At 50.8% G+C, this 116,777-nt stretch overlaps 1 protein-coding gene and 1 long non-coding RNA gene across 6 annotated transcripts; one reads left to right on the forward strand and one right to left on the reverse strand.

Moving 5' to 3' along the window:
- The first annotated feature begins 8,419 nt into the window (after positions 1-8,419).
- Positions 8,420-96,898, forward strand: Wscd2 (WSC domain sialate O sulfotransferase 2). Of its 5 annotated transcripts, none has more exons than XM_021163700.3 (9): positions 8,420-8,708; positions 57,007-57,928; positions 64,964-65,078; positions 67,586-67,770; positions 77,632-77,753; positions 79,222-79,396; positions 81,052-81,216; positions 84,709-84,909; positions 94,988-96,898. In XM_021163700.3, exons 2-9 carry the CDS (start codon positions 57,529-57,531, stop codon positions 95,338-95,340), a joined length of 1,716 nt encoding a protein of 571 aa, XP_021019359.1. In that variant the 5' UTR covers positions 8,420-8,708; positions 57,007-57,528; the 3' UTR covers positions 95,341-96,898. The 5 variants fall into 5 exon arrangements, with proteins under 5 accessions (XP_021019359.1, XP_029333973.1, XP_029333972.1 ...); XM_029478113.2 differs by lacking the exon at positions 8,420-8,708 and adding an exon at positions 34,838-35,392; XM_029478112.2 differs by lacking the exon at positions 8,420-8,708 and adding an exon at positions 34,838-35,379.
- LOC147005336 (uncharacterized) lies at positions 37,291-44,193 on the reverse strand. Its single transcript, XR_015046984.1, has 2 exons — positions 40,294-44,193; positions 37,291-37,575 (listed from the first exon to the last, which is right to left on the reverse strand). It is a non-coding gene; the product is annotated as an uncharacterized LOC147005336 (long non-coding RNA).
- Positions 96,899-116,777: the final 19,879 nt, after the last annotated feature.

The following is a 116,777-nucleotide window of genomic DNA, read 5'->3' on the forward strand; positions in this document are numbered from 1 at the left end:
AGCCGTCCAGCAAACCTTAAGCTCCGAGCCCACAGTGGCGCCATCATTAACCACAGGCACCACATGCAGGTCGACTTATGCACTCCCCATAATGATGACTCTTTCTTCCCCTTGCCCACTCCCAAGTCCCCCTCCCCAGGTCTGCCACCACAGAACTCTGTGGCTGTAAGTCACTACCTGAACCTGAGCCTGCCAGACACTGACCAATTGGCCCTTTTCATCCAACCACAGAAGGTGGGGGACCATCACAGGCCTCTTGGGACCTCCAAAGTTCAGGATCACTGGAAATATACCTGCTTCCCACCAAGGGAGTTCCCCAATTGGCTAACCACATCCTGGACTAACAGGTGTAACCAGAGTTAAGGATTCTAATGCTGGTGCAGTGGGGCTCACGCGCATGGCTATGCATGCAGGGCTGGGGTCCCAGGGTTCACTCTGGCCCAGTGGTAACTGTTGAGCTGATGGGCTGGCTGTTGAGCTCCCCGGCACGGAAAGCTGCCCTGGGTAAACTGGTTTCCTCTCCTAGGTTAGCAGGAAGATGGGATCGCAAACCTCAAAGGAAAGTCTGAAAGGGCAGGCAGGCAGGTGCATGCTGGGTAGGAAGGTGGGGGGACAGCAAAATCAGGTGCTGACTATGGTGGTGCAGATGGAGCCTTCAGGACAGGGACCTGGGAGAAGCAGAGTGGGAAGGGGACTTGAGTCCAGACATAGAAGTCTCTGGGTACCAAGGAAGCATCTGGGCTCTCAGCTGTGGGTACCTAAAGGTCTCTGGGAGAGCTTCTGCTGGGACAAGATGTAGCCACCATTTTCTTCAAGGATGAGAAACATCTCTAGCTCTGGTAGAGCAGTGATCTCTCTGTCTCTCTCTCTGTCTCTCTCTCTCTGTCTCTCTCTCTGTCTCTGTCTCTGTCTCTGTCTCTGTCTCTCTCTGTCTCTGTCTCTCTCTCTCTGTCTCTCTCTCTCTCTCTCTCTCTGTCTCTCTCTCTCTCTCTCTCTCTCTCTCTCTCTCTCTCTCTCTCTCTCTCTCTCTCTCTCTCTTTCTCCCATGGGCTCTAGCTGGCTTCCAGCCCTGGGACAGACAGGCAACCCAACTTTTCCTGAGCCTCAGGTTTCCCATCTGGAAAGTGGGATGGGAACAGTTCCTTGGCCAGCAGCGGTAGTGTTGCAAGGCAAAGCAGATCTGATGGCTCTTGGTAGGTAGACATCAGACTTCCATGGGACTGGAGCCGAGAAAGGAGTGCCTCCATTCACTAGCAATGGTTTGAAGTGGAAACCTGTAGGTCTTTGGAAAGTCAGTTTCATCAGGTGATGGTTTTGCTGGGGCACACAGGTGAAAGGATGTATTGCTAAAGCAAGCACGGGAAAGACTGTTTTCCTGAAGCAGTCACAGGTGAAAGGATGTTTCAATATAGCAAACACGTAAAAGGACCCGTGATGTAGGAGTATAAATATGACCCCACAGACAGTGGGAGTCGAGCACTGAGCGTTGGTTTGCTTCGATATTCTTCGATAAGGACACACATGTACTGATTCGTCTTGCATATCGTTGAGCTCAGCTTGTGGAAATGCTGCCATTAAGAGAAACTCACCCAGGAACTGCTCGTGAGGTCCCTGCAGCAGCTTGCTGCCTCTGTGGCCTTGCCTCAGGCTGGTTGGTGAGCCTGGTGGTTTCTTCAGGACTGAACTACAGCTGCCTGGTGTCTGTTTGCTGAAAGCACTGGACTGTAGCTGCCGGTTTGTGCCTGGTGTCTGCCTGCCTCGAGGACCGGTCTGCAGCTGCTGAGTCGTGTTTGGTGTTTGCTACGGGACTGAACTGCTGACAAAGAAGATGGAACTCATCCCCAAAGAACAATGCTGAACAGGTTCACTTCCCCCATATCCTAATAACGTTTCTCTTCCACTCCCTCTGCTGGGCGGTGGGCTAGAGGAGAGGTTGAGCCCTTATTAAAAGTTGGTTGCAAACTATTTATGCCTACAATGGTTCCCAAGTATATTCACACAGAGAAGGGGTGACCAGTGAGGCCAGGAGAGACAGCAGCAGCCCTGCTGTCTCTAGCCACGCTGAGTCCAAGGTAAAAATCCTGCAGCTGAGGGCCCACGGTTCTCTTTCCTCCTGAGAGACGAGTACGGCCAAATTGGAAGATGTCCGAAGGCCAGCCCAGTATCTCTCTGGAGAGAAAGGATGTCTCTGGGGTTGACCCATTACCCTGGCCTACCAGCCACAAGCCCCTGGGGAAAATCTCCATGAATAATCCGGACATCCCAGACCTGACACCTTCACACTCTATGGTTTTGGAGAAGTCACTTTATCCTTGGAGCCTCCAGCATCTCTGTTTACAAGGTGTAATTAAATCAACAGCTCTGAAGGCCACATGGCCGCATAGCCATTACTACAGCTAAGGTCCCTAACAATGTGGAAATCCCCCAAAAGTCACTATCTGTGAAGAACTTAGTAAAGGAGGCCTCCTCCTAGGGCAGGCCACTGCAGGGTCCAGTCTCCCAGGCTGTCGCTCTCTCTTAAAGGACATATGGATGCTTCTCGGTGATTACTACCGACCTCATTTAAAGCAGATACTACTGTTCCCTTTCTTTATGGGTAAACTGAGCCCAGAGGACAAGATGACTTTCCTAAGGCCATATGGTGAAGTATACCACCTGGGTCGGACATCTGAGTCCTCATTTGTATCACTAAAATATGCCCTCTAGGATGGACAGACACCATCAGGAAATGTGTGTCAGTCAACAGACGCAGGTTGGCCATCAGCATCTCCCTAACGATTACTACAAGCTAGATTTGTTTTGGGGACCAGATACCCCTCTCTAATGCAGTTTAGGGACCAGTGAAGAAAACAACCACAGGGAGTAAGTACAAGTGACCAAGAGATGCTCCCCGCACCTCCTCCTACCCTCTGGATCCTGCTGATGCAGGAGAATGCTAGTGTGGACCAATCCCCCTGACCCAAGGCTCTGCCCACTGTGCAGTCTGCCCTGTGGATCCTTTGGCATGGGAGTCCTCCTCAAAGCCCCCCACTATCTCCCTCTTTCATTTTCCTGCGCTCTCCCTCCTCCCTCCCTCCTCCCTCCCTCTTTCCTCATTCCCTCCCTCCTCCCTTCTTTCCTTCCTTCATCCTTCCTCTCCCCTCCCAGATGCCTGACCTGACTGACCACCTGAAGCCCCTAACTGCTCCCTCTGGCTTCTTCCCCCTTCAGCCTCCACAGACACCCAATGCAGGTGGACAAAAGGTTGCTGGAAACAGACTCACAGCGGGGGGCCTGATGACACAGGCACCTGGGTAGGAAATGGGGGGTGGGGTGGGGTGGGGAGTCCCTTCTTAGGAACAGAGGGGGCAGCTTGTGGAAACCAGTTCAAAACCCACAACTTCCTGAGGACAACCCCTTTGAGCATTAGTCTCTCGCCCTTCTCCCTGGGGCTATGGAATTAGATTGGCTTAGATGAGATGAGGTAAGCTCTCATGGTTCTGAGCTGTGAGCTGGCTGTGCCTCTTGCTAGGGCATAAAGTTCCAGGTTGGGGCTGGCAGAGCTCTGGGCCAAGCCCACCCGGCTGCTCTGTGCTCTCACAGACTCCCATGATCCTCCTGCAGAAATCATACCCTAGGGCCTTGTTTGGCCCTATTCTTTCTACCCACAGGGTGGCCCCAGCCAAAAGGCCTCTCTTACAGATATTCTGGCTATAGTGTGTGGTGTCTCGGTGGCCGGTGCCACTATCTGGGTCATTTGATCCCAGGAATCTGCCAAATCAGATAATTTGGGCAGCCAGCCGGTCTCTCCGGATCACATGTCTCAGTCCTGGCCCTCCCTCGTCCCCACCTGCCCTGGCTCCCCAAACATTTTCGGGTAGCTGGAAACAAACCTGCCTGAGGTGGGAGAGGGAGGTCATTTAGCCCTCCACGCACCCTCTCTATCAGTTGGTCCATCCCGGGAAACCAAGAAAGGTTACACTGGAACCTGCGAATGCTTTACACGTTTGCTTGTTTGTTTGTTTGTTTGTTTGTTTGTTTGTTTGTTTTTAAATGCTTTAATGACATCATTAGGAATAAGGGTCTGGGTCAAAGGGCATAGCTACAAACCCAGCCAGTACTCAGGGCACAGCCACAACAGAGTCCCTGGCTTTACCTCCCAGCATCTTACAGCCTCCTACTCAAAGCTCGACCCCTGCCTCAGTTCTAGAGCTTCTAAACTCCATCTAGAAATGGCTAGTGGGTGTGGGATCGGTGGCAAGTCTGCCTTCCTTTGTTTGAGATTATATCTGTGACATTCACCTGTGTGTGCCTGAGAGCCACGGTTCATTCCTTATCTCCGCTGTATACTATTCCACGTCTGTATTCTGTCCACTTAGAGGGAGACAGTGCCGTGTGGTTATAAAATATTCTACAGCATGCATGTGTTAAGACATCACCCTGTGTGTTGCTAACTTTATTATTTTTCTCATCGCTGTGTCTGAATACCCAAGGAGCGGCTTGCAGGGGAGGAAGGCTTTAACTCAGAGATTATAGGGATAGAATAGCCCATCACTGTGGGAAAGGCATGCGGGCAGGGGCAAGTTACATTGTATCCAGAGTTAGGAAGCAAGGAGACCAGACAGGAATGAAGGCACCAGGGATCCATTCCCTCTATCTGTGCTCCACCTGAAGGCCAGCTGGGGACCAAGGGTTCAAACATGGGAGAAAACGGAGACATTTCACATCAAATTCACAATATTAGCATCAGAGGTCACGCTGATCAGAAAAATACAGCAACAGAAAGTATAGCTTCTAGGGGTGGGGCGTAGCTCAGTGGGTACAGTGCTTGCTTAGCACAGACGAGGCCTGGGATTGATTGATCTGGATCGATCACCAGTACCACATAAACTGGTGCATTGCTGTAATTTATAACTGGAGGTGGAGGCAGGGGGATCAGAACTTCAAGGTCACCCTCAACTACTTATGAGTTTAGTGCCAGCTTGGGATTCCTGCAACCAATAAATAAATTAATTAAGCAAGTTTCGGGCTCTTTCATGATAAATGAGCCTTCAGCACATTAAAACACTTAAAGACAAGACCAGGTGTAGTGAATTCTAGCACTGGAGAGACTGAGGCAGGAGGATCACAAGTTCAGGGTTAGTCTGAGCTAAAAGTGAGAACTTGAAACAAAACAAAACAAACAAACAAAACCCAACAACAAAAAATTAAATAGGGTATAGGAGATGGCTCAGTGGATAAAACATGGAACCCCAGGGACCCAAGTTCTAATCCCTAGAACACTTGTAAACCCCAGCTCTGTAAACACCCCTAACTGTTGTGTCCCCTCAGCTCCTAGAATGAACTTCCCTGTTGGAACTTAGTATGTTGCCCAGGCTAGCCTTCAACCCTGGCTCCTCCTGCCTCAGCCGCTGGGATGGCAGTTCTCTCACCTGCCTGGGCTGTCAACTGCCACCAACATGGCTCCAATCTCAGGTCACAGCTCATGTGCCTAATACATGCACAGTCTGCATCGTGGCAAGCTGCTCACAGATGCCGCTCAGTCTCCCTGCAACCCTCATATGCTGGGAGCCATTACCATTATTTTTAGAACATGGAAGTCCAGAGAGGTTAATTAATTTCCCCAAGGCTGCCCAGCTGTCAGGTGGCAGGGCCAGGGCTAGAACTTCAGCCTGGGTGTAGCTAACCCCACAGTCCTTGATCACCAGGATAGTCTGAAGGCCGGTCCCCTCCCTCCACAAGAACAGTGCCATCAAAGGGAGTTACTCACTGCTGGACATGTCCCTCTCCAGTCTTGCACATTCTTTCCTTTGGCCTTAGCTACTCCCAAAATTAGAGCAAATTCTATTTTTAGAAGCCGTGCCTCAAATGACAGAGACGCATGGGCTGCGTCTCGGTCTGTGGACGTAGCCCGGAGGTGTTGTCTGATCTTCTGCTGAGAAACTCTCTGGCGTCACCATTTGATTTTTCTGAGCCCTTTCAAAGGCCCTCGAGGAGTTGCTTGGGTCTCTTTACTCTAGCAGCTGACTTTGGTCTGAGGCCCCACGCCCAGGTCACAGCGGGAATGGGACAGGACCACAGCACAGCCAGTCCTCAGCGGTGGGGTTCAAAAAAACAGGCTCTGTTCCTTCCTTCCCACATTGATGGGTCTGTGGTCTGCGAACCCCACAGCCCCTGTTCAGTTTGCACAGCCAGTTGTCTTTTGCGAAGACCAGCAATGTGGGACTCCTGGCTGCTAAGAGACACATGCAGAGGGAAAACAAGAATAACTGAGGAGACCCGGCAGCCTTAAGCAGTTCCCCTGCCTTGCTCTTGCTATTTGCTGATGGAGCAGCTGGGACCAGAGAGGTTAAGCAACTCAGCCCAAGGTGCTCAGCTAGCTCTGGGGTCGGGACTCTGCCATGGCTCATCTTCATTGTCTGTAGAGCTAGATAAGGAGTCACCTAGGGATGCATAGCTGTCAGCCTGGCTGTTGGTGAGGGAACTGGGAGAGACTTTTAACTGAGTGTCTTAGTGGGTATAATCACGGTGATCAAACACGATGACCAAAAGCAAGTTGGGGAGGAAAGGGCTCATTTGGCTTATACTTCCACATCCCAAGCACTGGAGGAAGTCAGGACAGGAACTCAAGCAGGGCAGGAACCTGAACCTGGAGGCAGGAGCTGATGCAGAGGCCATGGAGAGGTGCTGCTTACTGGCTTGCTCCCCAGGGCTTACTCAGCCTGCTTTCTTATAGAACCCAGGACCACCAGCCCAGGGAGCGCCCCACCCATTGTGGGGTCACTAATTAAGAAAATGGTCTACAGGTTCGCCCAAAGCCGGGTCTTATGGAGGCGTTTTCTCAACTGAGGCTCCTTCTTCTCTGATGACTCTGGCTTGTGTCAAGTTGACAGAAAGCCAGCCAGCACACAGAGACGGGAAACGGATCCTGAACGTGGTTGGTATCATCCCATGGGCTAGACAGAGTCCTCAAGCAGAGCATCTCATTCGCCTCTGCTCCCCGACTGTGGCTTCCCCTCCCTGAAGGACATGGAAGCCAAAGGAAACCTCTTCCTCGGCTGCTTTTGCTGGCAGTTTTGTTGAAGCAACTAGATGGTAAGAATTATCAAACAACCAATGCAAAAAGGGCAGGAGATTTGTATTCCAGGCAATACCAATCGATGAGTTGGGGGAGACTGAGAGATTTCATCCTCATGGTACAAACTTAAGTCCGCATCTTTATACACAGCTCCCTGCTAGGCTCAAACTCACTCCCCCGACCAGGCCCCAGGCCCGAAGCCCATTTTCTCTGAGGTAAACATGGATACTGTGTGGCAGCCCACAACCCTCATATGGCCAGCCTAGAAGGTCTGAGCTGCTCCTGTTCATGTAGGAAAACCAAGGCAGCTTGGTCAGAGCCATACCGCCAGAAAACAGTTAAGGGGAAGGGACACCTGAACCCCGTTCCGTTTAGCTCAACAGTCGACATTCAAAAAACACGAAAACCAAGACTGGGGAGGTGGCTCAGCAGATACAACACTTGTTCTGTAAGCTTGAGGGCCTGAGTTCAAATCCCTAGTAGCCACATAAACAAGAGCTCACCCTGTAACCCCAGTGGCCCTAAGACATGGGAGGGGGAGGGGAGAGAATCCAGGACCCTCGGACGATCATCTGCAAACACAGATGGAGGAGTGACCATCTCAAGCAAGGCAGAAACTAAGGACTGACACCTGAGGTGGTTCTCTGACCTCACGCAAGGCACGGTGACACACAAGTTCATACATGTGGGCTCACCTCCACAGGTATGCGCAGGTGTCCATGCACAACACACACACACACACACACACACACACACACACAATATTTACACCTAAGCCAGACGTAGTGGCTCACACCTTTAAGCCCAGCACTTGAGAGGCAGAGGCAGGTGGACCTTTATGAGTTCGAAGCCAGTGTGCTCTAATGATGTAGAGTTCCAGGACAGCCAGACCTACATAGAGAAACCCTGTCTGGGCGTGGGGGTGGGGAGTAAATAAATAAAAATACGCCTAGATTTTTCCAGTCGCCCTTGGGCCTAACCTGGAGCCAAGCTAGATCTGCAAACCAGGAGCCCCTGTGTTACACTCTTGTCTGATGCTTCTGATCCCCTTCAGGGACCCTCAGTGGAAGTCATCTAGGAGCCGGAGTCACACAGCCAGAAATCCAGCAGGCTCAGAGAGGGAGTGTGACAGCCCAGAAGCCACACAGGCAAAACACAGAGCCTGTTAAAACAACACGCTGAACACCCATCAACAAAACTGTCCTTTGTTGGATTTCTTTGAGCTGCCCGCTGGGCGGGCTCCGGGCCAAGTCTCCAAGCAGCGGCGGCCAGCCCGCACCACGCTCATGCCAGGCGCCGGCCCTTCACCCCGTCTCGGTGCATTTCGCCGCAGCCCAGGAGCTGGGCTCAGCACACTGCACAGCCTGGATCCCAGGCCTGCGGCGGGCGCGGCGGGAGGCCGGGACGCAAGGAGTTAAGCGCGGGCGGCCGGGCCGGGCTGCGGGGAGGCGGCGGGCGCGGGAGCTCGGGCTGCAGACTGCTCCAGCAGGGCCGGGAGTACGGGCGCCCGCGCAGCCCCAGCCTCACCCCCCGGCCTCAGCCTCGCTCAGTCCCAGCCCTGGCTCCGCGCTCCACTCTCTGCGCTCCAGGCTCCAGGCTTCCTACTCCGCGCTGCGCCCTACCGGGCACGGAGAGCTCGGCGCTTCCCCAGGTAAGCAGCAGCCACGGTTCCCCAGCGAGCCTAAAGCTGCAGAGAGGTGACAGTCAGCTCCGGGGAGATGACAAACTTTCCTCTGGCCGCGTACGCGCGTGGGGACATCCCTGGGGCTGCTGAAGCAGCGGGGGGCCTTGGATCACACTCGCGCACTCCGCTGCCGGGCCAGCTTCCAGCCTGGGTAGAAGGGGCGAGCCTTGCTTGTGAGCCGGCCTTGGGGTGGTGCCTGCACTGGGGAACCAAGTGGCAGCCAGGGCCCCGCAGTGTGGGCTCTGCGAAGCCCACTTTGCAGACTGGCTTCTGTGGGTCCTGAGGGGCATTTGGCAGGAGAAAGCCACTTGCCCCCTCCCGCCCCCGTTCAAATGCCAGCAGGCCCAAGTGCCCTTCCAGGAGACCCTCAACTCCTTTCCAGGCCCCCACTGGGCACACCCCACTACTTGAGATTCCAGAGGGGCTGCCCCTTTAGGGGGAGAAAGAAAGCTTAAAAAAAATCAGAGAGAGCTGCCTGCACCCCTCAATGAGAGGAGCAAGCCACAGGGAAGGGGGCTGAGGGGACCGGGGCTCCTGGTGACCTCCTGCCCAGCCCGAGGCTGCCCACTCCGACCGAGTCCCTGAGGCTGTCCCAACCTAGAGCACTGCTGGCCATAACCCCTTTCTCCCTAGTGAATGCACACTTCCAAAAGGCCAGCCCTGTGTCCACATGGAAGACATCACTGTCCTCCGTTCCTGCCAGGGGGCTGGGAGTCAGGGGCATACTGGTTGGTCTTTGGTAGGCTTGACGTCCCATAGAGACATAGTGGATGCTCTCTTCTGCCCTGGCCAAGAGCGGTGTTTGGAAGTGATCCCTTGGCTATGGGTCAGCCTCCTATTGGATGGAGCTGGGTGTCTCTGCCTTTGGGGAGCAGTCGTTCTGGGGGTTCTTGAGTTCTTGAGCTGTTAGGTGAGATATAAAGACTTCCTGCCTTGGCTTAGGACTCTGATCTGAGGCCAGAAGCCACTTGGCTGCCCAAACCCATGCACTCCTCCAGGGTATCAAAGGTCTGTGGTGGATATCTTGGGGGAAACATAGCTCTGATTCAAGAATTGGCTTCACACTCGCCTTTGACTTGCTGCGTATCCTATGTCCAACCACTAACCCTCTCTAAGAGGCCACTTTTCTAAGAGTGAAGAGATGGCACGTATCCTCGGAGATCCCCATTCAGGCCACTGTGTGGCCCTGAGCAATGTGACAGATGGGATTTTTAAAATCTCAGTGTGTGTGTGTGTGTGTGCGTGTTGCACATTAGTGTTTAGGAACTCAGGTCTCAAAGTAGATCTAAGTGGCCCCTGGCCACTCCCCCTCTGTAAAGTAAGAGTTCGTAGTTCCTACTTTGGAATGGTGCTGTGAGCACTCACTGAGATGATATGGGAGCATTCATGAGATGATGTAGGAGCACTCATGAGATGATGTGGGAGCACTCATGAGATGATGTGGGAGCACTCATGAGATAATGTGGGAGCACTCACTGAGATAATGCTAGAAGCACCCATCACAATCTGGCAGAGTACAGGAGTAATGGGGATGGCCATGTGGAGATCTTATGCATGGATTCTGGGAACCGTTTCCTAAGGGAGGCTTTCCCTGAACCTGAGGATCCTCATCTGGGGCCAGGGTCTTAGGTCTCTCCAATCCATAGGATACCTGCAATCCCTGCCCCTCCCTGCTTCCCTTTAAAACCGCTGCTGGACCAGCTGCTCCCAGTGGGGAGCCCAGGGCAGTCTGGGAGGGCTGGATGCACCCAGCTGCCGCGTCGTCATGACAACGGGAGATGGAGGTAAGCTGTCTCCATGGCTTCAACTTTGCAGCTGTCTAGGGACCCAGAGCAGGGACATTCTGTCTGTTCCGGGTCAGGCATCCAGTTTGCCTCAGGGCTGGGCATGCCTGGCTGCTGTTCCAGGCGGCAAGAACAACCAATGCTGTGGAGAAAAGTGTTTTCTGGGTCTGTGGTAGAGGCGGGGCATAGAGACTGCAGGGAGCAGGCAGTGAACAGTTTCTTTCTGACTGGTGTGACGCTTGCCCTGCATTCTTGCCAAGAGGACGGGTGGGGAGCGGAGTTTGTCCCAGCCACTGTGCCCTGATGTGCAGCTTAGGGATGGAGGATGAAGCCACCATGAGCTGGTAGAGTCTGCGGGGTTGACTTTCAGAACAGAAAAAAAAAAAAAAAAAAAAAGAACAGTTTGCTTTCCTAGTGGAGTAGGGTGCAGGGGCATTGCAACTGAAGCCATGTGCTGTCATGAATGTACCAACCATGTATGTATGCACGTGTCAGAATAGCCAGGGTGGACTTGACATCTAACATGTGTGTACCTGTGGATTTATGAATGTGCAGGCTGTGTGTGAGCCTCTGAGAGAACAACCATCCATGAACATGCATGTGTGTGAGTGGCTGTGCACACAGGGATGTGAGGTGAGTTTGTGCTGTGCAATTAGGGGCACTCATGTCTGTGTGGCTTTTAGCACATTCCATGTCTGTCTACACATGTTTAGAGACACAGCCTGACACACGGGCTCATCCCTCTCTGGGCATGTGCACATTTCTGCATTCCAGTGTCTGCAAGTCTCTGCACATGATTTCCGATGCTTGTGAGTGTCCTGACTCTGTACCTATTTATGTTTCTATGGGTATATGCCTCTGTCTTGCCATGCACACTGTGTGTTCCCAGACATACATGTAAGTGTGTGTGTGTGCAGAACATTGCATGCTTAGTTGTATCACAAGTGTAGGTATGTGTTTTCTAGTGTAGGCATCTTTGGTGTTCATTTGAGTGTGTCTGTGTTCTCTGGTGTGTCTAACTTTCACACACACCTCCTGTGGGTGAGTCAGCTGTTGGATATATGTACCAGGGCTATCAGCTTATAACGTCTTATATGTTGTTGCAGTGTGTACCTGTGTGTGGCCATGTGACTTCTGCATTAGCGGTGTGTGTGTGTCTGTGGAGGTGCAAACTTGTGTAGAACAGGATGACTGTGATCAGTGCTTCCAAGCACAGGCCCACCTGAGCTGCGGTGCCTCTACCTTGTGCTTCACACTGGGCGCCCTATGAGAGACAGTTTACCTGCATCAGCTCTAAGCTTGCTGGGATGGTGTGTGTGTTTCAGGCACTCCAGAGCACATTTCCAGCTGCCCTCATCACCCATATGCCCATGTCTGTCTTGCCAGAGGCTGCACACACCCACAGATGCTTGGAGCACAGGTATGCATTCAGGCAGAATGTCTGAAAGCAGGCAGCTCAGACGAGCTGAGCATCTCCGCAGCGCCTCTAATTAGGAGCAACTTGTTTTCCTTAAATAAACAAATCAAGTGAGGGAAAGAAATTGCCAGAGATTAATGGCTCCCCGGAGCAGGTCCAGATGTTTGGAAGGTGGAAATCGGGGTCATTCGGGAGTTGGGTCTTTGGTCCTGAGGACAGGAAGGAGGCCTGCTTAGGGTCCTCCTAGTATGGGGGCAGTGTGAAGGACTTGGCTGCTGTGGGGATAAGGGATATGTGTGTTGGTAGCCTTGGCTCCGAGACCTCATTTTGCTTTTACTCAAGGGACAGGCTTTACACTCTGGGCCCCATGGTTGCACTCAGCCCCGTGACTGTCACTGTCCATTAGAGAAGGTGGGAGAGTAACAGTACATGTGGCCTTGCTTAGGCCTTATAGAGACCCGAGCACATGTGTGCACAGGCGTGTGTTGAGTGTGTGTGTAAGTGTATATGTTATTGTAAGTGTGAGTGTGTGAGTGCGTGTATGTGACTGAGTGTGTGTGAGTGTGTGTGACTGTGAGTGTGTGACTCTGTGAGAATGTGCAATTGTGTATTGTGTGCATGTGTATATGTTACTGTGAGTGTGAGTGTGTGTGACTGAGTGTGTGTGAGTATGTGAATGTATGTGTGAGTGTGAGAGTGTGCTTCTGACTGTAAGTGTGTGTATGTGTATTGTGAGTGTGAGAGTGTGAGTGTGTATGTTATTGTGCATGTGAGCATGTGAGAGTGTGAATGTATGTGTGAGCATGTGATTGTGTGTGTGCATGTATGTGAGTGTATGTGTATGTTATTATGAGTGTGAGTGTGTGAGAATGTGTGAATGTATGTGAGTGTGAGAGTGTGTGCGTATGTGTGTACATGTGTGTGAGTGTGTGAGTGTGTATGTGACTGTGAGTGTGTGCAAATGTATGTGTGAGTGTGTGCAAATGCATGTGTGAGTGTGAGTGTGAGTGTGTGTGTGTGTGTGTGTGTGTGTGTGTGTGTGTGTGTGTGTATGTGTGAATCTGACTGACAGGGATCCTGTGAGGCCACTGCTACCTCCCAAGCCTGGTGCTAGCCTCAGGGAGGATCAGAGTTCAGCCTGGTCAGAAACAGGTGAGCTGGAGAAGCCATGAGGGTGTGTTTGATATGCACCATTGTTGTGGTCCTGGTGGCCACTAAGTAGCTTTGACTCCTGCCCCTGTCTGACCTTTGTGTTCTATGTAGAGTCACACAGTATGCTGCTCACTGTGGCCACCCCAGCCCCACCTGCTCTCTGCTCAGCCCAACTCGATGACACTTAGAGAGCGTTTACTGAGCTCACACCATGAACCTCACATACATGGCAACCATCACTCACAGAGACGATTTCTGTTGTGATCTCTTGTGGGGTTCAGAAACGTGTGTTAATTACTGGGTCACAGGCCCAGAAAAAAGCCTTCCTGGGGCTTCACAGAGGCCACCTGATGTCAGAGAGTACTTTTTAAATATGATGTCATATTGCCTCCCCAGTGCCGGAAGGCAAGTTTGACATAATGGATGTCAGAGCCGTGAGACCTTTTCCCATTAGCTCACCTGATGGATATGGTAGTGGGAATGAGTCATGGCACAGAACAAGCCTGTGTTTGTGTAAATGTGGGGGAAGTTTCCCATCCATCCATCAGCCCATCTCCTACCCACCCACCAACCCATCTTTCCATCCACCTAGCATCTGTAGAAGCAGTTGTTCGTCTGTCCATCCATCCACCCACCCATCTATCTATTATCTATAGATATTTGTCTATCCATTTATTCACCATCCCTCCACCCATCTGTCCATCTGTCTGTCTTTTCACCTCTCTGTCCATCCACAGACAGGTGTTCATCTACCCATCTGTCTGTCTGTCTATTCATCCATCTATCCACCTACCAATCTATCCATCTATCCATCCATCCTCCCACCTACCCATCCATCCATTTGCCTATCCATCCATCCATTCATCCATCTGTCCATCCACCCACCCATCAATCATTCACTCACATATCCATCCATCCATCTGCCGTCAGTATTTGTTGATCCCATTGCTTGCTCAGGTTTCTCTGAGTGACATGTTCTGCGATGGTCACAGAAGTTACAGGGGTGAGATTCCCAGCTCTGTAAGGGTGTAGGCTCTGGAGGGACCTGAGGCAGGACTGTCCAGTCTTCACCCCTCCTGGGAAGAACTCTGCTCCCACAATACACGGCTGTTGTAATGAAGAAAATGTTCACCAAACCCTTTGTGAGTACCTGGCACAATTCATGCCACAATAAATGGCAGCCCTCCCCTCCCTTTTATAAAGCAGACAGCCAAATGGCACAGCATAAAGCTGTCCTGGGAGGAACCAGGAGTCCAGGACCCCAGACAGGATAACCCTGTTGCCTGCTCTGAAACCAGTCTTCCGGGATCAAGACTTTCATGCTAAAGCTGGAAAAACCCCTTTGCCTCATGACAGTCTCTACAGCCCAGCCCCAGAGAAGGTACCAGACTCTGCCCAACAAGACCTAAAAGAACAGGGAGCTGGTAAATCAGGCTTATGGTTTGTTTTGTTTTGTTTTTGTAAATAAAGTTTTATTGGCACACAGCTATGTCCACTCATTTGCATGCCCTCTGTGGGAGCTCTGAGCCATGCCTGGCAGGGCTGGTAGTTGGGGGCAGAGAGCATATGAGCTTCACAGCCCATTGTATTTACTGTTTGAACCCTGCTGAAAATATAATCACTTATCCCCGAACTCCTCCAGGTTCCCAGGCTGTGGCTGGGGAGAGGAGATGAAGCCAGCATTAATGAACTTGGCTAGATCACTATGGATTAGGTGGCGTGTGAGGTTTCTGTGCTAAACTGGTGAGGTACCCAGAGGCCAGGAAAGGCTGGCCACCCCTGAGACTGAGTCACTCCTTTGTTAGAGAGATGGAGAAAAGAAATGGGATGGGGATTCTCAGGGCTATGTGGACAGTGGGGGGAGGGCAGTGGCTATGATGCAGTGTCTGAGAGGATATCTGGGTCCCCTCTAGCCCTGCCTGACTCCACGATGCATCAAGAACCACGGGCAGCAGAGTACCCCTGCCAGAAACTTCCAGGTCTAATTGTCCATTAGACCTAGGAGCTTGGCTGCAGGATGCTACTACATCCTGCACTGACTCTTCTCTGTGCCCCATGTGGTCCTGTGAGGGTGAATTCCTAGAGGAGTTCCTGAATGGGGAGTAAAGGCAGGAAGCTCCATCCAGCTTTATCCAAGCAGACATGGCAACTCTGCACAGACTCCCTTCCTCTGTATGAGCCTCGGTTCTCCCATCTGTGGAATGGAAGAGAAGGACAGGTACCCATGAAGAGCTTCTGCAGCCTGACTTTGAAGGTCCCCAGCTCTCTTTCTACTGGGAATAGCTCTGAAGCTATAGTAAGCTTCTGGGAGCCTTGCAGAATATTCTGACTGATGCTTGTAAATCAGGATGGAGACATCCCCAGATGGTGGTCACCATTGCCTCTGAAGAAGGGGTTGACAGTGCCTAGTATCGAGATCAAAACTTCGTTTCCATTCACACTGGATCTCCATCTTCCTTATATAAGTAGGACAGTGAGGCTCAGAGAACTTGGCTCCCTTGCTCGGGGTCACACAGCCAGTAGAAGGCAGATCTGAGGCTTGAGCCCGGATATGTGTGACCCCAAAGCCGATGTCTCAGTCACTTTCCTTTACTGTGAATCCCCCATTAACAGAAAGCTCAAGGTGCAGGGGATGAGTGTCGAAGGAACCCTTAAGAAGTATATCTTGATGGCCAATGGTAGTGCACGCCTTTAATCCCAGCACTTGGGAGGTAGAGGCAGGCGGATTTCTGAGTTCGAGGCCAGCCTGGTCTACAGAGTGAGTTCCAGGACAGCCATGGCTACACAGAGAAACCCTGTCTCGAAAAACCAAACAGAAGGAGGAGAAGGAGGAAGAAAAGAAAAAGTATACTTCCCTTCTGCTATGTACATGTGTGTGTGCATGTGCTTGTGTGTGCATGTGTATGTGTGTGTGTGCATGTGTATGTGTGTGTGTGTGGTGTGCATGTGTGTGTGCATGTGCATGTGCGTGCATGTGTTGTTGTGTCGGTGTGTGTGTGCATATGTTGGTGAGTGTGTATGTGCACGTGTGCATGTGTGTGTATGTGTGCAGTTTAGTGATATAGAAATGGCCTGACCTGACTTGGTTTCCTATAGCTGTCACCAAAGCTGAAAGCTGGGGAAACATGGATGGCTGAAAAATATACAAGGGCCCCAAAGACAGAAAAGAGCTGCAGCAGAGGCAGGGCTGGGCCAGGCTGAACACCCCAGGCTCTGGCCTTGTGGCTTCAAAGGACAAAGCCTCAGCTCAGGGAGCTGCTGCACAAGGCAGGCAGGGTCACTGGGGTTCTCCAGCTGCCTCTGGTGACCTCCACTTGACTAAAGCAGCCTCAGTGCCCTGTCTGGTGTAGCTTTTTGCAAAACAGCAACCTGGCTCTGTTTTTTTAAAGCTTGCCTTGAGGGGCAAGTTAAAAGTAACAGTAATAAAACACGCACAGTCACACTCACACAGTCACCCCCCCACATACTCACATACACACTCTCACACTCACACACAGTCACACTCACACATACTTGCACTTACACACTCACATGCACACTCTCATATTCACTCCCACACACAATCATATAATCTCACACTCATATGCACACCCTCATCTCACACACACTCACACATACATTCACACACACTCACACAGTCACATGCACACTCACACACTCACACTCGGTCACATACTCACACACTCGCTCACACACATATTCATACTCACACTCTCATATTCACACACACAATCATACACTCACATAATCACACACTCTCACACTCACACATACATTCACACACACTCACACACTGACACAGTCACATACACACTCACAGACATATACTCACACACTTGCTCATGTGTCACCGTTCATCCTGAACACTCACCCACACCTGAAGCACAGCAAGAACCATGTAAGTGCCCACGCCCTGGGGGGAACAGAACCACCATGTGATGCTCAGGATCTGCCTTCTTCCTTTGCCCGCTGTGTCTCATATGCTTGCTGACCTGGTTCTCGAGATGACCACGTCTAGGAGTAAATGAGGACTGTGTGGGATGGAGAAGGAGACACAGCTGGACGTGACAGCCGGCAGCCCTGGGACACGGGTGGGTGAGGACTTAGGAAAAATAAGATGTAGGAAAATGGGGCTCAGTGCCAGGAGGAGCCTCAGTGGGGAGCAAAGGACCCACCATAGCAGCAGCTTTACAAGACAGAGCTGGTGGCCCTGGTGACAGCCAGCCCAGGGCATAGTCAGCAAGGACAAAGGGCAGGGGATCTGCATGGAAGGAGTCAAACTAGTGTGGGCGTGTGATGTGGGTAAGACTCATCGACAGGCAAGGCTTTGCTTCAGGGACATCCGCCTGGACGTACTGAGAAGAGAAGGGGGCTCACAGCCCAGCCTCAGGACCCCAGCATCCTGTGGCATCAGACATAGCCAGACTTAGATCTCAGTTCTCTCACGGCAATGATCGGGTGGCTGTCCATCCCTCAGACCCTTCTCTGGACACTAAGTGCAGCTTCAGGGCTGGTGCAAAGGCTCTGGGTTCCATTCCAGTCATGAAAAGAAAACAAGGGGGAGGGGAGGACATGAGAGAGAGGGAGAGAGGGAGAGAGGGAGAGGGAGAGGGAGAGAGGGAGAGGGAGAGAGGGAGAGAGGGAGAGGGAGAGGGAGAGAGGGAGAGGGAGAGGGAGAGGGAGAGGGAGAGGGAGAGGGAGAGGGAGAGGGAGAAGAAGGGAGAACAGGGGAAAGGAGTCTGGCAAGTAGAATTTTAGATGGCCAGGGAAAAGCTGTGGAGGACAGCTCGGGTATGAGAGGACAGACGGACCTTCAGCTGACCGTGACCTTGGACCTAGTTCATCCTGTTGCCATGTTACAGAGAGGAAGATGACAAAACACACTTATCCAGGTGTTTATCACCTCCACCTGGTGTCACACACAGCAGAGAGGCAAGGACAGATGGGAGGAAGGGTCACATGCCCTGGGGTCAAACCTTACCTCTCGGAGATGTGACCTTGGGCCACTGAAGCAACCCCACTGAGGTTCAGTTTCCTCATTCACCAAGTGGAAGGGAAATGCCAGTGCCGGTCGCTATGGACACCGGGACCACCATTCCATGCCTCCGTTTCCACATCTGTAAAATGGGGGTGGTGAGCTTATATTGCTAGGTAGTATCTCCTCGTAGCTGGAGGGTGTCCAGTTCAGAGAACGGGGAGGAGAAGCTGGCCTTCTGGGACTCAGCCCTGGCTCTCTGCTGTCGCAGTGAGTTTTTTGCTACACCTCTTTATGCTCCGGGCAGATCTCACACACACCTGCCGGGGAGCAATCTTTGGATCTGTGAATGAAAGACACACACAAACATTAGCTTATTTTTTAAATGCCTTGGCTACCTCAAAGGCCGGGCACTCCTAAACCTTCCCCTGCTACCCCAGGCCCAATTAGGGAGGTGACCAATGGCCACAGATCAGAACTCTCACACGGCTGGTTGACTTTATCTTCTGCCGCTCCTGCATCCCACCCTTTTCCCCCAAGTCCTGGCAATTCTGCCCGTTCCTCTCTGTGTCCTGCTCCAGCAACTCTAAGGGTCCCACCCGTGCCCAGCCATTGGCATCTTTATGGATTGATCATAACCCAGTTGGGGACAATGACCTTCAGCATCTGGACAGGCAGAATCCCTATTGAACTCAATTGAAGCATTAGGACCAATCTCCAACACTCTGTTGCCTATCAGGGACCATGACATAGCTACTCTGTGCCTCTCTTTCCTCTTTTGTAAAACCGAGGCGATGAGCATCAAATCTACACCAAAAGGCCGGGCGAGAGCTCAGCATTGAGAGCAGAGCTCCTGTTGTATCCGTGGAGCTCAGGAAGTGTGCCCTGTCACGGCATCCCTGCACAGACAGGAGAGGGAGGAACTGCAGGCCCCTGGTTTGGGGGACTCTTCCCAATCATCCACCCCCAGAGGCTGAGAGGGGCTGGCTTTTATTCTTCTCCATCCCTGTTTTTCATGTCAGCACTGCCTGTCCCCTACTTTGAGGACTTGACTCAAGGCTAGGCTGTAGCTTCTCCCTGAATGCCCTGGGAGTTATTCAACTGACCCCTTCCCCACGTGTGTCTGGCCAGCCCTCAGTACCCACATGCAGGCTCTGCTTGTCAGGGCCATGCTGTCTTTGAGTTTGAACTTAAGCAAAGCACTGGAAGGGGGCCAGGCAGAGGGCCTCCGGGGCTCACAAGAGTGGCCACTCAGCCCTATCATCCCCAGGCTCTAGGGCACACTGGGGCTTGCCTGTGGTTTTGCAGCATTGATGACAGGGCTGGTGCTAGAACCTGAGCTTTCCAAGACAAGGGTTCCTCCTACTTTATACCAGCATGTTTTTCCTGTAACTTTGTAACAAGTGACTGAAGGTGCACAAGCTTACGCAGTACAGACTGGGTCTCATACTCTCCAGCCCAAAGCTATCAGCAAGCCAGGAAGGAGGCTATCGTCCTCCTAGAACCTCCAAAGCTGGGTTCACTTCCCCTTCTTTTCTAGCATGAGGGAAACACCTACCTGAGGCTCATTGCCCCCCGTGGTCCTATCTCTGTGTTCAGTCTCCATCTGAATTCCATGCCTCCTCGGTGTGAGGACACTATCTCCCCCCTCCCCCATGTGAACTAGGCTAAGCCTTTATCAAGGTCTTCAATCGCAGCTTCAGAACCCCTGATGTTGTGGACAGTGAGTACACCAGTTCCACATGGTGTTCCTGGGGACTCCTCATCCGCTGTTTGTGATAAGGTGACCCTCATGTGGCCTCTTTGGGCACACACCTGCATACTATGCACAGGGCAAGCTTACTGGACATCCTCTGTATGTTGAGAGCTGTTTGTGGCTGGTGTAGAATGGGAACCATGTGTCCTAGGTGGAATTCTGAGCTCAGGGCGGATCCAGAAGCACCCACTAGGACTGTGTGATGACCAACAGCTCCAAGCTGCATCCTCTCCTTCAGGAATCTTTCTGGATTCTAAGAACTCCAACTGTCCTGTCCTGTTTGGCCTGGGCAAGGTTAACAAGGCCCCACTGAGCATGTTCCAGCCAGTCAGAGCAACCATAGGTGATAGCAAGGCTAAACAAGGTGTCTCTCTCTCTCTCTCTCTCTCTCTCTCTCTCTCACTCACACACACACACCCACACGCACACACAAATATGCACACACAAACATGCACATGCACACAAACACACATATGCATACACAGACATAAATACATACATACACACACAAACACATGTACACACAAATATAGACACAAACACACATATACATGCACACAAACACACACATGCACACAAACACATGTACATACACAAATACATACACAAACACACATACACATGCACACAAACACACACATGCACACGAGCACACGCAGGATGAAGTTTTGATACAGACAGCCACAGCCTGTGAATGTACATTTAGCATCCCTGACGCACCCGCATAGACCCTCACTGTGATGATGCGTTACTTGGTTTTGATGGTTGATGCTGCTGGATTTTCTCTCTCTGTTCTGAGATGCTGAGAGGAACCCTAGGCCTCAAGCATGTTGGGAAGGTTCTCTGTGTTCCAGCCATACCCGAGCCGCCTGGGTACTCTTCACAAACTAAAGGTCTAGAGGTTGAGAGCCAGCCCTGTGGCTCGAGATGCCAGAGGCAGAGCAGGGATTTCAACCTCGACCAGCCCTGCCCTGTGAGCTAATGCAGTGAGTTCTCACACACACTTATAGGAAAGAACATTTCCACAAGTCTGGAGTTGGGTCCAGGTGTTTGGGCTGTGCCCAGGGAGAGCCCACTGATTTGTGTTGTGGTGTGCCAGGCTCTGTAGAAACCTGAAAAGGGAAACGGGAGACTCCTTTGTATTATTATCGCTGAAAGGAGCCTGGGAACACATACCCCAAGTGAGCTCATCCAGGAATATGCGCCACGGGGTAGTGCGCAGGCAGCTTTCCAGAGACAAGCGAGGCAGGGGAGCTAGCTGAGGCTGTGGACAGATCGCAGAAACAGCAGGGGCAAAGCCGGAGGCCCCGTGACTGAACCCCGGGGCACCAGCTGGAGGGCTTTGTGCGTAGGAAGCAGGCAATGGCCAGCAGAACACATGGGGACCTCAGGTGGCTCCGATGTCTTCTGGCTCCTAAAGGCTTTGATTGAAAGGGTTTAGATGATTTCGTGACACTGGCCAGAGCAGCAGGAGGCAAGATGAAGGGAGTCCACAGACCCCACCCCCCACCCCGCCCCCAGGAGCCAGGATACAGCAGCGGCTTCTGTTCATGAAGTAGTTTTGGTGTTGAGGTGGGGGGGGGGGGGGGTAGCAGGAGGGAGAGTCTTAGGGGTTTCCTAAACTGTTGTTAGTCCCACGAACCCCCTTGTCAGCTGGTGGCCCGTGGGCTGTTTGAACGACTATTAATGAGTTTCTTTTTATTAAAGGGGACTCCGACCCTTCCGGAAAACAACCCCCCAGCTGTGTTTTGATGAAAAAAAATTAAAAAGCACGGGGGGGGGGGCGGGATGGCACTGAAAGCTTCAGTTTTTCTCCTTATGGCACGGGAACAGATTCCAATATTAATTATGTACCCCATTTCCGCACAGCCACCTTTCCCGCCCACCCTAGCGCAGCACAAGGCCCAGGGAAGTATGGACACACACAGCTTCTAAGAGCCCTATGCCTCTGCTCCTGGCAACAGGGGACAGCCCCCTCCCCAACCCCCCAATCCCCCAACCCCCCAACCTGTGTAGCTAAGGTTTCTAACCCAGCTACTTCTGTGAGAAATGGGATGGGAGGGAGGAGGCTGGTCTGTCTCTCTGCAGGCACAGCTCACGGTGGGGCAGGTGACCTTAGCCCAGTCCTGTGCAACACGGAAATAACAGTGGCATCCACCCGTGATGCATTCTTTGTGTCCTCCTGAGAGATACAAATCTCAACTTAAATGTTATTGCATTCTTTTACTCTCGGTCAGAAAGAGGAATGTATCCACTTTCGTAAACATCTAGCCAGCTTCAGGCTCGGCTAGATCCAGGAACTTGAGTGTCTTCCTCCCTCCTCCCCCTCCCCCTTACCTCCTCTCCTCTCCCCTCCCCCTTCCCTCCCCCCTCCTGCTCTCCTTCCCCCTCCTCTTCCCTCCCCCTTCCCTCCCCTCCCCCTCCTGCTCTCCTTCCCCCTCCTCCCTTCCCTCCTACAATTTACATGTCCTTAAGCTCATGTCTGCTTTTATGAACTTCCTTCTCAGCCCAGCTTTCTCTTTCCTTTTGGCACAGAATCCCATCAGTATCCCCGAAACCACATAATTGAACCACTTTGAGCGATTCTCAAATTACAGCCAAATTCTCCATCAGGGTTGCTGGTGACCAACCAAAGCCTCGGGGTCTGAGACGGGGTTGTGGATTGCCCTCTGTGGTTTCCCAGGCCACAGACACTAGCAGATGGTCAGGGAGGGGAGAGCCTCAGGGGAGAGCCAATGCCTCTCTGGTACCAGTCCTATCAAAGTGACTGGCAGGCAAGCTGAGCGCTTCATGGCTGAAAGGAGCTGCACGGGTTTCCCCTGCCTCCAGTACACAAGCTGACACTGACAGGGTGTCCCACCGGCCAGGCAGGCTCTCAGCTAGGACAGTGAGAAGAAAGCCTTCAATCTGGGAGCCCATAGCTGGACTTCACACCCATAGACTACTAGCCACTCCCTGCTCTGTCTGCACACTCATACGCACATGTGCGTGCATGTGCGTGTACATGTGCATGCATGTGTGTGTGCATGCACGTGCATACACGGGTGCTGAACACTGGCCTCCATTCTCTGGGAAGTCATCTGTACCTCCTCCTTCTCAGAAGGGCCTTGCTAGTGTGGGTGCCAGGAGACACCCCCCTCCAGTGCTGGGAAGGACCCCAGAAGCCCCCCCCCCGCACCCCCGCCGCATTGCTCTGAATCAGATGGTGGCTCCAGGCACCTTTGGGAGTAGCCACCTCTGGGGTGGAGAAGCATTTGGTTTTGCTTTCCCTGGTTTCCCAGGATAAAACTGCAGAGGCTGAGGAGAAGGTTGGGCTGCCATGCCTCCAGGGGAGGGAGGACTTCCCCCTGGTTGCCTCACTTTGAACTGTGTGCCCTGTGGGTGTGCTAGCACATAGTAGGCATTCAATAAAACAGGTCCTTGCACACTACAGCCCCAGCAGCCCAATAAGAGGAAGGCAGGTCCTTCCCAGCTCTCTTTCACGTTTTTGATCTCCCTCTTTGTCTGTCTGTCTCCCTCTGTCTTCCTCTTCCCCTGCTTCTTCCCTCCCTCCTCCCCCCCCTTTTAGCTTCAGCTCTTACTCCCCCCTCTGCACCCCTAGGCTCTGGCCTCACAATCAGCACTCATAGAACTGCACTTTCAACCCCCAGCTCCCTCCTCTTGTGAGAGGAGAGCCACGGGCCTCTCTCTCTCCCAGCCTTCTGCCCACTGGCTGTGTCCTGTCAGAAACAGGCAGGCACGACCCTGTTTCCATGGTGTCAGAATTTTATCGACTAGCAAATTCGCAAGGTGTAGTGTCTCAGTGATCACAGTTTGTCATGTAATTTGTTTGCCTTGGTGGCCTGGCCCAAATGAATGCAGGCTCTTATATTACTGCCTTAGTGACTAACCGCTAGCTCTCAGAGCACAGAGTAAATAAATGTGCATGTGCACACGTGAATGTGTGTCCCTGCATGTGCGCATGTGTGTCTGCGAGACTCGGATGTGTGAATTTTTGTGTATATGTATGTATGTGTGTGTGTGTGAAATCATATGTGTGAACACATGTAGTGTGTATGTGTGTGTACATATGTGTGGATGTATATGTGTGTGTGAACATGTGTTGTATATGTAAGTGGGTGCCTGTGTGTGAGAACATGTATGGTATGTATGTGTGTACACATATGTGTATGAATGTATGCATGTGTGTGAGAACATGTGTGGTGTGTGATGTGCACATATGTATATGAATGTGTGTATGTGTGTGCATGTGGGTGTTGTTTCAGAATGGATGCAAGCCCCGGCAGCTTCTGCAGAGGTTGGGTGGCTCCGGAAGGCTGGGGGAGTCTGCGGATGAGATGGTGAGCCGAGGGAGCTGCACCGGAGTTGGGTTTGAAGGCAAAACTGCAGAGTCATAAAGTGAAAGGTCAAACCTGAGACCGACAGCAGGAAATGCTCCTTGGCAGGAAACAATGGGGTGGGTCCAGGTCCTGATGGCAGGTGACTGGGCCAGCAGACAGTAGCCCGCATCAACATTGAGGGACCAGGCTGGGGAGTCCTGGGTCCTTGATGTACACAGCAAGTATCAGGTATCAGGTGACAGATTAATGTGGAGCATGCCACCACAGGGATAGGGGTCTATCACTTTATGAAGCCCAGGTGAGGGAGTTCCACCCTTTACTTGGTGTCCCATAAGTTCTGGGCCCCGTTTCCCTCTATGATTTTAACACATCCTTGTGTCCCCGAGTCTCAACCTTCCCTAATAATAGAGGCAGATGCCTTCTTAACCCTGGGGAATACGCCATTTATTCCCTTGCTGCCTGGGTGGAACCTGACAGATGGGGCCAGAAACGTTTCTGGCCCCATCCATCGTCGTCTTCGTTGTCGTCGTCCTCCTCCTCCTCCCTCAGAATGGAGTCAAACCTGCTTATAAAATGGAGTCTCCTTGGCAGTGTGCATCCTGGAAGACTGTTAGACAATACGGACACCCTGATGTCAGCTCTGCCATCTCCACACTCTTGACCTCTCCGGGCTTGTTTTCTGAACTTAAACTCATGTTGCCTGCCCCAGGACCTTTACACATGCTGTGCCCAGTCGGCTGCACTTCCCCTTTCAGGATGAAGCCTGCCTTCTTGGCAGTCCTGAGTCCCTCCCTGGATATGGCCACATCTAGAGATGTGTCAGTTCCTTAGAGACCTATGGCTGACTCATGACACAGGCCTCTTCTTGACTGGCTGCCCAGGAACTAGGACCTGGCTGCCACTGGGTCTGATCCTTTTCCAGGCTCACACTGGTGCAGCACAAAGCTCAGCAGATTGGAAGTTGACAGATGGAGCCGAATGGAGACCTCAGGACACCCACATACATGTTAGGGTGTGTGAATCTGCATGCCTGTTTGAGCAAATGACAGCACTGACTAATGCACTCAGCCATCTCTGCACCATACACGCTGGACAGGGCATGTCCCGTAACACCGTTAACAGAAAAGAAGCCATTTAAAAATCTGTGATCCCAGAATGCACAGGGAGAGTTAAGACTTGGACTAACCGGCCGGGCGTGGTGGCGCACGCCTTTAATCCCAGCACTCGGGAGGCAGAGGCAGGCGGATTTCTGAGTTCAAGGCCAGCCTGGTCTACAAAGTGAGTTCCAGGACAGCCAGGGCTACACAGAGAAACCCTGTCTCGAAAAACCAAAAAAAAAAAAAGACTTGGACTAACCAAGGAATAGTATACAGCCCCAACAATGGACGCACTCCAGCTGTATGCCAGCATCAGAGCCTGTGCTAAAATAATACCAATGGACAAAGGCCCAATTAGCAAAAGGCACGTGCTACAAAACTCTGAGGATAGGAAGCACAAAATGGGCCAGGCGTGATGGTGCACGCCTTTAATCCCAGCACTCGGGAGGCAGAAGTAGGCGGATCTCCGAGTTTGAGGCCAGCCTGGTCTACAACGTGAGTTCCTAGAGAGCCAGGGTTACACAGAGAAACCCTGTCCCGTAACTCCCCCGCCCCAAAAGAAGAAGCTCAAAATGGAAGGTAACTACAGTTCTGGGGATCTATGTGCACTCAGGCAGAGAGAGTGTCAATCAAAGGGTAGGGAGGTGGGCAGTGCAGAAGGACATGTCCTGGAAACACTACTTGCTGTGGGGCCGGTGGCTGCATGGATGCATTCGTGGTACTTGTCTGGTTCTCCACGCTGGTTTTTTGTTTGTATATATGGGTCTTGATTATCATAGAGCCGACCCCATATTCCCAGATAATTCTGTCTGGGGCCAGCTGGCCAGGAAATGCTTAGGCCCCATGCACAGACAATGGCTAGTTGCTACACCGCTTCAGGGGCTTAGGGGGTGGGGGAATCTTTTGCTACAAGGTCCCAATATGTAGTCTAGATTGGCCCTAACCTGGCTATTCTCCTGCCTCAGCCTCCCAAGAGTTGGTATACGGACAAATGCCACACCTAGCTCCACATCCTGCTTCAAACCAGGTCATTCTCTGTCACAGAAAATTCCCAAGGGTCTGACCTGTGTGAACAAAAGCTCTTTGAGCAGCCCCTGCCTTGACTCAAAGGCCACCAGGGTTGGGCAGGGACAAGGTGCTCCAAGGTGAGGAGGCAGAGGCCTGCCTATAGTGACTGAGCCCAGACAAGGAGCTGGAATCCAGGCTCAGGTTGACCAGGCCTCTGCAATCACTATTCATCTGGGGATCTCCTCCTCCTGCCTGGGCAGGAGGGTGTGGCTGGAGACCTTCCTCTACTGGAAGTAAGAGAGTGGAGATGGCCTCTGCCCGGGAGCCTGGGCCTCAGCTGGAAAGCAACACCCCTGAGGTGTTGATGCTCAAACAATGCAGGATGGGGCTAGTTCTTCCCGAGTAGCCCTGCAGTCTGGTCCTACATCCTAACTCCTCTATTAGGTATGAACGAATCCTGCAAAGCCCAGAGAGAACCACTGTAACCCACTTGGGGTTTGCCCGGCATCTCTCCAGCCTCAGCAATGAACCTCAACCCTCTTGATACCCTGGTCCCAGGCAGCCCTGGGAATGGTGAGGAGTGTTCTGCTGCCCAGTCCCGCAGGACAGACACACAGCCTGAAAGCACAGCCAGGCACTGACTGGCAGGAGAAGGCGGAAGGCCTCTCCTCGATGGTTGGGGGTCCAGCGTGGCTTCCTTGGGGAGATGGCATCCCAAGTGGAGTCTTTGGAATGAGGGGTGAAACAAGGTCATGGTGTAGACTGTGTCACGGCAGGTCTTTAGCTTGCTGCGTTCAGCATGTAGCTTTGTGGGGAGGTTGAGAAAAGACAGGAAAGTGTTATTTAAAGACAGCACTGGGGTACTGTGTGGTGCCCCACATCTGTAATCCCTGCACTGAATGCTTAGGAAGCTGAGGCAGGAAGTTCCACATTTGGGGGAGTTCCAGGCCAGCCTGGGCTACACTGATCCCTTAACAGTGACCCCGGAACAGGGGTCATGAGGGCTGCCATGTCTGTGACTCCATTATAGTAGCAATGTGACCTGGTGGCTATGGTGTGCACCGAATGTTTGCTGAGAGACTGAGTGACCGAGGCACTCGGAGGCAGAGTCTGAGCAGGAGTCACGGTGACAGATGGTTGTTGTGGAAAGGTTGGGGCGGCCCTCAGGTGACAGCCCTGAGTTAGACAGAGCATGTTTCTGTGGTAGCATAACGCACACCCACTCTCTCATCCTCTCTAGGACTCCAGTTATTTCATTCTGGGCAGAGGGTCACAGAGGCCACAGTGGCCAGAGAAGAACTAAAGGATTAAGGGCTGACACAACCAGGACCCACAGCTTTGGAGATTCAGTCTCAGGTTTATTGACCCTTCTCTGGCTAGTGTGGATAGTCTCTGGAGCTGAGTGCCCCCGGGTAACCAGGATCTATGGGCAAAGACTTTGCCAATCCCTGCTGGAAAGGTTCAGAATGACCAGGCCCTCTTCTAGCTTCACTATCCCAGGCCCCAGATGCTGTTGCCATCGGCCATATCCACAGGCACCCAGATTCTGTCTGCCCAGTCCCCAGTGCTGCTCACCTGCCGGGCTCCTCACCGCCCTAACCCTGTTAGGAGCTTCTGGGTTCACTCAATCACTTTTCAACACCCCTGCCGCCAGCCACCCTGGGATGCGGCAACGTAGCCAGGCCCTTGGTTGCCTGGAAAGAACGGGAGCTGATTTGGAATAACAAGCTCTGTGTGTCTTCCCAGCCCTGTGGTGTGTGCGGCAGAGGTGGGTGAGCTGAGAACATCTGGAACACCCATCCACACCCCTCGTCATTTTACACTTGGGGAAACTGAGGTCAGGAGGAAAGGAGACTCATCCAAGGTGCAAAGCTACTTGGGATCAAAAGCCAGATGTGGCCTGCCCCCGCCCCACCCTTCCCAAGACACCTTGTACACTGTAGAGCTACCAAAACATTTATGAAGCACACCAGCATGAGGCTCCGTGGGTCGGCTCTCTGGGAAGCTCCTGTTCTCTCTCTCTCTGAGAGCTTTTGTGAAAAGCTCCTCCACAGGGGAATGGCTAATTAGTTGTTCTCTTTGACGAGATAACACTTCTCTTTTCCTGAGACTGGGTTGGCTTCCCCTGAGGTCCAACCAGTTCTTTCCAGCAAGTTTCTGCCTCCCCCACCCCCGCCACCGCCCCCCCTCCTGCCTGGGACAGAAGGAGAACTGAGCTTGATAAGAGGGCCACAGATCCCTGCCGAGACGTCACTGCCCTCCTGGGTCTGTCTCAAGGCAGCCGGGAGTCTTTGGCGCTTCACAATGAGGGCATTTAGTAGACCCCTCATCCCCTGGGACGTTGGAGAAAACTGAGGAAAAGGAGAAAGAAGACAGACAGAAATCAGACCCAGAAACCTCCCCATGGAGGGAGACAGGCTGGCAGCCTGGAGCCAGCCAGCTCTAGTTTCAGAGAATTTCAGCAAATGCCCTCCATGACTCGGTTTCCCCATGGGCAACCGATAGGGACATGGCCAAGGAATGACAAAGTTGGAGCCCTGTCCAGCTCCAGGCAAGGCTCCAACCTGAGCAGGGCAGGGTGGAGAGGCAGGCGAACAAGGGACCAGTGTGTACCTGGCTCGCTCAGAGACGTGAATACAAGAGTGCCAAGCTCTGCAGCCTCCAGCCGGGCTCCTGGGGTGATCAGAAAGCCACCGAGTGGCCAGAGGCTGAAGCCTGACAGCCACCGACGACGCTGCAGAGTGACCCGGGGTGGAGCGTGTGCAGAACGGGCCAACGAGTAAGAAGGATGTGCCCTGTGGCTGATGGAGTTGGCCTCAGGGCAAAGAGGACACCCAAGACTTATCCAGGTATCCATGGAAACCCAAAGGTGGAGACTTGAGCTTCCTTTCCCTGGCTGTGACAGTGAGTGGCCCTGGAGACAGCTGGGGTGTAAGACACGGGTGGCTGGAAGTATAACATCTAGCGGTGTAAGGTGAGGAGTGCCACATCTGTGTGAGGTGGGTTCCTGACAGACCTCAGCTGTGTCACAGCCTGTGACACACTCGAGAATTTGCTAGCTGAGCACCTCTGACAGGCGACTTAATTCCTGTGCCTCAGTTTCCCCATATTGTAAAGGGAATCCCAGAGGATTGTTCTGAAAAATCTTGAGAAATGAACACAGGACAGGCCTAGAGGAGAGCTGACTCTGCTATGGTGTAAGAGAAGCAGGGGCTTTCTGACTTTGTCTTAAGCAGCTCTGTCTTGGTGTACGTCAGCGAGCAACTCAAGTTGAGGATGCGGGCTGTGATGACCACAGCCCGAGTCCCCGGGCTCCTCTCTCGGAACATCCCAGGTAGAACTGAGGTAGCAACACCTCTGCCCTTTTTGTTCTTGACCTCACGCAAGAGACTGTGAGTTTTGGGGTGTGTTTGGAGGATCTGTTTTCGGGGGGGCTAGCACAGCAGCTGAAGGCTTGCACGGAGGGTAGAGGTTGCAAGGACTGGCCCAGCATCCCAGAGTCAGACACAGGGAGGGGGGAGGGGCTGCTGCTTTTTCCATTCTAAGCTTGCCAAGTCAAAGGGCAAACATGTGGGGGGAAAGGACCCTGTGCCTTGGTAGAAGGGCTTGGCTGAGCTCAGTGGCCCTGCAGAGAGTGGAGCTGGGGGGGGGGGGGGGAAGGGAGGCAAGTCCCGAGCTTCTTCAAGCTACCCTGGGGAAGCACCAGAGATGTGGGGAGCACTAGAGATGTGGGGAGCACCGGAGATGTGGAGAGTACCAGAACTGTGGAGAGTAGGGAACACACTGTTGTGGTCCCCACAGACCACCCCAGGCAGACAGCGGGACAGAGGACAAGAGAGAGTCCGTGAGACTGGCCCAAGTTACAGGCCTGAGAAAGGATGTGAGGGCTCCTGTCTGTACCCTGCATGCGGCAGCGGCTGTCCTCATCCAGGTACAGCCAGGACATGGACGGCAGGTGGGCCAGAGGCCTAGAAGTACTAAGTGTTCCCCGAGAGTGCTGGCGGTGTGTCCCTCTCAGCAGCCATCTCCCACTCTGCCTTAGAACAGCCACAGGGACAAACGTGCCCTAAGGACAAAATGGAACCTGTTCGGCTAATGTCAAGTTCTGGGTCACGCCAACACGCTGGAGACACTCAAAGCATTGGGTGTTCTCCAGCCTCACGAAGCTGTCCACATTCCTGGGCCTGCTGCCCCTTCCTTGTCCAGAGCTGGCACCCGCCACACCCAGGTCTCAGCTCATCCTCCTCCTCGATGCTGGTGTCCTTGCCTGCCTCTCTCTCTTGTGGTGCCATCCTGTCCCCCACGTGACCCAGACCAGCTTCTCATCTGAAGGCCTACCAATCACATCACAGTCCTGGGAACTAGGATGTGGGCACGTTTTGGGGGGGACAAGAAGAAGCACGGGGATGCTCTCCTGAGGGAGGCAACTTCCAGTGTGCAGCACCAGTGTGCTCCCCCTGCTGCAGAGGGAGGGAGGCCCTGCAGGGGTCCTGTTTGATATCCCACCCTCTGCCTCATCTGCTCAGTAGGCCTCAGCCAAGACTCATTGCTTTCTAGGCCTCAGTTTCCCTGTTTGCATAAAGACAGTTCTAGCATTCACTCTAGTGCACATGTGACTTGTGACTTCACTGGTAGCTTGTTAGGACCGGGCTCAGGGGATAGTGACAGCCTTGGAAGATAGCCAATGTGCAGGGCTGGCCTCACCCCCTAACCAGAGCTACCCCGTGGATCTCGTCGCTCCTCACACACACAGATCGTGGCTTTCAGGGAGGAGCTGGGTTTTATTCAGGGTTTTAATCAGCCTTGTAGCCACGTGCCAATCTTACAACAAGGACTTAGTTATGATCTGGTTGTTGAGTGAGTGACTGACCGGGCAAAGAACAGGTGGTTTAATCCCACCCCACCCCCCCGATAATCCAGGAGGTTGATGCTCGGGGAAACGCCAACCCCCATCACCCTGGAGCTCTCAGCGAACTTGTGAGCCAGATAGAGCTGGATTCGAATCTCAGCCCTACCATTTATGAGCTGTGTGGCCTTGAGCAGGTTGCTTCACCTCTTTGAGCTTTAGGTGTCTTATGTGTTCACTGCAAATGACAAAAATACTAACTTGAGAAGTGTTTGGTTAGGCTTAAATGAGATGAGACATGCGAATTGTTTGTTTAGGTTTAAATGAGATGATACATACAAAGTGTTTAGGTTTAAATGAGATGATACATACAAAATGTTTGGTCAGGCTTAAGTGAGGTTATTCATGCAAAGACCAGTACCTGACAGAGCTACACAAGTATTCGTTAGACACGCTTTTATTGTTATTATTGGCCCTTCAACCCCATTGGCCGAGGAGGCAATTCTGGAGGTGTGTGGGGAACTGTCAGGGACGCCTGTATGAAGCAGTTCCCATACACACACACGGGCCCCATTCTGTCCCAGCTGAATTTCCTTTCTGTAGCAGCTCAACTGCTCAGACGCCGCGCGTTGAAAGTGTTTTCCCGAAGGCTCGCCAAAACTAAAAATTTCGTGTGAGCAGAAAATAGTCTTTTTTTTTTTTAAACTTGGTTTTGCATCGTGTGGTAGTCAGATGGGAAGAAGAGAGCCAGACGTTGGTTTGCCAAGGAGAGGAGTGGGATGGGCTGGGAAGCCTGGGGGAGGGGCACCTCCCCTCCCACATGCCTCTTGACCATGGGGTCACCTGGAAGCAACTCACCGAGTGGTTCTCCTGCGGGTGACAGAAAACCCCAGCTTAGCCTATGGCGGTAGTGAGGCCAAGAACACCCACAATGTTTCTAAAGAGGCTTGGGGGACAGTTCCATCTCTTATCTGCTCACTTCCCTGTGAGCTGGACCCCTCACTTTCAGGAATGGCATGTGGTGGCTGGGTTTCAGAGGAGCCTTTTGAAGAACCGGTTGGAACCTGGCCCGGTCTCTGTAGGAAGCAGGACTTCACAGAGGCAGATGGGCGTGGGTGTATAAGGTGTGTGGAATCCATCCCAGCCCCCAAATGCAGCTGTCCTTCAGGCCCCAGGTTTTCTGCACACACACACACACATACACACACACACACACACCCCTCAACCCGACATGGAGTTCTCGCACAAGATGCTTAATTCTCCCTCCTGTGGGTGCAGCAAGGTGTCCGTCCCTAGGGACACACCTGTCCACAGGGCCCTCAGCACCCACAACTCCATCTCTGTAAGACAGGGGACCTTCTTCATAGCTGGTGTTGGGGGCACTAAGCGTCTGATATCCCTTCAGGCGCTGTGGGAGTTTGAACAATCATATCTTCCCCTTGCCCCTCCCACACGAGACCCTCCTCCTGGAGAGTGAGTTAACGAGTGGAGAAGAGGCTGGTGTCCTGTTTTTGGTTTTTTTTGTTTGTTTGTTTGGTTTTTGTTTTTTGTTTTTAGTTTTAGTTTTTTTTTTTTTTTTTTTTTTTTTTTGTCAACTTGACACAAGCTAGGGTCATCCGGGGAGAGAAGCCTCGATAGAGAAAATATCAGGTTGACCTGTGCAGAAGTCTGTAGGGCGTTTTCTTGGTTGATGATGGATGGTTGGTGTGGGTGGGCGTGGTGCCCCGCCCACCCCGCCCACTGTGGGTGGAGCATCCCTGGGCTGGTAGCCCTGGGTTCTATAAGAAAGCAGGCTGAGCCGGGCGTGGTGGCGCACGCCTTTAATCCCAGCACTTGGGAGGCAGAGGCAGGCGGATTTCTGAGTTCGAGGCCAGCCTGGGCTACAGAGTGAGTTCCAGGACAGCCACGACTACACAGAGAAACCCTGTCTCGAAAAACCAAAAAAAAAAAAAAAAAAAAAAAAAGAAAGCAGGCTGAGCAAGCCACAGGGAGCAAGCCAGTAAGCAGCATCACTCCATGGCCTCTGCATCAGCTCCTGCCTCCAGGTTCCTGCCCTGACCTGTTTGCTTTTGGTCGTGGTGTTTATCATAGCAATGGACAGAGTGTGGACTCGCTGTAGCGGCTCCTTCTGGCTTACTCGGGATGTTTATAATTTTCTGCGCAGGACTAGACTTGACTTTGGGGAAAGCTTTCTGTCTAGAAAAAAAAAAGTGAGCAGAAAGTAGAGCGTTCCTGCTGGGCTTCTCGGGTCCTCCGGAATCCTATCGGAGCAGCTTAGGGGCGATGTATGTGTTACTGAGGCCTGTGACTGGCTGAGGGCTCCCTCTCGTACAGTCTTCAATGGTGACAACTGCCAGGCACAATAAAGAACTCACTCTGTTCCTTAGACTCTGTCCCCATTGTTCATCCCCTTGCTGTGTGAGCCCCTTGCAACCACAGAGATTTCTCCCATCTACATAGTGTACCTTTGATTTCTTTAAAAATATTTTTTATTATATATAAGTACACTGTAGCTGTCTTCAGACACTTTTTCTTCTCTCTCTGGCCCCTATGGTTTCGACCCAAAGATAGATAGATAGGTTTATTTATTATCTATTTATTATATGTAAGTACACTGTAGCTGTCTTCAGACGCACCAGAAGAGGGTGTCAGATCTCATTACAGGTGGTTGTGAGCCACCATGTGGTTGCTGGGGTTGGAACTCAGGACCTCTGGAAGAGCAGTCAGCCCTCTTACCCGCTGAGCCATCTCTCCAGCCCCTGAAGGTCATTCTTGTTTCTGCCTAAATGTCATAGTCTGGCCACCTGCTTGAAATTATAGAGTGACAGATAGCGGGGGGGGGGGGGGGGGGTGTCTATCATAGAAGCAAATCCTCTGGAATTCAGGGGCAGCTCATTTGAGGTCACTCAACCACCCAGCCACAGTGCTATCCTGGGCTCCCCTGGGCTCCCCTGGGCTCTCTGACCAGCTGTGCTCCAGCTTCCAAGGCTGCCCGCCCACAAACCCCTCCCGAGGCTGCTGTGCTCTGGGTCAATAATTTATGCTAACACTGCGCCTCACCCCACTGACCCCCTTCTTGGAGTAAGGCAGAGAACTGGACACCCAGAGATTAAATTACACACCTTAGGGCACTAGTGCCCTAGGGGAGGGAGCAGGGAGCTCCAGGCCAGAGCACAAAGGCAGTAGCCCTTCAAGGAGCTGCTGGATCATTGGACTCGGGCTCTTCCTCTGCCCTGACTGACACTGTTGTTTAACCCATATAGTTACTGAATATCTGTGAGCTTAGATCTGGAGGTGGCACCCATCCTGCCTGTGGGGACACCAGGCTGTGACTGACTTTCCTTCCTTGCATTTTTGTGTCTTAGATGCCTGATCCCTCACCTGCAAGCTGCCCTGACCCTCTGCCAGTCCCTGCTGTTGTGTTCTGTGCAGTGCCGCCAACCTTCCTCCTGAGCCTCCTGGGCATGAGATCACACCTCGACAGGCTGTGTGGGGGACAGGCAAAGCCCTCCAGGCTAAACGTTGTCTGTAACTTTACACCATTCAGGGTGGTTTTTCCCAGTGGGTTCTCTTCTCTAGACTTCCCCCTTCAGCCCTTCTGTATCTCTGGCTCTGTGATGATCCTGGCCGGGTCCTATTAACTCTTTCGGTCCTCACACCCTGTTGGGAAAGAACCCCTGCTTGTCTTGGAAAAGTCAGATATAGATGGGCGTGGCTAAGCACAAGCTCCCCACACGAAGCTGCCTCTGCCCAGTGCAGCCCCAATGGAACAGGTTTCTGTTGTACCGTCTCTACTCCCCGCCTCCACCAGTCCACAAGAGAGTAAGCGCTCAGCAAACACTGAGCCACAATGCTCCCACCACTCCGGTCACATGAACGGCAGGACTCCGTCTCCAGGCCCGGAGGGTCCCTGAAGCATCCCTCAATGGGAAAGGCAGCTGTGGGAGGTAGGCCTGTTGACAATGCGGGCTTTTCTCCCTGGTGACATTTTTTCCAGCATAAAACCGCCCCGGGCTAGAGACACAGTCCAAGGACTTGGCACCGCTGGGTCTGTTATTGACAGCACAGGCCTCTGGGGTTCCTCATGCGCTCGGATGAAGACATTTGCCCAGCCGGACTCGGCCGGCTGTGTGAGAGCTGAGGCCTGCTCCTTTCAGCTTCAGATTTAACCTAGTGGCTTGGCTGGTCTGGATGAAGACTTGCTATCCGGGAGCCCTCTGAACTGAACGTGAGCACAAGCTGCTTCCAGGACGCAAAATGACAGTGAGTCCTGATGGTGTGTCTCGGGGAATGGGAACAGTGCTGCTGGAGTGGGCGGGGCTGGACTGGAGTGGGCAGGGCTGGGACTCTGCAGAGCCCAGTGGCTGGACAGACAGAGCTGCTTCTGGATCCCAGCCCTCTGTGGTTATGTGTGATATAAGACAGACATGGTGTGACGTGACTGTTGGGATGTGGCATGATATGATACGAATGATGTGATTTGATTGGTGTCCTGTGAGCAGTGATGTGTGACATGCATGTGACATATGGTTTGATCCACAATGCAAAGCAATTCTAACCCTCCTCAGCTTCTGATGGGATCACATCCCTGTCAACTCCAGCATGAGCCCAAAGCAGGACTATGATGATGCTCTGAATGCCTGATTCTACAGGACACCCCAGCTCAGATGCACACCTCTGTGTAGCCTGTGAGTTTCCCCCCTCAACACCATGGGGCAGGCTGGCCTTACAGCTAGCTACCACCGCCCGCGAGAGAGGCCTGAGCTACATAGCCACAGCCTGGGGGAAAAGTCCCCAGAGAGGACATGTAGTTTCCATGCAGGCCCTCCGCGCTTTGGTAAATAGGAGCATCAGAAGTCAGATCTCCTTAAAGCTACAGCCCTCTGTAGACTACTGGGTGTGACTCTGCCCACCATAGTATAGCGAGTGCCTGCTGGCTTCCCCGGTGGAGACTGACAGACCAGAGAGATGGTGCAGACCTGGAGGTTCCTCAGCTCAGTCTCAGCAGCAGTATGGCCTCATTGGCATTTCTCAGAGGGAGCTTCAGTTTTCTAACTTATAAGGTGGGGATGTAACACGGAGGGCAGTGCCTGCAGCGGGCAGGCAGTTAGATAGCACAGGGGAGGTTGATGATACCCAGTCTTGATGTAACCATGATGCACGGCTGGGTCTATGGCTTTGGATGAAGTCTTCCCCTCCCTGAACCTCAGTTTATCTGTCTGCCAAATAGCATAAATTCCAACCTGCCTCATAGAGCCACCATAAACAAACCACCACGGTGTGTTTAGGGATTGTGACGATTTGGATCGGGCGTGTCCCTGTCCCTTAAGGCTTACGTGCTGAGGCTTGGTCCCCAGTGTGGCAGTGCTCAAAACTGACTGGGTCACGAGGGTTCTGACCTAGCTATCGGGTCATCCACCGATGGACTCATAGCTGAGTGACCGACTGGGAGATGGGGGTCACTGGAGGAGCAGCTTAGCAGGGAGAAGGGAGTTACTGGAGGTGTGCCCTAAAGGGGATATACTGTCCTCAGCTCTTCCCGCCTTCCTTGCCCTCCCTCCGAGAACGAGGGAAGAGCAGAGAAAGGAGCCATAAGAGCCAGGCTTGGGGAAGCTGAGCAGTAAACCACCTCCACCCTCACACTGGCAAGCAGCACTGGTTATCGATGGGTCTCACCCAAAACAGAGGCCTGAGTAAGATGGATGTGTGGTGAAGGAAGGGTCCCGTGGGAGAGGGAGGGGTGAGAGAGGGGAACAGGGCAGGAGAGCCACTCCAGTTTATTATGTAAATTATGAAATTGTCAAGCAATTGTAATAATAATTTAAGATGGGGGGGGTAAATAGACATGAGAGGCCAGCTTGCAGGCACGAGGGGGGTGGGTGTGGCTACCAGTCGTCTGGTAAAGTCAGGGCAAGCCTCATGCCCTCAGACTTCAGAGGTTCTCACCTTCCTAACACAGTTAGTGTTCCCTTTAACACAGTCCCTCATGCTGTGGTCACCCCCAACCAGAAGACTATTTCTGCTGCTACTTCATAACTGTAATGAATCATAACGTAAATATCTGATATTCGACCCCTGCAAAAGAGTCATTTGACCCCTTACAAAGGTGTTGTGACCCACAGGTTGGGAACAACTAGCTCAGAGGAACCCAATCCTACTTGAAAGGTCAATGAGTATAGACTTCTGCTGTAAGTTTATTGTTGGTTGGTGGCGTCTTCTTGTCAGCTGTAGCAAACAGGCATTGAGCCTGAGACAGAGTACGGGAGAAGGGGGAATCTTCCAGATGTACTGGCTCCTTTATCTCTGTGTTGGACCCTCTATGGCTGAGTTGACGAGACCATAGTTTGGGGTTCAGCTGGGCATGGAATGGAGACCCTTCCAAGATCAAGATGAACCCCATAAGCACACTGCCTCATGCTCTCTCCCACAGTTGCTCAGTTCTCTGTCCGTTGGACATTTCTACCAAAAAAAAAATTTTTTTGTTTGTTTGGAAGTTAACTCACTTGAAAACATAAAACCAATGTGCCTTTCCCTAAGGAAGCCTTTTATAGTTAAAGGCAGCCAGATGCAGCTCCAACAGCCTCTTGGGGCTCCGAGCCTGAGGCTAGGGTGTTAGAGACCTGTAGGCAATAGCCAGGGCTCTCCTGACTAATGGAGGAGATTCCAATCGAACACTTTGCTCAGCCTGTGAACTGAGGTTTGCTGCACTGGAATCAGCCCTGACGAGGTGACCTATCCACTTTCTATTGCCCTGTTGAAATCTTCGGTCCTGTGTAGGGTCTGTACTTGCATGTACTTCATTTACCACGTTGACAGGCAGATTTACTTCTCTGAACTTGACCTCCATGTTTATACAACGGGGTCATCCCAGTACCTGCCTCAAAGACGCACAAGAAATGGTTCTGCCTTGACCTGTTTGTGAGGTGCCATCTCATGAATCGGGGGTCCAAGGGTGGATGCAGGAGACGGGCTGAACTCTTTGAGCAGGCAACATAAGCTGCGGCTCTGTCAGTCAAGGCTCAGTCAAGGCTCTGTCAGTCATGGCAAAAGCCATTCCTGGGAGTGTTTACTGCCCTTGGGATATTGCCAAGGTTAAATGCAAGACCAGTCCTGGTGACACTCACTCGCTTGCAGACAGGAGAGTTAAACCTGAGGTGACTCACAAAACACGATGACCAGGTAGGTAGGTAACAGCCAAAATAGTTATGATCCTTCTCTTTTGAGTAAGCCACAAGTGAGCAGACCTAATGCCCCATGGATCTAACTAACGTCACCTCTTAGATTGTGTCTGTGACTGTCCTAAATCTTTGACTCAGAATTCCCAGCATCTATCCTCAAATTCCACATACTGAGTGCTACCCACAGCCCAGACCTAAAGTGTTCAGAAGCCTCAAGGCTGTCTGCAGTACCCCTCACTCAGACAGTATTCCATCGGCTGACAATGGTCCAAGTGGGGCTTTCTGCACTTGATCTTAGCCAAAAGGCCAAGAAGCGATCAAGTGGGGCTTTCTGAAAAGAGACTCACTTATTTTGACTCAAGGACACCACGATCCTCCAGGATCTTGCTTCAGTTGTGGCTTGATCCTGGCTCAAACGAAGCCCGTCGGATCTCTGTTTCTCACATCACAACCTACTTCCCTGGCCTCCGGCTGCCTGCAAGGAGCCCATGCTTACCCCTCCCAGGTACCCAAATCCATAGGATGTTGGAAACCCCAGTCTCCCCGCTCAAGTCTATGATCACTGTGGTGGGCAGGGGAGATGAGCTGTGACTGGTTCTGGCCAGGGAGGACCATTTATCTCAAGCTGAGTGTGAAATCGACTCTGCTTAAGCGCGACCGACTGGAGATGCTGGGAAGTGAAGTGAGGCAAAATGTGTGTGTGTGTGTGTGTGTGTGTGTGTCTAGGGGGTTCAATATGAGGTTCCCAAGGTTCCTAAATCTTTTTCAGACAAAGAAATGACTCACTGCAGAAACCCAGCAACACACATACACATACTTGCATATACACATACACAAACATGCACACTCACATACACTTGCATATATATACACCCACAGATGCACTCTATACACAATCACAGATATACATATAACACACACACATGCACATACATTCATACACATGCATGCACACATACCCAGCACATACATGCACATACACACTCACAGATGCTCTCTCTCTCTCTCTCATACACATACACACACACACACACACACACACACACACACATACACACACACACACCTCATCTCCAGTGCCATGTTGCCTGGAAATAACAAGGTAGAAGTCAGCTTGATGAATGGGACAGTGTTCCTCTGCACTGATTTCCTGGTTTCTCCTGGAAGCTGTAGCTATTTTGGGGTTCTGGCGGAGCCCTGGTTAAACTTAGCTGGTTACAGTACCCAGGCACCTGAGGTAAAGGGGATGAGGGAGGAGCAGAGAAAAATGGCCCTGGAGGCAGCAGCCCTGACTGATGCTTCACTCCATGCTGTCAAACTGGAGCCTGCAATGACAGCTAAAGTCCCCTCAGAGTCACCACCTCTGCATCTGCTCCTACTCAGTCTTGTCCCGCCCCACCTCTGCCAGTTGTCTTTGTGCATTTCTTAGGTCTCAGCCTGACGTCCCATCCCCACACTGGCTGGGAATACCCTCTACGTGATTCCACATCCCCAGACACTGGAGCCCTCTAGATTCTGCTTGTGATTCTCGAGCAACTCTGGGCAGTTACCCCTCACTGCGCCTCTCTTTCCTTGTCCATCCATTGGGATAACTAGAACTCTCTTTGGGAGGTTTGTGTCAGACGATCATGTAATTGACTGACACGGGGTAAGGCTCAGCAAAGGCTAGCTTAAATGAAATCCAAGCTGGGTGAGCAGGGAAGCCGGGCTTCTGCTCCTTCACTATGTGGGGAAACTGGGCCGCCAACACAGTGGTGAGTGCCAGTAATTCCCTGAGCTTGGGAGGATGAGGAAGAGGATTGCTGGATTACGGAGCAAAACCCATTATCAAAAGAAATAACAACAACAAAGACTGGAGCTAGAGCTTCACCTCTGACTCCTTCAGCTCAGTGCCCAGCCTATGCCTGCCCTGCAGCTCAATACAACTAAGGCTGCAACTCCAGTGTCCCCCGTGCTGCTGAGCACCAACCCATACAATTTAGCTACCCAGGGGTCTCACCAGAAAAGTCAAGTTTGTTAGACCAGTGTGAACTGGGTGGAAGCAGCTTTCTGAGCTCTGGATTCCAGCCGATTCCAAGGCATCCCATTCTGTCCTCCCGGCCCCAAGCCTTAGGGTGCAGGCTGCTCCCTCACATACAAACAGCTATGCAGGAATCCCCACTGCCAGCATCCTGTTGTTAGCTGAAGGAGCGTTATTGTGTCCTAGGGGACAGGACAAGGTGTGGGAGTGATGAAGGCATGGAGAGATGGCCTCCCCAGAAGACTGGACGGGGAGCTGGATGGCACACCCACAGCTCTGCCCAGAACTTGCTTCAGAGATGATCTCAATGGCTATCAGAATTTCTAGAGCACCACAAACAAGATGCCTTCTTTGGGGGCACATTCCAGACCCAAGAGAGGTTATTTTAGTTGAAAAGTTATCTAAAGGGAAGCCAAGAAGCTAAGGACACTGCCTCCCTATGCTGGGAAGGGAAAGTGAAACTTCACAGCACTGGGGTGGCAGCATGTTTCCCTTCCCCGGGGCATTCTCTGTGCTGTGTGCTGACTGTGTTCTCCATCCAAAGAAAACACCCTGGATGGAGGTGTGTGTGTGTGTCTGCCTGACTTCCACACAGAACAGTCTTTGTGCCTGGCCTTCATTCCATGATGCCTATTAGTGAGGGAGTTGAACACAATCTATCGCTAGTGCTCCGTGTTCACCACATACCGAGAGGCAGAGGAAGATGGTGATGGTAAGGACAGTAGACAGGGTGATGGGTGATGTAAATGTCGGTGTCAGCTAGCAATGGTTACAACCACCACGATGTTGACAATGATAATCATAGTGACAGTTGACAATGACTAGGATGGCATAGACAATGATTATGATGGTGTGGGTAGTGACTAAGATGATGTGTAGATAATGATGATGTTGACAACAACTATGATTAGATAATGATGGTGTTGACCATGACTATGATGATGTAGATGATGATGAAGTGGACCATTGATGATGGTGTCAACAGTGACTATGATGATGTAGGTAATAATGAGGTTGACAGTTTCAATGGCAGTGACAGTTGACAATGACTATGATAATGTTGACAATGACTGTGACGGTGTAGATAGTGATGAAGTTGAGAGTGACGATGACAATGACTATGATTGGGTAAACAATGATTGTGATGATGTTGACATTGATGATAGATAACGATGAAGTTGTCATTGATGATGTTGACAGTGAGAGTTGACAATGACTATGATGATGGAGACAATGATGTTACAGTGATGAAGACAGTGATAGTTGACGACTATGATAATGTAGATAATGATGAAGTCAACATTGCTGATGATGTCGTTGGCAATGATGATGTAGATGATGATGGTGACAGTTGACAATGACTATGATAATATAGATGACAATGTTGATATTGATGACATTGAAGTGACTATGATGACATTGAGACTGATGATGTTGAGAGTGACTTTGATGATGTATATGATGATGTTTACAGTGAGGAAGACAGTGACAGTTGACAGTGACTATAATGTAGATAATGATGATGTTAACATTGATGATATTGGGAGTGACTTTGATGATATAGATGATGTTCACAGTGATGATGACAGTGACAGTTGACAGTGACTATGATGATGTAGATAATGATGATGTTGACAGTTACGATGACAGTGACAGTTGACAATGACTATGATGGCACAAATGACGATGGTGACAGTGACTATGATGATGATGATGTTGATGGAGGTGATAATGTTGTCAGTGATGACAGTGGCCGTGATGATGATGTTGACAGAGACCATGGTAATGATGTCAACAATGATGGTGTTGAAATCGATGATGTTGACATTGACTAAGATGGTATATACAATGGTGATGTTGACAATTAATGACAGTGACAGTTGTCAATGACTATGATAGCACAGACAGATGATGATGGTGTTGATGGAGGTGATGATGTTGACATTAAGATGATGTCAATAATGATGAAGTCAACGATGATGATGTTGACAGTGACTAAGATGATGTAGAAGATGGGGTTCACAATGACGATGACAGTGACAGTTGACAGTAACTACGATGGCACAGACAAATGAGGGTGTTGACAGAGGCAATGATGTTGATACTGACAGTGACGATGTTGACAGAGACCATGATGATGATGATGTCAACAATGGTGGTGACAATGGTGGTTATGATGGTGATGCTGATGATATTGATGGTAAAGATGACAAGGTGATACCAATAACGGAGAAACGATGGTGATAGTGACACTGATGGCGATGATGATGTGGACAATGGTAATGGCGACAGCGGTGACAGTGGTAACAACAATGATGTCAACAGTGATGGTGATGATGAGAACGGTGTCAGTGGTGGTAGTAATGATGACGTCACGATGTCAACCATGATGACGCTGGTGGCAGTAATGGTGATACTGACTGTGACAAGGAGAAACATCTACTGCCATACATTGCTCTGAGTGTTTTGATTTTCAGCGACCACTTTGTCTCCACAAGAACTTGTGAATCAGGTCCGTGGTCGCTGAATTCATCCCTTGCTGCTTGAAAAGTCCTGAAGGAGTCTGTTTTGGCTCAGTGTTGGTGAGATGGAGTTAAAATATCAGCTGTGGGCTGCATGCTTAGGCAGCGTCTAACTGTGCAGGTGTTCAGGAGACATGCTGGCTCTTACAGACCTTGCTTTGATATTCCTGTCCACCCCATGAAAAGGGAGTCTTTGTGATTTCACAGATAGGAGGCCAATTCTGAGCTAGGCATGGCTGAGCTGGGTCTCACACTGCAGCATCTCTTTGGGGCTGTTTCTGACCCACAGGGCTCTCTGAACTCAGGCTGGGCTCACAGGAGGCTCCAAACAAGCTGGGCCTGGTGAGCCCAGCCAAGCCCTCATCCAGGACACTAGAACCAGCACAGGGAGGGAAGGTTGTGAGGATTTGTGTTTGTGTTATCCAGGGCTGGTGCGAGTCTGCCCAACAGACACAGTGTGGATGCCAGTAAGCAGTATCCATGGTGCTTCTAGAATTTGGACAATGAAGAACCTAGATATCTACCAGGTCTGCCTCTCCGCAAACAGCCCCATCTCTCAGGGAGTAGAGAGATGAACGCTGGTGCTTAGCTGCATTTCTTCTTTTTATGTGATCCAGACCCCACAAGATGGCCCCATTATACAATAGGTCTTCCCACCTCATTGAACACAATCTAGAGACTCCTCAAAACTGTGCCCAGTTGGTTCCATCCATGGGATTCAGATCCTGTCTGTTAACGATCAAGATTAACCACCCTGACTTCTCCAATGTGAAGACAGGCACTCAGAGCTGATCAGCTGATCATTGTCCTAGGTTGGAGGGGAACTGAAGCTGAGCTGAGCTGAGCTAAGCTCACAGCAGCCTCCTGGTGAGAGTCAGTAAATTATAATGGGAGAACATCATGGAGAAGACACTTGATTGTATCTGTTGAGACTCTTAGTCCTCTTGTCTCGGGGTGGCAGAGGCTCCTCAGAGGCAGAGGACAAATGGCTTGCGGGACGCCCTGGAAACAAGGTATAGGGCATCTAGCAAAAAAGCTTCTGGCTCCCAATGTCTTGCCAGGGCTGAAAAATGCCTGTGTGTGAGCACACACCACTTAAACACCACCAGCTTTTGTGCCCTCTACATAGAAGCCCAGGGTCCCTGACCTGCAGGTTAAGAGCTTACCTGGGCTGCCAGACTCCAGCAGCCTTCTCCCCTCAGCGGCTTCCAACTGGATTAATCAAGCCGCCCCAGCTTTCATAGGATCCTGGCTGCCCAGGCAAAGGTAAAAAAAACAAACCCCTGTGCAAATGTGTTTTCATGTAAACACGGCGGGGGTCGGCAGCTGCCTGCTGAGAGAAACAGCTCAGCGGCTGGTGCAGCTCGGGGCAAAATAATAATCCTGAACACTGCAGCTCCTGGAAAAGAGAGGGCAGGAGGAGGGAGGGGGGGCACATGGGAATCTAGGTGCTCCCTGGAGCACCCTGATCATCCAGGTGAGCATCTCAAGGGCCCAGATAAGTGAGCAGGCAGGTGTTAACCCTGCCGCCTGAGGGAGGCAGCTGGCCAAGTGGCAGGGCTGACTGGCTTGTTGCTGCCTTAGGGCTTTTATTACATGCAATTTGCCTACAGGAACACCAGGTTTAGTTTGCAGTTCTTCGAATTTTGAGTTCAGTCCCCACCCCACACCCCACCCCCAACATTCTACACACTGGGCTCTGGCAATCACTGCTCTTTGCCTTTTCCCAGAAATGGGATCCTACAGCCCTCAGATTCCGCATCTTTCACTCTGGGCCATGTTCACCTGTTAGACTCATCAGGGCTGGGTGGTCTGAGCAGCCACAGTTTCTTCAAGGCTGAGTGAGACTCCCCTGAGACAAGAACTCACCACCTTGGGCTCCCTTGCCTGGGATGGGAGGGTGGCAGAAGCAAGCAGAATTGCTCTCTACATCTGAATTTCCGTGAATCCGCATGTGAGCATGGCTATCATTTCTCTCAAGTTAGCAACCGAGACAGTAAGCAGACATGTGTAACATTGTAAGGAACAACCCTTGTAACATTGTAAGGAAAGATCTGTTCCCTTCCACCATTGTGACCAGAAGTCCCACCCACTTTACTCCTCCCCTCACGGAGCTTGCTTTTTGTTTCAGCCACCCTAATGTTTTCTTGAAGTGGCTTTAAAGAGCCAGCCACTACATCCTGCCACCCCGGGCTCACTCGACAGACACTGGCTGAGGACAGTAGTCAAGGGCATGTGCTCTTCCTGGAGCCCCAAGGCTCTATCTCACCCGTTTCTCGATGGTCCCAGACCTAAAGGCATGTCTCATCTGCTCCCATAGGGGTGTGTGTAGCTGCCCACAAAGCGTGAGATCACAACAGTTTCCTAGGCTTGCTATAGTTTAACAATCGGGACACTTCATTGTAGGGTTGGCTCAGAAGAATAAATCAAAGCCAGATGTGGTGACTGCCTGGTGATCCCAGCACTTGGAAGGTTGAGGAAGCAGGGGTGAAGGGTTCAAGGCCAGCCTGGGTTATATAGTGAGACCCTCTTTAAAAACAAACAAAACAAAACAAAAAAACATTATGTAAACTCAAAAATGGAGCCAAACACTTAGCTGAGGTGTCTTCCTGTGACTAAGGAGGCTTTAGGGACCCTCTTGCTGTGTTAGACTTTAACTTAGCTTTGGGGACAAGAGCTGGCACCAGGCTTCCTTTAAGAATAGTGTGCTTGGCTGGGCATGGTGGCTCAGGCCTTTAATCCCAGCACTCTGGAGGCAGAGGCAGGTGATTTCTGAGTTCGACGCCAGCCTGGTCTACAGAGTGAGTTCCAGGACAGCCAGGGCTACACAGAGAAACCCTGTCTCGTAAAACAAACAAACAAACAAACAAAACAAAAACAAACAAAAAACAAATATAGTGTGCTCTCAGAGCCCACCAGGATGTCCTGGAGATGAGGCTTCCTGAATAGTCTCCCATAGAGACAAAGGGTAGACTTATCCCTAAATGCCTGTTCCTATGGAAACAAGAGACTGGGTGTCAGGAGAAGGAGCATGTGCACGTGTGCACACACAGAGAGAGAGAGACAGACAGAGACAGAGAGAAAGGAGAGAGAGAGACAGAGAAAGAAAGGAAGGAAGGAAGGAAGGAAGGAAGGAAGGAAGGAAGGAAGGAAGGGAGAAAGAAAGAAAGAAGGAAAGAAAGAAAGAAAGAAAGAAAGAAAGAAAGAAAGAAAGAAAGAAAGAAAGAAAGAAAGAAAGAAAGAAAGAAAAGAAAGGGAGAAAGAAAGGGAGAAAGACCAAGGAGAGAGAGACAGTATCTCACAGCACACAGCCTGAAGTCTTGGCTCAGCACTGATGACCTTAAACTCATCTCTTGACCTTTGGGAGCCTCAGTTTCTCACCCATGTGATGGGGCGGGGGCAGTACCTGCCCTACAGATTCATGTTGAATGCTGGAAGTTGTGTGTTTTGAGGCTCTGGAAGCTGAAGCAAGGTGAGACTAAACTCACACCGCCCGCACGCAAGTCTGAAACTATAAAGCCGCCAGCTTCCCGGTGCCAGGGGCCACACCCTCTTGAGGTCCACAGCAGGCACTCCCTCAGTGCTGAGAGAACAAGCCAGGGTGTGCTGCCCTGACCAAAGTGGGTCTGGGGAGATCAGGAGACATCCCTGAGGGGAGAAGAAACTCTCCCCAGATGTGAAGCAGGTAGGTGTTCATGGGGTGATGAGCCCTCCCTGCTAGAACAGCCTCCAGTTTAGGCTGGTCCCCTGTGGCCAACTTTAGGCTGCAGATGAGGCTGGTACTAAGGGATGTTTGTTGATTGAATGAACTGTAGTTTGACTATTGGAAGACATATATATGTATACATGATGTATGTGTATATGTGTGTGTGTGCGTGTGTGTGTGTGTTTGATCCAAAAGAGAAGAGAGCACTATCTACCTGGCCAAGGCCACACAGCTATCTTGAAGCCAGTACAGAAAAAAAAAGAGGAAGACACCACAGCTTGAGGTGCCCTGCACAGAACCTCCACCTACCCACACCACTACTTGTAGGCAGCTGATATTTCTCAGAAGACCGTGTGAAATGATGGTGCCCATTTCTTCTTGTAACAGAATCACTCTCCTAGCAATTTACAAGAAGCCTCAACAGGACACTGACCCAGGCAAGGCTTTTCTGGGTGCAAGCCATGCTGACTGTGGGTTGTGGGCAAACCTATAGAAGTAGGTGTGAGACCACTTCCTTTGTAGGCAGGAAATTACTCTGAGAGACAGTCAGCAATTGCGACAGGAAGTCAGTTCCACCCACTAGCTTTGGAGCATTGACCTTCCCCTCAATTGGCCCAGCCCTGCGGGGCAGACTCCCTGTCCAGTGCTCCTGGAAGGATCGGGCAGAGTCCCTGACCAGTGCTCTCCTGACAGGAGTGTCGAAGGCCACCAACAAAGACACAGAGGCACTTTCCCTGTCCCCAGGTGACTCCTGCACACCCCAGCTCCCAGCCCCTGGGATGTAATCACACAGACATCTCCCCTTCACCGGGTGGATTTATTCTTGGGGGTGTGTGGGCGATGAGTGTTTGTGTGGGGGAACGTTTGTCTAAATTTAAATTTAAGACGTGTTCAACAGCGGCTTATTAATGCTGGGGCTGGAAATGGATGGCTTTTTTTTCCCTTTTCAAATAAACTGATAAGTAGGAGCCTCCCCCAGTTCTCCCTTTTGACCCAGCCTTCCCTCCCTCTGTGTCCTTGGGCTATAGGGCCATGGGGTGGCCATGGGCTATCAAGATTGGAGAGAGACAAGGCGCCTCTGTCCCGCCTTCCTGCTGTGGCTAGCTGAGCTACTTCCTGCAGTCCAGGCAAGGTGTCCAGCTGCCCCCCCCCACCATAATATGCATAGTCCCTGCTATGTCAACCAGCCCTCTCAACAACCATGGAGTTGGGAGGGGATTGGTACTCTCACCCCGTGTTACACCTAAGAACTTGCTGCCCCAGTGCCTTAAATGACCCCATGTTCCTTGTTCTGTCTTGTGTGAGCACCAAGATCCAAACTCCATTCTGACTGGTAACAAGGCTCACGAAATGGCTGGGGAGATAGATTTGCTGATAAGGGCACTCTATGCCAAACCTGGCAGGTCTCACTCTGATCTCCAGAGAGCACATGACAAAAGGAGAGAACCAACTTGCTCGAGGTGTCCTGTGACCTCCATGTGTGTGCTGTGACACAGAATATCAAATCATTTTCAAGAACCCTCATATACTTCCTTGAGTTTTTCAAAGCACAACTTAGAGAGAGGAAAAGAAAAAAACAGAAAAAAAAAGAACCATGAACTCACTTCTAATCCATTCCCTGGCTGGTGAGGTCTTTTCTGCCCCAGCTATGTCTCAGCCCACAGGGATGGACCTGCCTCCCGTGGCTTCTGTGGTGTTCTGTAATTGCTGAGCAATTTGGAGATGACTGGAAATATATACTTCATGGGTGTGTCTTTCTCCCCAGCCTCCTGGAAGGCACTGAGGCATGACTGTCTCTCTGGGGAGCATTGACCTTGACACAGAAAGAAGCAGGATCTAACTGTCCCAGTCAGAGAACCCACTGCCACTCCGTAGACCCTGGCCACCCTACTACAAGGTCCTGCAAATGGGAAGCCCAGCATTGAACCCCAAAACAGAGCCAGTGATGGAAAGCTAGGTAAAAAGCTGGGTGGATTAAATGGTGAGCCCAAGAGCGGTGTCTTTGCCTAGGCTTGTTCTCCAGGGCTGGAATGAAACTGTGCCTGCAGCCGTAACCCTGTAGCTGGCCATCCTGTGATGCAGAGAACAGCTCAGCTCAGGTCAGCACCAGCCTCTGAGGAGAGGAGCAGGAACTGCCTGAGGGCTTCAGGCTCCAGCTGGCAGTTCACTTTCAATTCCCAAGAGGTGAAGAATCTAGTTTGCAGCTTCTAGCACTAATGGGGTTTCTGGGGCAAATGGCAGTAGCTGCTGTTCCTCATTTTGAGTGGGGTTCAGGACCACCACTCCCCACCCCCAGTCGGCACTGGAAGAGAGTGTGTGGGATAGAATTCTGTATGTCTGCTGGGGTAGGAGAAGGGCCAGTCAGAGCGTGCCATGAGGGGCTTGGGCTTCGCTTCCTATAGTGTTGAGACGATTGACAGAGGAGCTGGAAGACATCCCCTTTCTGCCCGAGGTTGCCCTCGAAGGAGGACATTGGAGGAGACAGTTTTTCCACTAGGCACCACAGAACCCTTTCATCCACTGAAGGCAGCGCTGAAGATGCCAACCAAGGGCCAGGGACTTCTGCCTCTTCTGTGACACGGTCCTCATCCCCAGCATGGGCACAGAGGAAGAAGATTCCCTGAACCTGAGGGATTCCGATCACCTTGCTTTCTCCTCAGCCCGGAGGCCCTGGGTCAACAGAGCGAAGAAGGTTCTAGACAGACACCAACCCGAGTCTGAGAGGTGTCTTGCGACTTATTGGCTTCCTCTTCCAACATTAGATTGACTTTCTCATCTGTCAAAGGAGCATAAGACTGTGGAGTCTCCTGGAGAGGCCATGATGGTGGAGACGAAGGCCCAGACTGCAGCATGTCTGCTGTGGCCTTGAGGGAGCTACTGGAGGTAGGGCATAGAGGTTCCTCCCCCAGGACGTGCAATCTGGTTGGGACACAAAGCTGGACCAGAGATGCTCCTGGGTGGAAAATTCCTCTGGGGAACAAGAGTTTCAAATGGAAGCAGTCACTGTTCCCAAATTAGAGTCCAACTGGGTGTGTCAACAAGTGGCAGTTGTGTGTGATTGTGGCTAGAAGGAGCTGAAGGAGAACAGTGTGGACATGGGGTGGCAGTTTCTGGAGTTAGCTTGATCCAACTTGGCTTGGTGACCCTGGGTCACTCTGTTGGATTCTCTGAGTCCTCCCCATATAAATCATCCTGTCTGACCTGGCTGGTCCCTAAGAGCACCTTGCCCTCTGAGACAGCAATAACTGAACAGCCTCTGGGCCTCAGTTTCCCCTTCTGTTAGAGAACACCGCTTTGCCCAGGTGGTACATCTCAGCCTCCTGTCCAGCTCCATGCTCCCTACTCTAGAGAAGACACAGCTGACAGGAGGGTGGCGTAGGTTCTGAAAGCTGGGAGATGTTCCTTGGTGGCCCTTAAGCCCCTCTTCAGAGTGTTCCTGTCGGCTGTCTTTGCTGTCTTTGCTGTCTTTGCTGACACAAAGGCCACACTAAATGACCTTGGCTTTGTGGCCACAAGCCTGAGCCCCACCAAGAAGGGAAGGTGCATCCTGGCTTTGCGCAGGACCCAGGCCTGCCCCAGAAGCAGCCGTAAGACTTCCCTCCGACACCCTGTGTGGTCTCCTTAGGAAGCATGGGCAGAGTTGGGTTCAGGGACGGCTTGAGGGACGTCTCCGCTACCTGGCTCCTGTCCCAGTATCCAGTGGGTACATACTGCATGATGCATGGTATCCCCCTGCTGGGGATCTTCTCTGGAGTTCTCAGCTCATAGGGCCCACGGGGCTTCCCCCTTGCTACTTGGCACTTTCCAGTTATTTTAATAGAGCAGACTGGAGAAGCATCCTTGAGCGCAGGGATGCTCAGACTCCGCACGATGCTGCTGGCACAGCACAGCAGAGATGGCTCCATCTTTCCCTCCCCGGGGCCCTCCTCTGGACTCCAGGTCCCCTCCTTTCCCTTTCTCTCTGCTCTGCCACCCCCATGGGTCTGGCCCCTGGATAAACATTCTGCCCAGGAATACAACCATCCATTATCCCCCCACCCCCACCCCCCTGACAATTAGCAGCCTATTAAGGATGCCTATGCAAATGAGCACTAATTGACCCGTGACACAGCAGAGCCTGCAGGAGTGTGATGGCTCCAGATGGCTTAATGATAGGGGCCCAGGGCCCTGCTTTACAAGGCTCTCTCCTGGGGAAGGGAGTGCTACTGGGCCCCAGAAGTCAGCCAGCTGCCTGGTGGAAAAGAACACAGATAGGGACTGGGTCTCAGCCTGCTCATCAGAACCACCCGGAGAAGAGACAGCTCCCGCCTTGTCTGTCTGTCCCTCTCTTTAGTAACCATCCATTCCTGAAAAGAAAAGAAAAAAAAAAAATCAAACAAACTGTTGCAAACAGTTTCAATTGCAGCTGGAAAAAAAAATCAAACTGTTGCAAGCACTTTCAATTGCAGCTAAAATAATGGCGTGTGTTATGGGACACAGGGCGATGTCTCAGTCCGCCCTGTGCTTGCCGATGAGGTGCATGCTGAGGTGACCAAAGCAGCCAGCTCATCTATTGCCTGCGACATTCATCATTTCTTTGGGTTAGAACATCCGAAACCCCGCTCTCCTACCTGTTTGAAATGCGCGATGAATTGCTTCCATCCACAGTAGGTGAATGTGCAAACGATCATATTTGTTGAAGCAGCAGATAGATAGACACTGGAGCTGCCAAGAGAGGAAGAAAAATTGACGTGCTACAATCCCCAGGAAGAGGAAAGGGCTTCCTGCAGGAAGCATCCATTGGGGCTCTGGATGTATCTGTGGGCCTGGGAGGATGTCAGGCTTGCCTCAGAGGTTGTGAAGAGAGAGGAAAATGTGGGGCGTGTTAGTAAGTCCTTTAAACATGGCACCTGGAACAAAGTAGGTGTTCAAGAAATGGCGGGTAATTCTCCTGTCTGCTTTGGGGTGGGATTTCTGTCTGTGAGAGGGAGGAAGGGGGAACGAGAGACAAAGTCTTAGGGAGAGCTACTGAGTGGGGTAGGGTTGGCAGCTCCAGGAGGCAGAGAGGTGTTTAGGTTCCTCTGAGGACAAGCCTGGCGAGGTTTCTTTATCCAGACTAACCCAGTGACAAATTATAATATAGCCTGCTGCCCCTTCAAAGCCCCAAATTTAACCCCCAAGGCTATTATTACCTGAGAACACTGGCCCTTGGTACAAAGACTGGATTTTTTTTTTAAAGATTTAATATTATATGTAAGTACACTGTAGCTGTCTTCAGACACTCCAGAAGAGGGTGTTAGATCTCATTATGGTTGGTTGTGAGCCACCATGTGGTTGCTGGGATTCGAACTCAGGACCTTCGGAAGAGCAGTCAGTGCTCTTAACCGCTGAACTATCTCTCCAGCCCCCAAAGACTTGATTTTAAGGTGAGCCCTAGGGTGAGGGGAGCCCCTTTTTTCTTCACCCCCTCCACTGTGAATGGCCTGGGGGTCCTATAGTACACAAGGTGCTGGGGCTAAAGTATGGTGTGAGGGGCTCACATTCCAGGATTATTTCTCTCCTATCCCTGACAGGAGGGTGTGAGTATGAAGTTCCCATCTGCACCATCCCTCCAGGAGGTGGGGTGGCATGGCCCCTGCTCTGTGTTCCTCTTCCCCGAGTCCCCTATCTTCCCTCTGACCCCATGCCTGCTTCTCCCTGTCTCCCAGCAGCTGCTAATGAGTTCAGTGTCCCCAGATGTCCACTTGGCAACCACTTAAGGAAAAAATGTGTGGCGATATAAAGAACATAGAGGGAGAAACCAAAGAGCCAGATCTAGAAACATCATCAACGAGGGAATGGCTGCGGGGGACCAACGGCAAGTCCTCACTGATGTGGAAAATAGCTTCCTGGTTGCTCACATAAGGCAGATGAGCAGGGCGGCCTGGGGCATCTCTATCCTCGACCCTTTCATTCAGTCCTTTTAACAGTGTAAGCAGGGAGTAGAGGAGAGTTGAGGCTAGTGGAAATGGGTGTCTCTCTCCAGTCAGGCTGAACCCAGGTGGGCTACTGGCCGGGGCCATGCTCTGCCCTAAAGTTCTGTGGTCCGCAGAGTGAGGGGATCCCTCAGAGTACCAAGAGTGACTCCTGGCTTCCTCTCTTCATGGCACATAGGTGTAAAGGGTGTGGGTGCCCATGAGGCGCCAGCTTTAAGATGATCTTCCTATGGTGCTGGGGATACAGTTTGGTTGGAGGGGCACTCCTAGCATGCAGGCAGTCCTGTGTTAGCCTCCTGCACTCTTTAAACAGGTGTAATGCATACCTATAAACCAGCATTTGAGAAGAGAAGGCAGGAAAATCGGGAGTTTGAGGTCATCTTTGGCTACACAGTGAGAATGAGGCAGCCTGGGTTACATGAGACACTGCCTCAAAAGGTGGGGAGGGGCTAAAATGTGGTGATTGTGAAACCCACACATACACACTCACACACATGCATACTCACACTCATTCACATGCATGTTCACACATGCACATTCATATTCACATACATACTCACACATGCACACTCCACTCACGCACACTCATACACATGCATGTTCACAGTCATGCACATTCGGATACACACACATACATGCTCGCACATGCATACTCACGCACAGTCATGCACATGCTTACACATTCACAATCACACGAACTCATACGCGTGCATGTTCACACTCACACATTCACACATACACATGCACACTCACACCCATGCATGTTCATACACCCATGCATATTCATACACACACACACATATACATACTCACACATGCACACTCACACACATGCACACATGTTCTCTGCCCCTAGCAGGACCAAGGTGGGAAGGTCTCCTGTGTCTGGCTCCACCCACCATTCTCTGCCTCCTGACCTGGCTCTTCCTCAACTCTCCTCTACCTAGAGGATATCTACTTCCCCCAGGGCTGGATCAAAGGCTGCTTCCTGGGGAAGCCCTCTTTGATCTCTCTCCAAGGCAGCTATGGAGTGTCCACTGCTACAGATTCCCATACCCCAGGACTCAGCAGAGTCCTTAAACCTCCTGACTTGGTAAAACCCAAACGTGGGACCTCAGTGCAAGGGCTCAAGGGCTCCTCTCTATTGTGTGCTTGGAGTTATGATCCCAAGGCAAGAGGCAGATGGAGGGTAGGAGTATATGTCTGAGGTCCTGGGGTCCACACAGCCTCCTTCCACTTACCAGCTGTGGGTCTCAGAATGAGTTCATCGATCGCTCTGACACTCAATGCTTAGCTCCATAAGACAATGCAGAACCTCACAGAATTCATTTTGAGAATCAAATCAGAGTGTGAGTGTGCATGTGTATGAATGTGCATGTGTGTACATGTATGAAGGTGTGTATTGTGTGAGTGTGTGAATGCGAATGTATGAATATGCATATTGTGAGTATGTGAGTGTACCTGCGTGTATGAATGCGCATGTGAGTGTGAGCATGCATGTGTATGGGTGTGCATGTGTGGGAATGTGTGCATGTGTGAGTATGTACATGTGTATATATGAATGTGCATGTAAGTGTGAACATGAGTGTGCAAGTGTGACTGCATGAGTACATATGTAAGTTTGTTTATGAATGTGCATATGAGTTTGAACATGCATGTTATGAGTGTGAGTGTGCATTGTGTGAATGTGCATGTGAGTGTGCATATGTGAGCATGTATATAAGTGTACATGTAATGTGAATGTCCATGTGAATAAGTGTGCACATGTGTGAATGTGCATGTGAGTATGTGTGCATACTCACATACTTACACATGGAGTGGCATATGTAAGTGCTTATTAAACATTATTAATGTGAATTGCTGTTCTGTATCATGAGATACATACTCCCACCCTGGGCTTTGTCATTGTGTAGCCGATACAGCAGCTATGTATGTTTTCCTCCTTGGTTCCCTAAAGGCAGACCATAGATTACATAGTCTTGTGTCCCTTTAAGTTAAATTTACTATCTATCTATTTGTGTGTGTGTGAATGTGTGTGCACATGCGCACACGGGGGCATCCATAGGATCATGCCGCAGCAGGCACATGGAGATCAATGGACAACTGGACGGATCAAGGCCAGATGGACGGATGGGCTGTCACAGTTTGGATGGAAGGATGGATGAGTGGGTAGGTGTCCTGAAGGAAGATGACAGACTGACTGGCAGATGGATAAAAGGGTGGATGGTTGGGTGGACAAACTAATGGGTGTGTAGAGGGTGAAGGTGTCAGATGGACAGACGGATGCTTGGTGGCAGATATGTGTGGATTTTTTTGTGCCGTGCTCAAGCATCAATTCCACATGCCTAGGAGGTGGTTGGTGTAGTAAGTGCTGAGTCCCAAGGAGTGTGGTGGCAGACACCACCCAGAACCTCAGTGAAACTCCCGAGCTGCTATGTGGCTTGAAAGGTCTTCCCAGAGCCCCCACTTCCACTGGTGATGGACAACTGGGTCTCCCGTGATTGGCTGAGAGCATCCTGTCGCCCCCTGCTGGTGGCTATATGAAACAGCGTTACCCAATAGTCAACCTACATCCAGGCCTCCCTTCTGGCAGATGGCCCAGAGTGGGGTAATCGACTTTTCTTACTCATGAGCCCTCTCCAAGGCCACCGTGTGACAGCAGAGATGTAGGTGTGGAAAGCCAGAACGTTTCAACACCTCCCAGGAAAATCTGAGTTCCTAACCATCAGGCCCTCTCAGAAAGCCCTGACCAGGGGAAGTGGCAGCAGTCGATGGAAAGATACGGGCTCTTGCTTTGAGGCTATCTCTGAATTGTCAAAGCAGTGTCCAGAGTGTTTGTGGAGAGACAGGGTCACAAAAGGTAAAGAGCTGTGGTTTGTCCAAGCAAGATGTCACTTACCTGTAATCCCAGCATTTGGGAGGTAAAAGCAGGAAGAACGAGAGTACAGGGATAGCCTCAGCTAGAGAGCAAGTTTGAATCTAGCCTGGGCTACATGGAACCCTCTCTAAAAAAACAAAAACAAAAACAAAAACAAAAAAACAACCCTGTGGTTTTAAATTGCAGTGCTACCCCACTCATCCTGGAAGCCCTCCCTTCCCTCACCTGTAAAATACTAGAGAATAAATGAGATTATATTCTATAGAGGATGCTCAGCCCGGAGCTGGCCACCTGCAAGCCCACAGCCAATGCTGGTCACACGGATGTATTGTTTACTAAGCCTGCTTCCCTCCCTTCCCATCTCCCACTCAGGCAGAGATGATGGCCCGTAGATTTGATTTCTGCCTTAGAACACAAGCTCCCGGGAGGTATGTCTTATCTCAGCATCTCAGCTATAGCTGAAACACAGCTGGTCTCCTTAGGGGAGCCATAGGAATGAATTTGGGCTCAGTGAAGTCTCGAGGTTTTCTTTGGTCTTAGGAAAACCCATGCATCTATGCATGTTTGATAAAAGTTTGTATACAAGGGAGGGGCAAGCAGCTGGGGCCTCTGCCCTGCTAGCAGCTTCTACATACAGATTCAATCAACCATGAGGGGGAAAGCATGGGGCTGGGGACATGGCTCAGTTGGGTGAAGAATTGGCCATGCAAACATGGGGACTTGAATTCAGCAGTGGAAGGGCAGAGGCAGGAGGAAGCACGGAGCTCACTGGTCAGGCAGTGTTGCCAAACTAGCTTCCAGTTTTATTGACAAGACTCTGTCTCAAAACACAATGGGAGTAACTGATGAAGTTACTCAACATTGACCTCTGGCTATAACACACACATGCACACACACAGACAGACACATACATACACACAGAGACACATACATACACACACATACATACATACATACATACACATGTATATATACACATACATACCAGAGACACACACTCATAACACACACAGACAGACAGACACAGAAAGAGACATACATACATATATACATACATGAACACAAACTCATACATACAAACATCTATACACATAAACACATACATACATACCAACTCATACATACATATACACACATACATGCTAGAGAAACACAAATACATACACAGACACATACAGACACACACATATATACCAGAGACACTAATACATACAGACAGACACATACAAACACATACATACCAGACACACACAGACACACACACACACAGGCACCCACTGGATCCATACTGAATGCACATTAAAGTTCTTTTTTGCCATTACTTTTTAAGTACTCCTGAGCACTGAGATTGTATAAGGTGTTCTAGGCCATGTGAGATGTATGGAGACCCACGGGAGGATGTGTGCCCATTCTATACAAACCCCAGACTTCAGCCCAATGATTGAAGCGCCCCAGTTCCAGTGTGGCAGAGAGTGAAGGCGGGGTTCTGCAGTCCTGGAGGCCACACAGCCCAGCTCTCCAAGAGCTTCCAGCCCTCTCGGGGCCTCCGCAAACCCCCTTGAGGTTGCTCAGGACCTCTTTCCATTCTGGGCTTGGGGGGGGGGGCTCATGCCTGTTTCCGCTGTTTTACAGGTGGTAGCCCGGTGGCCTGAAGCTTGACCAGATGGAGTCCTTCCAGCACATGTCCACAGAAGGTGGCATACAGCTTGGCCACCCGTTAGAGATAGAGAAGAGACCAGCATCAGAGCTCTCTCCGTGAGCTAATCAGACTCAACAGCCCAAGGGGCTAAGAAGGAGTTAGAGTGACTTTGCAGTCGCAGGGCTCCCTCCCCCAGTCCTTGTCACCAGAGTTCTTTAGCGACACTCTGGGTGAGGAACAAAATGTGAGGAATGGAGACTGCGTCCTGTAAGTCCCCTTTCTTGACCCCAGGCGGCTCACCTTGACCGTGGGATTCCAGCAACCTTTGTCCTTGTCACCTCTGGACTCAGCTAGGCGCCTGGCTTGATTTCCTGCTACAGTGTCTCTGTGGAGGGACCAGAGAGCACCAAGCCCTTGAGGTTTCATTCCTGAGAAGTCCCGAGAAGCCACACCCTCCACGCCCCTTCCCAGCCATCCACCCAGCCAGCCCTAAGCAAGTCCGGAATGATCCTGCTATGGCCAAGCTCTGGTTCAAGTTCCAGCGGTGTTTCCGGTATTTCCGCAGGAAGCCCGTGCGCTTCTTTACCCTGCTGGCAATCTACCTGACCGCCGGGAGTCTCGTCTTCCTGCACTCGGGCTTCGTGGGCCAGCCCGCGGTGCCCCAGAGCCAGGCCAGCCCCGCAGCGGGGAGCCCGGTAGAAGGAGCGGAGCTGCCTTTCCTGGGTGATTTGCACCTGGGCAGAGGTTTCCGGGACACGGTGGAGGCCTCCAGTATCGCACGCAGGTACGGACCCACATTCAAGGGCAAGGACACCAGCGAGAGAGCCAAGCTAGGTGACTACGGAGGAGCCTGGAGCCGAGCCCTCAAGGGAAGGGTTGTCCGGGAGAAAGAGAAGGAAAAGGAGGAGGAGAAAGGTAAGATCCTGGAGGGATTGAGGGAAAATACAGACACCACTGTAGAAATAACAGCCACAAACTGGTCTCGTTGCTCCAAACACACGTGAATGTAGGGACATTGGACTTGTCATCCATAATCAGTGAGTCACACAGCTACTCCTTAATTGGCAAGTTCCATTTGAACCCCACACTTGCCTTGGTTTAGAATCCTACTGCTTGTTAAACACACAGCAACTCCAGAATCAGGGTTCCAGGGCACCAAACGATTGTCCCAGGATCCGTGGTGAGCACTTGACATGTGCAGAATCAGCGCCCACAGTGCTGAACAGAGCCTGCTACCCTTCCTGGTGTAAAGACAGGAAGGCAGCTGGGCAGGGCAGTGAATACCGACATCCCTGCCCTGGGGAGGCTGAGCTGGGAGGCATCAAAGGCTAGCCTGGGCATTCTTTGAAACTGTTTCAAAGAGAGAAAGAGAAAAAGACACTGGGAGCCCAGGATTAATGGCATCTACTTAGCAAAGCGAAGCTAAGGCCATGCTAAAGAATTCTTGTCCTGGCAGTGATACTCCAGGCACTAACACTGCCCTGGTGAGGGGAGGAGTCAGAAGCTAGCCTGGGCTAAATAAGGAGACAATGTTCCAGGCACTAACACTGCTTTGGGTAAATTTCCATTGCCTTGCATTTTCTCAGTCTTTTATACCCAAAAAGATTCTGATTTCTGGTACATACCACAAGCTAGAACGGGATACAGATGAGCCCATGCCTGTTTAACAGATGTGGATGGCTGGGGGGGGGGGCTATGTGTGAGTAGCTCAATTAATAGAGCATTTCCCTACCATGCATGATCCCCAGGGACTCAGTCCCTAGGCACCTGTAACCCCAGCACTACAGAGGTAGAAACAAGTCTCAGAAGTTCAAGGTCATTCTTAGCTACATAGAAAATTGGAGGTCAGACTAGGCTAGGAGACCCCATCTCACAAACGAGTAAATGGGACTGGACAGATGGTCCAGTAGGTCAGAGATCAGATGCATATTGTTCTTGTAGAGGACTCAGTTCCACTCCCAGCATCCATGTCAGGTGGTATGTACCTACCTGTAACCCCAGCTCCAGAGGGATCTTATGCCTCTGGCACATAGCCACCAACACACATAGAAATAATTTAAAATCAAGAGCCAGATGTGGAAGTGGGGGCTTGAGAGGTAAAGATGCCAGTTCAGGGTTTCACAGCTGTTGTCGATATTACATGGGGTTTAAGTACCATCTATCCAGATGCCTGGCTTTCTCTGAAGGTATCCCCTCTCCACTGGCAGCTACCATGTGACCAACAGGCTAGGGAAACCGGCCATAGCCACGGCTCAGGAGATTACAATGAGAGGATGTGAGGGGAACCTGGTGAGGATGGGGGTGAGAGGATTGGTCCCCCAAGCCTTTGTGTGCTTTTCTTCACCCCTGGAAGGCACAGGATTCACAGAAGGACTCATCCTAGGGACAGGGACAGGGGCTCTTGCCCCAGTCCCAGCCTGAACCTGGCACAGAAGCTGTCTAGAAGACTCTTACCATCCTCTCCTGTGAGAGCCCCGAGCTCACAGAGACAAGAAGACAAAACAGGCTGGGGACCTAGGCCTAGGATTCCAGCCCACCTTAGCCATCTGTGTGACCCGGACAATGGCTTGACCTTCTATACCTCAATTTCCACACCTATCTCACAGTGGCTCCTTTCCATGCAGACCTGAGAGCCCGGTGAGGCATGGATCCGGCAAGGACCTGGCAATGCATATGAGACAGAACTGGCAGTTAGCAATGCTTGGAAGTGCCCCCCACCCTGGGGCTTTCTCAGGGGGGGCAGCCATCTCTTATAAATGAGAGGCTGGTCTGTTAGAGAAATGACTGCTCTTTCCACCTTAGCCCCTCAGATTCCACCTCTGGCCACTCCAAACAACACCCTGTCCTTTAAAGTCCCCAAAGTCCCTGCTAGCTTGATCCTTAAGTTCTCAGATTCCCTCCTGCACTGCAGCCTCTGTCCCTGCTGTGCACAGAGTGAGTTCCTGCTCTCTTTGCCTCAGGAGCTCAGTCCTTCAGCCTATTGATTCTTTCCCCACACATGTCTCTGCACAGCTCCTTTTTTGGAGCCTCTGCCTCCCATAGCCACTTTCCAGAGTGACCTAACCAGTTCCATCTGGTGCATGGGTCACAGCCACACTCCCTGAAGCCATGCACATCACCATTCAAAGGCATTTTGCTCGAACAGCTGGGTCTCTGCATGCTGTGCTCCAGAGGGCAGGGGTATTCCAGTCTTTGCCAACTCAAGTCGTCAGCACCTGGGACAGCGCCAGGTGCTTGCTCTGGCTGCACCCCGCGGATGCCTGAGTGGCAGAGCAGGTAAATGAATGTGTGACTCTCCCTCTACCAGGGTCCTCCCGATTTCTGTTTTGTCCAGCTCCAGTACTCTGATGCTTCCAAGTCCGATCAGAGGCGTGTCACAGGTCACACAGTGGATCGTGTGACTGTGTATCTGTATGATGACATGCCTGTGAGATATGAGAACCAAATGCAGTCAGCTCTCCATAGCTGAGGGCTGATACCCAGGGATTCAGCCCACCACAGATTAAAAAACAACTACTACTACTACTAAGAAAAATGCATTTGTAAGGAACACACGCTGGCTTTTCCCTTGTATTTCCAGAGTTCACACTGTGTTAGGGGCTAAAGTCATTTAGAGAGAACACGAGAGGGAGGAGAGGCCTGAGTTCTGTGCAAATGCTGCACTTCGTTAACATGTTGGGGATGCTGGACCCCACATGTTGGGGGGATGCTGAACCCCACCCCTGTGGGATACTGAGAGACCGTCACATGGCCACTATGGCTGTCAGCAGCTGCTTTGTGCTTGCTGCTGTTCGTTTCCTGTTTGTGGCTTAGAGTGCTCTGCGCACGTGCCTGGCTCACTCTCTGGGTCCAGCTGTCACTTCAGAGCTGCCCTATTATCAGTACCTGTGCTAACCATTGAGCGGCCGCTGTGGGCTGGACCGTGTAGGGTTGATTCATTGCCTTATTTAACTAGCACCGCTCCATGAATTGGAGGCTGTTTTGGTCCATGCTTTACACGGTAAAACAGAATTCAGAGAGCAGTGGCTTGCCCTGGTTAGAGAGATTGCCGGATAAGTGACATTATTGGCTTCCAAAGCATGCGTGCCTTCTTCTCAATGCTCAAAAAGCCCATCAGTTGACCTTATACATGTGTTATGAACTGAAAGAAAAAAAAAAGAACATATGGAAAAGTAGCCCCAAGCTCCGGGCTCTCAGCAGGCAGCCCCAGAGGCAGGCCGTGTCATTAGGAAAATACATCCTGTCTGTTGATGGAGTTATTTGAGGTTCAGGACCTTCGATCAGCACTGCCAAAATCAAAACGCTTTTCTGGCCTGCTGCTGAACCCTGGCTCCCTCCCAGGCTGCCAGTGCCCTGCTAGATGTAGGCATGTGGAACTGAGAACCAGGCACTGCCTGTGAGTGGCTTCATGACTCCATCTAACCAGGATGGAGGGAATGCAGGAGCAAAAACCTAAAGAACACCACCTGATGCTAGCTGCAGGGTGCACATGCGTGTGGAAAGTGTTCACCCCATACACGTGTGTGTGTGTGTGCACACATGCATACATACTTGAACATTCACCTTACCCACAATCATACATATATATTTACAGTCAGGAACATCTACACATGTGCACATATACTATGAACATGCATACACTTAATACATATGTGTATATATTGTGTATGTAAAATATATATGCACACATCTCCATTCTCATTTGTTTCTCTGTTCCATCCATGGGTGCCACACACTCTGTCCAGTGTCCTCCTTTCATTTGGTCACCTGGTCATCTTCTTACAGTGCCATCAGCCCTGTTGGTTTGGGGCTACCTTCCTCTTGTTGACCGCATTGCCTCCTGAGTATCTGTCACAAGGCCATAGTCTGAAGCGTTGGACAGGGGCTGTGCATAAGACAGGACTCACCTCAAATAACCTAGGGAAGAACTTTTATCTCACTTGTTGGAGAGAGTAATGATGTCTCCAGGAGCCCAGCTCTGTGCCTAGGGGCTACAAACCCAGACCTGGCTAATGTTGGCACAGGGGGATACCCCAGAATCCTTCTCACAACAGCACAGAGAAAAACATGCAAGCCTGCTTGTGCTCAGCCACCCTCTTAGCAAATGGCCTCTGTCAGGGAGAAGGAACTTCCATGGAAAGATAATGGGGGGCGTGGGGGGGCAGAAGGAAAAGTAAGAAAAGAGAAGAATTCAGTATAGGAGAAGAGGTCCTCACGTGCTGGATTCTGGGCTGGAGATAAAGCCATAGCTATTTCAGTGACCCCTGGGGTCCTGGCTGGATTGTATGAACTCAACCATAAATTTCGCCATTGTGTGGCCTGTGACTAGGTCCCTGTCTTACATACCTGAGCTGACCTGCCTCTAAGAAGTTCTGCCTGGGAAGGAGGCCGGGAAGGGCCCAGTGATTGGCAGTCACAAGGCTAAGCTCAAACTTGGCAATGCTGTGACATTCCAAGGATAGGAGCCAGATAGGCTGGCAGGGAGGAGCCACCAGGTCCTGCCTTGACGTTGACTCCACTGGGCAATGAATGGTATGTGACATGCCAATGTTCAGTGTCTCCAGAGGACCTTGTGTCTCCCTTCCTTTGACAGATGAGGGAGTGTTCCTTGAGCAGATGTGTATACAAGCTGTGTGGTACATCTCAGTTTAATACTAGCTTGGGGAGCACCAGATGGAGTCACACAGCATTCAGTAGTTCAGATAGACCTCTGGGTTCTCAAAGCTCTGGGTGCCATCCCCCCCCCCAAACCCCCACCATGCACCACACCTTACAAACTGAAAAAGGAGCCTCTGCCATAGTGAGTGTATCATTTCAAACTAAAAGTCCAGGTTTGTGGGAAAGAGACCTGTGCTCCAATCCTGATCGTTGCCATGGGAGCACTTTCTCTGGTCCCCCATCCTGGTGTCTGAGCAGAATGGAGAAACCCCCAAGGTTCTGTCTGCCTCAAAAGCAGAAGCTTTGGAGGAGATGGAGCTGGGCTTGGGTTTGGTCTGAGACCCTCCTTGTGGGTGGATTCAGCAATTCCATGGGCCGTAGTAACTGTGTATGTGTCTGGCCCTGGGTTTTACCCAAGGGGGAAAAAAACAAAAAAATCAAAAACAAAAACAAAGACTCAGATTCTCAGTCCTTTAGCAAAGGCCAGAAATGTAGGGTGTGGGTGGCCCTGCCCTGTGCCCTGCAGTGCCCTAGCAGATCAGATTCTGTCTGAGGCAAGAGGTATTTAGGATGTTCAGCAAGAACAAAGGCCAGCAGGACCCTTCAGTGCTGTCACCAGTGACAGGCTCGTGTGGGGCTGGGGCAGCAAAGCTCCCTTTGAAGCCAGACTGTTAGTCTGAGGAGCCATCATGGCTATTGTGTGAAGGAAGTCCAAGCTGTCAGGATGAAGACTGGTGTCCAGCAGAGTGGACAACTGCCATGCGTAGTAGGGGAACATCCTCCTGCAAGCCCTGCTCCCTAGGAAAGGACAGGGAAAGGATCTCTTCTCATTTAACCTGGGCAGCCCCCTAGGCAAAGGAAGTGTCACCTGTCATTGAGGTTTTCCTGGTCATTCCCTGGGAAGGCCATTTGATCCCAGAGCCTGGCTGGATCCTTCTCTTCCAAGGGAAGGGCAGAAAGAGCCAGTGTGGGTCCCATAGACCTGCATTCAGATCTTTGTTCAGCTTTTAGCTCCGGGCCTCCCCTCGCTAGACCCCTCTAAGGGCAGGACAATGCCAGATCGTTCCAGTGTATGGGCAGGCATATCCCAAACATGCAGAAGAGGGATCTGGAGCCAGGATGTGAGTGTGTCCAATTCTGGCTTTGCTTATACAAGCTGTGTTACCCTGAACAGATGGTAACCTCTCTGGACCACAGAGTCTTGGTGAAGATTCTGTAAGTGATGCGTATGAAGCACTTACCATAACTCGCATCCAGATGCTGGGAAAACATTAAGAAAAAAAAAGAGATTTTGCAGACAGTAAGGTGCTGTCTCTGTGTACAAGTTCCTGCTAGACACAAAGGGAAATGTTCGCAGTGTCAACAACCACGATTGGGTTTTGTTTTGTTTTTTATTTTTGGGGTTTTGTTTTGTTTTGTTGTTTGTTTGTTTGAGACAGCATTTCTCTGTGTAGTTTGTTTGTTTGTTTGAGACAGCATTTCTCTGTGTAGCCCCGGCTGTCCTGGAACTCACTCTGTAGACTAGGCTGGCCTCGAACTCAGAAATTCACCTGCCTCTTCCTCCCAAGTGCTGGGATTAAAGGCGTGCGCCACCACTGCCTGGCAACTGCACGGTCCTTAGATATCGTTTGAAGTGCTTCTTGGATGGAAGCATCCTCCAGAGTCCTAGAGAGACAAACTGAAAAGTGTTTAGCCCAGCTCCATGAATGGCCAGTGTCTTATTCTGCCATTCAGACTCCTGTACCTAGCACACACAGGACAGTATAATAGAGCATTCATGTGACATTCCACTCTGGCCATTGATTGGTGGCTTCATTTACACTGTAAGTGAACCCATCTAAGCCCCATAGACCAGAGCTGGGGAGTGACCATGGGAAGTGAGGCTGGAACCTTGAACTATCCAGGTGTGGTGAGACCCTTGAGGCAGGCCTTAAAGGAGTGGAAGGTTCCAGACCTTCCACAGCCACTAAAACATGCCTTATCCTGGGTGAAGTAGGGCTCCCTCTGGGCTACAGGTGTGGCCCCAGTGTTCAGTGTCACCAGGAGACCCTGAATGTGGCTGTGGTCCAGGGAAAGGAACCCCTCCTGTGCCCTACTGTCTTCAGAGTCTGTAGCCTCACCCCACTAGTTCCCACTGCCCATATTGGCCAAGACCCAGAAGTTTCCATCTCTTGGATATCAGGTGCTACACACTTGGCAAAGCCACACAGACAGGGAGGGCCCCCTGGGCCACCTCCTGCAGCCCTCTGGCTTCATCCTCAAGTATACCTGACTCTTCCTCTTTCCCCACAGCCAAGTACATCGGCTGCTACCTGGACAACACCCAGAGCCGGGCCCTGCGAGGTGTGTCCTTTTTCGACTACAAAAAGATGACAGTCTTCCGTTGCCAGGACAACTGTGCTGAACGGTAGTGCCCCGTGCCCCAATGCTGCCACCATATCCCCAGACATGTCCCTTCCAACCCTTTCTACCAAGTGTTCCTTCAATAGTGTTGTTTGCCTTGGCTTGTCAGAGGGTCAACGGGGGAATGTAGAAAGAAAGGATTGCAAGAATGATTGACTAGTGTGTATGCACATGTGTACATGTAAGTATGTGTGTCTGCAAATGTGTACACTAGTATGTGTGTGGACATAAGCATGTCTGTACACACATACAAGTGTGTATATACATGTGTGTATGTGTGTCTGCATATGTGTGCACATGCATGTGTGTGTATATGTTTGTATACATATATCTGCATATATGTGCACATGCATGTGTGTGTACACAAGCTTATGCGTACACACATATATAAATGTATATATGTGCTTGTGTACATGTGTGTCTACATTATGTGCACATACATGTGTGTGTGCACAAAAGATGCATGCGATGGGAGTATGACCGTACAACCGTATGAAGCGTGCTGAGGAGCAGGCTTGTAAGGTATGGTGTGCATGGTCAGCTGGTTACATGGGTGAGCTTAGTCTGGACAACTGACTGTCTCTGAGATGTGGTGTTTGTGTGATCACATGTCTTGGCATCCTCTTGCCTTGAGCTGTAGAGTCATTGGAATTGCAGGCCTGTGTCATCGTGCCTGGTTTTAAACTCCACCTCTTAAAGAACACAGTTACAAACACCCTGTGGGCTCCCAGCTCTCCCAAGCCAGGAGATGTCAGCTGGCATACAAGTCCCTTCCCTGTCTGGAAGCTACTAAGCCCTCTCTAGAACAGTGTTCCTCTTCCTCATCCTTCATCCCTTCTGGCTCTGACATACAGGCTGTCTCCAGTGTCAGAACTGATAGCATGCTTTCCTTGAGAAACACCGCTTCTGTCAGTGGGTTCCATTGTAGGAGAGGGTCCCAAGGGATGTCTGGGGACAGGGACATGGAGCAGGTCCTGCAAATGAGGTTCCAAAATGCTCAGTCATGTCAGCTGCTCTTGCTTCATCTTCTGGGAGGAACAGGTGGATGGGGCAGAGCTAATGCCACCAAGTCACTAGGGCATATGCAGCCATAAATCTGGGTGGCTCTCCCATCTACCCAGCACCACATCAGAATCCAGGTGACAGCGGTTGCCACCTGTCAAGGGTTTCCTCTGTCAAGGGACGTTCTGGCAGGCTGCTCTCTAAAGAGCCCTCATGGCTCTAGGAGCACGGTGAGCAGGAGGCTGGCAGGGCTCCCCATTCCCCAAATTCTCAGCCAGAACCTCCTTCCATGTGTTTAGACCGGTGTCCACCGAGTGACCTTTTTAGGAAAAGATTCCACAGCTAGGAAAAAATAGCTCGTCCTTACAGCCTCTGGAATTTTGTTTTGCTTTGTTTGGAGGAAGAATTTTTCTTCTTGGCTGGGTGTGTGAGATTGGTTTTGTAGCCTGCCAAAAGAACCCAAGTGCCTTGGCTCCTCCCCCTTCTCCAGTGCTTCCCAAGGGACCTGGCAATGAGGTAATAGGTTCCTGGAAGGTGAAGGTTGGGTTCTTCAGAGGTGAAAGAGGAGGGGGAGGGGCAGGGTGGTGGTTGTGTGGGTGTGTGCTCAGGATCTGGTATGTATGTGTGTGTGTGTGTATGGCTGTGTATGCGTGTAGCTGTATGTGTGTGTGTGTATGTGTGTGTATGAATGAATTGTATGAGTGAATGTGTATATGTGTGTATGTGTGTATATGAGTGTGAATGTATGAGTATGTGTGTGAATGTGTGTGGCTGTGTGTGCATTGTGTGTAGCTGTATAGGTGTGTATATTTGCATAGCTATATGTGTGTAAGAGTGGCTGTGTGTATGTGCATGCATAGCTGTATGGTTGTGTTATGTGCATAGCTGTATGTATGTGTGTGGCTGTGTATGTGTATTGCATAGCTGTATGTGTGTGTGTGTGCATAGCTGTATGTGTGTGTGTGCGTGCATAGCTGTATGGTTGTATATGTGTGCATAGCTGTGTGTATGTGTGTGTTTGTGTGTGTGTGTGCATGCGAATAGCTGTATGGGTATATGTGTGTATGTATGAATATCTGAATGTGTGAGTATGTGTGCGAATGTATTCACATGTGTGTGTAAGTGGATATCTGTATATGAGAGTATGAATGCGTATCTATGAATGTATGAGTGTGTGTGTGTGTGTTACATGTGAATGTGAGTGTCAATATGGACATGAAGGATATAACACATCAGGCAGTGATGAGGGCTGTCGGGTGTCCCCAGGATGCTCTCCATGTCCCCAGGGGTCTCTGACTCCCCACCATCTGTGACCCCCAGCTGGGTGACCTGCCTTATGGAGTAGGCATGACCCCTGTCCTTCCTCCATCCCTGCCCTCCACCCTTTGTCCCCATTCTGAATCTCCATTGCTCTCAATCCTTGGTCTCTATGCCTCCTGGAGTCTCCTGTCCCCTGGGGTCTCCCTGGTGCTGTTGCCCTGCCTGACATCAGCTTCCCCCCACCCCCAGGGGTTATCTGTATGCTGGGCTGGAGTTTGGCGCTGAGTGCTACTGTGGCCACAAAATCCAGGCAGCCAACGTGAGCGAATCAGACTGTGACATGGAATGCAAAGGAGAGCGGGGCAGTGTGTGTGGCGGCATCAACCGTCTCTCAGTCTACCGGCTGCAGCTGGCTCAGGAGTCTGCCCGAAGGTGTACGTGAGTCCACCTCGCCCCTCTGCTGTTTGGCTCTCCACTGCCCAGCCTGAGGGTCTGATAGTCTCGCCCTCAGTATCTGCCCTGTGCCTTCTGTGAAGTCCATCACTCCAAGGCCACACAGTAGGCTTTGCCTCCCTCATCAGCAACCACTACATTCCCTCAACCTTCCAATGTCCCTGCTCTCCTCTGCCCCACTGAGTCTGGACCTGATCTTGGCCTGTCTCTTTCTGAGACAAGATTGTCTGCACTACCTAGGGCAAGGTACTAACCAAGACCATAAGAGCGTGAAGCCCTTGTTCCTTTCTGAGCTCATGATTTGGGCTAGCTCACGTCATCTTCATGGTGACCCCTGAAATAAGCAGGAGGAGAGCTAGGCCTCGTGGCACAGGCCTGTCATTCCTGCTACTGGGGAGGCTGGTGGGGGATGCTTCCAAGTGAAGGACAGCCTGGGCTACATAGTGAGAACCAGTCTCAAAACAAGTTTAAGGGCTTGGGAGGGTGCTGGGAATGTAGCTCAGTGGTAGAGTACTTGTTTGTCATGCACAAGGTCCCTGGGTCAGTCTCCAGAACCACAATATAAGAAAGGGAGGGAGGGAGGGGGAAGGGAAGGGAAGGGAAGGGAAGGGAAGGGAAGGGAAGGGAAGGGAAGGGAAGGGAAGGGAAGGGAAGGGAAGGGAAGGGAAGGAAAAAGGGAAGGAAAAAGGGAAGGAAAAGGGAAGGAAAAAGGGAAGGAAAAAGGGAAGGAAAAAGGAAGGAAAAAGGGAAGGAAAAAGGGAAGGAAAAGGGAAGGAAAAAGGGAAGGAAAAAGGGAGGGAGGGAGGGAGGGAGGGAGGGAGGGAGGGAGGGAGGGAGGAAGGAAAAGAAAGAAAGAAAGAAAGAAAGAAAGAAAGAAAGAAAGAAAGAAAGAAAGAAAGAAAGAAAGAGGAGGGAGGTGAAGGAGGAGGGAGAAAGGGAAAGAAGGAAGGGGGGAGGGAAGGAAGCACAAGCTACTACTTTTCGACACCCCCACCTGAGGTGAGAAACCTGACTTAGCCACAAAGCCCATGAGCAGTGAAGGACCTTCTCCAGTTCAGACTTCCGTGTTCTGCTCTTTCTGGGGAAACTCTGCAGTTTGCAAACCATGAAGAGGATGTGTAGGGAGAGGCAGGAGACATCTCTTCTGTATTCATCATCCCATTACCCTTCCCAAAGCCTCGGCCTCCAGAGTAGCTGGAATGACAGGCCTGAGATAGGAGGCATAGCTGGGTTCTACACTCCTAAGGTGTCCAGAGGCCATCCAGGCAGTCACTCCATATCTCCCACCCTCTGTACAGCGAGACAAGAACACACAGGCGCGTTTGGCTGCGGCTCCACACCTGCCTGTAGGGGTGGGGCATCTTCTCGGTGGGTGTCTCTAGCACAGTGCATGGCTTGAGATCCTGGACCTTGGTAGTAGCATCGTGTAAGCTTTGCCCTGCAGCGAACAGGGTTGAGCATGTCACTGATTTGCAAATGTGCCGGTTGTACCTCAGGTCAGGTCTGAAGGTCCAGCTGGCAAAGCGCAGAGGTGGGAAACCTCAGCTGGAGAAAGCCACCAGCTGGAGAAAGCCAGCGCCCCGGGGCTTGGTTCTGACCATCGGTGCTGCTACTCAGTCCTAACAAAATGGCAGATTGCCCATCCTTATGATTGACCTCATTTGTATTGCTATTCACGTGCTGATAGTGCTGGCACTTTGGCCACCAGAAGAGACAGCCTCAAGCGTTGCAGGCACTGATGGGACACGGCTGCTGACTGTGGATGCGGCCGGGATGGTGGGAGAGATTTGGGGATTGTCTTAGCTAGCCGGATCATCTGAGAGGCACCCGCTTCTGATTCTTGGGTGGTGCACTTAAATCAAAGGCTTCTCCACTGGATGCAGTTGTGCGACACACACTGATAGTGGAATCTCCTGTGTGAGGTGGTCGTTATACAAATAGGGAGGACTGAGTGGCAGGGATGCATTCTCCCACTCAGTCTGTGTATCTCTGTGGTAGTAAAGGTCCTCTGGGTGGAGCAACATCCTGTCCAAGAAAAGCTTAAGTTGTGCTATATGCAGAAGGAGATGGGGCTCTCTACTGAGGAACTGTGCACCCTCTAGATCAGTGGTTCTCGACCTTCCTAATGCTGTGATCCTTTAACACAGTTCTTCCTGTTATGGTGACCCCCCCCCCAACACCATAAAATTATTTTCATTACTATGATATAACTGTAATTTTGCTGCTGTTATGAGTCATAATGGAAATGTCTGATACGCAGGATATCTGATATGTGACCACCTTGGGGGAGGGTCATAACCCACAGGTTGAGAACCACTGCTCTAAGGCTCCCAGAGATGTTCCCAGTGTGGTGTGCAAGTCGTGAAGCCTTCCACTGGAGAACTAAAGGAAAGCCAAGATTTATTGTGAACCTCAAGGCTGCTTCCCCTGAGCCTAGAATGGAGGTAGTGTGGGTAAGAAAGGAGAGGGTTGACCAGATGTCCAGCCAAGATGCCTGCTGGGCTGCTCCCAGTCAGCAGTGCAGTGTGTGGAGATTCTGAAGCAGGGCACTGTGTGCTCTCATGCAGACTCGATGCAGGAGGTGTGGCCACCCTTCACAGGAGGCTACAGTCCTGGGGTAACAGTTGGATGCCAGCTGGGTTGATTCAGCATTGGGGGAGAACCAAGAGGACACTTGAGTGGAATTCTCTTCTCTGGAGGGTTGATGTGAGCAAGCGACCATCATTCATCCAGAAGCAACTTCCAGATTCAGCAAATGCCTTGTTGGAAGCAGCTTCCTCGTGTCTCCATTATAAACTTGAGGAAATGGAGGTGCAGAGAGCAGAAGTAGCTCGGTGGAACACCCTGGGAGACACCGCAGAAGAGAGCGCATCTGGTGGGGCTCCTCAAACGATAGGTAAAGCTCTGCCTGGTAGAGAAGGGAAGGACACCCAGTCTTGAGACCTCCTTCTACTACCAAGGAACCCAGGAAAATCTAACCAAGAGGAGCTGGACATAGAAAAGTCTGTAGGCAGATCAGACGTGGTGACGGGCACAGCTTCCTGGTGCCTTCTGGGAACTGAAGGTGGCTGGAAACAGGTTTTTGACACCCAGTTGGAACAGCTCCACTTCTGCAAGGACTCAGCTTCAGACTGACTCCTCCTTCCCCTGACCCCTAACCCCTGACCCCCTTTCCTGTCTCCTGGCTCTAAGATTTATTTCATCTCTGCTGCCTTTGTCCTGACTCCAAAGCACCCTTGACTCCCATACCTGGGATCTGCATTAGCCATAAACAACTCAGAGAGGTGTCATCTAAGTTGCTGGCTCTTGGCAAACATAGATGACCTGAACACCCTTTCCAGGAAATGAAGAGGATAGAAACAAGACTCCATTTGCAGAGTTCCTTGAGAACTCACAGAGAACACTTCCAATCAGAAGGTCCTATGGGGGCATTTATTTCCTGAGCACCACCCTGGTGAGCCCTTGAGGAGGTCACTAGTTCCTGCAGTAATGAAGACATTCAGAGGTAGGCTGGGCCAATCTCTGCAGGTGCCCTGCCTTCCTGCCTTGACACAGACTCCAGAGCACACAGATTCGCTCTTGGTACATACAAAAGAAGCAAGAAATGGACTGTCTTCTTGGAGAGATTACATTTGTCACAACATTTTGCTAAATGTCCCGTTGAGTTTAGCTTTCTTCCCCCAGGGACAGACTGCTGGTGGTGGAGAACATCGCGATTTTATAGGTCACAGGAGAGTGTGTCTGCATGAGGATGCTTGCAGGATTTGGGTTGGAGAAGATCCAGAGAGCTAGCTGTACCTTCTGAGAGAGATTACCCCCACTCCCCAACCCCCACCCCCTTGGGTGGCTGTCCATGGTGCTGATTGCCCTCTGGTGCAAATCAAATTCCATGCCAGCCACCGAGTGATCCCTGGGCCATCTCCCGTCCCTCAGCTCCTTCCTCTCTCCCCTTCTTAGGGCTCCTTCTTCATCCTCTCCCTGGTAGCTTCTCTGACCTTTGCCCTCTCTTCTACCTCAATAAGGCATTATAAAATTCACAGCAAAACTGAAGATCCCAATACCCAGTGAATACATCCCAGTCTGGGTAGTGAATTCTGCCCATGACTGTTTTTGTTTTTGTATTTTTTAAAGATTTATTTATTTATTATATGTAAGTACACTGTAGCTATCTTCAGACAATCTAGAAGGCAGTGTCAGATCTCATTACAGATGGTTGTGAGCCACCACATGGTTGCTGGGATTTGAATTCAGGACCTTTAGAAGAGCAGTCAGTGTTCTTAACCACTGAGCCATCTCTCCAGCCTGCTGTCCATGACTGTTAGCGCTGGAGATCCCCATCTCTGAGAGTTGGAAGGAAGATTCTGTACCTTTTGTGCTTTTTGCTTATTGGTACTTCCTTCCACACCTACCTCTGGCTTGTCCAGGAAACTCGTGACTCTTTTGAAGGAGCTGACAAAAGCTAACATATGGCACCAATGAATCTCACAGTCCTGGGACACGGGACCAATTGTAACAGGTGGACTCAGCTTGCACTTCCCCACAAAATTCATGACACAGGGGGTGGTGTGGATTTTTCCACCCCGATTTTTATTCCTTTGCTACAGTGGCCAAGCTGCAGGTCCATTCTGAGTCTCTGATCATTGTCTGTAAATTGGGGACAACTCCAAACATCACTGAGGCCACCAAGCAAGTGACAGCACTAGCAGGGTGCACGGTGCTCCTGATGGAGTCTCTTAAGTTTGCTCTGAGAACTACCCAGTTCAAGTTACTTGGATTTCCAACATCCATGGGACCATCTGATGATGTCTAAAAATAGCTACCTTGAATCCCGCCCCCACCCCCGGTCAGGGAGGCTCTTTGTGTAATCCAGTGTGTCTCTGACTGTAGGTAGCTTATTGGCTGAGAACAGCTTCCAGCTAGCGGTATCTAGCTTCCCCTTGCCAGCATCTTCAGTGCAGTGGAACTTGGCCTAATTACCCAGGGGGTGATGTCCTCTTTTAGACCAACGAGGACTCCTCCGTGTCTGCCTCTGAGCCGATTCCCGGTGATATTTACAGAACAATGTAGTGACGGGGCTTCCGACTCTTGCAGCTGACCCCAGCAACGAGTGTCAGTGCACCATTGCTCTGTTCAAGTCTTTCCGTAAAGAAAGTTCAAGCTACTGGGTCATGCACGCCCCTGCTAGACTGCCAGTCAGAGCTGACATTGTCAAAATGTGGGGCATGGGCTACGGCAAACGTCCCAGTATCCTGCTGCGGTGCCGGAGAGGAATTCTGGGAAATAAGCGTGGCTGGCATGGGGTCTCCGGAGCCCCACCTTAGAACTGGGCGAGGCTCATGTGGAGAAGCTGAGGAAGGAAAAGCAAGGAGACCAGAGGAGCCCTGTTCTCTGGGACCTGGAAATGGAGTCCTTCCACGTCATGGGCTCTCTGTAAATTGGGGTGCTGATGACCTCACGGGCTGTGATGAAGGAGAATGAAGTACGCCCGACATGATGATGCACACGCAAGCTGCCGTCACGGCCACCATTGGAACATGATGGGAACTGTCACAATCTGCGACCAGCGAAAGGCTGGGGCCCTGACCTTTGTAAGACATTCTCCCCTAAGAATTCTTCTTACACTGTTTCCCCAGAGCTGATGCCACAGAGCCTCTGCCGGGAAATGGAGTAGCAGCACTGGAAGCAACCAGTGGCCAGTCCTTCATTGAGCTAGCCACTCGTGAAGGCTTCCCCTGCGCCCTCTGGAACTCTCTGCAATGTGGCACTACTCAGGCTTCAGAGGTGACCCGCCCAAGGGACAGAAGGCTGGAGTGTTTATTCTACCTCTGTTGGGCTGAGGGTGGCTCCTGAGGAGGTCGCCTTCTCAACACTAAGACATAGTGTCTGGTCACCCTCATCCGTCCTGGGATGGGCTGCATATTAAAAGGGACACTGACAGTAGCTGTTGCCTAGTACTAAGCCTCCAGGTGCACATGTGAAGGAGTAGGAGACCCCATTCACAGATGGGAAGACTGAGGCTTAGTGAAAACTGAAGATCACCATCTAAATCTGCAAGCATCCGCAGAGATTTTTTTTTTCCCCAACAAGAAAAACACCATCCTAGTACTGTGGAAATCCAGATATTTTTATGTCACAGGGAGGCCAAGGGAGCTAGGGGTCACCTCACTTTTATTTTCTAGTGTAAGAGATACTAGGCAGTCACATGACCTGTAGCAAAGATGGGGGAAGGAGGGCAGTAGGAAGACCCAAGATCTCAGCCACCATCAGCATGTTCAGTGTCTAGCTGACTAAGCTGAAAAGGACAGCCACTTAAAGAGAGAGATGGCCTCTGCCGGGCTCCTGAGAGTTGGCTGGACTCTCTCCTTGCTGGCTTAGAAGGCTCGCATATCTTCACTAGCTGTGAGGAGCTCTGCTCCGAGCAGGAAGATCCTGTGTCCTGGTGACTGGCTGCTCTGAGACCCAACTCTTAGCCTGCTACTCCCTGCACCTGCTCCCCAGATGCTCCTTGAGGCTCTGCAGACCCCCACTTGTCTGAAATCAGGGCTCCCTGTTCAGCCCTCCACCCAGTCACCGGCAGATGCCAAACATCAAAGAAGCTTCCCCTCCCTCGCCCTCCCTGCCCTTTGCAGGCTGGACTCCTGATGTCCAGGCTGGGACTCTCTCCCTTGTTCTCAGTCTCAGCGCATAGGTGAGGAGGCAGTCCCACCACAGCTCACGGCTTCTTCACATGGCTCCCAATACAAACATAAGAACACAGGGGCCTCCAGCCCCTCCCCTACCAAATAGGACCAAAGACAAGGAGATCTGAGATATCATATGCCCCAGCGTGATGTAACAACCATCCTGCAAGCCAAATACAGTGCCTTTGCTGTGGGCCGGGGCCGGTGTAAACAGCTCAGAGACCTGAAACTCACATACATTATTCACAAACAACCCACCCCCACCCCCACCCCCACCCCCGGCATGGAAGTATCTCTCCATCCTTTTCCAGCCCATGAACCTAAGCAGGTGTGTCTGTGCATGCACAGGAACACAGATCTGTGCTGCAACACTCCCGGATCCGCAAAGCTGGGGAGGCCTGTGCCCTCCAAACCCCCCTTTACTTTTCTGAGGTCAGTTTGTTTCTGGGAACAGCTGGGACAGAGTGCGGCATCACTGCCAAGAGCAGGTTCTTAGTTTACCGTACAACTTCCTCAACAAGTTTGCCTCTTGTGGGCTTTGGGGGCTTGCTTTGTTCTATAGTCCAGGCTGGCCTCGCATTCACTATACAGCCAAAGATGACCTTGAACTTCTGATCTTGCTGCCTCCACCTCCCAAGTACTGGGCTGCAGTCTTCGGTCCCCATGCCTGGTTTATTCTGTGCTGGTGATGGAACCAGGTTTCGTGCATGCTAGGCAAACTCCCTACCAACCAAGCCACATCATTAGACCTCTTACAGAGAGTTTTTAATGAAGTGGAACATGCTGGCATCTCTATGGTGCTCATCATGGTGTTGGCACACAGTAGGGGCTCTGCTGGCACCACCTGTCCCTGCTCCTGGGCTCAAGATTTAAGTTCTTTGTTGTAACTGTGCCTCTGGGAAGGTACAGTCTACTCAAGATCAGAGCAATAAAGGGCTAGGGGTAGAGCTCAGGGGTAGAGCGCTTGCCTGCTCTAAGGGCTGAGTTTGGTTCCCAGCAGTGTGCAAGGAAGTAAAGATCTGAGTTTTTAAATATGCTTCAGGAACCCTGCAACAAATCCCAGGGGCCATGTAACACTTTTCCTAGTTACATAAAAATGCATATTCATTGTGGAAAGGATTAAAGAAAAGTCTTGTCAGATGGGAGAAACAGAGGTACGCTCGCTCGCTCACCACCATCTTGGACCAGCCAGAGTTCTGAATTTCCCCTCCCAGAACTTTCAACTACAGGTTTGCCTTGGGCTCTGCTTCCCCAGAGCCAGCCTCAGATCATGGTTCCAGGAGGTGACTTCTCTTGGGGACCCAGCAGAGGGACCCTGGCTTTCTACTAAAAAAACTGTATTTCCAGGTTAAGGACTTTTTTAAAAAAAAAAAAGATTTATTTATTTTATGTATATGAGTACACTATAGCTGTACAGATGGTTGTGAGCCTTCATGCGGTTGTTGGGGATTGAATTTTTAGGACCTCTGCTCCCTCTGGTCTGCCCCGCTCACTTAGTCTCTGTTCACTCAGGCCCAGAGATTTATTTTTTATTATTATAAATAGGTACACCATAGCTGTCTTCAGACAAACCAGAAGAGGGCGTCAGATCTCATTACAGATGGTTGTGAACTGGGGTTTGAACTCTGGACCTTTGGAAGAGCAGTCAGTGTTCTTAACCACTGAGCCATCTCACCAGCCCCCAGGTTAAGGATCTTAAAGAGAGCCCCCCTCCCATCCCCTGACCAAACATCAGCTCTTGCAGTCCCTAGGTGTCGGTCTTGGGTCAGCAGAGATTTCTGAGGTCCAGGGATTGTTCCCTAAAGGCCATCACAGGGTCCGGGGGACCCTGGGAATGGAAGGATGGTACCCTGGGACTGCCGGGAGCTTTGCTTCCTGCAATCCTGCAGCACTGGTCCTCTGATGAGAATGTGGAAACCTCTGTATGCCGTGTTTCATGAATGAGGCACAGGGATGCTAAGAGAAAAGGGGGTACAGTGACCCATCTCAGTTACCTCTTGACATAGACGCTAGGGCAGAGGAGACTCCCCTGAAATACTGAGCTCGTTCACTAGGAACAGGCTCATTCTTTGCCTCGCTGCTTCAGCGTGCTGTGTGACCTCGGGTGAATTCTGCCTTCTCTGGTCCTCAGCCTTCTAGATCTTCCTTCTAGAAGGGGATGCATTGGAGTGCCTTAGTGACTGGCTGTGGTCCGAGTAGTCCCAGCAATGGCTGCCTCCTGACAGAAGAGCTAATGGATATGGTAATTGTTTAGTCCATGAGGCTGGGTGCCAACAGTCACGGTCCAGTTCTGGAGTCCTAGGGAATTCCTGGAGAGCTGCTGGTCTTCAGTCTACACTGAGATCCCAGAGAAGTCAATTCTAAGAATGGTGAGAGAATGCCTCAGTGGCAGGATAGATGAGCTTGCCAGTGAGAGTGGGGACAAGCAGGCAAGAGCGTTCCTCGACCAATGTCCTTTTAGGAGGGCTGATCCCAGAGGTGTGGTCCAGTGTCTTAGTCAGGGTTTCTATTGCTGCACAAAACGTCATGACCAAACAACCAAGTTGGGGAGGAAAGGGTTAATTCAGCTTACACTTCCATGTTGCTGTTCATCACCAAAGGAAGTCAGGACAGGAACTCACATAGGACAGGAACCTGGAGGCAGGAGCTGATGCAGAGGCCATGGAGGGATATTTCTTACTAGCTTGCATCCTTTGGCTTGCTCAGCTTGCTTGTTTATAGAACCCAGGGATGGCTCCACCCACAATGGGATTGCCCCACCACAACGGGATGGCCACACCCACAATGAATTGGCTCCACCCACAATGGGCCCTCCTCCCCTGAGGAGTATGAGGTTGAGGCTAGCTGATCAGTAATTGAGAAAACACCTTACAGCTGGATCTCACAGAGGCATTTCCTCAAGGGAGGCTCCTTTCTCTGTGACAACTCCAGCTTGTGTCAAGCTGACACAAAACCAGCCAGTGCAAGCAGATTTAGGGTGAATCGTCCCACCTCAAGTTGATTCAGTCAGGGAAACCCCTTGCAAGCTCGCCCAGCTACTTGAATGTAATTGGTTCCAGATGCAATCAGGTTGATGATGCTCAAGATTAGCCAGGTCTGATAGCTCGGTGCTCAAGATTAGCTGTAGCTGGGTCTGACAGCTGTTTCCCTCTGGCTCCTCAGATGGAAGTGCAGTGTTCAGGGGCTGCTTCCGCCGACCCAACAACCTCTCCCTGGCCTTGCCCATGTCAGCTGCCATGCCAAACATGTCTGTGGACAAGTGTGTAGACCTCTGCACAGAGAAGGTAAGCTGGGGCTGTTCATGGCCCTCAGGATTCGGGGGAGCAGGGTGGCTCACTCACAGATCGCGACCTGTGATGAGGCCATAGTATGTCATGGGGCATAGACCTATGACATAGTAGTGTGTCAGTTCGTGGATTCAAGGCAGTGGAGCCGCAGAGCAGGAGGAGTTGCCTGCTTGTGTCTAACGGTGAGGGTGTATGAGGTGAGGATAGCTGAGGCAGGATACTAAACTCGCCTGGTTAAGCGACATCATCAGTGGTAGCCCAGGGTGGCCCAGTGGGACCCCGCTGTGTGCCACCTTTCTCTCTGAAACTCCTGTAGAATATCTTAGAAAGAAGCAAGATCTGCGGGGATAGATCTCACTAGGTGCGAAGTATGATTTTCTCTCAAGTCTTCCTGTGCCCAGTGGGAAAGCTGGGCTATGTCTGCAGAGATAACGTGGCTCCTCAGAGGGCAAAGGAAACATCCTAAGGCAGCTCTGGTATGCCCACATGCACATCTCTGGCTTTTTGGTTTTAAAGGCACAGATTTGAGCCAGCAAGATGGCTCAGTGGGTAAGGAGGCTTGCCACCAGGTCTGAAGACCCAAGTTTGATTCCCAAGACCCACATGATAGGAGAAAACTGGTTTCTGCAAATTGTCCTCTGGCCTCTATGTGTGCAGTGTGGCATGCCTGTGGATGCTGGGTCAGTTGATAATATACAGCACAGGTCTTGACAGAGCTTCCCAGAACGTGCACTGTGTGGCATTGTCACGGGAAGGACAGAGCCATGATGGACAGAGACTTGCCCCTCTTGGCTCTCACAGGGGGAAAGTGCCAGCCCAGTCTGACACTCTATACCATGGCCCTAAATGAATCCGTTTTGCTGGAGAAGATGGCATTGACTGAAGGCTCACTCTCTCACAGGGGATAGGGACTGGGGAGAATTTACCAACACTGGCCACTTTGTATCGCTGGGGTTGGGCTCCAGCAAAACCTATGGACACCTGGATTCCAGGACACTCATGGGTCTTACTGAGCCAGCAAGGCTCTGCACATCCTCTGATTCCTTTACACCAGCTCTAGGCGACTTCTAACCCCCAGCTTGGTACTAAGGCTGTGTGAGGTGTTGCTATGGTGATCGCTGAGGGAAAGCAAAGGGTCCAGATGTTCAATCCCCACACAGTACTTTTTCTGCAATCTTTTTTTGACCTCACCATGGAGCCAGCAGATGGGGAGGGTGGGGACACTCTGTGGGTCTCCCTTTGCCACCTGGAAATGTGCTATGCGGGCGCTTGCTTCTCCATTGCCCTTCCTGGTTATGAATGCCAAGTCTCTCCTGAAGTCTTACTTCAGGTAAGGGAACAGATAAGCAAGCAACACAGAACCAGGATGGAGTAAAGCAGCCAGCGCTGGGTGGGTAAGGCCCGGGGAGGAGGTGGTTTTGGCTGCACTGGGACTGGGTGACTCTTCCTCTGCTCCCCTGGCCAGGAGTTCCCCCTGGCAGCCCTCGCTGGCACTGCCTGCCACTGTGGTTTTCCCACCACACGGTTCCCTCTTCACGACCGGGAGGATGAGCAACTGTGTGCCCAGAAGTGCAGTGCGGAGGAGTTCGAGAGCTGTGGGACCCCCAGCTACTTCATCGTGTACCAGACACAGGTCCAAGGTAAGGTGGGCCAGCTCGACTGACCCTCCTTCCCAGATGTGCCATGGCCAGTCAGTCCCTAAGCCAGCAGTGAGAAGCGAGTGGATGAGAGGGCCGAGGGATGGGCTGAACTTGCCTGGCCTGAGGGCTCCTGGGTGTGAGACAGAAGGGAGGTGCCTGAAGGAAGGTTTTAAGAAGCCCAGCAGAGCAGCATCTGTCCCTCAGTCCCTCACCACTGAGACGACTGTTTGCTGATAGCAGAAGCAGAGATGTTGGGTTGAGAGGGAGCACAGGGTCTCCTCTTCTCCAGCACAGACCCATCATGTGATCCTGGATAGCTCCTATCCCCTGTCCAGGCCTTAGTTCCTCCATGTGGGAAATGAAGCTGTGGATGTTTGGTTGGCCTTCAAGGTCCTTTTTGGCTTCAGAGTTCTGTCGATGTTCCTGAAGCAGCAGCTACTGCTGCTGCTGCTTCCTCCTCTTCTCCCTCCTCCTCCTCCTTTCCTCTGTCTGTCTCTCTGTCCTCTTCCCGTCTCTGTCTCCCTTCCCATCTCTGCCCCTTTGCCAGGGGAGCCCACACTGTTTATCCCTCTACTGCCTGAGGGGATGCCAGGATGACGGCAGTGGCTGGGGTGGTGAGGATGAGGCAGTGGTGATGAGGATAGAGGGGATTGGGAGGTGATGGTTGCAATTGTGTTTATTCGTTCAGTCAACGGGACGCAAGCCGAGATATATCTGGGAGGAGGGGATCTCAGTTGAGGGACATCCCCATCAGATTGCATGTAGACATGGGTGTGGGGTGCTATCTTTATTAATGACTGAGTGGGAGGCTCTAGCCCACTGAGGGTGGTGCCACCCACCCTTGGGCAAATGATCTTGGGTTGTATAGGAAAGCAAGCTGAGCAAGCCAGGAAACAGTTTCCTCCACAGTTCTGGCCTCTGCTCCTGCTTGAGTGCCCACCCTCACCTCCCTCGTCGTTGGCTGGAACTGGGATGTGTGGGCCAAAGAGGTGGTTCCTTTGGTTGGTGTTTTATCACAGCAGCAGAGAAGAAAACTGGGACGGTGGTGATGATGGTGGTGGTGGTGATTATGGTGGTGATGGTCTCCATGTGTCATTTATTAAGCACCTACTACATAATAAACCCTGGTTCTCCTGGTGGGAACCATACCATTAACAAGCAGTGTGCCTGATGCTCTTTACCAGGCTTAACCCATCTAACCCTCTAGTGGCATGATGGTATGCATGCTGTGATGATCAGTTTACAAATGGGTGACTAAACACAGAGAGGTTGATCAGTATGGCCAGAGCCACACAGCAAAATAGGGCCGAGTTGGGATCCAGGACTTTACTTCTTGCTGCAGCTTCTCAGCAGGATTTTGGACCCTCCACTCTGAGTGGTGTGTTCACTTCTGTTCCCTGCAGAGAGGAGACTGCAGTCCAAGGAGGTAGAGACACCCAGTTGTAAGTCAGGCAGAGTGAGGCAGTCGAGACTGTTGGTTCCACAGCATAGAAAACATGACACTGAGATGTTGCAAAGTAAAAAGAGATATTTGTACAGCTAGGCCAAACTTTAGAGTCTCCTCGACACCATAGTGCCTCTCCTCTTCCCGCTGTGACCGTGTCTCCAGGGCACACAGTGCTGACCCCTGTGTGTCGCCCCCTTCCCTCCCCCAGACAACCGCTGTATGGACAGACGGTTCCTCCCAGCCAAGTCTAAGAAGCTCATCGCTCTAGCCAGCTTCCCGGGCGCCGGCAACACATGGGCTCGCCACCTCATTGAGCTGGCCACCGGCTTCTACACCGGCAGCTACTACTTCGATGGCTCTCTGTACAACAAAGGTGAGGGGCGGGTGGAGTGAGGGAAATGGGTGCCATGTAGCATGCCTGGCCTCATCCGTCGTGCCTCATGTTGTCCTCTTCCCTCTTCTGACACAAACACACGCGCGAGCACTGCACACACACACATACACGCTCACATACACACTCTCACACACACTCACACAAATACTCACACTCATACACACTTACACTCATTCACACTCACACACACATACATTCACACACTTATACTCACACACACATAACACACTCTCACACACACCATGTGTCTCCTGTCTTGGTACCTCCCCTGAGCTTGCAGACTAACAGATACCCTTTAAGCACCTAATATGTGCTGGGCACCCCAGACACTGACGCACCATCAGCTCTATGCTATCGATAGAGGTATAATAGCTGTTTCCTTTGGGGCATTATTGAGCACCATTTACCAGGCATCTCACCTACAGCATTTGCTGCATGCCATGCGTTATTTGGATGCTCCTCACAGACATTCACCAGGCACCGTTACATCGGAAATGTGCTTCCCATGGGTGGTCTTCAAGATGCATTTATGGAACACGGACTTGTGTGGCAGGAATCTCAGCCACCCCCAGATACCATGTTGGGCTAGCGGTGACAGGTGCTGCCCTCTCCCAGCCCTAAAAAGTGGGGCAGAATAAGGGAAAATAACTGACCCCAAAGTCACAGTTTTTCTAGTGTCTGATTAGAGAGTGTGCCCAACTGTTTCCTAGTTCACCCTCACCCCCTTTTTACTCTTGGGCTTCTTACTGGGGAGCTAGAAATCAGGCTGGCCCTGGACAGGAAACACTCTCCTTGGTACGGGTTTTACATCTATGTGTGGACAACCCTTGTTTGTGGCTGTGGCAGTGTTTAGGGGAGGGACGCTTCTTGCCTGTGTGATCTTGGGCACACTACTGTACTTCTCTGGTCCTGTGATCATGTGCCTACTAAGGCTAACAGCATGTGCCTCGTGAGACTGATGCAGAAGTAGATGGGTTGGTGCATGGGACAAGTTCAGCACGTGGGAAATGGGCCCTCTGTTATGGCTCAGCTAAGGAGAAGATGGTCAGCAACTGTTCTCGGGACAGAAAGCAGGTGGGAGGCAGAGACCGAAGGGGAGTGGTGGGAGGGGAACAGGGTAGCTTGGGAGGTTGAAGCCAGCAGGGGTGTAGGGACAGGACAGTGGTGTAGGAGCTGGGCAGGGGTGTAGGGGCCGGGCAGGGGTATAGGAACAGGACAGGGGTCTAAGGGTCTGCAGGGGTGTAGGGGCAGGGATGTAGGAGCCAGCAGGGGTATAGGAGCAGGACAATGGTGTAGGGGCAGGGAAGGGGTGTAGGAGCCGGGCAGAGGTGTTAAGAGCTGGGCAGGGGTGTAGAGGCAGGCTTCCTAGTTTGCTTTCACTTTCTGTAATAGACACAGAGCAAAATCAGCTCAGGCAGGAAAGGGGCAGAGCTGATGCAGAGGCCATGGAGGGATGCTGCTTACTGGCTTGCTCCCCATGACTTGCTCAGCCTGCTTTCTTATAGAACCCAGGACCACCAGCCCGACCACACCCACAATGGGCAGGGGTGGGGCGGGAGCGGGGGCCCTCCCATATTAATCATTAATCAAGACAATACCCTACAGACCAAGTTGACAAAGGGAATCTGAGTTGAGGTTCCTTCTCCATGAGCGTCTCTAGTTTGTGTCACGTTTATGAAAACTAACCACGGGGCCTGTGCCTCCGGATCCCAGCTCCCTGTAATTTAGTTTGGATTTCTCATTTAATCAGCACTTACTAGGTGTGAGGTAGTGCCTACTATGTGTAAGGCTCCTATCAGGATTTGAACCCAAACCCTCAGCAGAACTGGAGCTGTGCTGTCGTTTTGAGCTGGTGGCTGGGAATGGGTCAGGCATTATGGGTAGGCTCATCTTCACGGCCCTGGCTACACAGGTTCCGCCCTCAGAGAAGGGACCCCTGGGATCACAGAGGCCAGGGACTAAAGGGTTTTCACCTCCTGTGTCAAGTTCAATGAACCCTGCTTTTCAGACACATTGAGAGGATTCTGAGGTTTGGCTCTCCCTCAGTGGCTTGAAAGAGGGGAGGTGAAGCAGCCACCCGGACGCCCAGTGCTGGCCCTCCTCCCAGCTCCCCTCCTGGCTTCGGAGAGTGATGGAGCCTTGCAGATGGGGTCTGGGCTCAGGTTCTCCCCCACCTTAGCCTCTTTATTTAGAACAGGAGAAGTCAGAGCACCAAACACAGGTTTCCCAAAAAACACAACCAGATAATAACAGGCAGGGAACTCGGACACACCTAACCTGTCATGTTGGAGCTATGAGGAGAGAGACAAGGGAAAACAGAATATTTTTCTGCAGCTCTGAGGCCAGGGCTTGGAGCATTTGTCCAGCAGCTCTTTGGTGAGGGTCACATGCTCCCCAGATAAGTAGATAACTGATTCAGAAAAGTGATATTTCAAATTTCCATGTCTGTGTAGTGGAACTGATGGGTCTATTAGAAAACAGGGGTGTGTTATCCGGGGGTGGTGGCGCATGCCTTTAATCCTAGCACTTGGGGAAGCAGAGACAGGCAGATTTCTGAGTTCAAGGCCAACCTGGTCTACAAAGTGAGTTCCAGGACAGCCAGAGCTATACAGAGAAACCCTGTCTCAAAAAAAAAAAAAAAAAAAAACCCAAAAAACAAACAAACAAACAAAGCCAGCTGTGGTGGCACATGCCTTTAATCCCAGCACTCCAGAGGCAGGTGGATTTCTGAGTTCGAGGCCAGCCTGGTCTACAAAGTGAGTTCCAGGACAGCCAGGGCTATACAGAGAAACCTGTCTCAAAAAAAAAAAAAAAAGAAAAAAAGAAAAAGAAAGAAAGAAAACAGGGATGTGGCGGGGCGGGGGCTCTGGTGAGGAAATTCAACAACATTCCTCAGAGAAGCCCAGCATATTGTCCCTCCTCAGGGACATAAAATTCCTCGGGCAAATGTTCTTTTGCCTGCCAAACGACACCACTCCCGTCTACTGAACATTTAGACTCTGGAGTAGGTATTTCTCCACCAGCGTGGTTTATTTTCAATCCCCACAGTGTCGTGCTAGGTTGACACCATGATGGTGTCCACGACACAGCATCTTAGGTCTCCCTGACACAGGGAAGTGACTTTCCATACTGTCACCATTGGTGACATCATGAATGCCTTCCTTCGGGTGCTGGAAAGTTTCCTTTACCGTTTTGTTGGTTTTGGATTCTGGAGATTGGAGTCCCACACTATAACCAGGATGGCTTGGACCTCAGGACCATCTCCAGCATGGGCATATCAGATGTGAGACCTGTCTGCAGGTGCTCAGAATACACACAGGAAGGAAAGAAGGGAGGGCTAAGTGAAGAAGATGGTGAGGAAGCCTGAGGTGGTGCACAAGTGTGTGTGTGTGTGTGTGTGTGTGTGTGTGTGTGTGTACTTCTTACCCCACCCCCACCTCCCCAGCTTCTAACTTCTCGGGTTGGGCACAGGGTTCAAAGGTGAGCGGGACCACTGGAGAAGCGGGCGGACCATCTGCATCAAGACCCATGAAAGCGGCCAGAAGGAGATCGAGGCCTTCGACGCAGCCATTCTGCTCATCCGCAACCCCTATAAGGCCCTCATGGCTGAGTTCAACCGCAAATATGGAGGCCACATAGGCTTTGCCGCCCACGCCCACTGGAAAGGCAAAGGTGACAGGAGGGAGGGTCGGGGACAGCGTGGGGTGCGGGTAATCAGCAAGGCGCTCTTAAGAGAGCTGTGCAAAGCAGCAGTTCTGAGCAGCAGCAGAGGCACCTGAGCGCCACACCCAAAGCCCAGTAGCTAAGGATTCTGACTTTCTGGACTTGGGGAGGGGATAAAATTGTGGGGTGCAAAAGCCTGGGTAGTTCACCCTCTTCCCAGCAGCTACTGTTCTTGCTACAGTGACAGAGGCACTGCTAGTCGAACCCAGATGGCATGGATTGCCACGAGGCACTGCTAATCGAACTCAGCTGGCATGGATTATTACCACGTTTGTGGGTCCTCTCCTGAGTATGGCACGGCCTGTGTCTAGCCCCAGCCTATGTGGTTGTGTGAGCCTACGGCTGTGTGACCAGTTATCACTGTAGTGAGCCTGCTGCATGCATTCAGAGAGACCAGTGATCCACTGATGTCACAGCAAGCAGGGCCCCATGCTAGGTGAAGAGGCAGGCTTGTGCCAATGAGCAGACAGGGGCTAGAACACGGAATTCAAACCCATCTGGGTCTGAGCTAAGAACCCTGGTTCTCTCTTTACTAACGAGGAAACAGGTGAAGACTACTAAGGTCACAGGATAGACAGCAGTCAAGCTAGCCAGCGCTCATCTTCCCAGGCTTCCTCGGGACTGAGAGAAGGGGAGGAGCGGTTATCAACTGGTCTGAGCAACCCCTCTCTCTGTCAAACCCTCAAGGAACTAGGAAGAAACTGTTCCTGTAGCAGGGTATATAGGGCTTGGTACGCACCCCAGGTCTGCGGAGCTAAGATCCCAACCCAGGCACTGATGGATACCCCCACATCAGCCTCCACGTCCCCAAGTGTATACTTTCCCAACAGCCACCTTGCTAGCCTCTGCTTCCTTATTTAAGACCCCTGAACCCCTAGACCAACACCAAGTCAGGGAGTTGAGCCAACTCAAAACCAACAGAGGATCCACATTCATCTCATACTAGGGCTACATTAGCCCCAGAAACCCCTCTCAGGTCAAGAGCGCTCTCCCCAGAAAACAGGGCCCCCATTCTCCACCCCACCCACCCATTCCTCTCCTTGACACCCTAGGCACCAGAACAACAGGGGGGCTCATTAGCAATGTAAATCACCAGGCTCCACTCCAGACTACACATATGTGCACACACTCGCGCATGAGCGTGCACGCACACACACACACATTTCACTGCCTGAAACCCTTACTGCTCATATGTGGCTGGGGACCAGTTGCAGCAGTGTCACCTGGGAAACTTGAGGGTCTGTGTCCAACCAGATTTCTCAGGGACTCCAATGCTCTCACAGGTTTTGAAACCTGCCTTGGCTCACCCTGACCTGGGAGAAGCAGAGGCTATGTAGCCACCGAGTGTGTCTAGTCCCTGTGGTTCTGTCCTCTCCTGATCAGAGCCAAGAGATAGCCTCCCCACCCCCCATGACTTTCGTTCTATAACGTTAATTTTACAGCCCCTCTGGAGCAGGACGGAGGCAAAATTTTATGTGATATGATTACACAAGGTGAATTGTCCTGGATCTGTTTAATGAAACAGATCCTGTGTTTAATGACTCCGTGGGGAACTGGCACCAAGAAACCATTAATCAGGGCCTGGTTCCTCCTGACAACAAGAAGCTGGAGCGAAGACCGCAAGGCTGTGCACTGACAGGCGCACCCTGCGGCTCCTCAGGGTACCTTTGTTTCCAGACTTGGGGGTGCTGATCAATTATTACCAGGAGCCCTGAGCTAGCAGAGGGCTTTTTGTTTCTGTTCTCCTTTGCAATGGAGTCCTTTAGGAGCTTTGAGAGGTGGGGGTTGGGGGATGGAATAGTGTGGGCATGCATCTGGTACGGGACAGTTCAGGGACCTGCTATGCTTTTGTGGGGGACTCAGGCCAGCAGGAAGGCACATGTGTGGAGTCTCAGGAAAAGCTGGGAGCTGCCATCAGCAGGGATTGTCATAAGCAGCAGTTACTCTTCTGCACCTGGTACTTCCTCGGGATCTTTGCAAAGCTTATCATCCTAAGATATCAAGGCTACCTGTTTGCAAATCAGTACATGGAAACCCAAAGAGAGCAAATAGCATCAACAAGATCACCCAGTGCAGGTGGAGAAGAGCAGGGTCTCCAGCCCTGGGCACCTGGCTGCAGAGTCATCTATAGACAGCCCACCTAGAACAAGAGCTGCAGGCGATAGGATCAGACACTCATCTTGACACACCAGGCAAATGTCTTCAAGAGGGTCACATATGGCCTCATCTGAAGTCTAGACCTGTGGGGTGCTAGATGACCTCACCTAGGGTTCTTCTGGGATGGTAGTAGCTGTCCTGAGTCACCAAGGATACCAGGAGGTGACTCAGAACTAGGGACAGGCTGACAGAGAGGGAAGGAGCCCCTGTGTATGCTTAAAGTTTTCCTAATCTCCCAGATACATCTGGTCCTAACCCATTATAACAGTACGGGCCCAATTAGTCAGCTGCCTTGTGAATAATCTATTTGAAGAATAAAAAATAACCTGTCGTCAGCATAAATATTTCTCAGGCAGCCGCGGGATTCCAGGAGGGGACTGGGGGAGGGGGGCGTCTAAGGACAGCTCCGATGTGTTCTGTCAGGAACAGCAGCCCTTCATCACGGTGCAATTTAGCTGTTGGAAATTTCAATTTAGTTCAGCAGCGACTTCCCCCCCCAGCTCCTGCTGGGTATCAGGCTGTGGGAAGGAGCCAGGGATAAGGCTGGTCGTGGCAGGAGAGAATCAGGGCCAGAGTGTAAGACAAGGTGAACTGGATGGTGTTTCCCTGCTGTGGGACCAGTTCACTTTACCTGTCTGGGCCTCAGTTTCCCTCCTGGTGATGAACATACGGTAGTTTCCAATGGGGTGGTTGGTAAGGCTCTGTTGCCTAGCAAGGGGATAGGATTGAGGAGGCTTGTCAGGTCCCCAAACCAAGCTGGAGAGACTCACCGGTCTCTTATGCGCTGCTCCCTCTAGAGGGACTGAGGAGAACTGCACCCTCTGCCATTTAAGCCCCCAGTGTGCTGCCTCTTGGAATTCTCCAGCTCTCTGCTGCGTTGGGGCTGTTGCCCACCTTTGGCTGCCTCCCGGCTTCTCTCCCACCTGAGCCTCAGCAGCTCTCCCTGAGATCTGCTCTACAACTACCCCTAAGTTCATGCCATGTAACCTATCTAAGGCACCCTCCCAGTCAGGTGACCTTTCTATCACATAGCAAGATGGCTGATGAGCATCCCCCAAGAAGAGACAGTCCATGACAGTTTGAGTAGAGAGACCACAACAAGAAACTTCACAACAATCCTAACCCCACCCCCGGGGGCTCAGGCTGCGGTGGAGACAGATGGGTAAGCAGGGTGACCACACAGTAATGGCTTGCCCTGTGATCAGGAGGAAGAATGAGGCCTGCGAAGCCCAAAGGAAGCCTGTGTGACACCCCCCCCCCCCCACACACACACACCAAGCTCAATCAGTGAGGACAACAGCCATGAGTATTGAACAACTGCAGGGCTCAGGCCAGTGTGAACTCGGCCACGCTCTGTTTACAGCCCACCATTCCCTGTGAGCAGGCAGACCTTGCTTACAATACCTTGGAAGGAAAAGTCCCACTTGGTGCAGATTCTGCTCTGCCTCTCATTCTGAGTGATCTTAAAAGCCCCTTGTTTATTCTATGCCTCAGTTTCCCATTCTGTTAAATGATGGCAATGTAGTGATAGATACCTGTGGAGACTGAGTAGAGTTAATTCCAGCCTGCATCCATATAGTGAAAATACAATCACAAGCCAGCAATACACCTTTATAATTAATATACTAATGGAAATCCGAGACCTATGGTATGAATAAGTTACATAAATTATACATACCACAAACCTATTTTATAAGGCTAGGCGTGGTGGCACATGCCTTTAATCCCAGCACTGAGGAGTCAAGGCAGGGGGATCTCTTGAGTTTGAGGCCAGCCTGGTCTACAGAGCGAGTTCTAAGCTAGCCAGGGCTACACAGAGAAATCCTGTCCTGAAAACAAACAAAATCTATTTTATGTTTTATAAAATTTTCATAGTATAGTTTGGGAATATGTTGGAAGTACTTAGATACAGCCTAATCTTTTAATCAGAATAGAGTCTTTGATGTGGTGCCTTCCTTTCTCTCTCTTCCTTCCTTCCTTCCTTTCTTTCTTTCAGTTTATGAAATCATCTAGTTTATCCTTTGAGGAAGGCTCTGTAACTTTGAATTTAGTTATTCCATTTAAAAGTCTTTTACAATACTATGTGTAATTCATTAACTAATAGTCCAAATTGAATAAACAAATGTAAATGTTTGTTCCACAAAAAGTCTTTTTTTTTTTTTTTTTTTTTTTGGTTTTTCGAGACAGGGTTTCTCTGTGTAGCCCTGGCTGTCCTGGCACTCACTTTGTAGACCAGGCTGGCCTCGAACTCAGAAATCCGCCTGCCTCTGCCTCCCGAGTGCTGGGATTAAAGGCGTGCGCCACCACACCCGGCCCACAAAAAGTCTTATAACCATTATTGAATTTAGCAGGAACATTCCAGATAGACACAACTCTCTAAACCATTTTTAAATGACTAAAGCAATGACTGACTATTCAAAATACAAAGGCTTTGTTCAATTGGGGAACATTTAATCCCAGGTTTAAATGTCCATTTAGTCAAAGGATAAACAAAGGGTTTGTTGTTGTTGTTTTAAGTGTTTTTTTTTTATTGTAAAAATTACTAAGAACAAATTGATACTTTAAAAAGTATACAGAATTAAGCATCAATTTTATCTCAGGGTATTTATTGAATTGACCTTAAGTTTTATAGCTTCAATAGTATTTTAACCTCGTTATAACCATATCCATTTTTTAAACAATCCTTTTGTGACATATTTTGATCTTATGATTATTACAAAATTTAGAAAACAATTTTAATGAGGTAATTTTAAAAGGAAGTTCAGGAGGCTGTAATGTAAACCATAGGACATATGGAATCTTCACTATCCAATAGTTATAAATCCAGGTAAAGGACACTGACTACATTTAAATGAAATATTTGTTAGAGATTTAAGCCACTCTGACAAGTACCTTGAAGTGTTTTGCTTTTGAGTAAGTTTTGGTTTTGGTTGTCACTAATGGAAAAAGCATTTCCTTTTATTGGTCTTTTCCAGGCATCAAAAGTATAAGATGTCCAGAGTACAACAGAAGCTTAGCATTCATGACTTTATGACTCTTTTTAATTAAAAAGAGTCTAATAATTCCATTAAATATCTAATTACAGTGTAGCACATTAAGAAGATCTGTAAATTCTAAAATCTCTATGCCAACCCCAAAGTAAGTTTTTAAAATGACAATTCAAAAAATACATATTTAGGGTTTTCTCCCACATTGGCCTTGCCAAGATACAGATCTTGAACACCCCCCCTCCCTTTTCGTTCCTTTGCTTTTAAAGAGACAGTGGTGCTCAAAGCTATTCCTGATATGCTGGCATGCATATAAACACTCACATATAAACAAGACATACTGAAAGCACAGACATGAGCTAGCTTTTTAATCTCTGGGATAAAGAGCTGTGTCTGGGACAGGATGGGATGGGGTGTGGAGGGGAGGGTTGGGGGAGGGCAGCAACTGTCACTAGGAAAAATGTAAGGAGAGATTATGTCATAGTTACTTCATAGCCTACGGTGATAAGGACCAAGGAGGTAACATCTTCATCAGAATCATATCCTGTTATTAAAGTTATTCATGTTGTTTAAATGTTTAAATTTGAAGACATGCTAATTGTCCCAAAGAAAGATATAGGACCGGGGGCTGGAGAGTTGGCTCAGTGGTTAAGAATATTGACTGCTCTTCCAAAGGACCTGAGTTCAAATCCCAGCAACCACATGGTGGCTCACAACCATCTGTAATGAGATCTGATGCCTTCTTCTGGTGTGTCTGAAGACAGCTACATATATCTACATATAATAAAAAAATAAATCTTTTTTTAAAAAAAGATATCGAACCATTGAAAGAGCCATTAAAAGAATAAGAAATAAGAAATAAGAATAAGAAAGAGATTTAGTTAATGTGGTCACACTGGGTAGGGGGACAATGAGATCTGGCAAACCCCTCAGATTTGTTTTTTAGGGACCTGAAATAGAACGTGAGAGGGGTGAGCAGTCTGTTCTCTCTCTCTGTCTGGGCTTCAGACTTGCCTATAAGGTGTTACAATGTTGCCAGAACTCTCTGAAATCTCTCTCAGGGAGACACTTTCCCCTCCAGCTGGCAACCCTCCCCTCTCTCAGCATGAGCGTCCTGGGGGAGCGCCTATATCCTTAGGGTCCTCTGCTTCACTGTCTATTAGTCACATATCTCTTGAGAATATCTTCATTTCCACCAGACTGGTCACTCCAGGGATCAAGTTTTATGATGACGATGCTCTAGAAAAGCCATGTGTTACTACAAATGACCCAGAGGCAGAGCTGGGTGGGTCTGAGAAATGTCTATGTTTGTGTCAGGGCCACTCATGACATCTAGAGTTTCTTGTTAGACCCATGGAAGCAAAGGAACACAGGACCTCACAGGAAAACAGACAGGAAAACTCTTGAAGATGGGTCTCAGCTTAAGTCCCCAGGAGTGCTGGAGAGAGGGGGCCAGAGACATTTGGTTATTGTTAATAGCCTGAGGAGTCCCCCCAAGTTCAGGCCAAGCTGACATTTTGGGCTTTGAGGCTGAAAGGAAGACCCTAAACCATAAGCATGAGAGTTAAGTGAAAACAGACTACTCAAAAGGCTCAACCAGGGAAAGGAAGGCAGGCTGGCTGTTTTGGAGTTTGCCTTGGTTTTGACATAAACCCCTCTAGAAAGGTGGTGGTGGTGGTGGTGGTGGTGGTGGTGGTGGTGGTGGCTTTTGGTTTGGGGATTTATTTGGGGGGTTGGGTTTGTTTGGCTTGGGGTGGTATTTGTTTTTTTGTGGGGGGTTGTTTTTTGTTTGTTTGTTGGGTTTTTTTGTGGTTTTGTTTTGGTTTTGGTTTTTTGGGTTGGTTGGTGTGGGGGCTTGTTTGTTTGCATTTACTTTGACGCACGTGACTCTAAGAGCTCCTTACTATTCTGAGTTACCAATTTGATCACGTTTTTTGGGAGAGTGTTTTATGTTTTAGTTAAAGCGGCTGCTGATCTGTTTTTAAAGACGTTTATTGCCTAGGACTTTTGTTAAGCGCAAAACCTACACCTGGAGGAGGAAAGTGACTTGGTCATCTTTAGTCTCCCCCCACGCCCCCCCCCCACACACAAACACTTGTTAGTCAGCAATTATCAGTCACCAAACCTTAGGGCCGGTGAGAGGACCAGATGGCCATTTGTCTGCAGGCACTTCCTCCTTTCTGGAGGCCTGGTTCCGCCCCCGCCCCCTCCCCCACACCCACCCCCTCTCCCTCTGTTTTCTCTTGAAAAAATCACATGTCTATTTTAACTAGGGAGTGTGTGTTTTGGGTCAGTTTTATCCCACTGGGTCTGTGGTTATCCTACATGTTTACACAAACATGAAGGTGGTGAACAAACCTTCGTTTGTATCTTTCCCAAAGAGCCAACATCCTAGCACTCGGGAGGCAGAGACAGGCTGTTCTCTGAGTTTGAAGCCAGATGTCTACAGAGAAAGTTTCAGGGCAGCCAGGGCTACATAGAGAAACTCTGTCTCAAATCAAAAACAAAAAAACACCCTAACAAAAAGAATGGAGCATGTTTGTTGAGTTTCCCCCACTGACTCCACCACACTTTGGGGTGGGGTGGGGTGGGGTGGGGTAAGAGGGAACAGTTGCCTCTTGTCTCCAAGGGCTGTAACATCAGATGATCATAAAACTCCTAAACTAAAGGTCACAGGAGAAGTAGCAGAATAATAGAAGCAGAATTAACCCTTTAAGGAGGAGTTGGGAAACAAAGGCCAAAAATTAACAAACCAAAACATTTCAAAGACAAGGAGAACCAAGACAAAACACAAACCAAAATCCCCTCAGAGTTTCACAGGCAAATGAAATATACGGAAAAACAAGGTAAACAGCCGAATCTAAAATGTCTTTAGAGTTCTGAGCACAAACAAGCCAAATCAAAGGTTAGACCAAAACCTTTCCAACAAGCTTTCAAACAAGCGCTCAGAGCAGATACTTTAAAACAAATACTTTGAAAGCAGACAAAGAGAGATACTTTCTGTATCTCTTTTTGTATCACAAAGCTTGATCTGTAACCAGCTCAGAACAGACAAATAGGCTGTCCACAAAACCAGGGGAGGTCAGGAGCAGGAGACTGAACTCAGCAACCAACCACCCGGCTGAGGAAACAAAACCAGATGGCCAAGGCTCAGTGGATCCAGGCGATTCCTCTGGTGGAAACGTGGGTCGTTTGTAGGAACCTAACATGCCACCATATCCGATGACATAAAAACCATCGCTCTCATCTTAAAGGGAATGTGAGCGAGCTTATTCTGAAGCCAGTTAGTGACCGTGGCCCAGAAACGCGGATATAGGTTACTCCAGATTCTGTGTTCCAACTGGGAAGCAGGTTCGTGAGGTGTTTGTAGTTTGACAAGACAAAGTCATGAACCCAGGCAGTTTAAAAGAGGCGGATACCACAAGCCAGGGAAAGCCTTTCTATAAGACCAAGGTGCTGACGAATGACATTCTTAGCCTTGGGGCTGGTAGAAGCTAGCTGTCTTGTTTGTTTTAAAGATTTACTTATTTTTATGTATATGAGTACACTGTAGCTGTACAGATGGTTGTGAGCCTTCATATGGTTGTTGGGAATTGTATTTAGAACCTCTGCTCCCTCTGGTCAGCCCTGCTCGCTCAGTTTCTGCTCACTCTGGCCCAAAGATTTATTTATTATTATAGTCTACTATATTTATCTATTATTATAGTCTACTGTAGCTGTCTTCAGATGCACCAGAAGAGGGCGTCAGATCTCATTACGGGTGGTTGTGAGTCACCATGTGGTTGCTGGCATTGGGACCTACAGAAGAGCAGTCTGTGCTCTTACCCGCTGAGTCACCTCGCCAACCCCTGTCTTGTCTGTTAATAGATTCCAAAAAGTTTCTACTAGTCAGGGGGTGTTAGTTCCAACAGACAGATATGCAAGAGCGAGCTGTGCAGCCAGTCTTTGCTACAGTGTGGGTTCTGTTTCCTTCCACCCTTCTCCCCTCTTTCCTTCCACCCTTTCAACCCCTAACACTAGAGAGAAGAAGAAAAAAAGACAAGAGGGGACAGAAAAAAGGAATATTATGGTTAGACTAGTTCCTGCCGATTACGTGTGTCAAGTTTCTTAGGGCCCCTAGATCTTTGCCATTAGAATCCAAATTTTTCTTCTTTCTCCTTTTTATTTTTCCTTTCCCCTTTTTATTTTTTTCTTTCTCCTTTTTATTTATTTTTATGTATTTTTTTTCTTTCTCTTATGTACAACTATTCAACAAACCACAACCAACAACCCTTCCCACTCAAAGCCCTAGCATTTATCTACCCTCTGAAAAGTCCCCGGAATCCCCAGTGTCACACAATTGCAGAACCCATCTGCAGCTGGCAAAATGATCTGCCTGCTAGGGCATGAGGCAAATCATAAGACAGCTGCTGTGGACAGTCTGAAGCAGCCCCTACCCGCACCTGGGATTAAAGCAAAAGCAAATTCTTACATTCCTAAAGAAACCAAAATTGTCACTACCTAGGTGTTCCAGAGGTCTAGGCCTAGCCCAAGGTAAGCGAATTAGTCCCTGGATCTGCAACATTCCAACCTCCCCCACAGAACTACAGTCTCTGCCCATACAGCTTCTCCTTGAGGTCCAAATCCAGAGCTTCCAGCAATCTTGGCAAGGGAGCGCTCTCTGCTCCCAGCCCTTCCTGTATAATCCTGCATCTCTGTGCCTCCACAGTTTGGTGATATCTGTTTACAGGCTGTGATTCTGTGTATAGGGCTGTGCCTGTAGTAAACCAGGCACCAGCCAGGGGTGTGTTACCCAAAAAAGCACACGTGGGTTTCAGGACTCCCGAAGGTTTGTCATCTGCCCATCTATCTAGTGGCGGGCTGACGCTCTGCTCTCTCCGCAGAGTGGCCCGAGTTCGTGAGGAACTATGCCCCGTGGTGGGCCACACACACGCTGGACTGGCTCAAGTTTGGCAAGACCGTCCTGGTGGTGCACTTCGAGGACCTGAAGCAGGACTTGTTTACGCAGCTGGGCCGCATGGTCAGCCTGCTGGGCGTGGCAGTCAGGGAGGATCGGCTGCTGTGCGTGGAGAGCCAGAAGGACGGCAACTTCAAGCGCTCGGGGCTGCGCAAGCTGGAATATGACCCTTATACAGCCGAGATGCGCAGGACCATTGCTGCCTACATCCGAATGGTGGACACGGCGCTGCGCAGCCGCAACCTCACTGGGGTGCCTGATGCCTATGGCCCAAGATGATGGGCAGCCAGGGAGGGACCCAGCATCCGGTGCCCCTTGGCTTCAAAGAGCTGGCTTCCCTCTGGCACAAAGACAGCCCCCGGCTTCTGCCTGCCTTCAGAAAGGCCCCTCTGAGGCCTCAGGAGGAGATATCTAGACACCTTTCCCTGGAGAGTAGGCTGCCTGGTTTGGGGTATCCCAGACCCTGCCATTGGTGGTGGGAGAAGGGAGAGGCTATCTGGCAGAGGTTGGGAGGGTCTGGCTGTGGCAGCTGATGGACATTTTGCAAGCAATGATCCTCTTCTGACTGTGTGGGCCCTTGCCTCTTCCCCTGAGCAGGCACCAGCTTTCTGATCTCTCTCAGGCCACCTCTGTGTGACAGACGGCTGGCTAGGACCTGTCTCCGTGGCCTTGGGCGTCTGACTTCTGAGGACCATGGAGACTGGTGCTCTGGCATTACAGTGGGAACTGCATCCAGGCTAAAGCACATAAGAGGCCCAAGCCGGGTGTTGTCCCCTCTCCAGGACAGCGACCCTGTCTTGTCTGCTTGTGCTGTCGTGTCCTGGGAGTGGGGGTGACATTGGGGTTCTTGATCCTTCTTCCAAAGTCCCTTAGGTACCAAAAAAAACCAACCCAACAGGTTGGCCATGTGCCACATACGGAAGCCCGAGGACCCAACATTGCAGGGTGGGGCCTGAACTGGCTATCTTACACTGCCCGGACTGATCCCTTAACCAGGGAGTCCTTTACTACCCCAGGGCAGGGAATAAAAGTGCTCCAACTCAGAGGGAGCCACACCCAAAACAGTCCCCTACCCTCTAAGCCATCAGCCTCCCTTCCCTTGCTTGTAACCCTACAGGGCCAGCCCCCACTGGGGACTCCTCAGAGTCCCCACTAAGAATGGCTCTTCATTCCCATTATGCCGCTGCTCTTTCTCGACGACGCTGAGACACCAAAGGATTTCTGACTCGAGTCACTGATCACGTTTTAGGAAGCATGCATCCAAGATCCCTGTCTCCCACACCTTGGATCCCTCTGGCTTCCCCTCCGGCCCTTCACCGTTCCCATTACATAAACGCAAAAGCCATAGTCACAGCCCCTCGCTCTTCTGTTCGGAGCAGCCCCTCCCCCACCCCCACCCCCGCAGCCTTGGGGGGGGGGGGGCAGATGAACACTCATTCCCACCTAGCCAAGGAACCCTGGAGAAGATTCGTGAAGAGAGAGATATATTTTTTTAAGAGGAATATGACCAAGACATTCTGCCCCTTGGACACTGGCCACACAAAAAGGAGAACTGGCTTCCCTTTCCCAACGCCCTCATCTGGAGGGTTTGGACCACCCCAGGGCTCAGCCAAGGGGGCTCTGAATGTATTTTGTACGGTGTTTCCCCACCCCAGACTAATTTCTAGTTCACTTTTCACTGGGCAGTAGAGGGCCTGGCCTCCCCTCCTGCTTGGAGGTCAACGCTCTCTGAGAGACTCTGGGTCCAGAACATGGGCCAGTTCTTTGCAAGTGGCCTCCTCTGGTCACGAACTTTCTGTTCAAAGATTCCTCAGGTCAACACTATCATTAAAAGAGAGTTTTGTTGCTAACTGGCTGCCCAGTTGTGTGTGGCATATTCACACACGGGGTGTTTCCTCCAGCGTGTATGTGTGTGTGTGTGTGTGTGTGTGTGTGTGAATGAGAGAGGAGAGGGAAGGCCGAAGGTGTGAAAGTCTCTGGATTTATCATGCACAGATGTGGATGAGAGTGTCTGTGGGAGAGAGATGCCCAGGGACCCCGCCGTTCCCCATCTCCATCAACAAACCCCCACCTGGCTTCTGTCACCAACCTGACTGGGCCTTCTGTGGGGAAGGCTGTGACCAGAGACTTACCCAGTCAGAGGGAGGGGGAGCTTTTAATGTTGTCTTGTAGGCAGTGAGGGAGTGGGGCTGCTGAGATGGGTGGAGAAAAAGCAGGGAGGGGCTTCTCCCCACCCAGAGTCCTGGGCCACCAATGCAGGAGGAGCAGGAAGAAGGACTTCAGTGTCAATCCCTGGGGGAGGGGACGCTGTCATGGAAGCCATGCTGGGTGACTGAGCTCATCTGGGCCCGGGCCAAATAAGGTGTCAGTGTTAAACCAAGTCTGACCTGTCAGAGGCCCCCCTCCATCCTAGACCCTTGAACTTGGGCTGACCAATCCTAGATTCTTGCTTTGAACCTAAGACCCATCTATGTCTCTAAGGCTACCTTCACCCACCTGTTCCCACTGAAGGAAGCCATGTGACATCAAGCTGGCCTAGATTCTTGGCTCAGGACCATAAGCCAGGCATCTACCTCCCACTCCTTTCTGATGTCACAAGTCCATAGCCAGGGGTGAGGCTGGGCTGAAAGCGCCTGTCACAACAACCAATGCCTGCCCTTCCTGTGGCCATCTGGAATCAAGTCTTTATATTTCAGACTTGGGAGGAATGAAAGTAGCTTTTTTTTTTTTTAAACTCACACATACTTCCCGAGCATGAATTACCACCAGTCCGCCACAGGCCCTGTGTGCCCTGTTTCAGAGACTTAAAAAAAGGACTTAAGAACTCTCCATTTCAGGCTGGAGAGATGGCTTAACGGTTAAAAGCACTGACTGCTCTTCCGAAGGTCCTGAGTTCAAATTCCAGCAACCCACATGGTGGCTCACAACCATCTGTAATGGGATCTGATGCCCTCTTCTGGTGTGTCTGAAGACAGCTACAGTGTACTTACATATAATAAATCAATCTTTGGGCTGGAGCAAGCAGGGCTGGAGTGAGCAGAGGTCCTGAATTCAATTCCCAGCAAGCACATGATGGCTCACAACACAGCTACAGTGTACTCACATACATGAAATAACCTTTACAAAGAAAAAAAGGAAGGGAAAGGAAGCAGCATGAGAGAATCCTGACTGCTAAAAGTATTTAAAAAAAAAAAAAGAATTCTACATCTCTGTGGGGTTCACAGAAAGCATTTGGGGGAGGGGAGCGAGGCCCCTGGTGGCCCCTATGAATGGCAGAGACTGCTGAGCCCCAACATGGACATTGATTCCAGAGCTAAGACTCTCACTGGGGAAAGCAGTGTGGACAGGAGCTGGGAACTGGGAGTCATCCAGGCTGGATCCTGCTGTCTTCCCAGTGACTCCCAGACTCAAGTAGAATACGGCTGATTATGGGAATCAATTCCAGGTTTGTTTCCCCAGGCGCCCTGGAGGTAGCTGCATCCAGTGTGGGAGGGGAGAGGAGAGGCAGTGGGGGATGCAGGCAGCTCCTCCTAGGACTAGTCTCCTTGCCACTCTTTGTTTTCTTTCTCCTCATCCCTCCTCCTTTTTGCCTTAAAGCCCTGATTTCCCTCTTTGAGGTCTGACTTCCTCCAGCTGCCCTATTGTCCCTTTCCATTCTGCCTGCCCCTGACTGTCCCCTCTGTCTTTCTCCATCATCCTCACAGTCCTCCTCTCTGTCCTCCTCACTGTCCTCTCAATCCTCCTCTCCATCCTCCTCAATGTCCTCTCCATCCTCCTCACTGTCCTCTCCATCCTCCTCACCATCCTCCTTATTCTCCTCCTCTCCATCCTCCTCATCCTCCTCTCCATCCTCCTCCTCCTCACTGTTCTCTCCATCCTCCTCATCCTCCTCTCCATCCTCCTCCTCACTGTTCTCTCCATCCTCCTCATCCTCCTCCTCTCCATCCTCCTCACTGTTCTCTCCATCCTCCTCATCATCCTCCTCTCCATCCTCATCGTCCTCCTCTCCATCCTCCTCATCATCCTCCTCTCCATCCTCATTGTCCTCCTCACTGCCCTCCCATTCTCGGTCTTCCCACTGATGCTTCAAGTGTCTCCCCCACCTCTACCCCTTGATCTTAGAGCTCTCTACTTCTCTCCTCTTCCCTTCCTCCCTCTCTCCCACCCCCATCTCCTCATCCTGCAGAGTGGGGGTGGCTCTGTGGGATCCAGGCCTAGTGAGACAAATGTACCCAGCCTGGTAACCAAGGAAGTGGTTTCCTTAGCAACAGAATCTGCAGAACCGGGGCTGTGCTGTCACTGTCCTGTCCTCAGCTCTGCTGTTATGGTAATAGGCTTGAGGGAGGGAGGAAGTGAGAGAGGGAAAGGAAGGAAATGAATATCCGACAGTGCCTGACTCAGTATGACTGACTGCTGGAGGAGATGATACCTCTTACTCAGTATGACGCTGCTGGGGTCCCTCCTCATGGGGGGAGGGAACAACACCCCAGCATCAGCTCACGGTCAAAATATTCAAAATTTGAGGCACAGAAGCTGGAGAGATGGCTCAGTGGTTAAGAGCACTGGCTGCTCTTCCAGAGGTCCTAAGTTCAATTCCCAGCAACCACATTGGTGGCTCACAACCATCTGGAATGGGATCTGATGCCCTCTTCTGGTGTGTCTGAAGACAGCAACACTGTACTCATACATAAAATAAATAGATATTCTTCTTCTTTTATTTTTTAATCAAGGCACAGAGGGAGTGAGGACAGAGAGAGGGCAAGCAGAGGGTGCTGGGGTAAGCAAGCAGAGGACCAGACCCCACACTGGAGGTAGAGACAAGACAAAAAAGGGCCAGCAGGGCCTCGAGCTCCCAGCTTCAGCAGTTCCCACCCCAGGGAATCCTGTGACTAAGATCCCAGTGAGATTTCCCGACTGAGAACACAGTGTCAAGAGAGCCCTATCCCCTGGGAATTCTGCTGGGCAGAGATGGAGAAAGAAGGGCACAGAGAAAGCTGCAGACATCTCCAATTCTATCCTCTGTTCTGAACTGCTGAGGAGAGATGTGGAGGCGGGACCCACCCAGGGCATGATGGGAGGCCTGAGAGGCTTAAAGACGTTAACTAACTCACACTGGGACACAGCCACTGGTGACAGTGCCTGGTGTTGAAACCAGAAACCATCAGAGCCCGTTTGGAAGTAGCAGAGGCAGAGGGTGTACTGGGAAAGAAGGGGAGGAAAGGAGACAGACAGACAGACAGCCTTAAATCATTGCCCTGGCATTGTTTTATACCCTGACTGCATGAGACTGTAAATGACTGTCTCCAAGAAAAAAAAAAAAAAACCAAAACCTGTCCAGGTACATTCGTTCCCCCTAGAGAGACAGATGGGATGTAAGAGGTATGTATGGGGTTTAGGGGCAGAGAGCTGTTCATGGTGACACGGAAACATGTCCCACCTCTTTCCAGAAAACACTGACTGATGTATGGCAGTGAGGTGCCCTCAGCGACGTGTTTGTTCATTTGTCTACAACAGTTCACTATCTCCATCAGATTTACAGCCTGCAGTCTGCAAGCGTACAGGAGAGAGACATCTGGAAAGGAGGGCACACCTCAGAACAAGAAGGAGGAGGGATTGGGTGTTTCTGCCCCACCCCTGTCTTGCCTCTCTGCACAATAGTGGCTAAATTCCAGCAGCCGCCCCCTGCAGGCAGCCCTGTTGCTGATTGGAAAGTGCAGGCCTTGAGGGAGGCAGCTCCTTGATGCAAATGACTTTGTGATGCTCCCTGCTTTAGCTCCCAGACTACCAGAATGGCATAGCAGAGTGCTCACTGGTGACCTTCATGAGTACCAAAGGAAAGGGCTCAGGGAGGAGACTTGGTGAGACCTGGGGTGGGCACTCAGCCCCTTTGTATCGCTGCTACGCTTCCTGAACTCGACACAACTGCTGACCTAAGATATTTTGAAGCCACTTTTCCAAAAGATTGGGTCCAAGGTCCCAAAGCCTCCTGGTGGAAGGACCACAGCCGTGAGTGTGTGCATGTGCGTGCGTGTGTGTGTGTGTGTGTGTGTGTGTGTGTGTGTGCGCGCGCGCGCGCGTGTGCGTAGGCAGGTGATCCTGTGAGCTTGCCAGTATCATGCAGGAAACAACACATTGATGTTTAGACCACTGACACACTGTCCAGAGAGCACTGCTAGATATGGCCACCACCCAGGCCTTTAACCATCTCTCTCAAACTCACATGGTATCCAGCACATACTTCAGGATCCTCTGAAGCAGTCATGTCCCCATAAAAGTCCTAAGAGGCACCACAGTCAGTGGCCAGAGTAGGCCTGAGTTAGCCCTTGGCAGCCTGAGATCTGTGACCCAGGAACAGAGATGTCTTGCTCTCACCCCCATCTGAGCCCCTGTGGTAGGGTGAAGAGGCTTGGCCCAGGGAGTGGCACTATTAGGAGGTGTGGCCTTGTTGGAGTGGGTGTGGCCTTGTTGGAAGAGGTGTGTCACTGTGGGCATGGGCTTTAAGACCCTCCTCCTAGTTGCCTGGAAATGATTCTTCTCCTAGCAACCTTCAGATGAAGATGTAGAACTCTCAGCTCCTCCTGCATCATTCCTGCCTGGATGCTGCCATGTTCCCACCTTGATGATAATGGACTGAACCTCTGAACCTGTAAGCCAGCCCCAATTAAATGTTGTCCTTCTAAGAGTTGCCTTGGTCATGATGTTTGTTCACAGCAGTAAAACTCAACTAAGACAGTTATGGTGTCTCTTCACAGCAATAGAGCAGTGACTAAGACATCTGGTTTGAGAACCTTCTTATGTAATCGCTCACTGGATGGTAGGCGTGGGGCAGATGTGACATCGGGATGAATAAGGGAGGTGTGGGTCTGACAAGACTCTTGGGAGGATGCTGAGCGCAATCATCCACCAAGGAGGAGAACAAGAAATGAGGAAGGACACACAGAGCCCATGGCTGGGCTTCCTCTAGGTTTAGATTGTGAAACAGCCGCTCAAAGCAGTGCTTTCCAGATTCACACAATGGAACCCCAACTTCCCACATGGAGGTGTTTAGTAACATCTGGAGGCATTGTTGGGTTTTTTTCCACAGCTGGGGGCTGTTGCTGGCTTTTTAATGGGAGAGTCAAGGTTCCTAACCTCCGCCCCCCACAACCCAACACACAGCATACACAACACATGGCTGAAGTGACCAGGAGACAAGTCACTCTGAGTGTAGTGGGCTCAGGGGTGGCCACACAGATGTCTTCTAGCTCTTAAGCTGCAAGGATACCTTACAGGTTCCCATGACAACTGCCAGGCAAAGAAGGACCTTAGATTCTGTGTAGCTCACTCAAAGCTCACCACTGGCTTTCTGCAGGTCTTTCCTCTGCTGGAACTACCTGCACCCCTCCCCCACAGCCCATGAAGAAGAATGTGCTGAAGAGGAAGGTGTGGGCTGAGACCTTTTCCTGATGATAAATGAGGGCAGTGAACTAACTCTGGGTGGGGCATTAAAAAAAAGGGGGGGGGGAGGCCAAAACCGCAAACACCAAACTAGTATATGTGGGAGAGACTAGGAAGGGATGTGTTGAGCCAAAAACAGTTGGGAAACAGGCTGTATGTGTGTAGTTTTCCAATATACTGAGGCTCAGTGGTTAGGGCGCCCCATTCCATCCCTGGTACCACATAATCCAGTGTGTGGTGGTGTATACCTGTAATCCCAGCCTTCAGGAGGTGGAGGGATTTCAGAAGTTAAGGCCATCCTGGGACTGTTGTGACTTAAAGGCTAGCCTGAGCTACAGGAGACCCCATCTCAACAAACCAAAAATGAATAAATCAACTTGACTCTCCCTGTGGAAAAAACAGTGGGATTCTGTCTTCAGTGTCGACGGTGACCTTTATTACAGAGCTCCCCACCCTGGGGTGCACCCAGGAACTGTTTAAGCAAGCGGAGGGAGGGGAGGTGCCTCTAATATCTAGTGGGTTGAGGCCAAGGCAGTGTACCTAGGGGTGCCCCATGACAGAGGATGGTCTCACCCAAAGGGCACCGGTGTCAAGACACTGACAGAGCCTGGGGTGACCTGGGAAGGGGAGCAGCTCAGAGCTCGGTCAGAAAACGGTCAGAACACATCTAGCAGGACTTTTAGTCATTTTAGTTGACCTGAATACCTCTGAATCTCGGTGTCAACACAGAATTTAAGACTTGGATTTGTTGCCTTAGCGAGTACTGCATAGGACCAGGGTAGGCTGGAGGAACAGGCGTTACCTGAGCTATCAAACACCCATGTTTACCACCGGCTAGCTGGAGGGTTGGAAGACAAGATGGCGCTGTGCAAGCTCCCTCCGCCCAGTGCACCCTTCCAACACTGGCTCCCCAGCCCCGACTTGGTTACTTTTTCTGTTGCTACGATAGAACCCCAAGCCCAGGAGAGCACAGGTGAGCTTATTTGGGCTTAAGTTTCCAGAGGGGTGATAGTCCAGTGCTATAGGGAATCATGGCAGCCGGAGGCAGGAAGCTAAGAGCTCACAACCTCACCCACAAGCCGTGCGTGCAACCAGGAGAGCGCCCTGGAAACAATACAAGGCACCGTCTTAGTCTTACTTAGTTATGTGTTCGAAACGCTGTGACCAAAAGCAACCAGGGAAGGAAAGGGTCAATTCAACTTACACTTCTGTATCCCTGTTCTTCGCAGCTACAGGAACCCAAGCAGGACAGGAACCTGGAAGCAGGAGCTGATGCAGAGACGGTGGAGGGGTGCCGCTTACTGGCCTGCAACCTATGGCTTACCCAGCTTGCTTCCTCAGAGAACCTAGGACCACCTGCCCATGGATGGCTCCACCACAATGGGCTGGCCCCACCCACAATGGGTGGGACTCTCCCCATCAATCTCTAACTGGGAAAAGGCCCGACGGCTGTTTCTTATGGAAACATTTTCTCAATTAAGATTCTGTGCTCCTATCTTGTCTAGATTTGTGTCAAGTTGACAAAAAAAAAAAAAAAAGCACACCCTTCCCACCCCTGCCCCACCCTGTGACCACCTCCTCCAGCAAGATTGCACCACCTAAGGCTCCCCAAAGAGCACCACAAACTGGGGACCTAGGCTGCAAACGCCTGAGATTAAGGAGAACATTTCTCATCCAGGCCCCATCTGCTGCCCTGTGAGAACCCAGCCTGCATCTTTCCAGCTGTCCACCCATCATCCTTAACTCTTTTGGCCTGTGCTCTCTCATCAGGAGATGAGATATGGTGTTTCAGAAACACCATAGCTAATCAGGGCCCTGCCGGCTCTTAGAGCTCAGTAGGTCTCTTGTAAATCCAGGATGTTGAACTATGTGAGCCCCTGAGGATTCGGTGTATTCACAGACAAAGAAGGGGTCATTCATAGGCCTGGAGTCACAGAAGCCAAAACAGCCATACAGGAAAGGACGAAGGCTCAGAGAGGTGCTGAGCCTGCCACACCTATTTCCCCTAAACCGACATTGCCATCCCCTTTCTCAGCTACAAGAACTGAGGCTGCAGAAACCTGACCCAGGGAAACCCACACCCACTTCCTGACCTCCTGGAGGGATAACCTGCCCATCCCCTTCCTACCCCTCCTACCCCAGGGCTGTGGAAAACGTTTAATTAATAAACACGCCTTTAATGCAAGTTGATGTTGAAGAGCGACATTTAAATGCTAATTATTGTTATCAGGGGCTGTTTTCTGCCTAATTAAATGCATGGATTCTGTAATTATTAGCTAATTCCCAAAGAGAAGCCAGGCCCTCAGGTGTTACAACTTCTCTCGCCTCAGCCACTGACCTGATTCTAACATCCTGGGCAAGCCTAATAGTCTAAGCTTGAAAGGGGGTGAATTGGGGTCCTGGGGAAAGAAAATGGGCTCTGTTATCACTTTGTGCCCATGTTTTTAAAAATGTCAGTCACAGGGGGCTAGAAGGATGGCTCAGTGGTTAGGAGCACTTCCTGCTCTTGCAGAGGACCCAAACTGAGTTGCCAGCACCCACCTGATGGCTCACAGCCATCTGTAATTGAGTCTCAGGGGATGGGATGCCCTCTTCCGACCCATGGCACAGGCCCATGGGGTGCACATAAATTAAATTGGGCCTCCTACCTGTGCACTTGCATAGCCTGGTGTGGGTCATGGCTCTCCCTTCCTTTACAAAAAGAAATTGCTCTGTTCAGTTGCTTTCATTTGGTTCCCCCGCCATGTGAGGGTCTGTGTGTGTAGAGTGTATGTATACATGTGTGTGTGTCTGTGTGTGTGTGTGTGTGTGGTATATGTGTCTGTGTGAGTCTGTGTGTATGCGTATGGTGTGTGTGTCTATGTGTGAGTTTGTGTATATGTGTATGGTGTATGTGTGCTATGATGTGGTGTGTGCATGATATGTGTGGTATGTTGAGTGAGTGTGTGTGGCATGCATGGTGTGTGCTGTGGTATGTGTGTGTGGTGTGTATGGTGCATGTGTGCTATAATGTGGTGTATGTTTGGTGTGTGGTATGTGTGTGCTGTGGGGTGTGTGTGTGTGTGTGTGTGTGCTTCGGTGTGTGTGGTGTGTGCGTACTTTGGTGTGTATGTGTGCTGTACTGTGTGTGTGCTATATGTGCTGTGTGTGTGTGCTTTAGTGGTGTGTGTGTGCACTATGATGTGTGTGTGGTATGACGTGGTATGTGTGTGGACTCTGTTGTTCACAGGCAGTTGTAAAGCACCAGACATGAGTGCTGGGAACTGAACTGAGGTCCTCTGCAAGAGCAGTTGGTGCTCTAAGGGACAGGTCCTTGTTTCTCTCAGGGATGAGCTGGGTGTTCTTCATCTATCCCCAGGGCAAGTGCTCTATTGGTGGTAACACACTTTGTCCTCAAGAGCCACCCTGTCCACTGCCTTTGACATCACTGTAATGCAGTGACGTTCACTGTGATGGTTTTACTGCGTTAGGTTGTGTCTTGGTTTTGTCTGTCAGACATCTCTGTCCTTGTAAACCCAGGCACACAGAAGCCTCCTCCCCAGTATCTCTGCTGTTCAAGTCCTCCTGCAAATGCTGGTATAAGATTAGTCCCTAAACCGGGTGTGGTGGTGCACGCCTTTAATCCCAGCATTTGGGAGGCAGAGGCAGGTGGATTTCTGAGTTCGAGGCCAGCCTGGTGTACAGAGTGAGTTCCAGGACAGCCAAGACTACACAGAGAAAACCTGTCTCGAAAAACAAAACAAAGCAAAACAAAAAGAAAGAAAGAAAGAAAGAAAGAAAGAAAGAAAGAAAGAAAGAAAGAGGCAACTCCTCTAAAGGCAACATTTACTTGGGGCTGCCTTACAGGTTCAGAGGTTCAGTCCATTATCATCAAGGCAGAAACATGGGAGCATCCAGGCAGGCACAGTGCAGAAATAGCTACATCTTCAGCTGAAGGCAGACAGGAGATTGTCTTCCAGGCAGCTAGGACAAGGGCCTTAAAGTCTAAGCTCACAGTGATTTACTTCCTCCAACAAAGCCACACCCCCTCCAGCAAAGCCACACCCCTCCAACAAGGCCACACCTCCTCCAACAAGGCCACACCCACTCCAACAAGGCCATACCTCCAAATAGTGCCACTCCCTGGGCCAAGCATATTCAAACCACCACAGCAAGCAATGGATCCTTCATGTCGACCATTAAAAATGAGCCAGAGCTTGCAGGATGTGGCATAGTGGTTAAGAGCACTCCTCCTTACTGCTGAGGATCTGGGTTTGTTTCCCACCATCCGTGTGGTAGCTCACAACCATCTCTAACTCCAATTCCAGTGGATCTGAGGCTCTCTTCTGGCCTCTGCAGACATTGCATGTGCATGGTATATGTTCTAGGCAAAGTACTCATACACTCCTACACTCCTACACTCCTACACTCATACACTCATACACTCATACACTCATACATTTAAAGTGCATGATTGCCTTGCTCAGGGAAGAGCAGGCAAAGAAATTACTCATGCTTTGCAGACAAATCTGTCCCAGCTGCCCCACTGAGCTGTGCAGAAGAGAAGCAGCTGATGGCATTATCCACACACCCATCAAACCTCATTTACCTAAGCAGCCAGTGGCTCCATAGCAAGAGTTTGCAAACCTCTGGACCACTTCAGCATCTCTCCGACCAGAGGCAGTTGACAGAGGTCACCTAAGGATTGTTATTTGAGGGCTGGAGAGATGGCTCAGCGGTTAAGAGCACTGACTGCTCTTCCAGAGGTCCTGAGTTCAATTCCCAGCAACTACATGGTGGCTCACAACCATCTGTAATGGGATCTGATGCCCATCTTCTGGTACTCACATATATAAATAAAATAAATACATCTGTTTTTTAAAGAAGGCTCATGATTTGAGGGGATGCCATCCATCATGATGAGCAAGGTGCAGTGACAGATGGCTTTGTGTATCAGGAGTGTGCATCTGGTCCTCACCTCCTCACACAGGACAGAAAGCTGGGCCAGGCTATAAACTTCAAGTCATAGTCCATCAGCCTGCCCCTGGTGACCCATATTCTCCTGCTAGGCTCCATCTGAAGGTTCTATGACATCACCAAACAGTGCCTCTGGTAGCCAAGAGTTTAAACGTCTGAGCCTGGTTTGGACCTGTTTGACCTCCATCGACCAATGGGTGTGACTGCTTGGCCATAGGGAGTAGCACTATCAGGAGGTGTGGCCTTCTTGGAGTAGGTGTGGCTTTGTTGGAGTAGGTGTGGCCTTGTTGGTGTGGGTGTGTGGCCCTGTTGGAGTAGGTATGGCCTTATTGGTGTGGGCATGGCCCTATTGGAGTGGGTGTGGCCTTGATGGTGTGGGTGTGGCCTTGTTGGAGTAGGTGTGGCCTTGTTGGAGGAGGTGTGGCCTTGTTGGAGGAGGTGTGGTCTTGTTGAAGCATGTCACTATGGGGGGGGGGGTGCTTTGAGGTCTCCTATGCTCAAGCTGTGTCCAGAGTAGCACAATTTCCTTCTGCTGCCTTCGGATAAAAATGTAGAACTCTCAGCTCCTCCAGCACCATGTCTGCCTGCATGCCTTCGTGCTTCCTGCCGTGATGATAATGAACTGAACCTCTGAAACCGTAAGCCAGTAAATGTTTGCCTTATAAGAGTTGCCTTGATCTCTTTGTCTCTTCATAGCAAGAGAAAGGCTTACTGACACAGGAGCCATTACACATTCAAATAATCGCTCCATCCTCCCATGTCATGTTCTAGCAACCTGAGGCCTAGGGAGGAAGAGACTGACAGCTGCCATGCCAAGCAGCAGACATGTGTTAGATGGGATGGGGACAGAAATACTCCCCAGTGCTATCTGGTGTAATTGTTTCATGAAAACCACAGGCAAAGCACTTAGAGTCCCCCAACTATAATGCTTAAATTACAATAATCATAACCACGTGCTCGTGGGAATTTAAAATGGAAAGGCATTGTGCTCAGGGCTGTAGTCTGCTGTTTCTTTGGCCCCAGAACTAGGCTGGTTGTCTCCATCGGCCCGACCCTACATCACCACAGGCAGTAAGCATTGCAGGAGACATTAAGTATGAGTCTTTTCGATCAAATGCCATAAAACCTGTGTTTATGATGAGGAATATTCAAATCTTTTTTATCTTCTCCCACCTTGTAAGACTTTTATGCAGATATTTCAATCCCCACCAGCAAAATCTTTGTTTACCTACTGGCTCCACGCTCAGATCATAGTGTCTGACCTCTCCCCTGCCCCTCCGTTTTATGTGCACAGATTCTAAGACCAGTCAATTGGGAAGGACCGAGGTTGGGCCTCTGCCAATGGGTAAAGACACACACAGCATTCACCTGCCTTAGAATAAAAACCAAGTGTGCGTCCTGTCCCGTGGGCTCACTCACACTTGGATGAGCAGCACACGATGAGCCACAGCTTCCTCACATCCAGTGTGGACCTCTCAAACCCTGCCTTAGGGGGAGGCAGCCACTGTGCATGAACAACAAAGCTTGCTTTAATTAATTTGGCCATGATGATTTGGGTCTGTGGGTCTTTCTCCTCTCATCAACTTTGAGAACCCATCCCTGGTCCTTCACGCTGGAGGATGGGCTGTTGACCCCATGTATGAGAGTGTAAATCACACCTGTTGGGCTCAGCCCCTTCACTCCAGCTAATGTTTGCCATCCACCCTCCTGCCACTGTCCTAAGGCCATGGCTACCTATCAAATTGAGGGCGATTTGCCAGCAGGTATTGGTGTGTTTATAAAAAGATTAAAAGAGGAGGGGATATGTTTTATGGGGGTGTAGTCAGGCATGGGGGAAGGGGTTGTCTCAGCAGGACCATGCTGAGGCATCCCTTCCCTCTGAGAGACCAGCCACAGACTGTACAGAATAGAGTTTATTTAGGGCATGGGCAGGGTAGTTAAGAGGGTAGTAGAGACAGAGAAAGGCAGAGAGAGAGAGAGAAAGAGAAAGAGTAAGAGTAGAGGCCAGGCCATGGCCATGAGCACGTGGAGAGAGGGGGAAGTGAATAGGGAAGGGAAGAGCAAGAGCCAGAGCCAGAGCAAGAGCAAGAGCAAGAGCAAGAGCAAGAGCAAGAGCAAGAGCAAGAGCAAGAGCAAGAGCAAGAGCAAGAGCAAGAGCAAGAGCAAGAGAGAAGCAAGAGATCAAGTGAGCAAGAGAGAGAGAAGGGAGCAAGCAGCCCCTTTTATAGCCACTGGTCAGACCTACCTGGCCAGGTAACTGTGGGGTGGAGCATAGCTGGCTGTTGCCAGGTAACTGTGGGGTGGAGCTTAGACTGCTAACAGGTGTTCCCACACTAAACCTATAGGGTGGAAGTCGAAGTCACCTCCCACCTCCAGAGAGGACACTGCCGCCCAGGGATTAGATCAAGATTCTTGACAACAGGAAGGAGGCGGGGCCAGGACATAGACCTTTAAAGTCTGAGCCCAAAGCCATTGGTCGAGCCATTTATCAAGTGACACAAGATGGTGCAACTGGGGAAAGGAGTTGTAGGGAAAGAGCTCAGATCCCTCCAAGACTCTGAGGGAACAAACAGCCTGTAAGTAGCTCCTCAGGAAGCTGGCACTTGGAGCCTGTAGGGTGCTCGCAGAAAGGCTGAAATTCCCATGAGCCTTTTCTTCTGCTGTTCCTCGGTGGTTTAAAGTCCACAAGCTGTGCCTCCTCTTAATTCAATTAAAATGGTCTTGTTTGTGCTTGTTTGTGTTCTTTATTTTTGTCTGTTAAAAAAATGCAAAGTACCCAGAGGTCTCTACAGCTCCCAAAGCAAAAGGCTACAGCAATCCTGTTCTGATAAGTCCAATTAAAGGCAACTACTGGAAGCTGGCTCTAGTGGAGTGGAACAGATCCAGGCTAGAGAGGGCAGGGTTCCGAGGACAAGGGGAACATGAAGAGGACACCAAAGGGAACCAGCCTGCCATGGGTCTCTGGCAGAGTAAGATTTTGTTCTGCTTGGGTTTTGTTTTTGTGACATGGCTTCACATAGCCTATGCTGGCTCACTATGTAGCCAAGGATGACCCTAAACTCCTCATCCTCCTGCAGCCATTTCCAAAATTCTAGGATTGCAGGCTTGTCTGAATGGCTACACCCGGTTTGTTTGGGCTAGGTGTGGAACCCAGGGCTTTGTGCATGCCAGGCAAGCACTCTGCCTTCCCGGTCAAATCCACAGCCCCACGGTGTTTCTTTATGATGTCAGTGGTTCCACCAGGCAGCCATGGCGACTGCCTGCTCTGTAGTCAGGAACACCGAGGCTCAGTGAGGAGCATAAGCCTGGTCAGGTCAGGACTGGAGGGGGAATTCGATCCTCTGCCTGAAACCTTGGAGTGTCTGAATGGAAAGGAGAGCAATGAATCAGCTCTGGTCCCCATGCCTGTCAAATCCTGCCTCCCATGGTCTGAGGAGCTGCAACAAGAGTATTCTGCACGTAGTGTATCCATATACACCATGTGAGTGTATCTGGCTACACCCAGATAACCTCAATGCTTTCAAAGCCGCCATCCCACCCCAGAAGGCCGAGGCCAGAGTGAGGCCAGTGATCTCACCGTGGCCTGGTCTATGTCGCTTGGGCATGAGACTAACTCTCTCCTCAAAGCTGGGCCCATTGCCTCCGTTCATCACTGAACCCTCAAGTGAGACGCGAGAGACTCGGTGTATTCTAAGAAACAGCACGGAGAAAAGCTGGCCAGTGGCCACGCCCACTGCCGGCTCCACCCCCACCCATCCAGGGTATCTTTCTCCTGAGGCCAAAGGCCCAGGGGATGGGTTCCTAATTCCAGACAAGCCTCAACCAGAAGACAAGGAACTTGGGAGCAGTGGCTGGAGCCCATTACATGAACATTAGAAGAAGAAAAAAAAAAAAAAAAAAAAAAACACAGGCGCTCACACAGCTCCACCCTTTCCATCGATCTCTGTCAACCACCCACCCATCCTCAGGTTCCTAGAAATCTGTGGAGTTCCCTGTAAATAGCAGGAAATCGATCGAGTGTGACTGAACACAGAAGCCCTGGCTAGCGGCACAGGGACCCTCCAGGGAGAAGGTTCTCTCTGCCATCCACAGTTGGCAGTAAGTGAAAGTGAATCTCAGCCTGTCTCCTTTCTCTGGCTGGTTCTATCCTCTGTGAAACGCTGATAGAAGAGTTGTCCTAGGGCCGTGGTTGACAGGTTTATGTCCCGTGTGTAGATCACATTCAGTCTCATCCCGGCTATGGGTGTTAAGTGAGACCTGCACCTGGTGTATTTGTTAGTGTAGCATCTCTGTGAGTGTTAGGTGGGACCTGCACCTGGTATATTTGTTACTGTAGCATCTCTGTGATCACAGTACCCGATAGAAGCAAACTAAGACTGAAGAAGATTGATTCCGGCTCACAATCTGAGGAACCAGCCCATCAAAGCAGGAAGGAGAGGTGAGACCATTACAAAGGCCTGTACAGTGGGGTTATTCTAATCACAATGGGCCAGGAAGTAGAGACTGTGTGACAGGCACCAGAAGCAGTAACCCTCAAAAGCGAGTCCACCCTAGACAACTCCCTGTCCCCCCTAACTCCCCCCTCCCCCACCAAACAGCTGGGAGCCAGAAGCTCACACTTAGAAGGGGTACGCTATGTTTGAAATCTAACACATGCTGCTGTTCTGAAGGAGGATTTCGCAACTTGTGTTTTTATTCATCTATTTTATGGTGCTGGGGATGAAAACCAGGGACTCAAGGCTGCGAGGCAAGTGTTCTTTCTACGACTGAGCTGCCTGGAAAAGCCCATCCCTGGATTCTTCCAGATCGGGGTCATGAAGTTCGATAGTCTGGGTATATTAGAGGGCTATCATTCATCTCATTGCTATGATGAAATGCTCAACAAAAGCACCTTAAGAACGGGGTTCATTCTGGCTCACAGTTTGACAGTACCATCCATCGTGGTGGGGAGTTACAGTGCCAAGAGCATGGGACAGCCTGTCACATTACATCTACAGTCATCAAGAGAAGAGAAGTAAGGCTGGAACTTACCTCAGTTTCCCCAAAGACAGATGCTAACTAGAGAGAGGTTATCAGGACATTTACTCATGTCATCTACCTTCCTCTTTAAGATCAGCTGGGCAGTCGTGGCGCACGCCTTTAGTCCCAGCACGCAGGAGGCAGGGACAGGTGAATCTCTGAGTTCGAGGCCAGCCTGGTCTACAGAGCAAGTTCTAGGATAGCCAGGGACACACACAGAGAACCATGTCTTGAGAAACCAAAATATGGAAAAAAAAATTACTAATATTCTCTTTGTCTGCTTCTCAAGCTTACGTGAGGGGTGTGCAATGGTTAATCATTGGTTGTTAATCAACTGGAAAGAATCGAGAATCAGTTTGGAGACAGAGTGGTTCATCTCTGAGGTGCTGTCCAGGGAATATTAACTGAAGAAGGAGACCCACCCTATGGGCTTCATAGAAAGGAGGAGTGGAGCTGGGCTGAGCACCAGTGTGGTGGACTGAATATGCTTGGTCCAGGGAGCTTCACTATTGGGAGGTGTTGGCCTTGTTGGAGTGAGTGTAGCCCTGTTGGAGTAGGTATGTCACTGTGCAGGTGAGCTTTAAGACCCTCCTCCTAGCTTCCTGGAAGCCAGTCTTTTCCTAGCAGCCTTCAGTTGAAGATGTAGAAGTCTCAGCTCCTCCTATACCATTCCTGCCTGGATGCGGTCATGATGATAATGGACTGATCCTCAGAACCTGTAAGCCAGCCCCAATTAAACGTTGTCCTTATAAGAGTTGTCTTGGTCATGGTGTCTGTTCACAGCAGTAAAACGCTAATGAATACAACTAGCATCCACTGCTCTGTGCTTCTTGGCTAGAAAGCAGTGTGACTCCATGCCATGGGTGGGTGACACTCTGGAACTGAATCAAAATAACCCCTCCCTCCTTAAAGTTCCTTGTCAGGGATTTGCTCACAGCTAATGCTCACACATCTGTGGCAGCCAAAAACACAAGGAAATGGCTGAGCCATTGAAAGAAGGTGCAGCTGGCATGGCTCATCTCGGGACTGATGGATTGTGGGGCCAGTTGAGTACAGAGGATGCAGGGAGGGCTTGACCAGACTGACCATAAAATCCTCTGTATAGGTGACATTTGTTATCGAACAAACTGTTTGAAGAGATCTGTTTACACTCTGAAAGAATCGAGGGAAATGGCATGAGATTTATAACAGGGCCACTGTTTGAAAAGAAACCAGTGACCTTTTAAAAAAAATGTTATGTGCATGAGTATTTTGCTCACAGATGTCTGTGCACCCCATGTGTGTCTGGTGCCCGTGAAGGTCAAAAGAGAGCAGCGGGTCACCCTTTAGTGATGAGGCGGGTCCTGAATGGGGGTCGGGGAGTAACCAGGAGATGAGGGGATAAAGTCAGGAACGTCTCAGACCAAGAAGTCTCATACAAGCTGATGGCTCCCGCAAGCAAGTTTATTAACAAGTACAGAGCCTTGTACAGTATTTCCAGGGGAGAAATGGGACAGAGTCATCGGAAACTATCAAACACTAGGATGAAGTCAGCAGGAAGCTAATCCAACAGTGTTGCACAAGGGGAACCAGGTATCTCAAGAACATTATAGACCCACATAGTGGATCAGGAGCCACAACCCCCTCCAGTCTCTGGCCCTCGGCCATAACCAACTCTGCCAAGTATATTCCTGGTTCCTTCTCGGTACACCAGGGCCTTCGCCCAACCCTCCACAGGATTCATCAAAACTAGAGTTAAGGACAGTTGTGACCCACCATGTGCATGTCTCGAATTGGCCCTGGGTCCTTGGCAAGAGTCAGGAGTACTCTTAGGTACTGAGCCATCCCTCTAGCTCACAGAAAACAGTGGTTTGAATTCCAGCTGGCTGGGAAGCTGGTGGTCCCTGTGGTGAGAGTGGGAAGGGACCAGATAGCTCACTTCCCTTGTTCTCCATCACTACTTCAGTTCCTGCCTCCCCTCTAGTGGTCATTCACAAGGGTTGAGGAGAGAGGAGCCATTGGGTCAGACCTGTCCCTAGTCTGAGAATTTGGGGCTGGAAGGGAGTTGCTGGTGGGAGGGCGGGAGTTGCATTCCAGATTCAGTCTCTATTCCGCTCCCATCCCAGAATGGAGTCTTATCTCTCCACCAACAAGCCTTTCTCCCCACTCAGCCTTGGGACCTGGCTCATTTAACAGGAAACAGAATGTGTACTGAGAGGGGAAAGCCATAGCTTGGTTCCCCAAAGCTAGGATTTCCACACTGCTACAGCCAGCACACAGCATGGCTAGGATTCCCACACCATTGCAGCCAGTACACAGTATGGCTAGGATTCCCACACCACTGCAGCCAGCACACGATTTGGTATAACCGACTCATCAAAATAGGATTGCTGCCTTCTGCTGAGTCCCCAGAGCCTAACAAGCACTCAATGCAAACCAATGGACGGTGTCTGAATGGCTGCCGGTGTCCTCTTCCTTATCCATAAAGAGGAGGCGTCTAAGTAGGGTGACTTAGGTTGTATGCTGATGTGTTGTTGTCTCTGACCATGTCTCACCATACCTGGAAACCCATCCCTAGTAAATCCTCCCCAGAGAGGCATTGGTACCTGACCAGAGCCTTGAGTTGTAAACACCTGCTACTGACCAAGAGCCATCGGATACTATCGGCCAAGCACTTAGGCCTCCAGTCCCTGTTTCCTGCCTCCATGCTCCACAGCCCAACATCTGGAATCAAACCAGAAACTCGCTCCGCTCTGTTATCCAGATGCTTGCTGTAAGAAGCCAAGCATCTGTGTGGTGGAAACCAGGACACAGAGAAGCCTTGGGTCTGTCTCTCCCAGCGCATCTGGGCTGCAGAGCTTCAGGGCGTCGGGGATCCTCCCGCCTGTGTGAGGACCATCCGTGGCTAGCACAGACCCGATGTCCACTTCGGAGCAGAAGGATAAGCACAGGAAGTCTGTGGTCGAGGCGCAGTAAATCAGCTAACCAGGAAAGAAGGCCCAGGGAGGCAGAAGCCATTAATGAAAACCTCCAATACTCCCCTTCGGGGTTCCTAACGGCTTCAGGAAAAACCATAGCTCCTCCATTACCTACATGATCTGGGCCTTGGTTTCCACACCTGTAGAAGCAGGAGGACCCTGCCCTTTCCACATGTAATGCAAAGGGGAAGTCTTTGGAACTGGGGTGTTTTGAGGTTTCAACAATAGGTGACCGAGGCTTATTCAGTGATGGCAGAATGTGGGCAGCAGCGTTTCCAAGCTGAGCTCCTCTAGGGGTTCTGGGGGTGCGGGGCAAGTTAGATACACACATCCCTGCCCTGATGGAGTTCTCCTCCCAACAGGGGACAGACAGGAGACTACTAAAGGCATGGATAAGCAAAGGGATCTTGGTGGCCATGCGTACAGAAAAATTGAGATCTCACCTGTGATCTGAATGGAATGGCAGCCTCAGAGGAAATGGTGGCGCCTCTAGGCTGAGGGGTGGCTTGTTTGCTTGGTTTGGGCTGTAGTGTTTGAAGTGAGATCTCATTCTGTAGCCCTGGCTACCTTCCAATTCCCAACTCTCACTGCTTCAATATTTTGATCCCAGGATTATAAGTGAGCTGCCATGCCCAGTGGGAGGGTGACTTTGGGAGTGTGTGCATAGAACATAGGTAAAACAGCACCAGATGCAGAGATGGGGAGGGGTTTCCCTGCTGTCTGCAAAGCCCCACATCTGCTCTCTTCAGGGACACGGAGGGAAGGTCACTCCTGGAGACACACCACGGATCGATTTGCTTCTAAAAGATCTTTTAATTTTTTTCAAAAGGCATCTTCATCTCAGACAGACAGATTGAGAGTTTGTTACAGTCCTTGTCATTACTTTCCACATCCAGAGACACCCCCTAGACCCACATCCAGGCCAATAGTGAAGATGTAGGAGTATCTTGCCTCTGCCCTAAAATGGGTTTTGCTAAGACCTGCCTCTTCTTCAGCCAGGATTCTGCTCGACCCTGGCTGGGCACATGGTCAGCAAAGCTGGTACTCAAGGCTTGGGGGTGAAGAGGGCAGCTTGGTGAGCCCCAGGTATCTAAGCTGATATTTTAAACTGACTCTCAGGAGAGTGTGGGCATCCCTCTTGTTGCAGGATATTCGGTGATACGGGTGGGGATGTCCCCAAACCACTACTATCCTGCTCAGTTTTGCTATCTGTGAAATGGGTCAGTGGATACTGAGAAGGGGTGAGCTTGAAGTAGTGTCTCTTCCCAACCCCCAAACCCAAAGGCTGAGAGGAACAGATGGGCAAGCCCTGTAAATGCCATGTCCTCCCCTTCATGGACAGCACAG

The sequence above is a fragment of the Mus caroli genome, unplaced genomic scaffold (genome assembly GCF_978045245.1).
Source record: "Mus caroli unplaced genomic scaffold, Mus_caroli_1 scaffold_4, whole genome shotgun sequence".
NCBI lineage: Eukaryota > Metazoa > Chordata > Mammalia > Rodentia > Muridae > Mus > Mus caroli.

What these genes read in the sequence shown, in the direction of transcription:
- Wscd2 (XM_021163700.3), top strand. Translation starts at nt 57,529, where the DNA reads ATGGCCAAGCTCTGGTTCAAGTTCCAGCGGTGTTTCCGGTATTTCCGC. An exon ending in TGGCTCTCTGTACAACAAAG is followed by an intron (nt 81,217 to 84,708) that starts GTGAGGGGCGGG and finishes GGTTGGGCACAG; the next exon opens with GGTTCAAAGGTGAGCGGGAC. An exon ending in CGCCCACTGGAAAGGCAAAG is followed by an intron (nt 84,910 to 94,987) that starts GTGACAGGAGGG and finishes CTCTCTCCGCAG; the next exon opens with AGTGGCCCGAGTTCGTGAGG.